Below are 138,603 nucleotides of genomic sequence, written 5' to 3' on the forward strand. Positions count from 1 at the left end.
GCCTACATTTTTTTTTTTTTTTTTAAGATTTTATTTACTTATGTGACAGAGAGACAGCCAGCGAGAGAGGGAACACAGCGGGGGAGTGGGAGAGGCAGAAGCAGGCTCCCAGCGGAGGAGCCCGATGCGGGACTCGATCCCGAAACGCCGGGATCGCGCCCTGAGCCGAAGGCAGACGCTTAACGACTGCGCTACCCAGGCGCCCCTAGGCCTACATTTTTAAATGTTAATGTTTATTCCCATAAAACACTGACACAATTTTTTGTCTGTGACTTGTTTTCAATCATATAGGACTTTGGAGGACACAAAAAAAATTGCCCCGTCAGGGAATCCTGCTTATAAAGCGGTCTCAAGCGTAAGTCTTCCATAACAAGAAGACCGTGGTAAGAAGGAAAGAGAACAGAAGGAACTTCAGACAGGTTCGATGGAAATATCAAATTTGGTCGAGGAGGCCTCGCCCATTCTGATTTTCTATTGGTTAAGCTTACCATCAATCTCACCAGTTGTAAATAAACTGGAGACGGAAGCATGTTGTTAAGGGGTGGGATCTTCCTGTCGCCATTGCTGAGGTGGAGCGTTCGTTTTCTGATAGGCTGGAAGCTGCTTTTCCCGCCCTCTCGCAGCAGTTGCTAAGAGGCGGGATTATAGAGTTAGTGAAGGACCGAGTGCTCGAAGCTCCACCCATTCGATTGGTTGGTAGGGGGCAGGCCTTGCAGTGGATAGGCTGCTGGCCCTGCCTGTTCCGGTTAGTTGCTGGGGAGAGGCACGTGAAGAGGAGGCGGCGTGAGGCGACCACGGCGGGAGGAATGAAAGTGGCGGTCTCACCGGCAGTTGGTGCCGGGCCCTGGGGCTGGGGGACTAGGGGTCGTGGGGGCGGCGGGGTAGTGCGGCTGCTCCTGATACTCTCCGGCTGCGTGGCCTGCGGCTCAGGTACCGCCGGGGCAGCAGCTGCCATGGGGGCGGGTGCCGAGGGGGTTATATTTAGAAAAGTGGGGAGTGTCCCTAGGGTGTGGACCGTTTTTCCGCAGTGGGGTGTGGACGTGGTGCGGAAAAGGCAGCTTCGTCGGCGGCACTGAGGGGTCAGGGCTCTGGGGCGGCCTGGGGGAGCTTCTAGAGTGGGGAGGAGCCTGGAGCCTTTTGGCAGAGACTGGAAGGGAGGCCTGGACTGGATGAGAAGCGGTCCTGGGGGCCGCGTCGCGCTGAATGGGCCTCCTCGATTTTCCTGGTTAAAAGTGAGGGGACCCGAGTACCATTGCTGGCAGGCAGAGCTGCCCCTGGAACGGGGGCATCCCGTTCATTGAGCAAATTAGCAACACCTTCTGAGCGTATGCTCTCTGTCCAGACTCAGGGCACGGGTGTGGCTGAGCGGATCATTTTAATTGACTGAAATGGAGTGAGTTCTATCTAATGTCTTCTGTGCTTGTGGGATCCTGGCGCCGCTAAATTCGCGTTTCCAAAAAAGCAAACCACCACCAACAACAAAAAACACCATTCAGCATCAGATAGGTTTCTTTTGGAAATTTATTCATTTCTCAAGCAAACTTAACTGCTATCTACCTATTGCTGGATAATTGGCTTTGGACTGAAATGAAACTGTTTCCCTTTAACGCTATAACTCATAAAACCTAGAATGTTTCTAAAAAACCTCCTATCCTCTTATCAGATGCACAACAGAAAAATAAGTGAGGTTTCCAAGTTCCACTGGAGAGAATTTGAAACATGGGGTTAAGGATAATCATATCTTGGAAACACAGTATGCTCTCGCCTCTCCCATCCTTTGCTGCCTATCTCATGCTGTCACTTAAGATTATCCTTAGCTGCAGCTTTAAAGTTGTCTCAGGATCCATAGATCTAGTTCCAAAGCGAATGTCCTCCTGCAATGGGTTTTTTTTGGGTGGGGGTGGGGAGTAGGTAGTAGGTATCTAGGAAGGTACTTTTCCAGAGGACAGGCCCAAAGTAACATTGAAGGGCTACATATGATCTGAATGAACTTGGGCCAGATGGCTAACCTCTAAAATGGGGTAGTGGATTGTGGAGTTGAAAGAGAAAATAGGTGCAAAAATGTCCCTACCTAGTCAGTGCTCCATTAGCAGACACTAAGTTTCTTTTAGGAGAGGAACAGGGGCTTAGCTTGGGGAAGGGTAAACTCAGGATGATATTCTGTGTAACTTGGTAGATCGTGGGTGGCAGCTACAAAGAGCTGATCGTGTAGTAGAGAAGAACTTTCTAAAAGCCAGGGGTACCTAAAGATAAAACACAGTACTTCAAAAGGTAGGTAGCTTTTTCTCATTGAAAGTTTTTGATTATAAAAATGTGAGTTTATTTTAGACTATTTGGCAAACACAATTAAGTATAAAGAAGTAGAAAAAACCCTCACTGTTTATTCCATTGAGGGGCAATCCATTTTAGCACACTTTCTCCTGGTCTTTTTCCATGTGTTTCTAATAAAAATTTGGAGGGCGCCTGGAAGGCTCAGTCGATACAGCATGTGACCCTTGATCTCACGGTTTTGAGTTCAAGCCCCACGTAGGGTGTAGAGATTACTTAAAAGTAAAATCTTAAAAAAATTTTTTAAATTGATAATACATTCATAGGCCTGTCAGCAATCCAGTTCTTTTCCTTGGAGGCAACCAGTTATTACCAGAGATAGTTTTCTCATTTGCTTTTGTAGCGTAAGCATTTTCCTATATCATTTGAAATTCTTCATAAATCTTACTTTCATTAGTATTATATTCGATTCTTTGGACAGACCGTTTACTGAATGTTTCTGAAGTAAACATTCGATTGGGTGTTTGTGGTGTTTCTACTGTTGGTTGGATATTTGTGCTGTTTCTAGGTTTTCTTTATAGATAACACTTTGTGGACTTTTTGTGTATAAATTTTTTTACTGCATTTAGATTATATTTTTAGAATAGATTCCCAGAAATGGATTTATTAGATCAAAAGCCAGAACATATTTAAGACCCTTGAAACACGTCGCTGAAATATTTTCCTGAAAAGGTGTGCTGGTTTACACCCTAGCAGCGCTATTTTCTTGTGATGCGTTGCGTATTTCAGCATTGGGTATGTATACCTTTGCTAATTTGATAGATCCAAAGTAGTGTCTTAACATTGCATTTCTTTGCATTTGTTTTATTTTGAGGGAGCATCTTTCTTTAGTAGCTATTTAATTTTTCTTTAGACTTTAAGATTTTTTGGAGTGTGTGTGTTCTTTGTTCTTGGCCTACTTGTAATTACTCTTTATTGGAATTTTTTTAAAGATTTTATTTATTTGACAGAGAGAGTGCACATGCGCATAAGCAGGGGGAGCGGCAGGCAGAGGGAGAGGGAGAAGCAGGCTCCCCACTGAGCAGGGTGCCAGATATGGCTGGATCCCAGGACCTCAGGATCATGACCTGAGCTGACGACAGGTGCTTAAGCGACTGAGCCACCCAGGCATCCTTACCTTATTTTTTTTATTGAAGTATGGTTGACATACAATGTTTTATTATTTTCAGGAATACAACATAGTAATTTGACAAATCTGTACATTACACAATGCTCACCACAAGTGTAGTCCCTTTTTACCTTTTTATTTTATTTATTTTTATTTTTTTAAAGATTTTATTTATTTATTTGACAGAGAGCAGGAGAGCACAAGCAGGGGAAGGGGCAGAGGGAGAGGGAGAAGCAGGCTTCCCGCTGAGCAGGGATCCCGATGTGGGGCTTAATCCCTGGACCGTGGGATCATGACCTGAGCGGAAGGCAGTTGCTAAACCAACTGAGCCACCCAGGCACCCCACCTTTTTATTTTTTTTTAATTTTTATATATTGTTATTTTTTAAAGATTTCATATATGTGGGAGAGCGAGATAGAGAGCATGGGGTGGGAGGGGGGTGGGAGGAGGAGCCGAGGGGGAGGGAGAAAGAATCCAAAGCAGACTCCACACCGAGTGAGAACCGCAAGCAGGGCTTGATCTCACCACCACAAGATCAGGCTCACAACCGAGCCACCCAAGCACCCTCCCTTTTACCTTTTTAAATAGATTTGTATTTTTATATAGTCACTTAATTTTATTCTCTAGAGTTATTTCCATTGCTTTTGTGCCTAGAGAGCACTCAAAAATTGAATTTACATAATTTTTATAGTACTTTAAAATTTTTAATTTTACTTTTTAATCTATAATTAATGTTAGCATTTGGTGTAAGGTGAGGATCTAGATAGATTTTATTTTCCAAATAACCAGTCAGTTGTCCCAGCATCCCATTGAATGATACTTTGCTAAGTGCACTGTTTAAGGTGATATTTCTTTTTTTTTTCCCAAAGGAAAGGCTCTTTTTAAAAAAAAAAAAATATATATATATTTTATTTATTTATTTGACAGAGAGAGAGACAGCCAGCGAGAGAGGGAACACAAGCAGGGGGAGTGGGAGAGGAAGAAGCAGGCTTCCAGTGAAGGAGCCTGATGTGGGGCTCGATCCCAGAACGCCGGGATCACGCCCTGAGCTGAAGGCAGATGCTTAACGACTGAGCCACCCAGGCGCCCCTAAGGTGCTGTTTCTTAAGAAGGCATTTAAGTATGAGCCACCCAGGCGCCCCTAAGGTGCTGTTTCTTAAGAAGGCATTTAAGTATGAGCCACCCAGGCGCCCCTAAGGTGCTGTTTCTTAAGAAGGCATTTAAGTATGAGCCACCCAGGCGCCCCTAAGGTGCTGTTTCTTAAGAAGGCATTTAAGTATGAGCCACCCAGGCGCCCCTAAGGTGCTGTTTCTTAAGAAGGCATTTAAGTATGAGCCACCCAGGCGCCCCTAAGGTGCTGTTTCTTAAGAAGGCATTTAAGTATGAGCTGAGTTATCTCTTGAAAGAAATGAACGGAGCCTATTTAAGAGGTGATTTTTCATGACTTTTTAGGGTCTGATCCTGTCCTCACATATTATGAATCATTTTCATTGATTATACCTGTAGATGTTAAGTGATCGATGCTGTTGGTTAGTTTGTGATGACTGTAAGCAAGTATGAAGTTATTAACCTTTGAATAACTGCTTTGTGGGTAAATTTGATAAGCAAGTTATGATTCACTACATTCCATGAAGGCATTTTGCAAAATCTTTGGGCTCAGAAGGCATTTTCTTGAATGTTTAATCCATTCTGCTTTTAATATGCTGGTTAGCTTACTTTTGGTGGGGAGAGGAAGAAAGGTGGTATATATCCTTTTGCTACGGGAAGCACAAAATTTTAAGTGAGCATTTTGACAACTTATATATGTTTAAGGTCATTTGGTTTAGTTCTGTGTTGCTAACAATTTAAGCTAGAGCTGGAGTGGTGATTGTTTCACAGATTATGCCTTTTGGCTGAATTGGTGTCTTTTACCTCTCAGTGACTTTCCAAAGATGTGGCTGGCCAAGGTGCTGATTTCCATAGGAGGTTGCTATTAAGGACATTTATTTACTTATTTAAAATTCTTTCCCTAGATTGTTATGTAACTTGGGAAAACGAAGAACTAGATTTTAAAAGATGTTGCTTATTGTAGAACCATTTTATTTCTTTAATAAAGTGGCATCAGAAAATTTTAAAAATAGTTTCAGAACACTGATGTCTTTTCTTGGCATTAAGTTTTTCAAATGCCCCATGCTATGGACATTATTTGTATCTTACTATCTTCTTGAAAATAATAGTGGGCTTAAAAAGGTGTAGTTTTCTATTACTTGGTGCTGTGGGAGAGAAGGGGTTACCAAGTGTGACTCTTGTTTTTGTTTTTTATTGGACAGGTGTATGTTTTTACTTTGGGCTTTGTACACAGACTGGATATTTTTTTAAGGAAGTGATAGATTCTTGTACACATCTTTTTTTTTTCAATACTTCCCAATGTTTTTGCATACCTCAATGAATTTGTCAGTACAGTAGTTTTAGCATTCACATAACCTTACTCTCTTATACTCTCTAGAAGTAAGTAAACTTTTTTTAAAAAGTTCTATTTATTTAAGTAATCTCTGTACCCAACATGGGGCTTGAACTCACAACCCGGAGATCAAGATTCACATGCTCTTCCCACTGAGCCAGCCAGTGCTTCAAGAAAATAAACTCTTGAACCATATTTATGAGTGGGTATTCTATCAGTACATTTGTGGGCTTGCTAGTGAGACCCTTTTATTTAAAAATTTTTATTTATTTGTCAGAAATAGCACAAGCAAGGGGAGCGGCAGGCAGAGCAGGCAGAGGGAGCAGCAGGCTCCCTGCTGAGCAAGGAGCCCCATGATGCAGGACTTGATCCCAGGACCCTGGGATCATGACCCGAGCCGAAGGCAGACACTTAACCGACTGAACCCCCCCACGCATCCCAGCTAGTGAGACCTTTTGAAAAGGTTTCATTTTATGAAAGATAGGCTAGGAGGGAATCGTAATACTACTGGACTAAATTAAACCCTTGTGAGAAGCTGATAGATGGGTTTCAGGGCATGCTACCTCAAAATACAGCATCTTGGCATATTGAATATTTTAAGCTGAGGAAGTTTAAGAAAACAGCAGAAACAGGAAGGTCTCTCTGACCTCCCCACCTCACTCTTCTTCTCTGAAACAGGCCATAAAATCCTGTGAGAGGTGCCCGCCCTCTATACCTGAGGAAATGCAGACAATGGGACAGCAAGTGGAATCCAAGCAAACAGGACTTGCTTGGTTTTCCCCAGCTTATTACCATTACCACATACTCTTTATCATATTCCTCTGCACGTGTCTACTCTTCATGAAACGTAGCATAAAAGGACATGGTCTAACTGTTTCTTTGGGTCTGCATTCCCTTATGAAGGCTTTCGTGTCACGTAAAATTTTTATTAAATAAATGTGTATGCTTTTCTGTTGTTAATCTATCTTGTCAGTTTAAATTTTCAGACCCAGCTAGGGGCCCTAAGAGGATCAAGGAAAACTTTTTCTTCCCTTGTAATATGAAGACTGAATTTTCTTTTCTTTTCCTTCTTTTTTTAAGATTTTATTTGTTTATTTGAGAGAGAAAGAGCCAGAGAGAGCCCGAGTGGGGGGAGGGGCAGGGGCAGAGGAAGAAGCAGATTCACCACTGAGCAGGGAGTTGATCTTGATCTCAATCTCGATCCTAGGACCCTGGGATCATGACCTGAGCTGAAGGCCGATGCTTAACCGACTGAGCCATCCAGGCTCCCTAAGACTAATTTCCTTAAAATTTGAGATATAATTCATGTATAATAAAATTCACCCTTTCGGTGGTTTTTAGTATATTCACAAGGTTGTGCATCCATCACCATTGACTAATTTCAGAGTATTTTCATAACTCCAAAATGAAACCCCATGCATCTTAGCAGTCACTTCCCTTTCACTTCTCCCAGCCCCTGCAAACCACTAAAATCTACTTTCTGTCTCCGTGGGTTTGCCTATTTTGGACATTTCATGTAAGTGGAATCATTCAATATGTGGTCTTTTTGGTCTGGCTTCTTTTATTCAGAATAACATTTTCAAGGTTCATCCACATTGTAGTATGTATTAGTACTTCCTTTTATGGTTGAACAATACTCCACTGTCTAGGTGGGTATATCACATTTTGTTTTATCCTTCAGTTCATCAGTTGGTGGACATTTAGGTTGTTTCCACTTTTTAGTTATTGTGGATATTGCTGTTATGAATATTCGTGTGCAAGTTTTTGGGTTAGCTTGTGTTTTGTTTTCTTGGGTATATACATAGGAGTGGAATTGCTGGGTCGTATGGTAACTCTGTGTTTAACTTTTTGAGAAACTGCCAAACTGTTTTCCAAAGAGGCTGCACCATTTTACATCCCCAGCAGCACTGTATGAGGGTTCTAGTTTCTCACATCCTGGCCAACTCGTTATTGTCCTCTTTTTGATTTTAACCTTCCTGATGAATGTACAGTGGTATTTCATTGTAGTTTTGATTTGTATTTCCCTGATGACTAATGATGTTGAGCATCTTTTCGTGTGTCTCTTGGCCACTTGTGTATTTTCTCTGGAGAAATGTCTATTCAGATCCTTAGCCTATTTTTACAATTGGGTTATTTCTCTTTTTATTGTTGAGTCGTAATTCTTTATATATTCCGGATAGTAGCCTCTTATCAGATACATGATTTACAAATATTTTTTCCCGTTTTGTGCATTGTCTGTTTACTTTCTTAATAAGGTCCTTTGAAACACAAAAGTTTTAAATTCTTATGAACTCAGATTCATCTGTTTTTTCTTTGGTTCCTTATGCTTTTGTGTCATATCTAAGAAACCATTGCCTAATCCATGGTCATGAAGATTCACACTTGTGTTTTCTTCTAAGAGTTTTGTAGTTTTTGCTCTTATGTTTAGGTTTAAGGCAGAAATTCAAAATTAGTCTTAGCTTCACCAAAGCCATTTTGGACTGGCAAGTATCCTTGCCTTTTTTGTATGTGTTACTTTGGTATTTTAAGGTTTGGTTGAGGGTTTTGGGTTTTGTTATTTATTTATTGTATTTAGTTTATTTATTTAGTTAATTTGTTGTTATTTAGTTTATTTAGTTTAAATCTACCTATCTTTGTACCTAGACCAGAGTGATAACTAAATTTCCACTTAGAGTAGCATTTAATAAGTTGGTAGGTACAATATAGAACTCAAGGAAAACGTTATTTAACTGTTTTGTGGTAAAGAAGGTCGCTTGTGCAAATTTGCGTGGGAAGGTATGAGAGAGTGGTCACTTTTAAGCCTACAATTGGCTGGGATTGAATACAAACTTCTGAATCAGAATCTTCTGTCTTCGCAAAATCAAAGGGAGTGCATATATTAATTGACTGCTCATAAAATTTGAAACCAAACAGTTGGACAAAAGCAACTTTGTGATTTTTTAGTATCTTCTTAAAGTACTGTATATACAAAAATGTTGCTAAGTCCGTTCATCCTACTCAGAAAAAGGGTAGAGGAAATAAATAGGTGGGGTTACTTTAGCTATGCCTTTATAAGGGAAGCAGGACCTGGGTGTGAATCTCAGTTAAGTTATTCAGTAGCTGTGTGACTTTCGGCAAATTGCTTACTCCTTCTTAAGCATCAGTTTTTTAAAATTTGTGAAACAGAGATTACGAGAGTGCCTGCCTCATAGCACTTTGGAGAGTTAAATGAAAAACAGCATACTGTCTTAATAAACACTAATAGTAGCTTTTATTATTATTTATTCTGGGTTAGTGCCTATAATATCTAAATAATTGAATTTGATAGGAATAAGACTCTGCCCTATTTCTTCTCTCATTTCACTTTTCTTGTTTCTCAGTCACTGATGTTTTAACCCCATCTTTAAGAAAGTGGCCGGTGGTCAGTATTGTAATAGCATTGCATGGTAACAGGTGGTAGCTACCCTTGTGAGCACAGCATAAGGGATAGACTTGTAGGATCACTGTGTTGCACACCTGATACTGATGTAACATTGTATGCCAACTATACTTCAATTAAAAAAAGAAAACAAAAACGGTGGTCAGTTTAAATTTTTTTTATGAAATGAATTGTAGTTATTAACTTGTTCTGTTATACTCAATTCTTATTTCCTTTCTTTGCATAAAGCTGGAATTGATGCAAGAGTGGTCATGCTTCAGGAATCCCAAGTTTCTAATTTCAATCACAGGCAACAATTCTGTTATAAAAATATGCTTATCCCAAAGTGGCGTGATGTGTGGACACGGATACAGGTAATAATTTGGAGGCCCTCTGGCTGGGGCAGCATCTGTGAATATCTTGTCTGTCTGTGATTAGTGAGTACTTCGACACATTTTCCCCCTACACACACAATTGGGAAAAAAAAAATACTGTCAACAACCTTGTTAGGGTTCAGACTATCCTGAATTGTGTTTTCATCAGCAAGCATTTATACTTACTTTGTTTCCCTCTTTGTCTTTGTTCCCTTAAGTAGCTTATGATACTTGACCCTGAGGTAACCTTCCTTCCTCTTTTTCCTAAAGAAGCTTCCTTCTTGTCCTCTCTCTCCTTCTACACACACACACACACACTCTCTCTCTCTCTCTCACGCACGCGCACATACCCCCCTCTCTCTTAAAGGCCTTATGCCTTCTTTGGCCTGGAAACTTGCGTGCCTGTCAGGATGTAAACTCTTTTGCCTTGCTGTTCCTATTCTATTTTGATTCTACACGAAATGTTTCATAAACCCCGTGCCTGAAGTTTTCCCGTGATAGAATGACTTTGGTTTCATTTATTTCATAAGACTAGCAAGCCACCTGGCAAGCGAGAATGTCTGGCTGTAATAATGATTGAACAAAATGAGTCCTTTTGGAAATGCTGCCGCTGCTGTAAGCAGAGTTTCTGATAAGAGCATTTGTTGTTCACATCAAAAACATAAGGGTGGGTTTGTGGGGTTTTTTAATTTTCTTTTTTTTTATTGTCTGATATAAAGATCATATTCCATCTGAGACCCATAATCAGTGATTTGTGACAAAGGGTTGAACCTCTCAGCTTGTCATTATGGGAAACATTTTCAGTTTTCTGGGGCTGTTTCTGCCTGGCAATTTTCTTAATATGCTAGAGCTTTGTTTTGTATGATCTCTCATAAATAGCTACAGTGATAACTCTTTCAGCTTGGAAGTCATTTTTCCCCGTGTTGTTCTGGCTTTAATAGTAGATTCAGATCATGTTAACAACAAGACATTCTAACAGCTGCCTCGGTGTACTTTGTGCGATGTTATTTGCCCAATTATGTTTGAGCCGTTGCATCTCTATATTTCTTATAAGCCTTGTGGAAAACTGGCACTATTACTGATTTAGTTATTTACTCTAAAGGTTTTTTAAAATTATATTTACGAAAATTTAAAATTCCTACTTCTTTCTCATCCTGATTTTACTTGTGTTTCAGATCCGGGTAAATAGTTCCAAACTGGTACGAGTCACCCAGGTGGAGAATGAAGAGAAACTGAAGGAATTAGAGCAGTTTAGTATCTGGAACTTTTTTTCCTCCTTTTTAAAAGAGAAATTGAATGACACCTATGTTAACGTGGGTCTGTACAGCACAAAAACCTGCCTCAAAGTTGAGATTATAGAGGAAGACACCCAGTACGATGTCGTTGTGATCCGGAGTAAGTCGTACCTCTGTTTTTCTGGTGGATTCTATCGTGAAAAGGAACTGAGCTTTGGAGAGGGTAATTAGCGAGACAGAGAAGTTAGCTCAAGACAACTCCCTTTGGGTGCTGATTGTAGCCTGAGGACACCACTGCTCCAAACAGGAGAGTCTCTCTACCACATAAAACCGACTTCACCTTAGGTCATTCTGAGTACCTCCTTACCTAGATTTGTGAAGACTTGTGTCCTAATACTTCCAGTGGCCCTGAGCTGATATGCCTAGTGTTCTTCAGAGTAAGACATATTTATTCCTGCCCCCTGGGCACTTCTAGACAAAGTTAGATGTCCTGAATGTATAGACCTACATGTGGAGACCTGAATGGTTAAATAATAAAAACTGAAGAAAAGTAGAACTGAATATTAATACTTCACAAATAAAAAGAAGATTTGTGGAATCATAAGTAACTATGAAAATTACTGCGGTTTAAGGCTTATTCAGTGGAACTGGGTGAAGTTTTCCCTTTTCTGAATATGTCTGAGAAAGTTTCACAGAGGATTGAAATCGTTACCCTGTTGAATATTCTGACTTTTGGTCTCTCCTTGGTTACTACCTAGGGTCCTGGGATGTTGTAAATAGCAGAAGCATTCCTGGGTTTTGCTACAAGATAGGTTGTGCCCTTCTAACTGTCCATTGGTTCCACAGGTTTTTTTGGTTGTATAGAATTTGCCTTTTTTTTCTTCTTCTTCTTCTTCTTCTTCTTCTTCTTCTTCTTCTTCTTTTTCTTCTTCTTCTTCTTCTCCTTCTCCTTCTCCTTCTTCTCCTTCTCCTCCTCCTCCTCCTCCTCCTCCTCCTCCTCCTCCTCCTCCTCCTCCTCCTCCTCCTTCTCCTCCTCCTTCTCCTTCTTCTTCTTCTTCTTCTTCTTCTTCTTTTTTTTGGTGCTTCTTTTACAAGTACTGATTCTTCTTGCTCCTGTTCTGTTTGTGGACCTCCCGGAGACTCAGAGCTCTTGAATGTGAATGCTGTGGGAGTGTCTGGTATGCCACTGAGGGGCCTCTGCTTAGGCCCCCTGGTCCTGGGTGAGATGTGTTCGAGTGTAGGCTTTTCCAACACAGTGCTTGTGTAGCAGAAGGAAGTAGGTGGTGGTGTTGGGCAAGAAAAGCAGCCAGTTAGAGAAGAACAGAGGGCCCAGACTCAAAGTTCTAGGCAAATCTGCGGAATCGGACCCTGAGGGACTTTCGTGTGAAAGCCGGAGTGGTAGAGACCCCTTGTGGGCAATTGCTTGAAGTGCTGATGGCGTTATGCCTGGCTCCATCCAAAGCAAAGCCTTGTTTCTTTTAGCCTTAGCATAGGTAACCAAAGTAAAAATAAGATCTCCGGAGAAGTACAGGTTAGACAGAGGCCTACTTATATTTTCTGTTTTGAAAGGTTTCCAGTCTTTGTGTGGAATTTACAATGCTATTTAGGTAGGTTTGGAGTTTGGGATGCTGGCTGATTTACTCCTCCCCCTCAGTCGAAGATCTGTATATAATTTTTGACTCCCCAAAACTTCATTATTAACAGCCTACTGTTGACCGGAGACTTACTGATAACATGAACAGTCGATTAACACATATTTTGTATGTTATACATATTATGTGCTGTATTCTTACTATAAAGTAAGCTAAAGAAAAGAAAATGTTGTTAAGAAAGCCATAGGAAGAGAAAATCATTTACAGTGCTGTGATGTATTTGTCAGGAAAAGTCTGTGTAAGTGGACCCATGCAATTCTAATCCATGTTGTTCAAGAGTCAGTTGTATTTTATTAGCTGACCAATGATGTCAACATTGTCTTTTATTCTATAATGCTTTATACTGTTTGTTTTCCCTATCAAACAGAAGTCTTTATTTATTTCAGGATTTGACCCCAAACTCTTCTTCATTTTCCTCCTTGGACTTGTGCTATTTTTTTGTGGAGATTTGCTGAGCAGGTAGGTTCCAAGGTAGAGTGCAGAATGACAAGGCTTAGACCCACCCTGCTTGGCCTTTATCATAGAGAAAGTGCTGTCCTTCCCTTTTCCACGAGTTTTATGGCTAGGCCATTGTCTGCTTGGAAACAATTTTTAAATACTTTAATACATGCTACGATTTTTGCTTTTTTCTTATACTGAACAAGATTGGCAAGAATGAAATTCTCTTATTAGGTTGAGCCATCATGTGATGGGATTTAGCCAATACATCACCACCCTTTCCACCATTGGAAATAACATGTTAAGTCCTCATTTTTACAGGGCCATGTGTTGGTGAGTTTCATGTCATTCAGACGTAAAGGAACAAACACCAGGCTCTTATTCATTTCCTGTTTTTAGGAACCTCCTAGCTAAGCTAGGTGAAACTGACATGTACAAATAAGAAAACATACAGATAACTAAACAAACACTGAACAAACATAGAGTCAACATTAATTTTGTACACAAGTAAAAAGAATATTTGTGGAATAATGAATGAAAGCTACACATTGGAGTTTGAAGTTGGGCTGGAGTGAGATTCGTAGAAGCTGTTCTTTATTTTGGGGATCCTGAGAGAAAATCCGAGTGAGGGAGGAATGCCTGGCAGGAAGAGCCTGGAGTAGGAGCAGGAGCTCTCTATTGTAGGCCCTACATTGGGCTTATCTTTCTGGGTAATCAATTGAGTTCCAGTTTCCAGTGTTCACTCAGGCAGTATCCTTGTACCTTCCTTTTCCCCAGTGAAGCTGGGCAGTTCCTCAGAAGAAAGATTCTCCTTAAAAACTGGGTTGGGGGAGAAATGCTGCGATGGGATTGGGATACTAAGCAGAGGTTTATTGTCGGGATATATATGAGGGGCCTCACTGAGACCAATCCGCATAAGCCAGCAGCAATTACATTGTACCAGTCTCATCAGTGTTCAGACCTCAAGGTGTAGACACATACCTGCTCTAATCTGATACCTTTTTTCTGTCTTTTGGCTGGGATAGTTCTTGTTTGAACAATGCCATGTATGAAGACTACACACATAGTCATGAAGTAATGTTTCTCTCTGCAGAAGCCAAATCTTCTACTATTCCACTGGGATGAGTGTGGGGATTGCAGCCTCTCTACTAATCGTCATTTTCCTACTGTCCAAGTTTATGCCCAAGGTAAGTAGCAGTATCCTCATCTGCAGTCACGAGAAGCTTGGATAGTTGAGGGACTGTTTTCTTGGCTAATCTTACAGCACTGAAAATTTGCATTGGTGGCTGATAAGTCAGTGTCCTTTTTCATGGACTTTTTCCTTGATTCAGAAAGGTACTTTCCATGATGAAACTTGGAGCCTGATTATGTACAAACTCCCCCTTTTTATTTAAAATCCTGTGCACAGTAGGGAATTAAAGTCTCCTTCCTGTTTGCTGATTACATAGCCAGGCTTTTAAGTTATTTAGCACCTCATTTTCCCAGTGTTCTTTGCACACTATACTATTTTAAATATAAAAAATGTCTTCTTAAGGGATGTGGTTTTTGTGCATTTTTAGTAGGTTGAATTTTTTTAAAATCATAGTTCCATTTTGTTGCTCTCATGTATGGAAAGCCTGTTGTAACTTTTTGTTTTCACTTCTACTCTGTCTTAGAAAAGTCCCATTTACGTCATCCTGGTGGGAGGCTGGTCCTTTTCTCTGTACCTCATTCAGCTAGTTTTAAAAAATTTACAAGAGATCTGGAGGTGTTACTGGCAGTATCTTTTAAGTAAGTGTTGTCGGTTTTGCTTTCCTTTTTATATGTTTATAGGTTGTTTTAGTTCATTTGATCCTGAAAAGATGTTGCTTGCTTACAGTCCATGCCATTTTATTAATCTTTAGGTATCATAGTTCTTCACTTTATTTCTAATCCTGTGCAGTTGTCACAATTAAGTGAAAATGGTACTGCCAGGGAGAAGACTTTAATTGGTTGATGTTTATAAGTACACCTCTCTTTACACAATAGGCATCTTTCCGAAAAGTTATAAATTGACTTTATTAATATAATCATATCTTAAATACACTTGAAGACCTTAAAAAGCAAAGGACTCTGCAGTGAATTTTTCTATAAAGTGAAGATCCTTTGGTTATACAGTTGGTAACCCTTTATCTACCTTTTGAGAGATGATTAATCTGGATTTTCATATATTAGGCTTTTTCAAACAGACTCTTCTAGTATTGTTCAACATGTAGCTTTAATCCTCCATTTGAACCAGATAAATTTGGAAACAACAGAAAGGGTAGAAACTTAAAGAGATAAATATATTTGAGTAATGAAAAAAGCATGAATAACTGGGTAAAGATCTTATCCATTTTCCTAATTCAATAGGTGCTATATAGTGCATGCACTGCTGCTCCCCGCACAAATTATTTTTACCAGTTATAGATGAAAAGTAATGTTTTCTGATAACTCTTCTCTTAGGCTATGTTCTCACAGTTGGATTCATGAGTTTTGCGGTCTGTTACAAGTACGGGCCCTTGGAGAATGAACGAAGTATCAACCTGCTGACCTGGACCTTGCAGCTGATGGGCCTATTTTTCATGTATTCTGGTATCCAGATACCTCATATTGCCCTTGGCATTATCATCATTGCACTGTGTACTAAGAACCTGGAGTACCCTGTTCAGTGGCTGTACATCACCTACAGGTGACTGAAACGCAATGTAACTTTATATTGAAACACACCATGTGGGATGCAGTTGCGGCGAAAGGGTGCAGAGGCGTTGACCCGGGAGCCTCTTTGTTCATGGAAGTTGATTGTATTATGCTTCTGCTTTTGTTCCTTCCAAGTCTTCCTTTTTAGACTCTCTAAAGGCATTTTTATAATTTTATTCTAGTCATTTTATGTAAAATAAAAGCATCCAGGAAAGTGTCATGTGTTCCTGTTACCACTAGGTGGTGCAAAGTATATCACTTTTATACCACAGGCCTCTGGGTCACCTGGTTCCGGATTCTTTCACATTGGCTCTCAGATTGCTCTGGGAGTTCTTGTCTTAAGAGGTAGTTCGCAGAGTGTTATCATCCTGCATAGTGAACATGTAACGGTCATAGATTCTGAGGTTGTCAGTGGTGGTTCTATTATACATAATCAAGGTGATGCCTTCAGTTTGGGGAATCTAAAGTTAATGGACTACATCTTATACCATCATTTTCTTGTCATTTTTCCACTTTCCAAATATTTTGTCCACCATTTATTGGAAAATAAGTGAATTTATTCACATTAGTGAATACGATTGATTACTCTGACTTGTCATTCCTAGTCTAACACATCAGGAGTACATTATAAGTAAAGATGTCTATAGAAGAAAGGTGGGGAATGAAGACTCTTAATATCCAGGCTCTCTGCTGTATACTTGGCTCACTGAAAGAAGCTAGAGGGCAGGCTGGATGGAAATTACTGATTAATGATTCATGATGTTATTTTGGTGAGCACAGAAAGATGTGTAAGACAACAGAAAAGACTGTCCCCCCTCGTCTCCTGACAGAAGAAGAATATCGGATTCAAGGAGAAGTGGAGACCCGAAAGGCTTTAGAAGAGCTTCGAGAATATTGTAACAGTCCAGACTGCTCTGCTTGGAAGACTGTTTCTCGAATCCAGTCTCCAAAGAGGTAAACTCTTGGCCGGCTATGCCAGGCATCAATCAGGGTAATTGTGACCTTGAGTTTTAACAGAGATCATACTTCTAGGTAAACATTTTGTATTTGTGGCTTTGTTTTGCTGTTCATCTAGGAGTAGTTGAGAAAAAGATATATCATCATATGTTAAGCAGTAGCCTGTTTTCTGGTTCCTCAAGGAACCATCTACTCTAGATTTGATTGTAGCATTGAGAGGAGAAGACTCCGGTACCATATTAAGTTTCCCGTGTGATAGTTTTACATTGCTCTCTGAGTGGTTTTTTTGGCGGGGTGGGGGTGGGGGTGTTCCCTTTTTATTTGCGAGCAACTGTACCAATGAATATGTGAAGTTTCAACTTGGCATCCTGATGGCATAAAGTTTATAGGGCCATAAACGTGAATAAATGTGTAATGCCCCATAATCTTCTCTTATCAGGATTACAGATGACTAAAGGAACCTTAGCACTTTTCTAACTAAAAGGATAGGCTAGTGCTTATTAAGCAGGATAGGGTTTCAGGGGATGTTGGCCTCTGACCCCAGCTTTCCTTTTCTCCTTATTTCTTGCTTTTAGTCTGCCTCCCTGCAGGAGTAAGGCAGGCTCTGTAAAATTTGAGCTGCAAGTGTATCGAGGGTTTCACTTTGTTCTTATTTTGAAAGGAAACCAGAAAGGACAGAAGGCAGGTTCATAATGAGTATTATCTTCTCTTTTCCAGATTTGCTGACTTTGTGGAAGGTTCTTCTCACCTCACACCAAATGAGGTTTCTGTCCATGAGCAGGAATACGGATTAGGGAGCATCATTGCCGAGGATGAAGTCTATGAGGAAACATCCACTGAGGAGGAGGACGTGGATTCTCGGTATCCTGCTATCACACAACAGATCACCTCCTGACGTAGGTGGTGGTCAGTTATTTTTATATGGACTGGCTTGGCACCTTGCTGGTCCATGTTGCGTGTGTGCACCATTGCTTCTCAACTCCTTAAAACAGGGTGAGATAGTGCAGAAATTCTCCCACTGAAATTAGAGGCCGAGTAGGCCTCCCTCTGGAAATGGTCTTGTGGTCTCCGTGGGATCCCTGAGGGAGAATGGGTAAAGTAGTGAATGCTTTCAATGCTTCCCATGGGTTGTTGGCCCACCTTTATGTTTCAAAAACAAAAAACTGGATGGCCACAGCTAGCACGGCGTCCTAGCTCCTCTTAAAGATTGACTTGGTGGCAGCATTTCTGCCACCATAGCTGGCACTCAGAAGTGAGAACTGTTACATGTGCAGTAACTCTTTCGACCCTAGGCTGCGTCTTCCAGAGAGAAATCCACAAATCTGAGCCTCCTTCACTTCTGCTTTTCTTTCAGTGACTTTAGAATAATCCTTGTTTTAGCTGTTTTAAGAGGAAAATAGACTTTTATTTCTGTCTTGTTTTTTAAATGAATATATATTTTTTAAAGTAACAAATTCATGTTCCAGAACCAGCAAGTGCTCCAGATTGACGAGCCCATAGGCCCCTACGTGTTTATTAATATGGATTATCCATTAAAGCCCCAGAATTGTTATGTTGGGCTTTGAATTAGTTCTCACATGTATGATATTCTAAGTCTCACTTGCTTTTAGGAACATGCCTGTGAACTCTTCTGTAGGGGAGGTCTGTCAGGCTTTTTTTTTAAATTCAAGTTTTAATTTTATCTTAAGACATTTTCATTCTTCCCTTCCCATTCCTCCTTACCCCCTCTGCCCTTTCAGGAAGTGTCCATTTCCTCAGCTGTGAAGTATGTACAATTTAGAGTTTGTTTCATTTCTTACATTCTCTTCCCCTTCGTTTGTAGCATTATTCCTGCAAGTTGGGAGAAGTGATCATTTTTTAGAGAATTTAAATGCTTTTTACACATTCTCCATTTTTCCTGTCAGTGGGACGCATATCTTCGAGATGCTGTGGAATCAAGAAACTCCCTCCCTTTCCTTTCTCTTCCCTTGTCTATACCTTCTCCCTGTTCTTTTCAGCCTCTCCTTACCACCTGTACTCCGCCCCCACCCCCTAATCTGGCCAGTTTGTAAGCCCTGAGACTATCTGTGACGTGTCCTTGATACAACATAACATTTGGCTATGTAGCGGCCACAGTTTGCATGGCCACGAAATAGACCTCCGGGTCATCTTCATTCCTCCGGATGCTCGCTCACCTCTCAGGATCACAGTTTTCCCTGAACTTGATATACTTATTTGCAATTCCATTTCTGACCAGAGATTCATGCTGCCTTTTATTACAGTGGCATTAGTTCCAGATTCTTTTGCCATTGGAAAGTACCCTTATAAACCAGCAATGTCATTTATGAGGGAGCAAATTCCCAAGTCTCTGTCATTTGCTTGGTTCTGTCTTGGTGATCTTCATCCCTGTCCCTTGGAAGAAGCTATAATGACTCTAGCCAGGAATACAGGCACCGATGGCTGGAGCACAGCGTCAGGCTCACTGGTTTACTGTGATCATGGAGAAGGCAGATGATTTTTTAAAAAAAATGTAATGACTCCTTCAGACCAGCCATTTAGCAGATAATCTTGAGAGGTCCTGGGCTCATTGCTGACTTCCAAAATGTCAGCGCTGAGACTCCCCTCCAGGTGGCCAGTTGATTATTACCACCAGTGTTTCCACAGCTTTAAACTGTCCTACAGTGACAACTACCTCAATTGGCAGCAAATATACAGTAGAAAGTGAAACAGCAGTATTTGGGCAGATGCTGGGGTTAAAGTTGCAGGGCAAAGGGGCTTTATACTGGGAAACCTTTATGCCTTTGTAAATTATGTACATGGTAAAATTTTATCCCTCTGCAAAGAACTGTTAGGACTTCTGGAATATATTGTTTTTTGCTTTATTTATAGAAATCAAGATCTAGCATATTTGATCAGCAGTTAATTTGAAAAAATAATTCATCTGTACAAGTAGTCTCAGGATTACCCGGAGACTTTGGTGCCTTCCCCCAGAAAGCTCGTTTGGGAGGTGGTGGCTTTCCTCCAGGGTGACTTTCCCTGCCCTGCCTCTTATCTTTATCTCGGTGAGAAAGCACTGTGAAGCAGGGAAAGAGTCTCCTCTTTTTCTGTTTTGTTAAACTCCTTGTGAAATCTCGTTTCCACCTCCAGACCACTTTTTTTCACTGTGTTTGAGCTTGGGGTGAGTATAGTCAAATTCAGTTTAGTACTCCGTGTCTGTAGTCGGAGACCTGAGCTGTAGGCTGTGGAGGTGACCGTGGGTCCCGCAGTGTGACAGCTGCTCTGGACCGGGAGGGACGACAGTGCCTTTGGTGTGCTGTGTGTTCTTGCTTGGCCTGCCTGTGCGGCCCTGCCCCAGACACTTCAGAGCCTCTGTGTGCCTGCAGATTGCTTGACTCCAGAAGCCGCCTTTGGGAGCTGCTCTTGTCCCCCTTTTGGCCACTTGGTCTGCTGGCTCAGTCACTGCTTGAGGCCCCCACTTCATTTTCTCTGGCGGTCATGGCTCCTGTGATTCAGCATGGTCTCATGTCTCAGACCGGCCTCATCAAAAAGGATCGAAGGGATAACCATGGATTGAGCGGACGCTGGAGCCACGTCTGCTGCCGTGTCAGCGTCTTGCTCACCAATACCAAGCTGTAAATTGGCCTTAGGGCTCAGGGTCTCTTTAGCATCGGAAATCTATCGCCTCTAATTGGTCTGACCAAGCTATGTAGAGCATGACTGCCATTAATGGGAATACTCGAGCCAGCTGGCCTAAAACATTTCCCCTTCACGTTCCCACTGAGATTGCTTTCACGAGACCAACGGAACCAATCGCCAAAAATAAGGACAGCTTAGCAACTTGGATGTCTTCTAAGAAGAAAGTCCTATCAGCCACTTCATCCCACCAAAACTAGTTTATTTTCTCCCCCCAGATTCATGACTTTTGTGTCTGTTACAAAGGGGGTTTTGCTGATCATAGTCTTTGGGTCCCAGTATTCTATTTTGTGCTGATACATCCCATTCAAGCCTAGCCCTCTCTTCACTGACTGTGTTCCCTTCAGCCCAATTCCCACCTGGCATATACCTTGGAGATTTGATGAATGAAAGGACTCAAATAGACCAGATAGTCCTCGCTGGCCCTGATATCCATAAAAAGCTTGGAAATGGATTATGCAATTGCCCTCAATCTTTTTGTTCCAGAAAAAAAGATGGGCTCAGATGGATGCCTGCGTAAAAATGGTTCTTAGCTGTGTACTCATAACTTCTCTGAATTGAGTGGTGAAAGTTGAAGTAGGAGGAAAGGAAATTAAATGTCCTTCTAGTATTCCTTTGGACTCAGGTCTGACATATGAGATAATAACCTATATTGAAATGCCAAGAACTTTATCTCAACCAAGGAGAGGACACTTTGACAGATTTATTATGCCTTCATGTTACATAGGCACTGAAACCAAGTAATAAACCTATAAAATAGCCATTTGCACAAGGCAGATGCACCTGAAACCTCTTGTTTATGTTTCGATGTAGCAGAAATGATTCTGTTTAGGGAAACCTATGCAGTTATGGTGATCCAGCGGCATCTCTTGGTAACTTAGCTTACGGCCCCAGTTGCTGTTGAGTTGGGTTCTAGATGGTTACTACCTTGAAAAGGGTGTTTGGTGCCTTATGTGATGGGAGCCAGAGCCTGCTAGGAGTAAACAAAGCGGATTCATGTCCACATCAACACACAGCTTTAGCGGGGGGTGGGAATGGCACACAGCCTCCCCCACATTTGGGACTCGGCTCCCACATCCCCTGCCTGTGTGCGTCATCTTCCTCTTTACTCTCTTGACAGTAACTTGAAAATGGCGAAATCCTCTTCTCTGAACTTTCTTATGGTATGGGCAACATTTGTGTCCCGTTAGCGTACTAGATAGCTCTTACCGTGAGTATTAGAACTGTTACAGCCTGCCATTGCCTCAGTTTCCCATGTTTGTGGAATCGATGGTGAAATAGCAGGGCTAAGGAATTACTGGGTACGTTTTAGCCTGTGGGTAATGCCTTAGTGTTGTTCTAAAGGATTTGTTATTTATATTTAAAATAAATGTTCACAAACGTTTGAAAGGAACAAAATGATCAGGGATGGCTGTTTGCCATGGGTCTCATTTTCACTCTTTTCTGTAAGAAAAAATAACGATGTCTTATTATATATTTTTTCATTTTTATTGTACAAGTTTGTAAGTAATCCCAATTTTAATAAAGTTTTATAGACTATATAATGGTCTGTCTTAATGAACATGTACTTTTCTTATTTGGATCTCTTGAGGCAATTAGCTTCTAAGTGTCATCTTTCTGATGAGATGGTGTTGCACGCCATCATTCCCCACCCTAGGTCTGTCTTGGTCTACTTCCATCCATGGACTGGATGATTTTCCAGCATGCTGGATCTTGAAGGGATATTCTTTTTTTTTTTTTAAGATTTTATTTATTTTGGAGAGCACAAGCTGGGGGCAAGAGGGAGAAGCAGGCTCCCCGCTGAGCAGGGAGCCCAATGTGGGACTCAATCCCAGGACCCTGGGATCATGACCTGAGCTGAAGGCAGATGCTTAACGAACTGAGCCACCCAGGCGCCCATCGAAGGGGTATTCTTGTAGGAGTCACAGGTTGTATGACCATGCTGTCTCACAGGGAAAAACACGTATAAGCTATTCCTAGTCCAGGAACTACTCCGGGTATACTTCAGTTCTTTTTTTTTTTTTTTTTTTAAGATTTACTTATTTTTATTTGAGACAGAGAAAGCATGAGCAGGGGGGTGGGGGAGAGGGAGAGGGAGAATCTCCAGCAGATTCCCCGCTGAGCACAGAGCCCCACTCGGGGCTCAATCTCACAATCCTGAGATCATGACCTGAGCCAAAACCGAGAGTTGGACACTCAACCAACTGAGCCACCCAGGCGCCCCTACTTCTTTCTTTATAATGGCATAAAATCTTTTGTTTCTCCACTGGGGTGAGGGGAAGACCTGTGAATGTCTGTGAGATGTCTGCCAAGAGCTTAATGTAGGGAGAGAGGGGGCAGGACTGTCGTGAGTATTAGGGGCCCTGGAATAAAAAGTTCAATTATGTGTAGGCCTGGCTTCTGCAGGAGAAGTCTGGTACCTTCCATTTTCTTTTATGTTTTAGCTATTTCCTTTGCTCTGGGGATCCGTTACGGCAATTGCATTAATTCTCTGCCTGTGTCCTCTCTTCTCACTTATTTAGACTACATGGAAATCTATTGTCCATTTTTCAAAGACAGTCGGTGAAATAGGAAGAATCAGGATGGAGACCATATGTAAATTTATGTAGATGAATGCACACTAATGGCATCTTTTCTCCTCTCCCTTCTATAACTATACTAGGTAAATAAGAGATGGAGGTGATTATAAATCATTGACTTAATACAAAAGCAGTATTGCTAGGTATGCAACACCACAGGGTTTTAGGACAAAAAAAGGTGGTGTGTAAAGAAGTTCTTCTCAAACTTGAACCTGCGTAGGAATCATCTGGGAAGCTAGTGAAATGCAGACTTCTTCTTCTTCTCCTTCTCCTCCTCCTCCTTCTCCTTCTTTTTTTTAAGATTTTATTTATTTGACAGAGAGAGACAGCCAGTGAGAGAGGGAACACAAGCAGGGGGAGTGGGAGAGGAAGAAGCAGGCTCCCAGCGGATGAACCTGATGTGGGGCTCCATCCCATAACGCCGGGATCACGCCCTGAGCCGAAGGCAGACTCTCAACGACTGAGCCACCCAGGCACCCCAAAATGCCGACTTCTGATACAATAAGTCTGGGTTGAGGCCCAAGATTCTGCATTTCTAATAAGCTCCCAGGTGATTCAGATACGGGGTGTGGACCTCACTTTGAAGAGCAAGGATGTAAAACACTTAGCTTGTTGCCTGGCACACAGTAAGTATTTGATCAATGCTACTAATTGACACCAAATAATGTGTGAGAGTCAAGAAGATCCTCTACCACCAAACAGCTTCACCATATCTGACAACTTCTGTGTTCTTACTGGGTAGCGTCTTTTAAAAATGAATATCCTTGGGGCGCCTGGGGGGCTCAGTCGTTGGGCGTCTGCCTTTGGCTCAGGGCGTGATCCCAGGGTCCTAGGATGGAGCCCCACATCAGGCTCCGCTGGGAGCCTGCTTCTTCCTCTCCCACTCCCCCTGCTTGTGTTCCCTCTCTCGCTGGCTGTCTCTCTCTCTGCCAAATAAATAAATAAAATCTTTAAAAAATATATAAAAATGAATATCCTTGGGAGGACTTCTGCATATGAACTAGTTTAATCAGATTACTGCCTTCCCAACAGTGTCAGTAATCAGCACTAAAGGATCTAGAATTGTTTCTTCTTTCTTCTTCTTCGTTTAACTTTTCTTTTTGCCAGCTCTATTGAAGTATCATTTATACACAATAAAATTCATTGTAAGTTTTGCTGAGTTTTGACAAAAGGAGTCAATTGACAGTTGTGTAACCACTACCGCAGTCATGATATAGAGCATTTCCATCGCCCCCAAAGTTCCCTCATGCCCCTTATACAGACTAGAAATGTTAATGGGGAGAAGAGGAAGGTGGTGGAGGAAAACTAGTCACTCCAGTTACTTGAGCTTTGGCCTGGGGATCAGATCCCAGGCCTGCATCCCCCAGGCCACCTCTCACCCCAGGAATGCTCTGACAGATCTTGAAATCCCCACAGACTTGGATGTGTATTTGTACGTCATTAATTTAGAGTGACCCATTCATCCCAGTGTGGCCAAAACCTTCCTAGTTTTAGTATTCAAGTTCCCACGTTCAGAGGACTCATCCTAGGTCCCAGACGAACTAGGATGTTTGGTCTTCCCGGCTGCGATGTTGATGCCATTGTGTCTCGGCCTGAGGATGCCATCTCATTTTAGGATCCCTTCTCTCGTGTGATCACATAGCAGGCACTCAGAAAACGAGTGGGTGGACACACAGATAAACCCCATGCTGTGGGCAGCTGCAGATTCTCGGCCTGGAGAACAGGAGACCTGGGTTCCAGACCTGGGTTCCCAGGATCACACCGTGGGAAAGTGGCTTCTCACCCTAGGTCTGTTTCCTCCACGCAAAAGAGAGGACCTGTGGTCCTTTCTGTCTCTGACACAGATGCTGCGTCCACATACACCTGGGACTGTGTGCTGATGGCACTTCCACTTGGCTTCCTCGCTCTTTCTTTCCCTGGCCTTTTTTCTCCCTTTGGATATATATAGTGGATCAATAAATCACGTAAGGGCAGGTTGATAATGGAACTGCTGATGGGCCAGGCATATGCAGAGTGCTTTTGTGAGAGCAGCTGAGTGTGGACCTTGAACCAAGCAGCAGTGGCTGGGAGTTGGAGGGTCGAGTCTCTCTTCAGCTAAGTGTGTGTAATGACCCATTTGCTCTTTGTGCGTGCCTGGGAGAGAGGATGGTGGGCAGAGGGAGCCTGTTGTTTAGGAATTTTCCTGGGTGGATGAGGGGCGTCCTGGAAAACAGGATTGTGTGAGCCTCTTGTCTATCGGAGGCGGCTAGTTCCAGCTGGGCTGGTGCCAGGAAGCAGTATCTCAGGGTCTCATTCAGGTTCCTCGCACAGAAGGATAAAAATCTGAAGTACCAAGCAAGACTTGGGGTAAACCTATGGGTGACGTAGGGTCAAGAAGCTGCATTCTGTTCCTGGTTCTGCCACATATTGTCTGTGGAACCTCAGTATTTGCCTCTAATTTTCCTTTTCAATGGAGTGAGTAGCTGCACTGCTTAGCTCACAGGCTGGTGTGATTCAGTGAGATGGTACAGGTGGGAGTCAATGAAACTGCCGTCTATACAAATGCCAGGTGATATTACTAACTATAGCCTTTGGGTCTGTTTGTGGGGGCTGACTCATTGCGGGAGGGAATTTGGGGATTTTGTCTGCTTTGTTCCCCAAATAATGTCATTAATACCCTCTGACTCCCAACGAGATAGGTAGATTTGAGGGAAGTGCTGTTTCTTTGCTAGGGAAGACACCCCAGACTGCCTTCCTCTTTGACAAAATTCCTGACTTTGGAAAAGCTTTTCCCTGGCTATAAATTCCACTCCTCTTATTTCCAAATTTTGGAGGCGGTGGAACAAGAACTTTACCTGGGCCCCTCAGCTGAGTCCAGCCGGATACGCTTTCCTACCTAGAGGGGGCTTGCTCAGGTGACTGGGCATCTGCCTCTGGGGCTTCAGGCCTGGGAAGGGTTAATGGAGCCACACCCTCAGCAGGAACAGCCTCGGACTTTGTGCTGAGCAGCCCTCTCCGGCCTCTCCTGGCTCGTCTGGCACAGGGAGCCTTGGCTAAAGGAGGCAGCACGGCGGAAGGGCAGAAGAGTGGACACCGGCAAGAGGAGGACAACCTTTTTCCTGGCCTCTCTGACACCATGGACAGCTCCCGTTAACGAAGGCACCTCTCCACCCTTGGGGCCTGGGACTCCTATGCCCCCTTCCCGTGGAATTGGGATTTCATTCACCATTCTCCAAGGGACGCTGAAGTCACACCCGAGTTCCAGTGTTGGGTGAGTCTTGCCTTGACCTGTCACTGCTCTGCACATCTAGGGGTGCCCTCTCTGGGGACTGCTTCCTTTTTCCCTTCCCCCTTCCAACCCATCACATTCCCACTCCCCTCAAATCCAAATCCAAAGAAGATGCCTTCCTCTAGCCCTGCTTCTGCTGCTCACCCCTGCCTGCCAAGTTACTAAAAACTTTTATTTCTTAATCTGGAAAATGTGGGATAATAATAGTACCCACTTCAACGGGATATTGTTCGTAAGCATCAAATGAATTTATGTATGTAGTGTTTGGAGCCCTGCCTGGCCCGTGGTACCTGATTGTTAGAGATTGGTATTGTCCCTGTTCTTACTGCTCTCTCAGTTGTGTCCTTCCAGGAGGTGACGAGTACTCTCATTTTCTGAAACTTGGGGGAAGCAGAGTGAGGGCTGAAGGCAGCCTCTTTTCCCCTCTGGCCCCACCTTCCATCTCTGCTTCCCTCCCCTCCCCCACCCAGGTTGAGCATTGCTGGGGACTAGGAGGACGTGGCTTTTTATTCCTGTTAGGGAGTAGCCCTGACCATTGTACTAATGGTTCTGTCCTACACCAGGCCACCCCACCTACTCGGTCCCACAGGAAAGACTGAGGAGGGCTGGGCTTCCTCCTGAGGTTATACCTGCCATGTGCCCACTGCATGGGGCTGAGCCCCACAATAACTCTGCTCCTCCTTGCCCACTCCCACCAGCTACTAAAAAGCTGGGTGTGTCCCTCAGGGGCAAAGTCCATGCGGAAGGTTACAGCAATGGGTGTAAAAGCTGGAGTTGGAGAACTAGGGACAGACATGTACACACATCCAGAGATGGTGATAGCTACTTGATGGAGAAACCGACCTCACTTTTACTCAGGGTATTCTAATCTTTTGTGGAAGAACTCCTGCCTCTGTCCTCTAACTCATCAATCACCTCATTCAGCCCCTATTTACAAGATGAATCTCACTGTGGCAATGAGAGGGGGCCTTTGGAAGAGCGTTTGCACTGGGTGTGGGTGGGCTGGGTGACTGAACTGGAGGTAGCGAGAGGTAGGAGCTGAGAAGGAGAACTGGGGGCAGAGGGTCAGGGATTCTGCGCCCTGGCCAGGGCCTCCGTGCAGGAGGGAGCGAGCTCCCAGAGCTTACCCTTTCCTCCCCAGGCTGGTCGGTGGCAAGCAGAGCTGTGCTCCACCACCCACCCCACCCCCGCCCCCGTGGCTGCTTCCTTACCCCACCAAAGCAGATGGTCCTGTCCCATCCCTGCCCCACCCCTCCAGCCCTAACCCAGGGAGCAGGGGATTCTCCCTACTCGGGGAGAGTTCCCACAGCTTCCACTGTGATCTTGGGGTAGTCCAGAGGCCTCCCTGGGTTGAGAACTATCTCTAGGGCCAGGAGTTGGAGAGGAAGGCTCCCTTACGTCCTTCTGCCCTCTTCCCCTCACACCGTTACTGGCCCCTAAAGCTGAGTAGACTTCAGCTAACTGACCCCCTTACTCTCAGGACCAGAAGCCCCTCTGGACATGACTCTTCTGGAAGGCTCTGTGGGGGTGGAGGACCTTGTGCTCCTGGAACCCCTGGAGCAGGGGTCTCTGCTCAAGAACCTCCAGCAGCGCTATGAACACAAGGAGATTTATGTGAGTGCCTGTGGCTGCCCCTGGCTGCGGTGTGTGGCCTGCGAGCGCCTGTGCTCCCACTCCTTCCTCCCCTGCCAGCTTCCCCTACCCCCAGCCCTGCTCATTCTCTTTACCTTTTTTGCCTCCAGACCTACATCGGGAATGTGCTGATCTCAGTGAACCCCTACCAACAGCTGCCCATCTACGGCCCGGAGTTCATTGCCAAATATCGGGACTATACCTTCTATGAGCTGCAGCCCCACATGTAAGTAAAGGCACCGAGGGAAGGCTGACAGGGCCCCCGCTTCCTGACAGCGAGACACCCTAATTTCCTCTATCCTTTCTCCTGAAGGAAGCTCTCCAGCTTCTCCTCCCCCCCCCCCGCCCCCAGGAAGCCCCTTTCTAGACCTATCACTTGCCTCAGTCTAGTCCCAGCGAGGAGGGCGGCTGACCCTGGGGCTGGAGATGGAGTGAAAGATGGTGTCTTCGATTAGCCCCACCTCAGTCATCACCTGCGTCCTCCCCCCCAAGCTATGCTTTAGCAAACGTGGCATACCAGTCACTGAGGGACCGGGACCGAGATCAGTGCATCCTCATCACGGGCGAGAGTGGAGCCGGCAAGACTGGTGAGGCGCCTGGCTGGGGGGGAGGGGGGCGTGGAGTCCCTGCTGAGCTATCCCCTCGCCTCTTCCCCAGCCAGGCCCAGTCCTGCCCCTACCCCAGAAATTCCTGCCCAGTTTTTCTGCTTCTGACCAGTGTGAGGTGCTGGACCTAAGGGGAGTTAAGGTGGGGGGATCCATGTGAAGGTTTCTCTCACGCAGAGGCTAGCAAGCTGGTGATGTCGTATGTGGCAGCTGTCTGTGGGAAAGGGGAGCAGGTGAACTCTGTGAAGGAGCAGCTGCTTCAGTCAAACCCGGTGCTGGAGGGTGAGGATTCCAGTCTCTGCCTTCTCTGCCCACCCCCACCCGACTGGCCCCAGAGACACGGTAGCCCTCTTACCCTGTTCTCATTCAGCCTGAAAAATCTGAGATTGGCATCATGGCTGGAAGACCTTCCTCCTTCCCCTTCTCCAGAGCCCCTCTTCTCCCCTCTGTCTCCTCACCTCTCCTCTCCCCATCTCTGCAGCTTTTGGCAATGCCAAGACCATTCGCAACAACAACTCCTCTCGATTTGTGAGTGACAGTCTTCCTGGCCTGGGAGGAGAGGGTGTGGGGGCTTGAGGAGGAATGTGGCACAGACCCCTGCTGGACAGGGTGGTGAGAAGAGGAGGAAGCAAAGTCTCTCTCTTTCTCTCTGGTCTTTGAAGGGAAAATACATGGATATTGAGTTTGACTTCAAGGGATCCCCACTCGGTGGCGTCATCACAAACTGTACGTTTCTCCCCATTCTTGTTTTCGTTTTTGCTTTTTTAAAGATTTTATTTGTTTATTTGAGAAAGAGAGGGCGAGTGTACAAGCGGGGGGAGGGGAGAGGGAGAGGGAGAAGTAGATTCCCTGCTGAGCAGGGAGCCCAATGACATGGGGCTCGATCCCAGGACCCTGAGATCATGACCTGAGTCAAAGGCAGCCACTTAAGTGACTGAGCCACCCAGGCGCCCCGAACGTGTCTCCCCATTCCGCTCACCACTCTCTCTCCTCCCTGCCCCACGGTGTCCCTTTCTGCTGATCTGCTACTGTAGGAAGGGATAGTAGGCTACCACCAGGAGACTGCCCAAGCCCTGGGAACAGCAGCGACGAGGGCAGACTCAGAGGGAAGCTGTGGCATCTCCCTGGCCCTCAGGAGGTTCTCTTCTAATCCCCTGCCAGATCTGCTGGAGAAATCCCGAGTGGTGAAGCAGCTTGAAGGAGAAAGGAACTTCCACATCTTCTATCAGCTACTGGCCGGAGCAGAGGCTGACCTGCTGAGTATGTGCCTGTCCCAGACACCGGGCAGAAGATCCCCAACCTCCACTCAGTCTCCTCTGGGCCCCGGCAGCCCTCTTCCCTGCAGCCCTCGGGCCTCTTCTTCCTGCGTTGCCTATGCTAAATCTCATCCACTCGTTGTTGGGAACAATCCCTGACCTCTGTGTTCTCTTCTTTTTCTGGGATTGTATTGCTAGGAATAAACCTTCTGGCCTCTTGCCCTGCTCTTTTTCCTCTGTCCTGCTTGGGTTGCCCATTCCCTGGGCTGGCTTCAAAAATGGAACCCTTATTTCCATCTATCATTCTTTCCTATCTTGAATTGAAGGGACTTTATCGATAGCTCAGCAGAAAATCAGACAGGATAGTCTAAGTGTTCAAGAACGTTTGATGAGCCATAGTGGAGATTGTTCTGGGCCTACACCTGCCTCACCCAGGCCCTGTCCTTGACTTACTCTTCTTAGATGGCTTTATGGAGGTTCCATGTATCCATTCATCAAACATCCCTTGAACACCTACTATGATGGAACATTGTGCTAGGCTCTAGCAGTGCAGAGTTGAATAAGATGACATGGACCCTGTCCTCGAGAGCCTATGGTCTTCCAGGGATGGCAGATGCATGAACAGAAACACTGCAGAATACAGTGTGATCAGTGCCAACAGGCCTGTGCCGGTGTCTGTAGGAGCAGAAGTCGGGGAGCACTCTGCCTTGTCCCGGGGAGCCCTGGGTGCTGGATGGGCCCGAGGTGGCTCTGGGTGGACATCACTGCCGAGTCTGGTGGGACTTCAGGCCTTGCCAGAGTTTGCCTCCCAGTCTTGCCTCTAGCTGTGAGCACTGTGGGTATCTGGCCCCCAAGGACCTGTCCTTTTGGTTTCTGGTTGTTCTCTGCTGGATGTGTGCCCTCTCCTCCCCCTCCTGGGGATCTGCATGGTTCAAGAGCCCCTGCAGCTCTCATTATTCCTTCCTGGCTCAATAGTCTTGGTTGTGCTCAGTTTGTCTGAATCATAGGCACTAGTATCTTGTTCTGGTTGTCTCTGTCACCCATTGATTTAAGTTAAGTCTGAGCAGGGCCTCCCTGGTGTCATCATCCCAGGACCTTTCTGACTCATTCTTTGTCCAGACACCCCTCTTTAGTAGGTTCCTATTTCAAAATTTGTGTCTCAGGGGAAGCTGCCATTAAACTCTAGTTTGAGGGACATTCCCTGATTCTCAGATCATGTGAATAACAGATAACTGATATCCCTCAAGCTCCATGCTTAACCTACTCCTTCCCATCTCCGGCAAACAGCTTCAACCATTCCCTTGATTCATTTATTAAAAAGAAAAAAGTTTGTGTATGCCAGCCAGGCACACAGGCTATGAAGACGAGAAACAGTTCCAACGCACAAGTTGTTCATTTGTGCGAGACACAGAAAAAGACAAAACCCGATCCATGTGTTATGGGCTGGGCTAGAGATTCACCATAGGGGAAAGCCAGAGAGCCTTTTGGCTCAGCCCCCAACATCAGAGAAAAGCTTCCAGAAGAGGGCTCAGGGTTGGGGAACCTTGCACCTGCCACTTTGTTGGTGCTTAGTGAACAAATAATGAATGGGCCAACCCCAGCCAAGGGTGAGGCATTGAGGCTCCGGGAGGGGGGGGAGTATGTGCTTGCCCTTCTTTCCTCACCTCTGTCCTCTCAGAGCCACTGAGAACCGAGCAGGATGGAGAGTATGCCCGTTTGTTTTCATTGTTTAGAACCCTGAGGATGGGACGAGGAGTGGAATGAGTCTTTTCTTCCATACAAGTTGGAAAGAAACCCAACAATTAAGAACACCCAAACCCTAAATACTGCTTAAAAATTTAGTCTATTATCATATGAATTAATGATCCCCAAACAAAGGCAGCAGGAGAAGAGCCTAAAACAAAATGGCTCCTTTGAATTAATGAGTAAACCAAGCTAGGGCAGCGACTGTGAGAGTCGAGGCCAGAGGACTCCTGAGAGCCTGCGTATTAACCCTCTTTCTTCGCACTGGCCCTCCCAGAGGCCCTGAAGCTCGAGCGGGAGACAAGATGCTATGTCTACCTAAACCGGAAAGTGTCCAGAGTTGACGGCATGGACGATGCCTCCAACTTCAAGGCTGTACAGGTGGGTGCCCAGGGTGGGCCCAGGCTTTGTGTTTGAGAAGGGAGGCATTGAACTGGCATCACGGTTCAGCTTCTGATTTCCTCTCTCTCCTCAAGAGTGCAATGGCTGTGATTGGGTTCTCAGAGGAGGAGATCCAGCAGGTGCTGGAGGTGACGGCCCTGGTGCTGAAGTTGGGGAACGTGGAGCTGGCAGACGAGTTCCAGGCCAATGGGGTATCAGCAAGTGGCATCCGTGATGGGAGAGGTCTGCACCGCCCTGCTGGTACCCCCAAGCAGCTCCCAGAATCTCCTGCTATAATTTCTGTTCTCCCACCATCTCCTACATAACTGACTCCACTCTGATTCAGTCCCACTCAGCCCATTCCCGAGTTCTTCCCCAAACACACTCAGGGAGAATTCCCGGTGAGACATTTTGGAATGAGGTTATGAAGTGTGATAGACCTAGATTCTGGGACCTCTCTGAATCTCACTGGAGTCTTTACAAAGAATTTCAGGAAATTCTCCTATTAAAGCAGGTAATGCATTCGAAGTGTTCAGAGCTCCCTCTCTCCTCCTCCCCCCCAGAGATTCTTCCTGGGCCGTGTCCTGGCTGGACTGTAAGGACATCCCCAGCAAGACCTAGGGACACCCGTCTCCCAGCAGTGTCACTTCTCAGCCCGCCCTCCCCGGGAGGAAAGCCCTCTTTCAGGCCATGTTGTGTTTCCTCCTCACTCCAGGTATTCAGGAGATTGGGGAAATGATGGGTTTGAATTCAGAGGAACTAGAGAAAGCTTTGTGCTCAAGGACCATGAAAACAGCCAAAGAAAATGTGGTCACTGCACTGAATGTTGTTCAGGTAAGGGCCCGATGGGAGGAGGCTGATCTGGGGACTCTTCTGTGGCTGCCATCCTAACCAGCTGGCCCTGCCCTGCAGGCTCAGTATGCTCGTGATGCTCTGGCCAAGAACATCTACAGCCGCCTTTTCAACTGGATTGTGAATCGAATCAATGAGAGTATCAAGGTCAGAGATGGCTCTCCTCCCCCAACACTCCCTGTCCGCTTCACCTTTCTTGCCCCAGTCACTATCCCCATACTTTGGGTTCTGAGATGAGCAGAGGAGGAAGGATGAAGGGTAGGGTACAGTCCCTTCCAATAGTGTGTTGTTGTGGAAACATCTCTGGGTTTTGAGTTTGACTCTCTGGAACCCCTACTTACCAGCTGTGTGGCCTTTTTGTTTCACAGAGATTCTGAGCCTCAGTTTCCTGATTTGGAAAATTGGACAGTAATGCCTACCTGCTTCACAGGGCTTAGTGAGGATTGGATAAAATTACGTACATGGTTACCATATAACCCAGAAATTCCACTCCCAGATATATATCTGAGAGATCTGAAAGCAGATGTCCACATAAAAACCTGTACCCAAATGTTCAGAGAGGCATTATTCATAGTAGCCAAAAAGTGGAAATTACTCAAATGTCCGTCAGTGGATGAATGGATAAACAGAATGTGGTCTATCCATACAATGGGATATTATTCGGCCGTAAGACGGAACGAAGGACTGATTCATGCTCAGCATGGACAAATCTTGAAAACATTCAAGTGGAAGAAGCCAGACACAAAAGGCCACATTTTGTATGATTCCATTTATTTGAAATGTCCGGAATAGGCAAATCCATGGAGATGGGAAGTAGAGTAATGGCTAGCAGGGGCTTGGGGTGGGGGGACGGGAAGGAGGAGTGACTGCTAGTGGGTGTGGGTACAAGATTTCTTTTGGAGATGATGAAAATGCTCTGGAATTAGGCAGTGGTGATGGTCATACACCTTTTTAGGTAACTTAAAGGGTAAATTTTATGGAATATGAATTAGATCAGAATAGAGCTATTGTTGAAAACTTTTTGTACATGAAAATGCCGTCAGTTCAGAAGCTCTTACTGAAAGGCAGCAGGGAAAAATAGACTTTGAATCTAGGTTTGGGTAAATGCTTAGCCTTTTTGAAATTTGATTTGTTCATCTGTAAAATGGGAATAATCACACCTTCTAGGGTTATCGTGAGGTTTAATGAAGTAAGAGCATAGATTTGTAAAATGCTCTACAATTCTAAGAAATGGCTATTCTCCTGAGAGGATCTTAATGTCTTCCTACCTCGTACCCTGGGAGCACCACCCGAAATCTGTTCACATCTCCCTTCTCCCTCCCTCCCTCTGCTTGTCCTCTACAAGCATGTAGAGGAGGAAGGAGAATAAAATCACAACAGTTCTTTCCCAGCATGGTCAAGCTCACCCGAGTTCCGTTTGCCCTCTGCTCCAATCACCTCCACCCCAGAAGGGCCTGGCCTGCTGTGCAGAGGCGCCCGTCCTCAGATTTATCTTTTCCTCCTCTTCAGGTGGGCACTGGGGAGAAGAAGAAGGTGATGGGGGTCCTGGATATCTACGGCTTTGAAATTTTAGAGGTGAGAGAGCCTCACCCAACTGCAGCACCCTGCTTCCCTAGGGTTAGGACATGTAGGCTCAAAGGGGGAGGGGTGGAGAGAGGGGAGGTGTAAGGCTGAGAGGCAGGAAGGTCTTGGGCTGAGCTGCTCCCTGTCTGCCCCGGGTCCCCTCCCTCAGGATAATAGCTTTGAGCAGTTTGTGATCAACTATTGCAACGAGAAGCTGCAGCAGGTGTTCATCGAGATGACGCTGAAAGAGGAGCAAGAGGAATATGAGAGAGAGGTACGCCGGGCTTACCCCCACGTACACTCTCGGAAATTGCTTCTGGGCACGTGCTGGATCTGTCCTTTCCCTCCATCACAATTTCCTCTCACTTGTCCCCAGATGGGAACACAAAGGACAAAAAGTTTTCCTTGCACCGGTGAACAGTCCAGCATTACCAAGAAGCCCTGGTTTTTGCTCTCCGTTGCCCAGTCCCCCTGCTCCCACCCCAGGCCACACAAGGAAGGGCAGACTGATGGAAGGGGGTGTGTGGGGAGACCTCACGAGGGTGAGGTGACGGCCGTGCGCGGCCTGCGGCGCGCTGTGAACCAGACTGAGAAGGGACATTTCTCCTGGCCTCATCACCCTACCACATCCCTTTTGGTGCTCTTCTCTAATGTCTCAGAATGCTTTGTCTCCTCGGGCCCTGGCTGATGTCACCGTCCCCTCTTGTGGCACCCTGATCCCAGACTTCCTCCTCAGACATGCCCCATGGCTCAACATTTCCACACTCCTTCCCCTGTTTGGCGAGAACCCTTGTTTTCTATGGCTAGGTGTTAGAAGAGCTATCTGATTGAGCTAATCCACCCCAAAGTGTGAATGGCTGGGAGTCTCACTCATCAGAACCCTCCCAGGGATGCTGCCTGTGAGCCCTCAGGACTCTGCTGTGGCAGAATTTCAGGCAATGTGGTCACAATGTGTGGGGAAGGCTTTTGTTTTTTAGTTGTTTCGTGGGTTTTTATTTTAAAAAATTAACGATCAAATAGAGAACACATTCCCATGCTTCAAAATTCAAAAAGCTTAAAACAGCGTATGAAGAAGGGCTCCCTCCCAGCCCGTCTCCAGCCTCCTAGCACTCCTCCCATCTGGAGGTGACTGGAGTGGCCCTCTTTTCAGAGGGCTCTTACGTGTAATCAAGCAAGTCTATAAGTACATCTTCCCACGGATTTCTTCAAATGGCAGCGAATACACTCTGCTCTACACCTTGCTTTCATCCGTTAACAGGACAGGTTTCCGTATCGGTATACAGCTACGTAGGATTGCAAGGATATCGTACTTCATTTAACTTGTGGGGAAGGTGTATCGCGGATGAAGTGGGAGGGCAGCTTTACTTAATTCCACTCTGCCTTCCCTAAAGATCTGTGAGGAGGATGAGAGAGAGAGGCGTGTGTTCCCCAGCCACACCCCACACCTGGAAATGGCCTGAGCCTGGGAGGGCTCGCCCTTGGGTGGGATCAGGAGCTATCTCACCTGCGGCTGTCCCTTAAGTGGGGAACAATTGTCTTCGGGTTGTCTTCTGTACCATCATTGCCTTAAAAAAAAAAAAAGATTGATTGATTGATTGATTTTTATTTTTAATTAAGGCACCTGGGTGGGGTGGCTCGGTTGGTTGGGTGTCTGCCTTCGGCTCAGGTCATAATCTCAGGGTCCTGGGATGGAGCCCCATGTCCAGCTCCCTGCTCAGCAGGGAGTCTGCTTCTCCCTCTCCCTCTGCCCTACTCATACTCTTGTTTTCTCTCTCTCTCTCAAATAAATAAATAAAGTCTTTTAAATAAAGATTATAAAATCTTTAAAAAATGATTTATCTATTTATTTGAGAGAGAATGAGAGAGCACATGCACATAGGGGGGAGGGGCAGAGGGAGAGGGAGAAAGAGTCTCCAGCAGAGTCCGAGCTGAGCACAGAGCCCGACACAGGGCTTGACCTCACAACCCTGATAGCAGGACCTGAGCTGAAACCAAGAGTCAGAAGCTTGACTGACTGAGCCACCCAGGCACCCCCATTCTCGCTTAAAAAAAAAAAAAACACTACAATCCCAAAGTCTCAGGTAGATTAGTGGTTCTTAAACTGTGGTCCTAGACCAGTAACACCAGCACCCCCAGGAAGGTGGTAGAAAGGCCGATTGCTGGGCTCTGCCCCGGATGCGCTAAATCAGAAACCCAGCAGTCTGGTGGGGCCCAGCAGTCTGTTTCCCCAAGCCCTCCAGACGACTGTGATGCCAGTGTGAGAAGCACTGAGGTAGGGCTTTGAAGATGTATCAAGTTAGGTCTGTTGTTTGATGAAGTTGGCTCACGTGCTTTGGTTTTATAGGTTGTTGCGAGAGCAGTGTGGCCATTTGCTCTTCCACATACTCAGGGATCTTTCCCTTCTCCCACAGTGGGGTAATCCCTATCCCAGCTTCACTCAACATATCACACTTCCCTCTCCACCCCACAGTACCCACAGGGCTCTCTATAGCATCTCCCCCTCCCTCATGGCTGCTTTGGGTCCTCTCACATGTCTAGCCACCCACCCCACAAATTCTCCATCAACCTTGGAGGGATGGGGACCTAAACAGAAACCACACCAAGCACCGCTCCTAACTATAGGGCTTTCTGAGTCCTTTGTGGAGTGGGTGAAAGGAAGCCTGAGTCCCGTAAGGTCTTTGGAGACATGTCTTGGACCTGCTCCTGTGACCTGTCACGTCTCCTCTTGCCAGGGCATACCGTGGACAAAGGTGGACTACTCTGATAATGGCGTTATCTGCAACCTCATCGAGCATGTGAGTTATCCTTCTCTCATCTCTGAGACCTCCTTCCTCTTCCAGACTGACTGAATATCCTTGCCCTGTCTCTCTCACCTGCCTCTCCCTGCCCCACTTGGTAATGGTAAAGAGGACAAAGGATGAGGGGCAGAGGGACATCAGTCAGGATGTGGACATATCGGAGGACCTGGCTGAGGTTGGGCTGATCTTGTTCCCTGACCAGAATCAGCGAGGCATCCTGGCCATGCTGGACGAGGAGTGCCTACGGCCTGGGGTGGTCAGTGACACCACCTTCCTAGCGAAGCTGAATCATCTCTTCTCCAAGCACACTCACTATGAGAGCAAAGTCACCCAGAATGCCCAGCGCCAGTATGACCACACTATGGGCCTCAGCAGCTTCCGTATCTGCCACTATGCGGGCAAGGTGACATGGCAGGGCTGGAGGGTAGAGACTAGGGCTGGGCGTGGGTGGAAGGCAATGGGGGAGAAACTGAGGGGAGATGAGATCTGGGAGTACTTCACGCTGATACTGGGAGCACCAAGTGCTGGGACAAGGTCATGGGCCCTCCAGACCAACAGCCGTTCCTCTACAGGTGACTTACAACGTGAACGGCTTCATTGATAAGAACAATGACCTACTCTTCCGGGACTTGTCCCAGGTCATGTGGAAGGCCCGGCACCCTCTCCTTCAGTCCTTGTTCCCTGAGGGAGATCCCAAGCAGGCATCTCTCAAACGCCCCCCGACTGCTGGGGCCCAGTTCAAGAGTTCCGTGGCCATACTCATGAAGAACCTGTATTCCAAAAACCCCAACTATATCAGGTGACACGCCGGGCACATAGGGAAATACAGTGCACATGATGACACATGCCGTGTCCGCGCGCTGCAGACCCTGTCCTTTGCGGGGGGGGGCAGGGTGTCTCTGGAATAGGGGTATCAGAGGCCCTTTCCTCCTAAAAAACAAAGCCAGATGAGTTGCTGAAAGTCCTGTAGCAGGGAGAGCATCAGACTTTGGTAGGGACCATGCATCAGTGAGTGAAGCTGGGAAGGCCAGTGTGTTCACTTCCTCTGAAATGTTTCTACTAAGGGGAATGTGTGCAGAATAGGGTTACGGAGACCAGGATAGGTCATACTTGCAAAGGTGAAGCTCCTGAGGCCCATGCCTTGCACCCCCCGCCCAGGTGTATAAAGCCTAATGAGCATCAGCAGCGAGGTCAGTTCTCGTCGGAGCTGGTGGCCATCCAGACTCGGTACCTAGGGCTGCTAGAGAATGTGCGAGTGCGACGGGCGGGCTACGCCTACCGCCAGGGGTACAGGCCCTTCCTGGAAAGGTACCGATTGCTGAGCCGGAGCACATGGCCTCGCTGGAATGGCGGAGACCGGTAAGATTCCTGCGGGAGACGGGAGCAGGGAAGGGCAGTGCAGGGACCATCTGGGCCGGGGAGAGAGCAGTGTCCTGTAAATCACCAAAGCTCCCTGAATGGATACTTGGGGAAATGAATGATCACTTTTCAAGGGCTCTGAAGTCCATTCAAGCCCTGAACTCTTCTCCCTGGGTAAAAGGAGTTAGGGAAAGGTGAAAGAAGACCCTTCTCTGGGATGCCCCTGGGCAGCTTTCCCCATCTCTTCCTGTAGGGAGGGGGTTGAGAAGGTCGTGGGGGAGCTGAGCTTGTCCTCAGAGGAGCTGGCCTTCGGGAAGACGAAGATCTTCATCAGAAGCCCCAAGACTGTGAGTTGGAGGGGGCACTTGTGTTTGGCGGGGCTGGGCAGTAGCCGGGTTGGAGAGGCTATGAGTGAAAGGCTGGGGTGGAGGGGAGCATCCGTAACTGGGGATGGATGGTGGGTGAGGAAGTCTGCTCACGGCAGGGACTTTATCGCTGGGACCGGAATCAATCCTTGGGCCCCTGCCCTGCCCTGCACCCTGGCAGTTAGGGGGCTGCACGGCGCACGCTGAGTGCCTCTAGCTGGAGCGGGACTCCTGAGGGTCCGGGGGATGTGCCCCTCGTGTCTGAACGTCCAAACCTGGCGCCGGCCCATGGCAGAGTTGGAGTTCAGTAGGTGCCCGTGGAGTGAGTGAATGCGCTAAGGGGACAAAGGAGTGTGTACCACACTGGCTGGGGAGGCCAGGCTCCTGGGTCCCCCCAGGCCCGCCTTTCCACCCGGCCCGCGCTCTCCGCAGCTGTTCCACCTGGAGGAGCGGCGGCGCCTGAGACTGCAGCAGCTGGCCACGCTCATACAGAAGACCTACCGGGGCTGGCGCTGCCGCACCCACTACCGGCTGATGCGCAAGAGCCAGATCCTCATCTCCGCCTGGTTTCGGGGCAACATGGTACCAGTGCCCCCAAGCCCCAGCCCCTCGCTCTCGTAAGAGACTGGGAAGCGGGGGAGGTGGTTCGGGAGATGGAGTTCTTTCTAACAGGCCTGTTGTTTTCTGCAGCAAAAGAAACGTTATGGGAAGATAAAGGCATCGTCTTTGCTGATCCAGGCTTTCGTCAGAGGGTGGAAGGTAATGGGGAAGGGCGGAGGGGCTTCCTCCCCACCCATGGGTCCTTGCCCCACATGGTTTCTTCCGGATTGTGCCAGTTGCTGGGAAGAAAGAGCAGCAGAGAGCGAGTCCTGCCCACCCCCGGGACCTCCCGGGGTGCGAGGGCACGTGCACGTCTGCGTGGGTTTCTGGGTCTGCAGGTGTGTGTCTGGGAGTGTGGATGCACGCCGGGGGGATGTGTGTCTGTGCCCCGGGTGTGTCTCTGACTTGGCAACAGAGTTCTGCCTGCTGCTTGGAGGGCCCTGCTCTTTGCCGACTCGTCTGCCTTTACTCTCGCCCTCTCGCACGGTCTCAGCACTTTATCTTACTGTGTTCTCAGTGTGGGTGAGGAATAGAACCCCTTCTAGATCTGGCTTCGGTCTTCTATGTCTAACTGTCTATCTTTATGTTGGCTCCTTTCTCGTATGTCCCTGCCAGGCCCGCAAGGATTATCGAAAGTACTTCCGGTCAGGGGCTGCGCTCACCTTGGCAAATTTCATCTACAAGAGCATAGTAAGTGGTGGGGGTGGAGGGTGAAAGGTGGGGGCTTGAGGAGGGAGGGACAGGTTTGGAAAAGGAAGATGAGGGGTTTGAGAAGACGTGACTCAAGGCTTTCCCCCAAAGGGCTTTTTCCATCCACTTGTGCCTGATGAAGTCCGGGGATAAAAGGGAATGGGACAGCGACCTGCAGGGAGCGGGCTCCAGCGTCCCGGGGCCCAAGGGCCGGATAGGAGGGCATTCTGGCCCCAGCGGATGCTGCAGGCAACCTTGGGGGTGGAAGGGCTCCCAGCACACCCACTGACTGGCCCGTGGTGAATAGGCTCGGGGCGGGGGGGGATGGGCTGGGTGGTAAACAACAGTGGAAGAGGCTGAGCCTTCTGGAAGAGCACCTTGAGGATACACATAGGGCTAACTAACTCAACCTTCCAAGATCCATTTTAGGGTTGGGGTGAAGGTGGAGGAACCCTAGCTCTCTTCCATCTCTTCTGAGACCATAACAAGCAAGTCCAAAATTAAATCTCAGGAAAGATCTTCATTCTGGAGGATTCGGGTCCAGGTGGCAGGAAGAAGCCAGGACATTCAAACTATAAGCAGTTTCCAGCAAGAGGAAAACAGACAGAGGAGGGTGATTTCCAGAGACATCCATCCAACAGCCTTGGTGCTTCTGAGGAGTGGCCAGGGAAAGCAGACAGGGAGAGAGTAGCACTTGCAGCGATACCTTGCGAAAGGCCAGAGAGGGAGGGAGGACATCTTGGACAGAGGCCTGGGGTAAAGGAGAACTGACCTCCGCTGATTCCATTTTGGACAGTTGTTGGGACTCTTACTAACGATGCTCCTGAGACACACTCATTGGCGCCCCCTTCGTGGTTGGAGAGGTGGGATCCTTGGGCCTCCTTATTGCTTCCCTGAGCCTTCGCTGGGCCCTCCTCCTCCCACCCGGGGAAGCTCCAGCCTCCCAGGCCTCTTCCACGGCCCGAGTCTCCTCACGCTGGTTCCAGAGTGACCTCCTTCCTAGAGGACACGCTCTCTTGTTGCATCCCTGAGGCCAGGAATCCAATGTGACTCTTACCTCCTGACTGGCCCCTCCTCTACCTTTTCTTTCACCTGCATATTATCAGGCATCTGCTGGATGTCACCCCAGGAGCGGTTGGACTTAGACCGATATTTCAGTGACTCACAGCCCGTACAGAAGCATGCGTACGGGGCCACTCGGCCTCGGTTCCGCCAGTGTTTCTGACGAGTCTGTATTGGCTATTGCCTTGCCTGTAACTAATGATTTTTGAACACTTACTATGCACTAAGCCCTTTACATGCATTAACTCTAATGCTGTTAAAAATCCTGTGAGGTAGACCCTTTCCTTTCCTGCATTTTGCAGGCCCAGAGAGGCTGACTAACTTGCTAGGGGTCCCACAGGTGCTAAGTACAGGAGATCTGGGATGCAAACTGACTCCAGAGTTTTAACGCCTGCCTAAGACTGTCTCCCCACACTGTTTCCCTCCCCCCATAGAGGCCGACCTGGGGCAGGAGGGCTATAAAGGGAAAGGCAAGACTTTCTAGATCTAGAAAAAACAAACAAAAAAAGAAAACCCTCAGAGGTTCCACATCAATTAGAACATGGGGGATCAGGACGCCTAGGTGGCTCAGTCAGTTGGACGTCTGCCTTTGGCTCAAGTCATGGTCCCGGGGTCCTGGGATCAAGTCCCTCGTTGGCCTCCTTGCTCAGCTGGGAGCCTGCTTCTCCCTCTGCCTGCCACTCCCCCTGCTTATGCTTGCTTTCTCTCTCTTTCTGACAAATACATAAATAAAAGTCTTAAAAAAAAAAAAAAGAAGGGGGGGGGGATTGCAGGAAATGCTTAGGAATGTTTATTGAATGAAATCAAACTAAAGCAGACCAAGGACCGGGGACTTAAACCAGGGTCTAAGGTGATTAGAGCAAGCCTGCTAGATCTTTGTAGTGGAAGAATCGAAGAGCTGGGATAGTTCCTGGACAGTTACAGCAATATACTGAGTGCACTGCCTTTTTCTATTTTAATTTTTCTAACCTAATGTCTTAGTAAAAAGTTCTCATAAAAATTCCCCAAACTTAGAAATGCTCAAAATCAAGTCTTTTTTTTTAAAAGATTCATTTATTTTAGAAAAAGAGAGTATGAGCGAGCGAGGCAGAGGGGGGCAGGGGAGAGACAGAGGGAGAGAGAGAATCCTGAAGCAGACTCCAAGCTGATCATGGAGCCCGATGTGGGGCTTGATCTCAAGACCCTGAGATCATGACCGGAGCCAAAATCCAGAGTTGGCTGCTTAACCAACGGAGCCATCCGGGCCCCCCAAGATGAAGCCATTTTCTGTATCTTCAATAATTCTACCCCACAAACAAACAGGGTGCTGGGTGCTCCCTGGGATATGAAAACTTGAGAATCCTTGTTCTAGATTGGGGGAGACTAAACAGATGCCATGGGTGAAACTTGATTGGATCCTAGAACAGGAAAAATAAAAGCAAAGCTAAAAAGGACATTTTCAGAAGTTTATATAGGACATCAGGAGACGCGTGAGCGTGCACTGCTGTTGGGTGAGTGCATCTAATTAATGTTAGTCAGCTTAGGACGGAGGTGCGTCTCAAAGGGTGGGTGGAACCCAAGTGGGCAGAGCCGAGCTGAGAGCAGCGTGGGCTAAGGCACACAGCAACAACGCGTGGCTGGGCGGAGGGCCTGGTGAGGAGGCCTGTCTGAGAGGTGTGTCAGGATGGTGCAGGGGTGCTCTGGCCTGAGCTTGGGCTCTAAGTCGAATTCTTGGAATGCCGGGTGGAGGTGTTGGGCTTGACTGATCGGAGAGGAGGGGAGACGGCCCATGCAGGCAGTGGTGGCCAGCAGTAGGCAATTGTGAACCGAGACAGTAGGAAACTACAGGAGCGAATCTTCCAGGCTGGTTTTCCCCTTGGCTCCTCTCACTTCACTACCCTGGGCAGCAGGTCTCTGCTTGGAACTAGCTCTTCCCTCCCTTCAGCCTCCCATTCATGCTCCTACTGGCCAGCCTCCAGCCTACACTTGACACCGAAAGAGGTCCGGGAAGGGACCCCCTTCCCTCTCCTCGCTTAGTGGCAGGATCTGGAGGAGAGTTTGCCTCTTGGGAGGACTTTCTTCTCATCAGTCCACTCCTAATCCTGCCCCCTCCCCATCTAGACACGGAAGTTCCTGCTGGGGCTGAAGGACAATTTGCCGTCTACCAACATCCTGGACAAAACGTGGCCGGCAGCGCCTTACAAGTGCTTCCACACAGCCAACCAGGAGCTCCGGCAGCTCTTCTATCGCTGGAAGGTTGGGGGGGGGGCGGGGGGGGGAAGGGAGGCGCTGCACCTGTTGTTCCTCTTTTCTGCCTCGTCGCTCTCATTTTCCTCCTCTGCCTCCCTTTTCCACTTTTTTTTTCCATTTTTTTATTGTGAAAAAGCATACATAACAAAATGGGCCATTTTAACCCCTTTTAAAGCAGACAGTTGGGGGGCATTAAGCACATTCCTGTTGCTGTGAGACATCACCACCACCCATCTCCATACTCTTGTTCCTCGTCCCAAACGGAAACTCTGTGCACACGCATTACGCAGTAACTCCCCGTTCCCCTCTCCTCAGCCGCTGGACCGTCTACTCTACTTTCTCTGTCAATTCTACTGTGCTAGGGGCCTCATCTAAGTAGAATCGTACATTTGTCCTTTTATGTCTGGCTTATTTCACTCAGCACAGTGTTCTTCCGTTCAGGAAGTACTTACTGAGCATCTGTCTAGACTAGGCCTTGCGCGGTGTGCGGGCATACAGCCCTCCCTCCTCGGCCTGGCATTTCGTTGTCTCCATCCCTCTCCCCCACAGTCCCGCAGGCCCCAGTGCTCCTCCAGCTCCTGCCCTTTCCGAAGTGCCTAGAGCCTGTTCTATTCCCTGTCTCTCCTCTTCTCCATCTCTCAGTGTTCTCCCCCCCCCCCGGCCCCCCAGTCCTGCCTCCTGCCTCCAGGAGCTAGCCCCTGCCCCTCCCCCTCACAGTGCAAGAAATTCCGGGATCGGCTGTCCCTGAAGCAGGTAGAGAACCTGAGGGAGAAGCTCTGTGCCAGCGAATTGTTCAAGGACAAGAAGGCTTCCTACCCCCAGAGGTGAGCGCCTCTTAGACCCCGCACAGTTTCATCAAGAGCAAAAAGCGGATCCCCCAGGTGGGATAGGACAGTGGTCCCAAACCTGAGTGTGCATCAGCACCACCTGGCAGGCTTGAGAACACCCAGGCTTGCTGCACCCCGTTCTCAGAGTTTCTGATTCAGCACGTGTGGGGCTGTGGCCTGAGAATTTGCCTTTCTAAGAAGTCCCCAGGTGACACTGCTGCTGGTCCTGGATACACTCTGAGAACCACTGAGATTGAGGATATGGCGGAGGATGGGGAAAGGGGCACAGAAGGACTAAGATGGGAACTCACTATGGGGAGGCTCAGGGCCTTGGGGATCAGCGGTAAGGACCTGGTCTCCACCATATACTTCCTGTGTGCCCTCAGTGTCCCCATCCCATTCCGTGGTGACTACATTGGGCTGCAAGGGAACCCCAAGCTGCAGAAGCTGAAGGGCGGGGCGGAAGGGCCTGTTCTGGTGGCAGAGACTGTGAAGAAGGTCAATCGTGGCAATGGCAAGGTGAAGGCCCGCATCCCGAAATCCTCCCCAGAGCCTGCTCCAGAGCCTTGGGGCTGGGAGCTGGAAGGGTGGGGGTTCAGCCTCACCTTTCCTCACACTTTCCTCTTCTGTCCCTAGACTTCGTCTCGAATTCTTCTCTTGACCAAGGAGCATGTGATTCTCACAGACACCAAGAAGTCCCAGGCCAAAACTGTCATTGGGCTGGACAGTGTGGCCGGGGTGTCAGTCACCAGCTTCAAGGATGGGCTTTTCAGCTTACATCTGAACGAGGTATCGGAGCTCCCTGGGTGCAGGCCCTCAGACTGCCGAAGGTGGTGGGTGTCACGGGGTGGGGGGTGGGCTGGAGGTGATGGGGACCAGACCTCTCACTCTGGACCTTCAGTGCCTCTCAGGCTATTCCTGTGGAGGGAAAACGAATCCTGTCCTTTCACTCTTTTTCCCCTTCCTAAGATATCATCAGTGGGCTCCAAGGGGGACTTCCTGTTGGTCAGTGAACACGTGATTGAACTGCTAACCAAAATGTACCGGGCTGTGTTGGACGCCACACAGAAGCAGCTTCCAGTCACCGTGACTGAGGAGTAAGGCCATGAGCTGGCGGGGAGAGCCAGCCTGGGGGCAGGTGACCAAGCTGTTGGTCATTGTGACCGGGAAAATTCGTGTAACCAGAAAGGGAAGCACACTCTGTCAGGGCAAGGCTCAGAGGTGCTTCTTAGTCTCCCCACCCAAGTTCTCTGGGGGCTCTGAGTCTTCTGACATGAGGGGAGCAGAGATTCGCTTCCTTCAAGAAGGGGAGGGGAAGCCATCATGAAAATACGGGAGGAGGGGTAAGGGGATGGGGGTTCTAGCTTTGCCCCTCTGTCTATCCCCCTCCAGTTTCTCAGTGAGGTTCAAGGAGAGCAGTGTGGCTGTCAAGGTCACCCAGGGCCCTGAGCGTGGTAGAAATGGCAAGCTAAGCTGCAAGAAGACAGGGAGCCGCTGCCTGGACGTGACTGTGTAGTGAGGAGGTGGGGGCCGGACGCAGAGACAGCAGCTTCTTCTCCTGGACCAGTGCCAGTCCCGCCCACCCATGTTTATGGGAGGATCTCCTCCTGTCCAACCCCCTGATCCCGGTACGGGGCTCAGAGACTGAAGAACCCTTGAAGAGGAGCTTTCTTCTCCCAAACTCTTCCAGTCCCTTCTCCCTTACAACTTAGCTTCCTCCCACCCTCAGCCTCTTTGCCCACCAATAAAACAAGTGACTTCCCAAATGTTTGCTCAATGTGTGTGAGTCCCTGTTCCCCCATCTTCACAGGACTTATACTTTGACTGCCCTCGCCCTCTTTCCCCTCCTCGGGCTCCTTGGAGCTAGCAAATGCAGATAATAAGAATGGAAAAGAAGGGAAATTGTCTCCGGGCTCCTTGACCGGCTGAGCTCTGGCAGGGTTTGGAGAGACTGGGGTGGGGGTGGGGCAGCCAGCGATGGGGCTCAGGTCCCAGGTGGCCAGTGGGCTGATTCATTAAGTGTGTCCCTGGAGGGAAGAAGTGAGGATCCCTGTCTTGTTGGAAACTAGGATCCTTTGGAGATTTAGCCTGAAAAGAGGCCCAAGGTTGGAGGGCTCATGTGAGTGGAGGTGAGCTGGGGAATGCAGGGTCCCCTGCACCCAGGCATTCCATTACCGCCTCCATCCCAAGCTCATCACTGGGCTCTCCCACATCTGCCCCTCAGCATCCCCATCCTTTCCTACACCAGAGGTGCCAGGCTGCTGCCAACAGTTGTCTTGCTAATCACTGCCCTGCAGCTGGGGCCGGCAGCTGGTGGCACTTGAGGGGGGTGGGGGAGAGACTCCTGGACCCAGACTCTCCCATCCCTATGACTGGCCCCCCCTTGTCTTCGTTTATTTTCCTCGTGTCATCGCCATTATTTTTTTTCTTGATTTTCAACTGTCTCACACCATCTCGTTGTCCCCTTTTCTGTGGGCTCTAATATCAATACGTAATATCTTGTATAACATTCTGTATGTCTCCCCTCTCCCTTAATACCTGTTTCCTTATAGACTCTGCTTGTCTCAGGCTCTCCCACCCCTGTCTCTACCTTCAGGGAAGAAGCAGCTCCTGTGTTTGCAGTAAAACGTGGATGTGTGCTCTGTGCGAGCGTACAAATGGCTGCCTTTGTTCCTGTGTCTGGCTGTCTCTCCCTCCTTTCGCCATCCCTACCTTCCTTGCCTCTTCCCTGTCTCCACCACTGAGCTCTCTGTGCCTCGAGGCTGGGGTTTCCCTCCACCTGGAGCTTCCAGAGCTTCTATCGCCGGCAGGCAGCTCACCGCCCCAGGTGATCATGCCGGCGGGAGACCTGATTAGCTTCTCTTCTTGCCTGCAGATTAATCTGGCTCTCTGAGCACCAGCCCGTGTTCTGGCGCACCCCACTCCGGGCTGCGAGAGGGCCCAGGGAGTCAGCTCTTCCCAGGCGGATGGGGGCTGTGTCCTCAGAGAGGGGAACTCAGGCTCCCAGCAGCCTTCCGCCACCCCCCCCGCTCCCCCCTCCCGCTTCTCAGAATCAAGGCCGAGGAGATCCTGTGTGGCGAGAGGGGGGTGGTTACCAGAGCCTGACCGCCCCCGCTCTCCCGCCTCATCTCCTGCTCCCAGGGCCCAAATTGTCGTCACTTTCCCAGTGAAGTGTCTGGTCATTTTCAGAAGCAATTTCAGGAGAATGTGCAGCTGCTGCTCGCCATCCTGCTTCCCTTCCCCGGGCTGGAGGCACTGGCAGCTGTCTGGACTGGGGGGGGGGGCTGGCGTCCCCATCTCCCTCCTGTCCTCCCCCAGCCGTCATGTGGACTGACACTAGTCCGAGGCAGGGTGAGGGTTCCTCTGCTTTCCTCTCTGTGCCTCCCTCCGTGTTTCCTGTCTCTGCCTCCCTTCTCTCCTGGGGCCAAGGAGGGGGTGTTTTCTTCCCCCGAAGCCTCTAGGGGCTCCGTCGCCCCACCTGGTCGCCCCACCTGCGCTGTACGGCTGCATTTGGCCCCATCGTGCGGGGAGAAGCTGCCTCCCTGCTCGGCCGGTCCAGCCTTCGCGGAGTCTGGGTTGTTTCTCTGAGGGGCACAAGCCGGCCTGGAAGACCCCAGCCCTCGTGAGGAGCCCTTCTAGAGCCTCAGCTCCCAGCAGCTCCAGTGCCGTCTTCCCGGCTCAGCCCGTCTGCTCTGCGGGCTACCGGGGGCTCCTCCAGTTCCTCATCAAGGGGAGTTGGCCAGCTGTCGCCTGGCTGCAGGACAGAAGCTGCCACCCTCCCTTTCTTTTCTGCTGTCTCCACCTAGGGTCCTATAGGGCCCGGTCCCTCTCTCCCCAGCCCGCCGCACCCCTCCAGGACATTGGGGGAGTCGCCATGTCGCATCCCAGCTGTGCATGCGGTGGACAGATGCGGGTCGTCTTGCACGCACAGCACACACTCATCAGCCTCCGCTTCCACCCCCAGGACCGGCGGCCAACGCCCTCTCCTCTCAGCTCAGCGGAGCACACATTTCCCTGGCCTCATCCCCAGCCCAGCCCAGCAACCAAGAGGGGGAGCTCCAGAGGGAGGATCTGCTAGGGACCCCGCTCCTCTAGGCCCGTGACGGCTGTCCGAGATGCGGCTCAAATGAAAAATGTCAAAGGGAAAACCACGGAGGAGCTCTGCAGCGGCAACGCACGCTTTACATGCCATTTGCACACGGCGTGTGGGCAACACGAAGCCCTGCCTGCCCCAACCCTGCAAAGCTTCCCTCCTTCCTCACCTTGGCTTAGTTTAGCATTAGCTCTTTCAAGTCTCTGCTAGTCCCTGAGATCAAGGGGTGATCAGTTCTCCCTGCCATGCCCTTGCTCCCCCCAGCCTTGGCTCCTGCCGTCCTCTGTGAGATGCCGCATCATCAAAGGACATTATTCATGCCGGGCCTTTGCTGAAGGCCTGCCTCCTGGTACTGGGGCGTGGAGGCAGGGATGGAGGGGTTGGGGGGGGTGTGGAGAGAGGCTGCCTCAGAGATGGGACCCAGGAGGCTTTAGTCCTCAGCCCTCAGTCTAACACTCCTCCGCGGCCGCCCCCCTTCCCTCCAGCCTGCCTAGCCTGGACTTCCTTCTCATTCTCCAGACTGGGAGGGGGAGGAGAAGAGGTGGGAGATCAGCGCCTGAGCTCCGCCAAGGCCTGACCTGCCATGCCATTTACATGTAAATGGACTCCAGCTTCTACCCCTCATCCCACCAAAGGCTCCTAACCCCGTGTGCTGGTCCAGGGTCAGCGCTGTCATTACCTGGATAATGGGAAGCTTTCAATGAGGCCCCACTAGCCTCTCACATAATAAAAGGGCCTTGAGACCCAGCTGCTGCCCTCACTCAGGGGTGACCGTGGGGCCATGTGCAAGCAGAGTGACTTCTCTCAGTATGGCCCAAGTCCCAAGGTGCGCAGGGTGTTGGGAGCGTGGAGTAGGGAGACAAGCAATTCAGGACCCTAGCAGCACCTGAGAGGCTCTGTGGAGGGTCCACACTGGGGGCAGCAATGCAAGAAGGAAGCCTCAGGCTTCCTTTTTTTTTTATAAATAAGTTTTTATTGAGCACCTACTATATGCCAAACACTATAGAGCTAGGGATCCACTAGGAAACAAATATATAATATTAGTCCTTACCAACGTAATGGGACATTCTGGTGGGGGGTGGGGTAGACAGGCTGTAAGTGAAACACTGAGCATATGGGATGTAATAAATGATGGAGAGAAGAAGCAGAAGGGGGATATGGAGTGTAAAAGGGTGGTCATTTTAAGTAGGGTGGTTGGGGAAGACGTTGGTGAGCGGGAGTCTTTGTAGTAAATACACAAAGTTCTCTTCACAGCCTCAGATGGAGAAGAGTGCAAGGTCCCAAACCTCCAGTCTCTCGGAGAGGGGACCACCGCTCCCTCTGGGGGAGTTAACTGCTCCCTTGCAGGTCAAAGTTCATACTTTGCAGTAAAACCAAGGGGAGGTTTGGAGTGAAAAAAAAAAAAAAAAAAACCACCCTGAATTTGTGGCTCTTCTCCAGTAGCTGTATGTCATGGAGCACAGGACTAAACTTTTTTTTTAATTTTAATTTTTTAATTTTAAGTAATCTCTACGCCCAATGTGGGGCTCGAACTCACGACCCCAAGATCAAGAGTCACATGTTCTCCCAACTGAGCCAGTCAGGTACCCCAGGACTGAACTTTTTGAGCCTCAGTTTCCTCCCCTGAAAAATAGGAAATGATAGGAATGACAAATGGCTCTGAAGCTGCTTTCACTCTGCCGCCCGCGCTCCACACACACACACACACACACACACACACACACACACAGTCCCCTCCTCTCTCCGGTTCTCTTTCATCCCAACTCTGACTCTGGCTCTCCCCTGGGGCTCCACCTTGGGCAGGAAGCGAGGAGCACGAGCTCCTTCAGCAGAGTGGGAAACGGAGGAGAGGCTGCCCTGGCTGCAGGGAGGCCGACTAGAGAGAGGAAAACAGGTAACTGTGAGAAAAGAAAAGCAATTAAGAGATCAATGCTGGGGGGCGCCTGGGTGGCACAGCGGTTAATCGTCTGCCTTCAGCTCAGGGCGTGATCCCGGCGTTCCGGGATCGAGTCCCACATCAGGCTCTTCCGCTATGAGCCTGCTTCTTCCTCTCCCACTCCCCCTGCTTGTGTTCCCTCTCTCGCTGGCTGTCTCTCTCTGTCGAATAAATAAATAAAATCTTTAAAAAAAAAAAAAAAAAGAGATCAATGCTGGGCTGGGCTGGGCCGGGCCAGAGAGAGGATTGGGGATGACAGCTCAGCCACCGTGTTCTGTTCCTCCTTCCCGAGATTCTCGCAGGAAGGATAGAAGTTAGAACTCTGGAGGAATTCAACTAAATCGGGCTGATTCAGAGGTGGAGAGGGAGTGGCATGGGGGGAGGCATTAGCCCTGGCAAAGTGGTGGAGGGAGGCAAACACTGGAAGTTTCTGCGTGAGTAGCCAGGGAGAAGTACAGACCCTCACTTGGCCTGAGAACCAAGGTGATGGGTCAGCTGCAGCTGGAAGGAGGCAGAGGGAGAAATGAGGACGGGAAGGGATACCAGACGCAGCTGCCGTGTTCAGGGCCTGAGTCTGATCGTCCTGGTGGTGAGGAAGGCCGGAGAAGCGCCTGCTGAAGTTCTTCGGCCTGGCAGTTGAGTCTGCAGGTTTAAAGGGCAAGGAGCTGGTGGGTGAACAATGAGGAGAAAGAGACTCAGGGACCACACCTATTGAGCTCGACCCAGCATGGACATTTTGGTACAAAACATACCAACGTCATTCCCTAGTGTGCCCAGCTCAGGGGCTGTTGGACAGTGTGCTGCTGGGTAACTCCAGCACACAGCAGGGTGTGTGTGTGTGTGTGTGTGTGTGTGTGTGTGTGTGTGTGTGTGTGCCTGCAGCCTATATCCTCCTTTTTCTCCACCAGCCTCCCCCCCTCCCCTCCAGCCACCCTGGGATTGGTGATTCGCAGCCCCTCCCCCGGCTCCCCCAGACCCTCCCAGAGCCTTTATCTGGGAGCTGGGCAGGAGTTCCTGCCACATCCTCAGATCCCCTCCACTCCGTGCCTCTCCTCACGGAGCCAGCAGCAGCACCAGCGTGTGGTGGGGGAGTGGGCACTGCTCCCGGGCAGCTCCCTGATCCTGTCAGACCCTCCGCCCCAGGCTCCGCAGGTAGGCACGAGTGGGACAATGTTGGATGGACTGGAGCTGGCACCAAAGGACAGAGGCCAGAGTTAGGGGGAAACAAGGGACAGGAGGGAACAGAGGTGGCAGCTTTCGATCCGGGAGCAGGGCACGGGGAAGGGAAGCAGAACGCGCCGATAGGGTTGAGAACCAGTAATGTTCGGAGCCTGTGGGTTCAGACTGATTCTATCAATACTAGAAAGTTTTGCCGAAGTCTTGGGTTATCTAGTGCTGGAAACTAGAATCCAGGATCCCTCCTTACGCTGACTAAGACGGCAGACCCGTGCGTGTCCTATGAAACCTACCATCGTCCTGAGGGGACCAGTCTCGCCCTATTGCAACACGGCTCGTGGCCAGGTGCTCAGTGTGGGGAGATGTGTGATGGGGGATGAGCCCAAGGGCCGGCCCTCCTCCCCAGAGCTACTCTCCCGGGACCAGGGCTCAGATGGGAGAGCTGGGGGCTGGGGAAGCAGGGTCAGGACAGGCTGCTGGTCACAGAGCGTCTCCTGCGTCTGCACGCGTGCTGTACCCTTCTGCCCTCGGTCCTGCCCTGTCCCTCTCTCCTCCTAGGCACCATGCGGAGGGCCCTGCTGTTTGCAGCCATTCTGGCCATCAGCCTGGCTCGCAGTCTGGGGGCTGTCTGTGAGGACTCCCAGGAGCAGGTGGCACCTGGTGGGGGCCACAACAAGGTAAGGCCCCCCTCTAGCTGTGCCCGCCCTGGCAGAGCACTGGGCAATGTCCCGAGAGCCCGCACGCTGCCTGTTCCACAGCTGTCGAGAAGAAGGTGGGCCGGGCAGATTGGGAGTTCCCCCGGTGATCCATCAGAGGGCGGGTTTCCCTGCCTCTCTGGTGGTGTCATGTTCGCACTGTCTCTAGGTATGTCTGTAAGTGTCTCGGTCCCTCTGTGTGTCCGTGATAGCCCTGTACCTAGAAAGTGCCCTACTAGTATGTTCTGCGGTTGGTTGATTCGTGACTTGGGGCCCGGATCCTGGAGGGGTAAGCTAGGGTGGTACCACTCAGTTTTTGTCCTTTTGCAGGGGGGCAGATCCTCTCCACTCCCTGGATGGGATGACACGCAGTCAGAAATTCTCTCCCAAATGGTCGTTCGTATGCTATTTTACCTGTCAGTTATATATATTATTTTGTTTTCAAAATTCAAATAAATTCCATTATCATACCCTGCACGTCCACCCCCAGTAACATCAGGTGCTGCTGAGACCCCAACCCCTTCTTTCCTTTCTCTTGCCCCCACTCTAGCCTCTGCTTAGTCAGAATAGGGGGCAAAATGGCCACAACACAGACTGGGCCCTGATTTCCAAAGTTTCTCTAAGAAAAAGAGCAGGAGTTGTCAGTGAAGGGGTACAGAGGGAGAGCAGGGAGGAAGTCTTTTCAAGGTTTTGAAATGACAGCAATTACATTGGTACACATGCTTTTAAGACGATTATAGATGGAACTTATTACAAATTCAGTGCGTGAAGTCTAACTGCCTCTCCAGCTCAGATCTGTTTAGCATCTCATTACAGGAGGTGGGCAGAATATTTGAACAATTTGAGGAAAGTGGCTGCCTAGGAAGCCGTGTGCAGGGCAAAGAGACAAATCAGTCTTCATCCATATGTGTCCCAGGGCACGACAGGCTGGCAGCCTTGCAGGTGGTGGCCGTTGCACCAGATCCAAAAGACCAGAACCGATTCAAAAATACAAATAATAGGCACGCCTGGGGGGCTTAGTTGATTAAGCCTCTGTCTTCCACTCAGGTCATGATCCCAGGGTCCTGGGATTGAGCCCCACATCGGGCTCCCTGCATAACAGGGAGCCTGCTTCTCCCTCTGCCTGTGCTCTCTCTCTCTCTGACAAATAAATAAATAAAATCTTTACAAAAATACAAAAAATAGGGGTGCCCTGCTGACTCAGTTGATAAAGCATGCGACCCTTGATCTTGGGGATTGTGAATTCGAGTCCCACATTGGGTATAGAGATTACTTAAAAACAGAATCTTTTAAAAAATACAAAAAATACACAAGGAGTGCCAAATATGGGCTAGACACTATGTTTGGAGCCCAAAGTTCCAGTTGGAGATAGAATATCTGGATATATTTTTCTGAGACAAGCTTGCTTCAAGACCTTTAACTCTTGGTCAATGAAAGGGAGAGATTGCCATCCCACCCCTTCTCCCTGATGGTCTGTGAGGATGAGGGACATTGGGGTGAGGTGAGGGTACGATATACGTGTGCCTACCACCCATCCCGCTGCGCCCAAGTAGCTACAAACGTCACCGAGGCAGTGAAGAGCCCCTGCCTGGCAGCAGGCTCAGAATGGGGTTCATTTGTGGGGGAGAAGAGGAGTCATTCTGAACACGCAGTCTTCCAGAAATTCCAAATTCAGTGTAGAAAGGAGAGAGGGAGAGACCACCGGAGGCAGAAACCCATGGAGAAGCAAGGGAGTGAGAGATGGTGGGAAGCACAGGGAGAGAAATGTCCCCCTGGAGCATAGTGCGGGGGGGGGGGTGGTTCAGGATTGCCGCTGGGCCCTGCTGCCTCCGTGCACCCCTCCCCAGGGCTGAGGCGTGTCTGCGACTCCATCGAGCACAGGGGACGGCTGCTCTAGCTGATGGGCCTTTCCTAGAACTCATGGCTCACTCACATAGTGGGGCAACAACATCCTGGGGCAAACTGGTTCCTGACGTGCGAAGGAGAACAGAGAGGGGGCAGTAGTTGGAAGAGAGCCCCAGACAGTCCCCTTCGAGCTTGGGAGATAGAGGAACCAACTATCCCAGTGTTCCCAGGACCACCAGCTTAGGCAATGAAAGCCCCACATCCCAGGAAAGCTCTCAGTCCCAGGCAAACCGGGATGGTTGGTCTGCCTCCAGGGATGTCCAATGGGCTCCCTTTCCCCCCTTTTCCAGCACTTCTAACATCTAACCGTGCATCCCAGTCACCGGGGGCCTGCTTACAATGCAGACTGTCTCAGTCAGTAGGTCTGGGGTAGGACTGAGATTGAGGTACTGCATTTCTTTTTTTTTTTAATATATTTTTTTAAAGATTCCACTTATTTGAGAGAGAGATAGAGCATGAGCAGGGGGAAGGGGTAGAGGGGGAGGGAGAAGCAGACTCCCTGGAGCCTGATGTGGGGCTAGATCCCAGGGCCCTGGGATCACGACCCAAGCCCAAGTCAGACACTCACCTGACTGAGCCACCTAGGTGCCTCTAGAAACTGTATTTCTAGCAAGCCTACAGCAGTGATGCTCCCGGTCCCTGGACCACACTTGGAGAGCCCACATCTCTTCCAGCGTAAAACCAGAAGATTCCGAAAGATACAGGAGGTCAAGATACAGGCCCATCAAGCCCTGTGATGGGCTCAAGAAGAGGCTGTTCTTAGTGGGGAGGGGCGAGTGGATTAGGTGTGAACCTCCAACCTCAGCCCTCTTTGTTTCTGTTCCTTAGAAGGACTCGGACCTCTACAAGTTGCCACCGTCCTTGCTCCGGAAACTCTATGACAGCCGCTCAGTCTCTCTGGATGGATTGCTCAAAATGCTGAGCAAGGCTAGCCTGGGTAGGAAGCAGCCCTGGGGAGAGGGGGTAGGGGCAGGATTCTGATGATTAAATAGGCCTGGGAGGAGCCTTCGGGTGGGTTGGAGACTGGAGATGGCTTGGTGAATAATTGAGGGTTTTGCTCTGAGCCCCCTCTGACTGTCACTCTCCAGAGTCCATTCCCCACTGACACACTGCTCTTGCTCTCACAGATCCTAAGGAATCGCCACTTCCCCAGAAACGTGAGTAGTGTCTTCTCCCCGTCTCTGCTGACCGCTTGCTACAGTTCCACGGGCATGGGTCCCAGTGACTATTTTGGCTGGCCCCATCGCAGCTGGCACAAACCATATGCCAGCTGTCACTGCCCAGCCAGCCTTTCCCGGGTGTGAGAGGTCACCAGGAGCCAGGAGGAAACAGGTGTGAGGAGCGGGGTGGACTCTCCCTCCAGCAGCTGGTCACTGGGAACCAAGAGAATCTCTTGGTGGCTGTGACGATTCTAAAGCCAGGCACCTGTGGGGGCAGAGAATTCTTGAAATGTGGAGGCGGGAGAGGTGGGCAGAGAGGGTGTGCTTTGGGGATAGCCTGCTAACTGGAGAGTCAGGCTGTGGCATGATAAAGAACCAAAGACCAGAAGCCCAATTTCAGAAGTCTTGACACATGTCTGGGGGAGTGCATCCCCATCCCCCTACCTACCCCCGTTACCACTGTTGGCAATGTTGGCCCTCTTTCTACAGGTGACATGCACGACTTCTTTGTGGGACTTATGGGCAAGAGGGACATCCAGCCGGGTAAGAACGTGTGGAGGTGCAGTGGGAGGGTTTAGGGTACTAGCAAAGATATGGCAGAGGTCAAGTGCCCGATATTCGTCACCGGAGGGAAAGACAGGACTTCTCTTAGCTATACTGAGGGTTTCTCAGCCCTTCTACCCAATCAGGTGGGATCCACAGTCCAGCTGTCCCTGGGAACACAATGCAGAAAGCTTTATAAGATCTGCTGCAGTTGGGAAAGAGTTGGGGGGAGGCTGTCCTTCCTCCCCATCTCCCAGACACGGTGTGCCTCTTCTTCCCAACTCCGTCTTCCAACGTTGCCCTTAATGGCTAGCCCTTTGCTGTTGGTCAGGGTGAAGGTCACATTCAGAAAAATCCCTCCTAACTACACTGTTTACTTTAACGCAGACCCTTCTATTGATGTAAACCAAGAGAACACCCCCAGCTTTGGCACCCTCAAGTATCCCCCCAGTGTGGAATGAGGTAAGGATTGTTGATTAGGAGAGGAGAGGGGACTCTGTGTAGGGGGGTTGCCAGAGAGGCATTTCCTCTGACTCTACAGACATTAACACTCATACATTTGCCCTAAAACGCACTGTCAGTGCCCAGCACCGTTGGTCAAACACACCACCGCTCAGAGGGCATACTTGTCTGCAAGGACACGCGCACTCACACGCACACAAGTGCACGCACAAGGGCCCCACTTTCCATCTCTTTCCCCAGTATCACGGACCCTGGCTGACTCTTGAGCAGGCGTGAGTGGTGGGACATGGGGAGCAAGGGGTTTCCTCTGTGGCTTCTTCGATGGTCAATTTCTGTCGTTCGGGTTCCGTTCTCCCATTATCTGTATACAAGACGGACAGGCCATCATCTGATAATTACAGCGTCCTGCCTCCTAGGTGGGCAAAAACCGTTCAGATCATTCACTATTTCAGGTGACTGGGTCTAGTGTGTAATTCTTCACAAGAGTGATTTAGGAAGAAATGCAAGGAACTCTGAAATTTAATGGGGAGTAACTAGAAACCATACCTTAGTTGCTGTGTGTAGTGTAATGGCTAAGAGCATGGCCTGAGTTTGAATCCTGAATCTGCAGCTCACTGGCTGTGTCCCCGTGGCTAAGTTACATAACCCTTCTGTGCCTCGTTTCCTCATCTGGAAAATGGGGGTGATAATATTATTTGGCAGGTTGTGGTTTGGAGGGTGGAGCACAGGTACAGTGCTCGAGACGGTGCCTGGCACATGGTGCATGGGCTGTGAGTTGGCAGTGTTTTGATTATTGTGGTCTGGGAAGTGTGGGTCATGTTGCAGTGTTCCCACTGGCTGGCTCTGTTCTGTCTGCTGTAGAGCTGTCTGGGCTGGACCCCGGGCTTGAGTGGGCTGACAGATCTCTCACTTGGTATGCGAGTATGAGAGTCCCCAGGGAAGCGTCTAGTCAAAACATGGAAACTTCCATTTCAACCCCATCTTCCCCCACACAGCAATAGCAGCCCAACGGATAGGACAGCTCTCTTTGCATTAGCTTCTCAAGATGGACGGTGTGAGAGGAGAAAAAGAGAGGGGTTGGGAGGTCTGTGTTAGCACGGAGAGACTCCTGCCTCTCTCCCTGTGTCCCTGTTACCCACAGCCATTGCTCTCAGGGGAGACCAAAGGAGCAAGAGTTCTCGATGGCTCTCGATGAAGCTGCCTGTGCATGGCTCTCTGGGCCCGGGGAGTAGGTCTAGCCCCCCATTCAGTGTTGGGTGAGAGGGCACAAAGAGCCGTAATAACCGTAACTCGCTGATTACATGGTACTTACCGTATCATTTCGCTCTCATTAGATGGTTATTTCAGTCCTGCCGACCGCCAGATAATTATACGGGCAGCTCTGTCTGGATGACATACTCTCCCCCTGCGTTATGCATCGGCCATAAAGATAATTACAGTGCAATTTTGCCATAGTATTTTATACAAATGGTGGAAACAAGTGCATTGTGGAAATCTACTTTGAATGCTCGCTGGTGAATCCAGGCTCTTTCAGAGGGGCCGGTCGCATAATTGCAGCCTTCGTCATCTCACCACTGAAGAACCACGCTCAACCTGTTAGGTGCCCAGAAAAACAGCACATAAAGTCCCTGGGGGCCGGCATTTAAAGGAGATTAGATGAGATGGATCAACACAGATCATTGGGTCATCTTCTTTCATTCATGTGAATCTGCTAACAAAGGAAGTGATCCCTGGGCCTGCGCTTCCTCTGGGAGGTTTCTGGAAAGAGGAGGAGGGCATGGGTGAGCCTGGGGGAGCATTAGCTCACCCGGGCACTTTGAATGGGGCTGTGCGTGTGCCTGACTCATAGGGATGCGAGGATGATAGGAACCCTGTCGCTACATCCTCCTGCATGGACCACAGACCTTGCATATGGGTGTTTGTAAGTAGCACGATAAACATGCAGCTGGGAAGAGGCACGCTCCTGAGGCTGGAAGGGTTCACTCCTCTAGTTCAGAGGCTACACACAGGCTAGTTCAAAGGCTCTCGCTCTTCCTCCCTTACATATCCACCCACACCACCCCCCTGCTTCCCCAGCTGGTGGTCGGTTTTATGAGAGTCTTACGAGACAGAAGATGTGATATCATTTTTTTTTGGTCCTCAGCACTCCACTTCTGGACCCCTGGGCTGCATCATGAAGATACCTGTCACCCCCTCCCAACCCCCAGCTGCACGTGCTCCTATTTCCCCTTCTTTCCCCCATCCTTGTAACGCTCCTGTGCCTTGACTCCTTCCCCATCTCTCTACCCCACCGTGATGTAGAAACCGCAGAATGAGCATCCTCGGTCCCCGTGGGCATTGACTTGCATTCCCCTGGGTTTCTGGAGTGTCCTCCATTAAAAATATGACGTCTCTCTCTACTCCTCAACAATAAAGGATTTTCACATATGACCTAGAGTGTTGTATTTGTTTGGCTGGTGGGGGGGGGGTTCTCTTCCTCAACTCTGCCAGCTACATCATACACACATGCACACGTATGATATGCACACATGCATGTATCATATACAAATGGAAGCATCTTTATTTTGTACACATATGGATTTTCCCAACAGTGCCTTGGTCAGTGCTTCATATAATTAGTATTGGAAGACTTATTTAGTAATTAAAAAATAAATGAATGAATTTGGAAGATGGTTTCTAGCACTCAAAGACTTTCACAGACTAGCTTCAGATAAAAGAAGAACATATTCTGAATGGCTTGTCTGTATTTCAAGGATGAGTCTAGGAGACATCAATCCCTGAATCTGACTCTACTTAGAGAAGGGTGGGGGTGGGGGGCAGGGCTGTGCAAGGATCCAGCCACAGAGGAGGACGAATCTACAGAGCTGTACCATTTCTCCGTCTGCAAATGTCAAGCAGGGGTCCTGTAACAGGTCACGGAACGAGATGGCGACCCATATACACTGTTTATGGTGTAGCAGGGCTGTGGACAAGCAAACAACACTTGGTCTTGCTAGGATGGGGTGTGGGTGGGGAAGTTACTACAGAGACCAAGAAAGAAGGCAGCAGATATCTTCTGCTGTGTTAGCTGGCCATCTTAGTTATTTTAAAGGGAAAACTTTGGTTTCCGACTCCTCTACAATGCAGCTGATACTGGCCCCTGAAACGCTGGTCTAGCAGTCCGTCCGCAGAATATGTAAGGCACTGAAATGAGGTGTGTGCGTGTCTTTGGTTTATCTGACATGCCAACTATCACAGCCCAGGGATCCCAAGGGGTGTTCTGTACCCTAGGGGAACAGCCTGGGAAATCTGCAGACTCCTTAGTTTAGCCTGGTGCGGGCCTGGCTGTGCCTCGACTGCCCTGATATTTCTCTCTCCCAAGGCAGTGCAGAGACAGCGCCAGGGAGCCAGAGGTCGCTTCCTCCAGGTCCTTCACCCCAGTGAAAGTTCTCTCTTCCCAGAACCTGCATGGAGCAACTTTGGACCCACGGCTGCACAGTGGGGATGGGGGAAGAGAGAAAGCTCAACTCCGTATCCTTTGGGTCAGGTTTATTGCTAAAGGTCAAAGAATGATCTTACCAGAGTCTTAAGCCTTTCTTCAGTGAGTCATTGTGTTGGCTCTTCAAAATTACCTATCTAGAGGGTTTTAAAGTAGGGTAACTTGTGCAGAGTCTGGGGGATTTATTTAGGTCATGAAATCGTCCAGAGTTGGTTCTGCTCTGACTTGGGAGATGGGCGTGTGTGCTGAGATGACTCAAGTGCTTTGCCACGTAGGAGCATAAATGCAGAAAGGTTGCTCTCTGGTGGGACCGACAAAAATTGCAGTCCTGGGGCTTCCAGGCAAAATGAAGCGAAATTTTAAGCCAGATTCCTGTTTTTGTACTTGAAGACTGTGTATAGGAATCCTGGCTCTCCTCTTCCTGTTGTAAAGAGGTTGGTGCCTAAGGAGACCTGGCCAAAAAGACCTTGACCGAATTTCTGCCTCTTCTCCATTTAGCTTTGTGTGTGTGTGTGTGTGTGTGTGTGTGTGTGTGTGTGCGCGCGCGTGTGTGTTACTAGGTTGCATGATGATTTACTCTATTTATTTATTTTAAAAATAGTTTATTTATTTGAGAGCAAGAGCGCACGCGCACCCAAGTGGGAGGGGGATGGTGGGCAGAGGGAGAGGGACAAGCAGAACTCCTGCTGAGCGAGGAGCAGGAGGTGAAGGCAGGGCCTTGATCCCAGGGCCCTGAGACCGGGACCTGAGCCAAAGTTAGACAACTGAGCCACCCAGGAGCGCTGCATGGTGATTTACTTTAAAAAGATTTCAGTCTTAGAGGTTCTGGACTAATTCCTTTTTTTTTTTTTTTAAGATTTTATTTATTTATTTGACAGAGATAGAGACAGCCAGCAAGAGAGGGAACACAAGCAGGGGGAGTGGGAGAGGGAGAAGCAGGCTCCCAGCAGAGGAGCCTGATGTGGGGCTCGATCCCAGGACCCTGGGATCACGCCCTGAGCTGAAGGCAGAGGCTTAACGACTGAGCCACCCAGGCGTCCCATGGACTAATTCTAACGTGTGTGGAGGGGTGATTTCGCCATGACATCATCAACCCGGAGATTCTATCAGATTCCACAAGTTGAGGGCTCAGTCCCAAGAGACTGCCCCTCACCCTTCAGATGCCGTCTCAGGTCTGGTTGATCCCCGTGCTTCTGACCTACCGGCTACAGACTGGAGGTTCCTGTGACTTCCCCCTTAGGTTTGGATAATTCGCGGGAGCGGCTCACAGAACTCGGAAAACCTGTTTACTTACTAAATCGCCAGTTTGTTAACAAAAGGACACAGCTCCGGAACAGCCAGATGGAAGAGCTGCACAGGGCGAGGCAAAGGGGCGCGGAGCTTCCTCCCTCCCCGCGCGCACTGCTCTCCTCTCCCCGACCCTGCATGTGTTCGTCAACCCAGAAATCTCTCAGAACCCCATCCTTTTGGGTTTTTTTGGAGGTTTCATGACATAGTTATGATTGATTAAATCATTGGCAATTGATTCAACCTCCACAAAGCCACCCAATAACATAACAAAGGACACCTTTACGATATTCATCACATAGGACGTTCCAACAGTTTTAGGAGCTCTTTGCCAGAAATGGGGATGAAGACCAAATACATATTTCCTGTTGTAAATCACAATCTCACAAGTATATACAGTATAACCTTTAATCTATACCTTTGGGGGGTTTCTTAGCGCGTGAAGTACATGTAGTGGGGTCAACACCCCAGAGAGGGTTAAGACAGTTGGTTAGGAGGCTTGCAGAGGCCCACGACTCTTGCAGCCTGACGTGTCAGAGTCATGCTGGAGGTTTGGAGTCCGTCAGTTGCGCGCGGTTCCACTCCAGGGCACACCCGGTCACCTCCTCCAGCTATGGGGGTTGGGCCAGCCATTGGAACGTGTATCAGCTTCCAAACAATCCTTCCACGGGAGAGCTCAGTGAGATTGCCTGCCGCCCCCCCAAACTCCAAGAAGGTCATATGGCTGTTTCTGTATTTCCTTGCTAATAAATATTACATGACTGGCACCATTTGGTATAAAGCTTGCTTTCCCTACCACCAGTTAGTGAGGTCGTGGAACAGGGGACACACAGTCTCCCAAATGCATCAAGATAACTGAAGGTTGCTGAGCAGGCAAACTGTCTTAGATCCTTCGGCGACATCCCGCGCGTCCTCTTCCCGTTCGTCCCTCGAGGAATCATGGAACTCTACAGTGTGCCTGCCTTGAGGGTTCGTGCGGGGCCGCCTCTATCATATGGCAGCCACACAATGTGATGGGAGAGAGGCTGAAACAGAAGGGTCCCAGAGCCTGAGGGGTTCCTGTGATTGAAGAGGGACAGGGGGTGACCATGACTTCTAACGTCTCTGGTGGCAGTGCTGGCGGTGGGGTGGCAGGCGGGGCAGGTGGTTTTGGTTTGATGACAAACCCCAGGCAGGAGTGTCAGAGGAGAGGATTTGGAGGGTAACTGCGGTGCCGAGGGAGAAGGGCGGGGCGGGGGCGGGGAGAAGCAGCACAACCGAGCTCTAGAAACAGCGGTGTAAGGGAGGAAAAATAATTTTCCCTCTACCCTTTTTTTAAATTAACTAATTAATTTATCTATTTGACAGAGAGAGAGAGCGCAAAGCAGGGGGAGCGGCAGGCAGAGGAAGAGGGAGAAGCAGGCTTCCCACTGGGCGTGAACCAACCAAGCCACCCAGGCGCCCCTACCCCCCCTTCTTCTTCTTTTTTTTAAGATTTATTTATTTATTTGAGAGAGAGAGAGACAATGAGCGGGGGGAGGAGCAGAGGGAGAGGGAAAGAGACAATCTCAAGCAGACTCCCCAGTCATGAGCTTGGAGCCCTATGCGGGGCTGGATCCCAGGACCCTGAGATCGTGACCAGAGCCAAAACTGAAACCAAGAGTCAGGCGCTTAACTGACTGAGCCACCCAGGTGACCCCCCTCTACCCTTCTAAGTTCTTGGTTGTGACCACACTACAGTAAAAGACCGATTAACAGGAGAAAAACAAACAGAAGTTTAGTAACAAGTATACTTCCTATATACATGGGAGAAGCTCAGGACAACTGAGTAATTCCCTTAAAATGGCCTGAGCCACCACCTTAAATACCATCTCCAGCTAACGACAAAAGGAGATACTGGGAGTGGGGAGTTTTCAGGCCAAGGACGGTAAATAAGGGGATGGTTGTTATGCATACTGAAGTCCCTGCCTTCTCCGTTGGTGACAGTTTCTGGAGATTTAAGTCATCCCTCTCTTCCTGGTATGGAGAGGGAGACACCCTTACAAATGGAGGTTTCCCTTATAAATGTAACTTCTGTTCTGTTTTCAGAGCTTCTCCTGTGTCTGCTGTTTTTTAAAAAATAAGCAGCCTAGGAGCACCTGGGCGGCTCAGTTAGTTAAGCGTGGGCCTTCGGCTCAGGTCCTGAGGAGTCCCAGGATGGAGCCCCGCATCCGGCCCCCTGCTCAGCGGGGAGTCTGCTCCTCCCTCTGCCCCTCACCCTACTTACTGTGTGCTCTCGCTCACTGTGTGTGCTCTGCTCTCTCAAATAAATAAAATCTTAAACAACAACAATAACAACCAAGCAGCCTAAAATAATCCTTATGCCAAAGAGTCGGATTTGGGGTGGCAAGTCCTGCTCGCCTTCAGGGAGGACAGGCTGCAGGAAACAGGTTTGGGCTCCCGAGGTGCAGTGGGATCCTGCGAATTCCTTCCTTTGGCCGCCTAGGTGGGAGGAGGGGCATCAGCGATTGTTCAGAGGGGGCGTACCGGGGGCCAGACCTCAGGCGCTAGTTCATTTGTTCATTCTCTCGAGCGGGCTTTATTAAGCACCTATCACAGGGGCCAGGGAGTCTGTGGTGAGCACTGCCGCGAGTAGTATCAAGAAGCGCAGATCCCTGTGTTCAGGAAGCTCTCAGCCCCGGGCGCTCGCAAGTTAAATAATCTTACTTCATTTTTACCTTTTTCTGCAAAACTACGAGAGTGGACGTTTTGAGAAGCTTCTGGGATTCTGAGACGTAGACAGGGTAGAGGATGAGAGTTTAGACTCGGGATGGGGCTTTTCACTTATCCAGGTCCCAGAGTGAGGAGGGAATGGCCCCCCACCTGGTAGATCAGGGCTCTTCAGAAAAACCGGGGCTGCGCGGGCTGGGAAGGTCCCCGCAGCTGCTCGCGCCGCGGCCAGGCCGGCGGTCCCCGGGCCGCGTGGGAGTGGGAGGTGGGGCCTGGGCGGGGGTCCCCAGGAGCGCGGTGGCAGGACCCCCAGCGGCTAGGGGCGGGCGGAGTCTCGACGGGTGGGGGTGGGCTCCGGGTCCGCCCGCCCGGCTCCCGGCCCCGCCGTGGGGGGGCGCTGCCTCCTCCCGGGCGGCTGGGGGCGCTGCGGCCGAGCGGCGGGGGGCGCTGCCTCCTCCGGGACGGCGGGGGGCGCTGCGGGCCGGGCGGCGGGGGCGGCCCGGGCCGGCGCGGCGAGCGGCGCGGCGGATGGAGAGTCTGGCCGCGGCCGGCGGCGCCGCCTCCTCGTCGGGCCGGGCACGGCGGGCCGGGGCCTTTGTGTGAGGCGGCGGCGGCGATGGTGCTCGGGCCCCGCGGAGCCGGGTAAGCGAGGCCGGGCCGAGGGCTGCCCCTGGCCGAGGCCCGACCCCCGTCCCGGCCTTTCTCTCGCTCTTGCTGGGCTCCCTCCTGCCCGCTCCCCTCGGCCGGACCCATCGTCCCCGGCCGCGCGCCCACCCCGGCCGGTCCCGCCACCCATCCCTGCGCTCCCGTCCGGCCCGGCACCCCCGGAGACGCCCCGGGGGGAATCCCCCGCCGTCTGGGGAGGGCCCGAGGTGCTCGGTGGCCCCCAGATGGAGCCCCCCAGCCCGATCCCACGCCCTTCTTCCTGGGTTCGACCCTCCAGAGGGGAGACTGCGGCACCACGGGATTGTTGAGGCGCCTTCTCGGAAGTTCCCGATCTGCCCCCCTCCCACCCCCCCACTCAGGCTTCCCAGTGTCCCGACCTGATGTGTGGCCACCAGGGCCCGGGAGATGCTTCAGTGGTATCCCAATAATGCGCAGAAGCTTCTTGGACCCCAGAAAAAGTTAGGAGTTTGTAGAAGGCGGTGAGGTGGAGAAAGGGGCTGTGTTGCGCGGGGCGAGTGGTGAGACTGAAGGAGAGCGCAGCTAGCTTGTCTTCCTTAGGCATGCAGGACTCGAAAAGGGGGGGAAGTGGGATCCAGCAAGCTTTTAGGAGTCTTGCCTATATAATTAGATGCCTTCTTAGGGCGTCAAGTAAGTGTTTTTAGTTCTGGTCTGCATATGCATAGAACCCAAAAAGGGTGGTTAAAAAGAAGCATATTGCAGTACTAGTAAATGCTCCGGTGCAGTCTACTTTGCTTTATTCCTACGGGTCCTGAGCGTTTTAGCTTCATCCACAGCATACGGAGAAGGTGACAGAGCAGTATCTGGATGGCTCTGGGTTATGGTAAGACGAGAATAGGCAGGTAGCTTGGGTAGGGAGAGATCATGAATGAGCAAGAGGTTTATTTAGGGACTGGAAGGAGAGAGCATTGATAAGAAAATAAAAGATAGAGCAACCTTATCTTGCCTTCAGCAGCTAACGGAACTTTGGTAATTGTGTTGGAAGTACCTGTATGGCATCTGGCATTGTAAGAGCAGTGAATGTACTCAGTGAGATAGGAAAGCTTGTATTGGGGAAGAAATTAGGAGATTAACTTGAGGCTGCTGTCTGGCAATGAAGTGAAGGATTGTGTCCGAGAGGTTGCCTCTGGCTTGGCTCCAAGGCACGAGCTTCTGTCCAACCAGGCCTGCCACCTCTCTCGCCTACTCTTAAAGACGACGCTGTGACACTTTTTTTCAATACTTTCGGGTTTTGTTGTGAGGACTCTGTCTTTGGGAATATGCAGGGAGAGAGGTAGTTGTCCCGTCATTTGTCCTTGCCCTCAGCACCGTGGAGCAGCTCGCCCTGTCCGCTGGCTCCTGCTCCCCACTCAGGGCTTGGAAACACTCAGACTGGGGGTATTTTCTTCTGCAGAGCTCCTCGCATGCAGGGATGTACTTGGCCATCCATCTCTTCCTTTTACTGTCCACAGATGAACTGTGCTGATAGAGGGGCAACCTCGTAGGAGCTGCTAAGATGGGCATGAGGATTAAACTGCAAAGCACCAACCACCCCAACAACCTGCTGAAGGAACTCAACAAGTGCCGGCTCTCGGAGACCATGTGCGATGTCACCATCGTGGTGGGGAGCCGCTCCTTCCCGGCCCACAAAGCCGTGCTGGCCTGCGCGGCTGGCTACTTCCAGAACCTCTTCCTGAATACGGGGCTGGATGCTGCCAGGACCTACGTGGTGGACTTCATCACCCCCGCCAACTTCGAGAAGATTCTGAGCTTTGTCTACACATCAGAGCTCTTCACAGACCTGATCAATGTTGGGGTCATCTATGAGGTGGCCGAGCGCCTGGGCATGGAGGATCTCCTGCGGGCCTGTCACTCCACCTTTCCTGACTTGGAGAGCACTGCCGTGGCCAAGCCCCTGGCCAGCAGCGGGGAGAGCCACTCTGGTACCCAGAGCTGTAGCTCAGCAGAACCTGCCTACGCCCTCGGAGACCTCCGGGGGGGCGGGGAGCACTTTGGTCCTGATAGGAACTATGTGTTACCTGGTGATGCTGGAGGAAGCTGTAAAGAGGAAGAGAGAAATGTCACCGGTGACACGAACCATAGCCTGCCCCTGCCGCAGCAGCCCCTGCCGCCAAAGACAGAAGACCACGATGCCCCTGCTCCTTTCACCTCCGTTCCTAGTATGGTGACTCAGCCGGTCCTAGGCACCGTCAGCATGGGCATCCAAACCAGCACGAGCTCCTGCCAGCCATACAAAGTTCAGAGCAATGGAGACTTCGGTAAAAACAGCTTCTTCGGCCCTGACAATGCAATTGACATTACCACCGGGACCAATTCCTGTCTGAGCAATAGCGACCACTCCAAAGATCCGGGCTTTGGGCAGATGGATGAGCTCCAGCTGGACGACCTGGGGGATGACGACTTGCAGTTTGAAGACCCCACCGAGGAGATAGGCACAGCCGAGGAGGTGATTGAGTTGAGTGACGACAGTGAGGACGAGCTGACTTTTGGAGAGAATGACAACCGAGAGAATAAGGCCATGCCCTGCCAGGTGTGCAAGAAAGTTCTAGAGCCCAACATTCAGCTGATCCGCCAGCATGCTCGGGACCATGTGGACCTGCTGACGGGCAACTGCAAGGTCTGCGAGACCCACTTCCAGGACCGAAACTCCCGGGTGACCCATGTTCTGTCCCACATTGGCATTTTCCTCTTCTCCTGCGACATGTGTGAAACGAAGTTCTTTACCCAGTGGCAGCTGACCCTCCACCGACGGGATGGGGTATTTGAGAACAACATCATTGTCCACCCCAACGACCCCCTGTCTGGGAAGCTGGGTTTGTTTTCGGGGGCAGCCTCCGCGGAGTTGAAGTGCGCTGCCTGTGGGAAGGCGCTGGCCAGAGATTTCCATGTGGTCCGGGGGCACATCCTCGACCATCTAAACCTGAAGGGCCAGGCCTGCAGCGTGTGTGACCAGCGCCACCTCAACCTCTGCAGCCTCATGTGGCACACGCTGTCCCACCTGGGCGTCTCGGTCTTCTCCTGCTCCGTCTGCGCGAACAGCTTCGTGGACTGGCACCTCCTAGAGAAGCACATGGCCGTGCACCAAAGCCTGGAGGACGCCCTCTTCCGCTGCCACCTGTGCAGCCAGAGCTTCAAGTCGGAGGCCGCCTATCGCTACCACGTCAGCCAGCACAAGTGCAACAGTGGCCTTGATGCCCGGCCTGCTTTTGGCCTGCAGCACCCCGCTCTCCAGAAGCGGAAGCTGCCCGCGGAGGAGTTCCTGAGCGAGGAGCTGGCGCTGCAGGGCCAGCCCGGGAGCAGCAAGTACAGCTGCAAGGTCTGCGGCAAGAGGTTTGCCCACACAAGCGAGTTCAACTACCACCGGCGGATCCACACGGGCGAGAAGCCGTACCAGTGTAAGGTGTGCCACAAGTTCTTCCGAGGCCGCTCGACCATCAAGTGCCACCTGAAGACACACTCGGGGGCGCTCATGTACCGCTGCACGGTGTGCGGCCACTACAGCTCCACGCTCAACCTCATGAGCAAGCACGTGGGCGTGCACAAGGGCAGCCTCCCGCCCGACTTCACCATCGAGCAGACCTTCATGTACATTATCCATTCCAAAGAGGCGGACAAGAACCCGGACAGCTGACTGCATCCCGCAGAGCTGGGGGGGGGGCTCCCGGGCGGCAGCCAGGACGGTGATTTTCTAGTGGCTGTTGGTCCCTCTCCAGCCGAAGTTTCGATTCTGCCTTGCTAGGAAGTCTGTTCTGTCTTGTGTTTAAAGAAGAAAAAAGAAGAAAGAGCACACGAGCTGTTACTGTTTCTGAGAAGCAACGGCCCTATCATGTTTACCTCCTTACCTGTTCTTGCCCACGAAGGGCCGTGTTTTTGATTCTTCGGAGGCTGGTCGCGGGATCTGGTCAGGTGGTTGGTGCCGACTAGATCCCCTTTCCGAGCCTCTCGAGTTTTAGTTTACTGATAGGTTTTTATGCTGCTAAGAACCCAACCAACAGCCTCACTGAAGAGAGGAGGTGGAGAGAGGTTTTCACTGTAGGGATTATTGCCGGATTTCCCACTGGGACACCCAGCTATGAGAGAGATTTTGGGGATGTGGTCGTTCAGAAAAGACTAGTCCACAGGGCAGCTCACCTCAGGTGCCAGGCCCGGCCCTCAGCAGGGAGAAGGCAATGGGATGGAGGTGCCTGCTCGTTTCCACGCTCTGATCTGCTGATGGGACAGTAAGATCTTTTGGCAGCTAGATCCAAACTGGGGGCAGAGCTTTCTGTTTAGGTCAGAAAGCTTTGGGACGAATCCTTGCCAGTCAGAAGAGGTGTCCTGCGGTGCCGCCGGAAGTGGCAGCCTGGATGGACAGGAAGGGAGGCTTCTCTTTTCTCCTCAATTCCAAAGAAATATGATTTTATGGAGTGGTAGCCCAGGTGGTTAGTTAGGCCTTCCCTGTGGGGCAAAGAGGACAGGGAGCCACTTTAATATAGTCATCTGTCATCCGGCTGCCTCCGTCGACCTTGAGTTTCCTGGTGGGGAGGTGGGGATGTCTCTGACAGCAGCAGCCTTGCCTTAATTTACATCCAGTCTCCCACCTAGAAGTGTGTTTGCCCTGGGGCGTAGATGAGAAGACCCCATGGGGTGGCAGAGTGGTGGACTGTGAGCCCTTCAGGATCGAAGGGACCCGAGTAACTGGTGGTGTGTAGCGGGATGTGCGGTCTGTCTGTCCCAGTCGGGTAACCTGTTGTTTACTTTGTGCTAACTGGCCAGGAGCTTTGGCAGCTCACCTTTGACCTGCTGGAATTTATCCTGATCTGTCATGGCATCGCCACCAGGGGGCGCCATTGGACGGCAGCTGGTGCAGGCCCGCCGGAGGTGGCTGGGATGGAGTCAGCCCACTCTTTGGGGCTGGTTGGCTCCGTTCTTAGTGGCTTTGAGGGGTTCTTGCCCAGAGCAGGCCGGAGGGAGAGGGCCCTCGGATCTTGCATATTCACAAGGTAGCACCTCAGTAACTCATACTACCTCACCCCGCTCAGGCGAGCTCTGGGAGTCCCTGGCCTAGGCCCTGACACTGCCCCCCGTGGGACTCAGCAGCACCCCCGGGCTGTTTCACAAGCGAGTGGTTTTAATTAACTCACAGAGCCTTTTTGGACATTGATATTTATTTATTTTTGCTTTTATATACATAGTACCCAGCATCTCTTTTGGATAAGTGACTTCAGGAAAATGAGTTTCTCCCCCAGCAAGTAGCCATATTCCAAGGGACAGTCCTGGCCAGAGATTTGGGAAACGGGGGGCTAGGACTAGAGGGGAAGGTGTCAAGCCTTTAAACAAGCAACTCCTTTTCTTTCTCTCTGGAGAGTCTCTTGTGGAATAAGCCCAGGGAATCCTTTAGGTGTTGGGTGTGAGTTCTAGAAAATTGGGGCTTACTAAATTCCTAGGCCTCTCCTGCCTGTGCTTGAGTAGACTGGGGACTGGGTTGAGGGGAACAAGTTAAATGAAGGACCTTTTTGCACATTTTCTCATCCTTCCTAAACTTGGAAAGCTATACTAAGATACACAGGCAAGCCAAAGCTCCATCCCTGTTGGACTTGCTGCCTCTCTCCCTAGCCCTAAATTGATAAAGCCTCCCAGTTGGGGTGCATGGCTCTCTGGTGGGGTGACTGTTACATGAAGGGATTTGTACGAGTAGCCGCTTTTCGCCGTCTAAACCCAACTGGTTACATATTCCCTCAGGTCATTCTTGTCAGGAAAGCAGTGCTGAGACTTTTCATTCCTGACTGGCCTCTCCCTTTCTTTCCCACGGTGACCGCTGGAAATTTAAGAAGGAGAATGTGCGGAAGACCACAGTCCAGTACTGCTAAGCTTTTCCAGGCTGAGTGATCCCTCCCAGACTGTCGATGAGGTCTGGTTTTTGAATGGTCCGATCTGAGAGAGGCGGTACTTACTGGAACCCAGCCAGGTGGCCGAGCATGGATCAGTGCGCTGGAGAAACCCTTTTCCTTAACGGAGGGCATCATGGATGCTGGGTAGTCTGTATACTTAACCTGAAACTGTGAAGTTTTCCCTTTTTGCCAGTAAACCAAAAAGCAAATCCTTGAACCTTTGCCCCTGAAACACTAAACAAACAACTGCACCCCCCGCTCCTCCTGAGGCCACGTGGTTGATCGGGGTGGCCCGCTTGGTTGCAGTCAGACATGTAGCAGAGTCAGGAGCTCATGAGGCTCGTTGACCAAACCGTTCCTCTGCTTGTCCCTGTATTCACACCTGACCCCTCCCTCTGTTTAGAATCACGTTTGCTGCCTCTGCGTCCAGCGCACCCTTGTCTGAACTGTTTTACTTGAAACTCTGTGTTGTGGCAAAGGGCACTCTGGGATTCCTGGTCGAAGGTATTCATTTTCTTTTGAGTTTTGTAAAAAATTTTTTCAGCCTTCTGTTTTGTTGCCCGCTCTGCCTTGGAGCCCAGTCTAGCAGTCTGCTGTATTTTTCTGCGGTTCTGTCTGACCCCTGAATGTCTTTCCTCCTCCCTTCCTCCTCTTTCTTGTTCTGTACTCAGGACCAGCTACGTAATTTGCAGAGCCCTTTGTTTAAAAGCGAACCATTTCAAGATGGCGACTGTAGATGATAAACCAAGCACGAGGCTATTCCCAACCTGTTTCTTAAGGGAAAAAGGTGATACTTGGGTGCCACATTGGAATAAACAGCAGAGGCTGCTTCCGGCCACAGGAGGGGATCCGTCTCCCGCTTCTCCTGTGACCATTGCTGGCTCACTGATGCCGCACTGCCCGCTGGGAAGCTCTGCTGTAGTAGAGTATTTGGTCCTACATTTTAAGACCCCTGGGAGTCTCTATAGTTCGTGGCTAAGTGGAAAGAAAGGTGGGGGTTGGGCCCAGGTGACCCCTAAGAGCCAGGAAATGGGTAAAAGTTCTTTTTGACTTCTTCCCTTCTGATCCATCAGCACCCCTCTGTCTCCAGGACAAACCTTTGGGCCTAAATCCCTTCTCCCGAGTCAGGTTTTGCTACTGATGCGTCTTCTTTGTCTTCTGGCCTCTTGCTGTGCCCTATTCCTGAGACTACTCAACCACGGAAGTGAATTTAAATCCTTTTCTAGGTGGACACTGATTTTGTTGGCGTGGGAGTGGGCGGTGTGGAGAAGCCTGTGCCCATGTGGAGGGCCCCACACGTCCTTTTGCCTCAGTTCTGCCCTGAGTGAGTCGGGAAGCACGGGGCACACAGCGTTCATTTCATTGTGATCGCTTGTCGTCAACCTTAACATCAGAATGAAAACGAAACTGTTTTGATTTCGATGTTTCTTTAACACCCTTCCCCTGTCCAGTCCACCCTCCCCTCCCACCTCCGCTAGCGAAAGTCTCTTATGAAACCGAGAAGAGTTGTTGACGTCTAACTTCCTTCCATTAAATTAATAAGTACTGACCTCCTAATATTTAAGTGTTTACTATCTATTGCTGTAAAGTTTTGTATATTTTGTAAACTTCTTTTCCCAAATAGTAGATGTCTAAAATCGTACATCTGATTCTTTTATATTCCATTGTTCGGCACAAAGTGTGGTTTTTATTTAGAATAAAAAAAGGAAATTTGAAACGGGGATTCTTTTCCTATTGACTGGGGTTACGCTGTCCCTTGAGTTCAGGAGTTTGGGGCCCAACACCCGGTAGTAGCAGCATTCTCCTCAGCAGATTCCACGATTCTTTTTTTTTTTTTTTTTTTTTTTGAGGATTTTATTTATTTGAGAGAGAGCACGAGCGGAGGGGAGGGGCAGAGAGAGAAGCAGACTCCCCGCTGAACAGGGAGCCCAGACCCCAGAGCCCAACGCGGGGCTCGATCCCAGGACCCTGAGATCATGACCTGAGCCGAGGGCAGACCCTTAGCCAACCGAGCCACCCAGGTGCCCCTGATGCCAGGACTCTTTCAGCTAGCACAGCTTCCTATGCTTTTTTTAAAACAGGATTTTATTTATTTGAGAGAGAGAGAGCACAAGCAGGGGAAGAGGCAGAGGGAGAGAGAGAAGCAGGCTCCCCGCTGAGCAGGGAGTCACACGGGGCTCCATCCCAGGACCCCTGGGATCATAACCTGCGCTGAAGGCAGATGCTTAACCAACTGAGCCACCCAGGCGCCCCCACAGTTTCCTTTCCTGTAGCTGGAATTCCCCGGGGTTAACCTGTTGACCTGTTTTCAGTGGCAAATTAAGTCAGTAACCCAACCTTTCCAGCGGAAAGCTCCCTGAGGGGATCTGTTGGCCCAGAGAGTAGTGGACTCTGCTCATGTCTAGTTGGCTAGAGGTTTGGCCTCAGATTGTCCTGCCAGTGCCGTCTGATTTACCGAGGGGTATGTCAGAGCGGAGAGAGGCAGATTCGGGGAGGAGGTGGAGGTTTGGCCTGGTCTCGTGGGGTCGCTAACAAATGTACCTGCACAGAAAAGGAGGTAGACACCAGAAGCTGGGGCGCCATGTGGGCCATCTGGTCCCAGCACACTGGCCAGGCGTGGTGCCCGTCAGTGCCCAGTGAGTGCTCAACTCAGCAGCCTTGTGGCAGTCAGCACACCCAGGTCGCTGTCCTTCCGAGGCCCTAAGGAGGTATTCATGCCGCCCAGAGTGACAACTGGTTGCCAGAGAAATCCGCGAGAAGAGTGAGGCGCTGGGGGCCTGGTCTTGCGGTAACCCGGGATGTGACACATGTGACATTGGGTTCCCTTTCAGAAACTTCTGGAGCCTAAGTCAGCGGAGGCAGTGATAAGGGCATCAGATTTTGGCTTGGTTTTTAAATGGGCACAAAGGAGGAAAGTCTCTTTAACGCATTTTCTGTATAGTTAGGTTAAGCCCTAAACTGCAGCCCCAAGTCACAACCTGGACTCTCCTGGTTGAAAAAGCCTTCAGCTCTGTGCCATGGAGCAGCTGTCTGTCGCTTAAGACCCTTTCAGGTTTGGGTCTGGCGAGCAGGATTGTAGGGGCATTTCCCTCTGTGTTCCTGACAGACGGGTACATACAACATCGGAACACGTGTTTAATGCGTCTGATGAATACAGTTTCAGATGTCTAAGAACAGGGCACGGCGCTCCAGGTCAGTGAATGGGTATTCCAAGTTAAACATTCCAGAAATACTGAGCACTTGAGCAGGACAGAGGCTCTCAGTGATGATGTTCATAAGCCCTTCATTCTGCACAGGCGGGGACCTGTTCTCAAGCTTTCTCTTCATGGGCACGGTCCTAGGTTCCGATTTCTTTCCTATTTATAGGACAAGCGTGAATAGAAGTTGCTGGACAGGAAAATTAATGAAAAGACCTAGCCAGGAGAATGAAGTTTAAGGGTGAGGACTGACTCAAGAATACCAGAGCTCTGCCCCGTGATGGAATCGGAACATTTCTACATCCCCATCCCCTGCACAGGGGACAAGGGCTGAGGGACAGAGCCTCTGTGAGTGCCTGCCACTGCCTGTGCCGAGGTCTGCTCTCAGAATGGATGCCCCTTGATATTTTCCCATGATCTAGAGAGAAAGGCGGGGGGGTGGATTTCTGATAGCATCCCTTCCTAGGAGTCTGAGAATGTCCCACATCGGAAGGCGGGAGCAGGTGGGCTCTGAGGAGATTGGACTGGGATGGCCCCTCTGCTTCGTGGGGAGGGAAGCAGGACGGTTGAAGGGGAGAGTATCAGCAAGGAAATGGAGCCACTTCCTGGATGGTGGGGGTGGGGTGGGGCTGGGGGTGGGGAACCGGACCCCTGCTTCACCCCCTCCATCTATCAAATCACCGAGGATGCTAGGAAACGTCCTGCTGAGGCCTCCTGGTTCCTTGGCCTCTGACCTCTTGTCCTCACAGCCTGCACGGTGTGTGTGTGGGGGGGGGGGGATCCGCGAGCTCACGAGCACAAAAGGAAAGTTGTGTGAGGTCCCTGTGGAGCACACCCTTTCCGGCCAGGGTGATTGTTGAAATGAGTGTGTCAGGTTTCTGCCGCGCATCTCTTCAGCCTACCCCAGCTGGCATTACAGATTTTGGAAAGAGCCAGAGTCATGGCTGTCTCCGCTATTTATTTCCCCATTTTCCCTGCGTGTCTTCTTTAGTCCCGAGGACCGAGACAAACAGTCCAACACCGAAGACCTGTTCTCTACTCCTCCCCGCCCCCTCTCCTGCTCCCCATCTCAACTTCTTAAGACCTACTCACAACTGACCACGAGCGTTTTGACCCTTTCCCCCGCTCCCCCCAAATCCCTCACCTACACCTGCAGCTCCGACCTCCCTGCTGGAGCGTGAGGTCTACCTCAGCCTCCGGGGGACACGGAGGGGCGGGGATGGATGAGGTAGCTGGCGCCTAACAGTTTAGGCTCGGGTGGTCCCGGGGCCCTGCTGCAGCGGGCGGGGCGCCCTCCTTGGTGATGACGATGGAGTGCTGCGTGGAGGAGGAGGAGAAGGAGGAAGCGCGTCTGTCCGCCCGGGCCCGGGCCTTGGGAAGGTAATGGACCACGGCGCTCAGCAGCTGGTCGCGGAATCTCGGGCTGAGGAAGTTGTACAGGATGGGGTTGACGACGCAGTGCAGCATGGCGAAGCAGTCGATGACGTCGTAGAAGAAGTAGAGCAGGTGGACCAGGTGGCAGTGGAGGGAGATGTGGGTCCCGTGCAGCGTGAGCAGGAGCAGGGTCACGTGGTAGGGCAGCCAGCAGACGGCGAAGATGACGACATAGGCGCACAGCAGCAGGCAGTGGCGCCGGCCCTCGGGCCACCCCGCCCGCCGGAGGCGGCAGGCCGTCAGCACGTTGAAGACCACCAGGAGCGGGAAGGGCAGCAGGAAGCCCAGGACGGTGGTGGACAGGGCCACCGCCAGGGCCCACGCGCTGTAGCTCTCGAAGGGCGCCATGAAGAGGCACATGGGCTCGGCGCTCTCCACCAGCTGGATGTGCACCACCTCGGGCAGCGGGATGACGGCCGACAGCACCCAGACGCCCGCGCACACGGCCCGCCGCAGGCGGTGCTGGTGGCGCCGCCAGGAGGGCGCGGCGTCGGTGAGGGTGATGTAGCGGTCGATGCTGAGGCACACGAGGAAGAAGATGCTGCTGTACATGTTGGCGAAGTAGAAGTAGTGGGTGAAGCGGCAGGAGAAGCTGCCCCAGAGCCAGGTGTAGTCCAGCATGACCTCCAGCATCCACACGGGCAGCGACAGGACGACGCCCAGGTCCGCGATGGCCATGTTCAGGACGTAGAGGTTCAGCAGCCCTGCCCGGCCCACGCAGCGCCAGTTGACGCATATCACCAGGAGGTTCTCCACCAGCCCCACCACGAAGATGGCCAGGTAGAGGACGAAGAGGATCACCTGCTTGGTGTCCTCTCTGAGCTCCGTGTGGCACTCCGGCAAGGTGTGGTTGAAGAAGTAGAGCAGCTCGTTCCAGTTGTGGATCTCTCCCGAGTCGCTGGCAGGTGCCGTGGTGAAGCCTTCGGTGGGGGCAGGCCCCGTGCTGTCCTTGACCGACATTAGGACCAGCGAGCGCCTAGTGGGCACAAGGGAGAGGGTTGGAAGAGAACCGAGACCTCGAAAGCAGCCTTACGTCTCAAGTTAGCGGGCCACAGGGACCAGGAGGCTATGGGAAAGGATTCTGGGTCGGAAGAGGCAAGAGAGAGTTTAAACATTCAAACTGTGGAGAACTAGTACACAGCTCAACCTTCGAGCAGAGACGTTTTGTTAGGACTCCGTGGCACGAGAGACCAGGGCTGTTTGTGCCCAACCAGATTCCTTCCCAGCCTGGGGGTCCCCCCGTAGCTCCGGCCACAGGCTGGCTCCAGCCTCCACTTCTCTCCCGGCACCTCACCCTTTGGCCCTTTCACGTGGGCCTTCCTTAGGAAGTCTAACTATGTCTCCCCTTTGGGCTATGGATGTGGGACACACACACACACACACACACACACCCCTCTAATTTACCCTCCGGGGACATCTGTGGATCATGCACGAAAGCCAGTTTGTCTTCAAGCCCCGATTCCCTTCTTTCCCGAGAGGGAGGTACCCACCTGCGTTTGTGTGGGGAGCGCTTCTGGTCCTGGAGGACCGGTGGGTCTGGGCTGTTGCGGAGCTGCGAGGAGACTGGAGGGACGGTGGCCTTGGGGCTGGCTTCGCTGTGGGCTTCAGGGCCGTCCTTCTCATCCGGGAAGCAGTATCACTGGCTGAGGCTCTGTGGGAGAGGGTCAGGGTTTTTCCTGCCTTCCCCCAATCCAGATAGAGGGGAAGTCACAGCAGATGACCCAGTGTGCCAGTGGCAGGGAGGAGTCAGGCTGCAAGCATGAAGATCCCGACTCCTGACTCACGAGCTGTGTGAATTTACCTCTTTACACCTCGGTTCTCTCCTCTGCGAAATGGGACACCACTATCTAGTAATAGGGGTGCTGTGAGAATGAAGGGAGCCCACAAGGTGAACTGCTGAGCACAGGGCCGGGCCTGTGGAAAATGCTTTACCTGTGTATGCGTTTTCCACTCTTAGTGGGCTTGGAATCCCACTCTCCCCTGTCTGTTGCTTCCTACTAAAGCAGAACGGGCTGGCGGCGGGCGGGCTAAAATACACCGGAAGATCAGCCGCACTTTCAGTCATGCTGGCCCTCCCCACCAGCTCGCACCCACCCTGCATTTTGGCTCTGAGGGGAGACTCTGGAGAAAGAGGGAAGATGAATGGGGGGGGGTAGTGGAAAGGGGGCTGCGTGGACCTTCAGGGAGTTTCCTGGTTGGGGAGGGGGAGAGCAGGCTTCATACTTCTTATGAAGTGTGGCCAAGGGCGGCCCAGAGACAGCCAGACACCAAGCTTCTCTCTGCCTCCAAGCCATAGACTAAGGCTCAGAGCCCGGAGACTGGTGTCGTCTTGTGTCAGCAGAGTTTCCGGCTTCTCAGAGCACTTTGACCTCAGTTAATCATTTGATCCCTGAGATACCCTGTGATATCTCCTGTGGGGACACAGGATGGGCTTTCTTATTCTCTGTTAAGCCCAGAGAGGCCGCCTATCTCATGCAGGCCACACGGTGCTGATGGCAGAGCCCCCTGGAGCCGGGCCCACGTTCTGGGGGCCGTAGGGCCGAGGGTGTGCTGGCCAGAGGGGACTACGTACGCATGTTTATTCGAGGTGAGGTTCCCATACCAGTATGGACCAGTTTAAACTGTACAGGTCAGTCCATTCATGTTGTGTGTAACCACCGCCGCTGTGCGGGTCCTCACATTTTCATCACCCCAAAAGAAAACTCCACACCCCGCCCCGGCACCAGCCATTCTGCTGTCTGTCTCTGTGGACTGACCTAGTACGGGTATTTAATATAAATGGAATCACACAATGTGTGACCCGTGTGTCTGTTTTCTTTTTGCTTAGAGCTGTGTTGATGAGTTTCAGCCACACGGTCACGTACTTCGTTACTCTTTATGGCCGAGTAATATTCCACTGCGTGGCCACGCCACATTTCCTTTATCCGTTCACAGAGGGGATTTCTTTTTAAGTTCGCTAATTAATTTTTTATTGTGGTGAAATAAACATAACATCAAATTTACCATTTTAACTATTTTTTTTAAGATTTTATTTATTTATCTGAGAGAGAGAAAGCACGAGCAGGGGGTAGGGGCAGAGGGAGAAGGAGAAGCAGATTCTCCAGTGAGCAGGGAGCCTGATGTGGACTCGATCCCAGGTCCCTGAGGTCAAGACCTGAGCTGAGGTCAAGAGTCAGATGCTTAACTGACTGAGCCACCCAGGAGCCCCCATTTTAGCTATTTTTAATTATACAGTTTAGTAGCATTAAGTGACTCCTGGCTGGCTCAGTTGGTAGAGCGTGCAACTTTTGATCTTGGGGTGTGATGAATGCGAGCCCCACTCTGGGCAGGGAGATTATTTAAATAAATAATAAAATAAGTATGCTCACAGTGTTGTGCTACCATCACCACCAATCATCTCCGTGAGAGGGGGTATTTTTAATTTTGCAATTTTCTTAAAGCTTCCTATAGAAAAACCGGTTCTCTGCTGACACTTCTGACACCAAACACGTAGGGGTTCTTCCCCCATACTAACCAATTTTCCAACCCCCTGGACACCAGGTGGGTGTCCTAAAATTTATCATTTCTGACACCAACCTGAAGTTAGTGTCAGATGCCACAGGTTTAAGGGCTCAGTCCCACAGGACTGTTCTCACTTTAGATGTGCCAGTCACAAATAATGGTCCCCAAGGTACCCACACTTCTGTCCAACACGGTTACAAAGTTCCCACAATCTCCCCACCTCAGTCTCAATAATTTGTCGGAGTGGTTCACAAAACTCAGGAGAACATTCACTTTGTTCACTGGTTTGTTATAAAAGATACAAACGAACAGCCAGATCAAGAGGGATGTAGTGTGAGGCTGGGAAGGGTCCTGAGCTTTGTCCCCGTGGAGTTGGGGAACACTGCCCTCCTGGCATGTAGGTATGTTCACCAACCCAGAAGCTCTCTGAACCTCAGAGTTTAAGAATTTTTATGGCTGCTTCAGCACCTGGGCGTGATCTATTATTAATTTGATCTCTAGTCTCTGACCTCTCCCCAGAGGATGGGAGGTGAGGTTGGAAGTTCCAAGCTTCTAATCAAGGCTTGGTCTTTCTGGGAACCAGTCCCCATCCTGAAGCTATCTAGGACATTTTCTAAGGGATTTAGGAGCTCAGGAATTGGGGGCAGATATGTTTCTTATCACACTTCTACTCACATATCAGACCGCCCCAGATCGAGAAATCTGTCGTGATGAGCTATGACGATGCAAAATGTGATTTATTTTGATTTTTTCCAGACAGTTCTACTTTCTCTCTCTCTTTAGGATCTCAATTTCTAGCCTATGGATATCGTTTTTCACTAGGGAGCCTTCTGAGAATTCTCCCCTCCTCCCCTGTACCTTTGACCCACGCAGATGGAGGCTCTACTGGACCAACCCCCCAGGAAGACCCTCGTTCTGGTCTCTGTTCTCTCTACACATTTGGACTCATGGCCATTTTCATTCCTTTCAAGACTGCATTTTAGTGGCTCAGGTCTCCTGGGTCTCAGAATCTCTCACCCCTGGACCTCTTCCCTCCCACATGGAGACATCAACCCCTGCAGCCTCACCTCCACCTGCTCCCAGGCCCCCTTCCCCCACATCACCGAATGTGTATTCGCAGCGGGAGGAAATGCTGCTGGTGCCTTCTGGCAGAGGCACAGAGGGAAAGCTGCTCCCTCAGGAAGAAGAAAGTGACAGCTCTGCAGTTTTTATGTGGTTGTTTTTCTTTGGAGGGAGGAGGTGAGCAGCTGGAAAGAGAGAGATTGGAAGGAAGGGAAAGACAGAGGGGGCAGGACCCAGGCTTCTTGCCAACCTGAGCAGGAGGGGGTGGCAAACAGCTTTGCTCCAAGTAACAGGAACAGCAGCAGCAAAACAATTCCTGGAAATTTGCTCTTTCTCCTTCCTACCCCCCCACTTTTTTTTTTTTTCCAAAAAATGTAGACAAGACATTGTAATCAACAATCAGAAAGGAAGGAAGGTACCAGGGAGGAGTTATTGGAGACACAGATAAAAGCAGGCAGCTTCCCAGGGTCAGGTGGGGGCCAAGGGCTTGTGCCTGGACCCTGGAGGAAGGGGCTGGGCAGGCCAGCCCAGGAATCCCCCATTTGGCTGGCTTGTGTGGCTGAGGACCCGACTTCGTGTATTGAGGGCAGATGGATTGTGGAGCGGTCCAGGCTGAGGAGCTTGGCAACGATTGTCCTTCCATCACCAGCCTAGCTTCCAGGAGGTCACCGAGTGTAGAAGCCAAGCCCAGCAGCAGAAGTCATTCTGCCCTCCTCCCACAGCTTCCCTACACCAGGGAGGCAGGCTCGTCTGCCCAACAGCACCAGATAAGGAGCTCCCCAAGGCTCCCCAAAGAAAGAGGTGGTCAAGAGACCCTGTCCTTTGTTCTGCTCAGGTCTTTCATGCTTAGACACAGTGGAGATAACACTAGTCTGGGGACCAGACCTGGCTTTGACACCTCGTTCTCCCACTTAGTAGCCACGTACCTTTGCACAACCCCTTCACCTTCCTGAGTCTAGTTTCTCTATATGGAAAGTGAGGATAAGGATTATTGTATGGGATGCAAGAGATTAGGTATGTACAGTGCTTGGTGGAGGCATGTCCCTTTCCCACTTTCTGAGAGTGAGGAAGAAGAGATCCCTTCTTGTGGAGTTACCTTGAGATATCTCTCCTTAGTCCCACCACTATGAGCCATTCTTCTCTGAATTGGATCAACACCAGCTTCCTCTTTTACTTAGTTGTCTGGTGTTGTGTTTCTTGCGTAGAAGGTCAAGAACATGCCCAATGCCACTATGAACTACCCACAAAAGAGATGCAGTAATAGCAACAGTTAACATTTATTGAATACTTCCCATGTACCAAGAATGATTGCGAGAAGCGTGACATTGGCAGGTGCCTCGTTTAGTCCCCACGACAATTGAACTACCATAGATGAGGCTTCCATCCTATCGTGAGCCACAGGGAGGTTAACCAACTTGCCTAAGTTCCACTGCTAGTATTTCAGTAAACCCTTATTACAGGGATTCTTGACCTGGATTCCTGGCACCTAATGGCTTTAGGTGGTCTGTGAACTCCCTGAAAAGTATAGTCAAAATCCTGTATGTTAAGTCATTTTTATGGGGCTTTGAGTCTTCTTAGATTCTCAAAAGGGTCCATGATGTCCAAAATGTTAAAAATGATTGCCCTTGAAGTACCTCTCATGGATGAGGCTAGGATAAAAAAAGAGGGGTACAGCATATGCTTCCATGGAGGTGACTCAGCCTTTGGAATTCTGGGAAATTTCTAGAGTGAGGGCAGAGTCCCTTTCATGGGACGACCTGGGGAAGGGTTGAGAAAGGGGAGGTGAATGGTCTTTGCTTCCACAAGATGAAGGACAACCGTTTCCTCCCTATGATTTCCCAAGAGTGTATGTGGAGGTGTGCAAGGTTAGCGCAAGGAAGAGACAGAAGGCTGGACGGCCCCCAGGGAAACCGGCACCACCCAGCAGCCTGCCTCCCAGCGTGCCTCAGCTCTTCCCCGCTCTGCAAGCTCCTATCCGTCTCCTGGCTTCTGGTCCTCCCTCAGAATCCCCCCACTTCCCGATCTCCAGCACCTCCCCCCAGGGGGCTCTGTGGAAGGCGGTCCGGCTGAGCCTCCAGCAGGGCAACACCAGGGGGCGCGCGCCTCCGCCCCAGCGCGCGCTTGGCTACAGGTGCCGTCCTGGGGCCGCGCAGAGCCGCCTCTAGCCTCCGCGGGGCCCCTGTGGGGATCTCACTGTCCGGACGGCCTGTGCAGGATCTCAGTGCAGAGATTCGCAGCCACGAGTGTCCATCCCCCGGGGGCCTCTGCAGGGTTTCTCGTTCCGGCCCGCACAGCTCCCAGGTGAGTGAGTGGCGCCCCAGCCTCGCTTTGTCGGACTGCCCTCTCTCAACTTCCTGTGATTGTTCCCACCTGAAATGCACTGGGAGGGCTCCGGGCGTCCCCGGCGTCCCCGGCGTCCCGGCCAGCACACTGCTTTGAGGATTTACAGGGGTGAAGCAGCACTTGGTGAGGGCTGGGCGGTGTCTCTGCTGCATGGCCCCTCGAAAATTGATGGTGAAGGACTCTGGTCACTGAGGAAGAAACCCTCCAGTTCCTTGCAACTAAAGAAACATGGTCTTATCCCTTAGTGGGGTTTGGTGTCCAGTTAGAATGTGCATGATGCCTTGGGCCCCTGAGAGTTTCCAGGGCTTCTTCCTTCCTTCCTTCCTTTTTTTTTTTTTTTTAAGATTTTGTTTATTTATTTACTTATTTTAGAGAGAGAGAGTGCACAAGTAGTTAGAGCAGCAGGGAGAGGGAGAGGGAGAAGCAGGCTCCCCACTGAGCAGGGAGCTCAATGCGGGGCTCGATCCCAGGACCCTGGAACCATGACCCCAGCCGAAGGCAGCCGCTTAACCAACTGAGCCACCCAGGCACCTCTCCCTCCTTCCTCCTTGCTCCGTTCCTCCCCTGCCCTTTGGGAAGCCTGTGTAGGAGGGTCCTGGCCGTGACCCCCAGGAAGTAGGGACTGGCTCATTTCTGCAGGCCTGGCCATGCTGGCACCGCCTCCCACCTTAAGAGACAACAGACTTTCAAGACTGCATCGGCTCCCAACACAGGACAGTTTCAACTGAAGGCATAACCCCGTGCCCCTCTGTCTTTTTCACCAGCTGGGGTAGAGCCAGGGGCGACTGAGGCTCTGGTTCCTGGGGGGCTCTCTGCCCCTCCCTCGGCCTCTCCTACTTCTCACTCACCAGTCGGAGCTAGATAAATGTGGGCAGTGAGGGAGACACCCAGAGCGATCAAGCTGGCTTCTGTTCTTGCCCAGCCCCAGCTCTGTCCACTCTCCTCTTGTGGGAGTGCTGTCCTCTGCCTCACTCTGAAGCCCCTCCATGCACAGTCCTTTCTTTAGTCGGCCGTGGGAGCAGCTCCCGCCCCTCCCCACCATCCCCCCACATACACACCGAACAAACACCTTTGCAGTTACTGGAGCTTACGGCCCTGCCCGCCGTGAGGTTCAGGACCCCCCACCCCTGGGCCCCCCGTGCAAACCGGTGTTTTCTGCCTTCGGAGTCTCTGTCTGCTCTGGATTCTGGCTGCGGGAGGGGCAGAGGGCAGTGCAAGCAGGCACCCGGGCTGGCGACAGGGCATCCCCACCGCGTGAGCCCCGCTTTGCCGAAGTGCTTCCTTTCCCCCCTCCCAGCAACTGGGAGTGCTCTCTCTCCTGCGTGTGCCCACCCCCGTTCCCTTCTCCCTTTTCTTCGCCTCTGAGGTCAGATTCCCCATCCGTCTCCAGAGCATCTGTCTGCCTCAGAGAACTACAGCGGGAGGGGACCTTCTACCCTTCCCTTCTCCTTCTAACCCCTAGAGAGGCCGACAGTGACTTAGATTTCTGAGGAGTGAGCTCTGTACCCTGAGCCCGATGAGGAATCCCTGGCCCGGAGTGTGAGCCGGCAGCCCCAGGTCACACAGCTGGTGGGTAGCAGAGCCGGGTTTTGAAACCACGTGCATCTTGATTCCCAGCGCACCTGTCATCTTTATTAGAATCCCCAGCAAGTCAGGGAGACCAGGGTTCCAGCCCGGAACAAGAACAAAGAAGATAGTTCTGAACCACGAGATCTAGGACGTAGTGGACTCCAGTGTGTGTGTGTGTGTGTGTGTGTGTGTGTGAGGGAGGGCAGAGGGAAACGGGAAGAGTGGGAGGACCAGGAGAAGGTGACTGGGAAAATTATCTCCACGTCAAAGGATTCTTTGTGAAATCCAATGGCATCTAGTAGAAAGGGCGTAAGGGTACGAAAGAGCATGCAAGTTGGCGCCAGAATCTGTAATACTCACTAACGATGGCGACCAGGAAAAACGTGAGGCCTTTACGACAGACAGCCTGGAGGCCGGCCAGCTGCTCACATCTGTGTGCTCTTAAGTCATCCTGCCCGAGCGCTGGCTGCACTCGTTTCATTTCAGCCTGTGTGCTCCCTGCAAAGCCATGTGGCTGTACGCGGCCGCCCTCGTGGGCCTCTGCTACCTTCTGCGCTGGTACCGGGAGAAGCAGGTGGTGAGCCACCTCCGGGACAAGTACGTCTTCATCACGGGCTGTGACTCGGGCTTCGGGCACCTGCTGGCCAGGCAGCTGGACCTGCGAGGCTTGAGGGTGCTGGCTGCGTGTCTGACGGAGAAGGGGGCCCAGCAGCTGAGAGACCAGACGTCAGACAGGCTGGAGACGGTGATCCTGGATGTCACCAAGACAGAGAGCATCTCTGCGGCCACCCAGTGGGTGAAGGAGCGTGTGGGGGACGGAGGTAAGGCCCAGATTCCTGTTTGCGTCTCTTTGTTTCTTTTCTCTGTGCAAGGGAGACCTCTCTTCCGTGAAACTGGGAAGATTCCCAAGATGTTTTGATTTTCACAGCCTCAAAAGTTTCCTGGAGTTTCCTGAGCATAAGGCCTGGAGTGCCTGGCTCTGAGCTCAGGGTTAGACGAGCCCAGCCCGAGTTTAGGGCCAATAGTCTGGAGGAGGTCTTAGGCCCCTGAGGCTGGGGCTGGGGCAGCACGGGGCTGGGCCGGGCTGGACCCAGGCTCCTGATCTCAGCAGGTGCACAGTTTCTTGATGGGCCTTCACACCTGGCCCTCTGTAGGGCTTTAAGATCAGCCCCACCTTGACTTCTGAGGACACCGAGGCTCGGGGAGCTGAAGGGACTTTTCGTCAAATACAGGTAAGGGGTCCTGTTCTTTCTACTCTATTATGCTGCCTGCCCTTTTCAGGAAAGAGGACATCACTGACTTCTTTTTTTTGTGATTGAAAGTGTAAAATATACTTGTTGTAGAGAACATAGAAGAGGATAAAGATAAAAGGACATTTCTCAAAGCCCAGTTTCCAGAGTCAGTCACTCTCTACATTATTATGCATCCTTTGATCGGCATTTTCATCATCAAATCTTTTCCAAAACGTAATATTCAATGTCTATATATCCAAGCACGCTGAGAGACCAACACCAACATTCGTTTAAGCCCTCCTCTATCGTTGTCTGCTCAAGTTAGTTTTCCACTTTTGCTGGCATAAATAACACTTCAGTGAAGATTTCTGTAATAAAGCTTTGTTTCCGTTCTCAGTAATGTTACGTGAAATACAGTCCTTGGATCAGAGAGCATGCATGCATTTCTTTAAGGCCAGGGAAGGTTTCTGAGCAGTGGAGGGATGAGTATTGCAGGGGGCCTTCTTCCCTTTCTAGGATTCCCAGGGTCACACCCTGTCTCCCCCGCCCCCTCCCCCCACCTCTGTCCACCACCAGCCCCTTGTCTCTGAGGACCTGGCACCGATGACTTGAGGTCTATTTCAAATCCCTTGTTGTGTCTTTTCTCCTCATCTCTTCTGGAGAGCTTTCCTGAAAGCTGAGTGGGCTGGGGACCTAGAAGGAGGGGGCAAGAGTGACCTTTCGGGAGGGTGAAGGAGAGGGTGACACTTCTTGGGGCTAAGGGTGCAGTCTGCACTAGTGTGTGTCCCCTCCTCCCAAAGCCTGCCCGGGTGCTCATTGCAGGGTGAGCTTTGGAATTCCCCAGCACGAAGGCCGGACTTGGGTGTCCGAGCAGATGCTGTCTTGGAGTTGGAGCTCGTGGTTGCAGAGCCTGTCCGTAGTGTCCAGGGCAGGCCTGTTCTCGAGACTACCCGAATGCTGGAATTTCATGTCTGTCTTTCCCACAGAGTGTGGGCACTCAGTTTTCATGTTTTTTCTTCCTTCCCTTTATTTTTAAATTTTCTATTTCCTTTTCCTTCTCCAGTTTTTCTTCCCCGCATGTTTGTCACGTAGCCATTCCTGTCTACCTCTTGCTGTCTCTTTCCTATGAGAGTTGTGAACACTATGGTATTATCTGGAACTCTGGGCACGCTCTTCACAAAAATGGGTTTATTGCCTCCTGCATGCCAGGCACCTAGGAGCAGCAAGATGAGAAGGCACGTTCCTTCTAGCTCCGTGAGAATCCGGTAGCTCAGTCGGCGTGCAGACCCTGGCCGCCCAGAGCCGGCTCGCCCCTAGGTCCTCTTCTGACTCTTTTCCTTCATACCATGTAGCATTGTTGTTGGTTCTGCAAAAAGTGAACTGGAAGATGACTTGGGACCACAGCTGTGTCTCCCTCAGGCACACAGTGTTGCTCTCTCCCTCCCCTGTGCCCAGGACTCTGGGGCCTGGTGAATAATGCTGGCATCTCTATACCCACGGCACCCAATGAGTGGCTGACCAAGCATGACTTCATGAAGATACTTGATGTGAACCTGTTGGGGTTGTTGGAGGTGACCCTGAGCCTGCTGTCCCTGGTGAGGAAGGCGAGGGGCCGCGTGGTCAACGTCTCCAGCGTCGTGGGCCGGGTCTCCCTTCTCGGTGGGGGCTACTGCATCTCCAAGTATGGCGTTGAGGCCTTCTCAGACTCTCTCAGGTATTGAACTGGGACAGAGGCCATCCCTCAGTCTTCCTGCTTCTGTGCTTTTGGGGGAGATTTTTTCCAGGGGGTTCATTTCCTCATAGCCTCAGAGGCTCTTCATTTCAGATGCCTCTTTGTTGCTTTGTGCCGGACATTCACTGGGAAGCTCCTTCCTAAGTTCTGGGTGTTGGAATGGGCTCCAGGCCTATAGAACTGGTTTCACCCATTGCTGCCCTGGGGGAGGGCCTACAGTAGGGAAGTGTCTGAGGCAGTATTGGACTTGAGATCATTTGGCTACAGAGCTCATATCCATAATTCCTATAATATTCAGCATCAGGGGGCCCTTCACGTGGGGGTCCAGCATTGGACTCCATTCAATGGTTACTTCTCGGCACTTCTGTGAGTATATAACACGTGTCTGACCTAAAAAGTCTGACAGCTGAGGGGCGCCTGGGTAGCTCAGTTGGCTAAGCATCTACTTTCAACTCAGGTCCTGATCTCAAGGGTCCTGGGATCGAATCCCACATCGGGGTCCCTGCTCAATGAGGATTCTGCTTCTCCCTCTGCCGGCCGCTCCCCACTGCTCGTGCTCTCTCTCTCGAATAAATACATAAAATCTTAAAAAAGAAAAAAAAAAGTCTGACAGCCGAGAAAGGGACAAGAGAGACACAAATGTTGTGAGCATCTCTCATGATGGTTGTGACCAGGCCAGTTAGCCATGGTGGAGGCGGTGGCTAGAGGAATGAGGGGAGGGTCCTGGAGAAGGGCCTGAGCTGAGCAGTGAAGAAATGAACTTGGCAACCTGGCAAAGTTGAGTGGGAAGGCCTCCTGCGTGAAGAAAGGATTTGAGCCCAAGCCCAAGCCAACGTGAGTCATGGCTGACTACCTATGTTGCAGGGTCCTCCAGGCTACCGGACAAGGCCTGGCTGGACAGGGAGCATGCTGGGCAGGTGGGCATGGGTGGGCCATGGAGACGGCGGGGGGTGGGGGGAGCGTCCGACAGGCGGCAAACCTTCACGTTGTTGGCAGGAGGGCCCCATGGAAGGGATTTACCCAGGGGAGCTTTGTCAAATCAGCCTGTGGAGAACCCACTGGCCGCAAGGCAGAAGCTGGCTCTGGGTGTGAGGGAGCTGAGATGCAGGCCGAGGTGTTCCTCAGAGAACAGAAGGCAGAAGAGGGAGGGAGGGTTCGGAGGGGTGGGCAGGAGGTAAAAGGGGCAGGGTCTGCAGATGGATTGGATGTGAGGGGAATAGGAGGAGATGGCACAGGAGCGGTGCCCGCAGCCGCCTAGGCAGGGTGTGAGCTCAGCATCGCGCGGACCATCCTGGGAAACACACGCACCTTATACACAGACTATGCCACGTCATTATCTTCTCCCCTTGGCCGCTGCTCTCGAAACCTTCCCAAGCTTTTGGGTTGACCCCACCCCAAGCCCGAGTTAGGTTGATATCAAGTTTGTTTGTTTGTCGTGTTTGTCCCCGAGGCCTCCCAAGTCCTTGCCCCTCTGCCTGTCTGCCTTGCAGGCGGGAGCTCTCCTACTTTGGGGTGAAGGTGGCTCTGATCGAGCCTGGTTTCTTCAAAACTAATGTCACCAGCCCTGAGAAGATTTCTAGGGCCATCCAGGAGGCATGGGATCGGGTCAGCCCGGAGGTGAAGGAGATCTACGGGGAGAAGTTCCTGGCATCTGGTGAGTGAGCTGTAGGCGGTGGAGAGGGAAGCAAACCTCTGTGTAGCAGCCCCAGGCCCATGACTAGCGCCTCCTACAGACCCGGGCCCCTCCTCCAGGCTCGGAGGCACCCACACAGTGGGGACTTTTCGTTCTATCCCCATGGTCCCAGGTGGTCACCTGGTGAGCTCAGGGAAGATCCAGGCTTGTTAGACCTGGGGACCGCTGTTTCCTCTGATGCCCTCGTGGTTTGGGGAGGGACCTGAAGCCAGAGAGGGAAGAAGACAGGCATGGATTCCTGGCAAGGTGGCCTTAGAACCGATGGTTTGCAGGTGCTTAGATGTCTGGGATTTGTAGCGACCTCAGTTTCTGCAGAGTACATATTCCCAGGAATAGAGCCAGAGGGGGCTTAATGTGGAGAGTGTTCCTGTGGTAGGAGGCGGGACACACTCCGATGAAATCCACGGATTCAACCTGGAGATGACCTGGGAGTGGTGGAGAGGTGGGCTGCTTTTGGAAACTTTTCTGTTCAGTTGATCCCAAAGCAAGAAGATTGAAATGTGAGAATATATCGTTCCTTTTGGACAGTCAAGGAATCAGTTGAAAAGCTGGGGTCACAATGCTATAACAGTCTGTACTTGGTGACAAACTGCATGGAACATGCCCTGACAGCCTGCCACCCCCGCACCCGATACTCGCCGGGCTGGGATGCTAAGCTCCTCTTCATCCCCATGAGCTACATGCCCACCTGGCTGGTGGACGCCATGGTGTACTGGAGGTCTCCGAGGCCCATTAAGGCTCTGTAACCCAAGGCCGAGGTGCACGGTAGGACGGAGTCGGGTCCTATGTGAGGGTGGGGATGCCGCAGGGGAAGAGAGATAGATGGAGAGAAGGGGGTATCATGTCACCAAAGACACCCATCTCACCTTCTTCCCCACCTCCTCCCCAGGCTTCCCTGGGACATTAATCGGGATTCTGGAGCTATCAGAAGGAAAGAACCAGGGGCGCCTGGGTGGCACAGCGGTTAAGCGTCTGCCTTCAGCTCAGGGCGTGATCCCGGCGTTATGGGATCGAGCCCCGCATCAGGCTCTTCTGCTATGAGCCTGCTTCTTCCTCTCCCACTCCCCCTGCTTGTGTTCCCTCTCTCGCTGGCTGTCTCTCTCTCTGTCGAATAAATAAATAAAATCTTTGAAAAAAAAATAAAAAGAAGGAAAGAACCAAGTTTCGTGGCTGAGGAACAGGGACCCAAAAGCACACACCCATGTCCTGTTCCTTGAATGGCCTCTCAAGGCTCTGAGCTTTTTTGGCCCTCCTGCCAACTTGAGGAATCCATACTCTTGGCAGAGTGTCAACAGCAGGGAGGTCTCAGCCCCGACCTGCTCTGCCTCTCTCCCCCTACTCAGGGTGTCTCCCTCCCATAGGACGGACATAGCCTTTCCACCAAAGATATCTGTGACAGGATGGAGATGTGAATGGTGACCACCAGCCTGAGCCATTAGCCTGAGGTGCCAACTCACAGACCTTGGCTAAAGGGACATGTCTATAATTGGGATCATGACAGAGGACACAGAAACCAGTTATTGGGGGCGCCTGGATGGCTCAGTTGGCTAAGCATCTGCCTTCAGTTCAGGTCATGATCCCGTGGTCCTGGGATCGAGCCCCCATGTTCAGCTCCCTGCTGAATGGGAAGTCTGCTTCTCCTTCTCCCTCTGTCTGCCACTCCCTCTGCTTGTGTGCTCTCTCAAGTAAATAAATAAAATCTTTTTTTTAAAAAAGGAAAGAAACCAGTCAATGAGTTGTCTTGAAACTTTGATGTCCATTGATTATTTTTGCCTCAAAATAAAAGTTGGAAAGTTTACCCCGGTCCCGTGATTGGAACCGTGGCCTTGGGGAGCAGTGGGGTGTGAGTCCCTGAGAGGAGGAGTCGGATGCCTTCCTGGAGATCAAAGGAGCAGTGGGATAACCTGGGAGGGATTTCAAGAGGGGAGTTAGATTACCCCCTTCCTTCCACAGAAGTGGGGGGCTAATGTTTCCAGGATTTATCAAGTAGCGTGGGATCATGGGGAACCCAAGGGTGGACAGACAAGGAGAAGTTGGTGAAGCACTGGCAGGCCCCAGTCCCTTTCCCAGGGACATCAAGCCTCTCCCTCCGCAGCATCCCCTCTGCACCCCTCTGTCCCCTCCTTTAGATTTATGCCCCCAACTGCGGCCATCCCCATCTTCCCCAGCCGAGATCCCCCTTCCCACATCCTCCAGTGGAGGAGAGTGGGAGTCACTTCTAGACCCCAGCCTTTTGTTTCCTGCTGACCTTTGTTGAGCACCTACTGTGTGCCAGGCAGGAATTCCTTTAATTACCCAGCACTTCCTGAGACCATGACTCTCTATGTCTCCACTATTCTGATGATGTTCTGAATACGGGCTGAACAGAGGAAGCATTTGCAGAGAGTGATATAGATTCCTGGGCTAAGGACAAACTGGAGCTGGGAGCTGCCTCATCAGGTGTCTTAGTTTTCTTCCCTCAGTTCCAAACCGAGGCTATGGAGCCTTTAGGGGGATCTGATACGGTAGAACGAGATCAGTGTTCTCGGTGAAAACAGAAAGCAAGGTCAGATGTTGTTGTGTCATTCATTCTCAGCCATGTAGTAGGTGCTGGAAATGGCGTGGAAGAACTGAAGGCCTGTTTCTGGTGAACATGCTAGTGAACAGTGGTGTGAATGGAGTTAAAACACCAGCCTGACCTGTCAGCCTCAGGTGCCTACTCAGCAGGGAGACTTGTCACCCGACAGTGGGGCATTTCTAGCCCTAGGAAAAGAGCCCTTCTCTCTGGTTCCCATTCCCCACTGCATGACCTGTTTTTTGTAGCTTTTGGGAGTTTGAACACAGGGGAGCACTGCCTTGACCATCAGGCAGCGGAGAGGTCCATGAAATGGTGAGTTAGGCCTGGTCCTGGGTTGGGGTAGTTGCAAGTCATCCTTTTCTAAACCCAGAGACAACCCCTGGATGTCAACCTATCTTCTCAAGGACTGAGATACTCCCAGGACTGCTCAGCCCTTGAGGGACATTGTCTGACTTCCCCTAGCCAAGATTTCCCTGTTCCCTTACCCAGGAGGCAGAGTTAGGACATACCTCCCAGATCGAGTGTAGGTGTTGTGCCTTGGGCTGGTGTGCCACAGGTAAGGTTTGCCTCCACCACTTCCCACCTCTGTCCCACACTGGGCTTAGATCTGCACGCCATGGGTGTGCCCATGATCTGACCTCTCACTCCCACCACCCTTCTTATGGAGCAGCTAAGCTCTCTAGTCTTTCCTGCTTTATTTGGTTCTGAAGCTTACCAACCTTGGTAGATAGTGGAGCGTAGAGATGCATCCTTGTCCCTTCACATTAGGACTTTAATGGCTCTATTTCTGTCAGAACCTTTGGACAGGGAAGGTGTGGGTGGCTGGCCCCCAGTTCCTCGGGATGAGCCGGTGGCCAGGCTCATCTTGGGGAATGGTGTCTCTAGAGGTTTACTTCAAGAGCCGCCATAAACCCCGACATCTTTCTGTCCTTGCATCTTAGGGTCCTAGGTGTGGCTCCCCTGTCTCATCTCCTTACTTCTTTTTCTTTACTAGCTTCCCTCCTAACTTTTGTGAATTCTTTGCCCCATTTCCTGGAATCTCTCCCTCCCCTCCACATCCTGACCCTGAGAATTTTCCAAGTCTCTGACTCTAGTCTTCTGCTTTTCCCGTATGTCATCCCTCCTCAGAGCCAAGACTTGACCCCAGGCCCTTCCTGCGGCTGCCCAGGGAACTCAGAGCCTGTCCTCATCATCTGGCTGGACTTCAGCTCATGATGTTCACATCATAACTCTCTCCTTTCCTGCCTTCCTTCCCTATGCCCCAAGCATCCTCGCCCCTGACTTCTCTTGCCACTTGTGGTTCTACCTGTTATCAGCCCCATATGTTAGAATCCCCTGGGCTCCTGGTTTCCCCTACCTCTGGACATCCAATTAGCCACTGTGTCAGTTGACTTCATAATCCCTTCCTTCCACTGTTACACACCCCCTCCAGGCTTCTCAGCTCACCAGATCACCTAGTGTGCGCCTAGTCATAGCGGTGGAAGCAAATGCCCACTGGGGGCCCTGCCCCGGGGGAGCTGATGTGTCTTCTGTTCTTAACTTTGTGCATTTGGCTGGTCACTGGATGAGGAGAGCTGGGCCTGCGTGGAGTGCAGTGGGGTTCCTCGTTGGTGTCATCTCCCAAGGACCCAGGCCTGGAGCCCCTCCTCTTTCTGTTTTCAGAAACAGCCCCCCTGCAGGAGGGCCCTGCTGCCTCTGGCCTCAGGACATTGGAGGCACATCTGCCTGGGGGAGACCCTTTGTTTTTCTTCATCTCTCATAATGGAGATGCACCCAAGGGCAGAGAATTCCAAAGAGCCAGGAACCTGAAACGCATTTCTTTTGGGGTTTGTGGGAGGGGCACAAAACCAATTTTGTTTATTTTACATGAATGAATTTTGTCTTCATTTTTTCCCCTGAAAAGAAAAATTCGTTTATTGACATGTCTGCACTCATGACAAATGATATCGATCCCCGGGCCAGAGGTGGGGATTTGCAGGGAGGCTCTCTGGGCTGAGTCCTCCTTTCTCACCACCCTGCTCAGACCACTCAAGATGAACACGTCTTAGCATCAGCATCACCAGCCAGGTCTTTCCCGGCTTCGCCCATCAGGGCTTAGGGAGAGCGAGAGGCAGCCACCAGGACTGTCTGAGGTCACAAAGCTTCAGGTTGGACTTGAATTTCTTGCATCTAGGCTAATTGGTGTGTTGATGTATCCACCTATAGAAATTATAAAGTGGCTCACCCGGGAGCCCTGTGTGTTGCCAGCAGTGGGAGGGAGGAGAGCTCTTCCCAGTGGGTTCCAGCAGACTGCCATCTGGGGCTCAGAGGACCGGCCTCTCCCACTGTCTCCTGAGCCCAGTCTTCTTGGCCATCACCTGCCCCTTGCTCTATGGCGGCTATCACGGATCTCTCCTTTATGTATCGCTGGTTCAAGAACTGTAATCTGGTCCGCGACCTCTCAAACAAGTACGTCTTCATCACCGGCTGTGACTCGGGCTTCGGGAACCTGCTGGCCAGGCAACTAGTTGATCGGGGCATGCGGGTGCTGGCTGCTTGCTTCACTGAGGAGGGGGCCCAGAAGCTTCGGCAGGATACCTCTCACCGGCTGCAGACCACCCTATTGGATGTCACCAAGACTGAAAGCATACAGGCAGCGGCCCAGTGGGTGAGGGACCAAGTGGGCGATCAAGGTGGGGCAAATTGCATTCTTTGGCTTTCTCAGTGTCCCCCTCTCTCTTTCTCCCCCAGGCATCTGACAGTGATCAGAGACACCGTTGTTCAGATGCGGTGGGAGAGGTGATGTAGAGAACGGAGCTGGGGCTCTGGACCAGGGGGATTGCAAACCGTTGCGTGGTTTGGTCTGTTCACATGAAGCGGTGATTTCCCAAGGAAATTTTCTCTGCCAGAGACTCAGAGGGGTGGGGGAGAGGCTTCCATAGGCTGCCGGAGAAGGAAGATGTGTTCTGTATGTCCAAACCTCTAAAGATGGACTTGGGTAGTCCTAAGCATCAGCTCCTAGAGAAATGTGAGCCCATTTCTTATTGGGATCGGGCTGGGGAGGGGAAAGGGAACATGAGGCTGGACTCCCCGAGTGGGGATGTTTGCTCTCCTTGACTGTGTCAAGCCGGAAGGCAGGGGAGAGAGAGACCTGTCCTCTTCCTCACATCATGGTGGATATTGGCTTGACTAGGTTGAGTGCAGACATCAGAGGGACCACTCCTTTTGGGAAAAGAGACTGTGGGCTGGCTGGGCTGGGCTGCCCAGGAAGCTTCCTGCACTCAGGGCATGGGCACAGGAACAGGAGGAACGGGATGGCTCTGTGGTGGAGCCGCAGCCTGAGGGCAGGTCTGACTCCTAAGGGGACTAGTCTGGGGGCCTTGCAACAGGTGGGGGCCAGAGAGCCTTGGGGCCCAGGAGGGGCCAAACAGTAACCGCCTGCTTTATTTTTCTCCTCAGCATTTGCCACGATCCAATATACAATATGTTTTACTTATTTTTCTTATTTATTGTCTGTTTTCCCCTGCTAGAATAAAGCTTCCGGGGCAGGGCCAGGGATGGGAGGGGGAGGGGTTTTTTGTCTCTTTTCCTTACATATCCTTAGTACCCAGACAGTGTCTGGCATCTAGTAAGGTGCTCAGTAAATTTTTGTTGAATGAACTAATTGATGAATAATTCAGTGAGAGTCCGGCTCAATAGGCTGCCTTGCCCAGTGCCTTGAGCCACTTGTGTTCATGAGTCACTTGGTATATTAGGTTCCTGTTCCTGCTGTCATAAATTAAAGCAGGAGCTTAGTGGCTCAAAACAACACAAATTTAGGGGCGCCTGGGTGGCTCAGTCAGTTAAGTATCTGCCTTCAGCTCAGGTCATGATCCCGGGGTCCTGGAATTGAGCCCCCCCGCCCCCGCCTCAGGCTCCCTGCTGCTTCTCCCTCTGCCTCTCCCTCCCACCGCTCATGCTTGCTCTCTCTCTCTCTCAAACAAATGAATAAAATATTTAAAAAAATAAAACAACACAAATTTATTATCTTATACTTCCGGAGGTCAGAAGTCCAAAATGGGTCTCACTGAGCTAAAATCAAGGTGTCAACAGAGCTGTGTTGCTTCTGGAGGCTCTAGGGGAGAACCCCTTTCATTGCCTCTCCCAGTTTCTAAAGGTTTCCTGCATTTCTTAGCTCATGACCCTGTTCCTCCGTCTTCAAGACCAATAAGGTAGGGCCAAGTCCTTTTCACACTGCTCTTTCTCTAGTTCTGTCTTCTGTCTCCTTCTTCCACTTAAAAAACCCCTATGATTGTATTGGGCTCACGAGGCTAGTCCAGGATAATCTTCCCATTTTAAGGTCAGCTGATTAACAATTTGAATTCCATCTGCTATCTTAATTCCTTTTTCCCATGTAACCCACCGTGTTTACAGGTTCTAGGGATTAGCATGGGGCTATCTTGGGGGGGGGCATTATTCTGCCTACCCCATTGGGCAACATCCTTGGTCTAAGAAGCACTGCGAGAGTGGGGGGCAGGGTTTCTGGCATGCTCTCTTGTTGCCCCAGAGAGTCTCTGGACATGACAGGTTGGCAGAGCCTTTAATCTATTCACACCGCTCTGATGGTTCTCTAGTTCCTCTTTGCAGGAAAAAATGAAGGTAGTCCTGGTTTGCCAGCAGGCAGAGCTGTTTGCCAGGATGACGACGGGTCATGGCGAGTGTGTGTTCCTTCTCCACAGAGAGAGACCCCTTGGGTTTTATAGTCTTTGGGTCTCAGGAGTCTGATTTCCTCCTCTGTAAGACAAAGAGTCTCCTCTGGCTGGGACGGTTTCAGTCCTGCCAGCCAGCGGGTCCCCTGAAGTCTCTCTAGTTGGAGGAAGGCAGGAAGACATGGTGGGAGCATGGCTTGTGTGTGGACCCCAGGTCTAGGAGGAGGGGTGGACCACGAGTGGTGTTTATATCCAGACCTGCCGTCGGAAGAGAGTGGAATTGTGTTGGGAGGAGTGTCTTGAGGCTGCAGGGGTCAAGGTGGGCTGGTGGGATGAGGGGAGGGAAGGGAAGGAGCCAGGGCAGTGCGGTTTATGAAATCTTTGAATGAAAGAGCTGGAAGGTGTCCTTAGGCATCATTTAGAGACTTCCCAACATGTTTTTAGCATCAAACATCCTCCTCCAAGTGGAATTTCACTTGGACGCCCAACATGTAAAACAAATGGAAGTCAAGCCTCCCCCGCATCTCCCTCCATGAGCACATTTTGGGGTTCAGCCTGGAAAGGTCTCAGGATTGCAGACCGCAGGCTGGAAACAACTGTTCTGCCCAGGCAATGAAGGACCTAAGGCCCAGAGAGAGGCAGTGACTGTCCAAGGCTGGAGGTTGAACCAGGACTAGAACTTGAGGCTCTTCAGCGTGGGTCCCTGCAGAGCTGAATGACGATACTCAGCATTATTTCTCTCCATTTATACCAACTCAAATCAGATACCTGAAAGAGAGCCCTTATTACATTTTTTTCATGATTGTTTTAGTTAAATGTGTTACATACTTACTTACGGATATTATTAATGTCCTCTCTGGTTTGTGAGCTCCTTGAGGGATAAGACCTGTCTTGTTCATGTTATGTCTCTAGCACCTTCCTCTGTAACTGACAGAGAATAGAAAACGGATGGATGAATGGATGAAGGTGTGAATGGATGAAGGTGTGAATGAACGAACTGAGTTTGGTAATGTGCAAAATGGAGTTGGTTTCTTACACTTAGGTGAATAGAGAGGGGGAAGCGTGAGAAGTGAAGGACTTGAACCATTAATTCATTGGTATGAAAATGGATCTCTTTTCCCAGGGCTAACGGCTCAGGTGCTACTAGCTAAGGCCTGGACTGTAGCTGGTACAGGGCGCCAGCTAGCACAGTGACAGACTTAGTGAATCAGAAAAAGTGCCCCTTCAGGGAAACTGATTAGTAAAAGCATATCTTCCTCTGGGCTGTCATAGCTCCCCGCCGCACGCCACCAGCTGGGCCATCTTGTGCCTTTGCGACCCTGGGCTGGTAGGTGGTGGACTCCGATGCTTTTCCAGAGATGCTAATGATTTCTGCGTGGTTCTCTCTCCCTCCATCACACCCCCAGGCCTCTGGGCCCTGGTGAACAACGCTGGCGTCGGCCTGCCCAGTGGACCCAATGAATGGCTGACAAAGGAGGACTTCGTGAAGGTGATCAATGTGAACCTGGTGGGACTGATCGAAGTGACCCTCCATATGCTGCCCCTGGTCAAAAAAGCTCGGGGCAGGGTCGTCAACATGTCCAGCTCTGGCGGTCGTGTGGCTGTCATTGGTGGTGGCTACTGCGTCTCCAAGTTTGGTGTCGAGGCTTTCTCTGACAGCATCAGGTGACTGGGCCCCGGTGCCAAACCACTCTGGGTGGGAGTCCTGTGGGTTTCACCTCAGGAAGGGCGGGCTAGGGAGGACAGCATGTGGGCAGGGGCGTTCTGGAGGCCAGGAGCTAACACAGCAGCAGGAAGAAAGCTGGTCCTCAGGGAGCCTTCCCCAAGGACCAGGAGAAGGGATGAGGAGAAGGGGGTGTTGGTGATAGAAAAAGCTGTCTTCCTGCTTTCCTTGAGCTGTCCCAAAGTGAGCGAAGCCATGTTTGGGCCTATGGGAGTAGGAGGGAGAGTGTCTCACGCAGACAGAGAGGTCTGGGGGCAGACATGCCCATGGGAGACCCTCAGAGGAGGATTCAGGCCTTGCCCAGACCCCCTCACTCCCTTTGCCATGTGGTTGTTGGGTGTGGGGCTGAGTGGGAAGAACCTGGCAGGGCTTTGGTCTAGATTCTCTGTTGACTTCTTTCCTGCTGGGTTGGCCTAACTCAAATTGCTTGGGAAAGGGCTGAGGCCCTTATTTGCATGAAGGCCATGCCACCCTAGTACAGGGGTCGGGGAGCACCTCTAGGATGCTGGGGAGATAAGCCCCTGTAGAGGGGTCAGAAGTGACTCTCCCTGATGATCGTTTGTCATCTTGGGGCCCCAGACTGAGTCCAACTCTTCTTTCCCAGGCGTGAGCTCCACTACTTTGGGGTGAAAGTCAGCATCATTGAGCCGGGGAACTATCGAACATCCATCCTGGGCAAGGAGGGCATGGTGTCCCGCATGCGAAGGCTGTGGGAGCGGCTGCCTCAGGAGACCCGGGACAGCTATGGGGAGGAGTACTTCCGCAACTGTGAGTTCTCTGGGAGGGAGAGGGGGTCTTGGAGAGGAACAGCGAGATCTTGGGGATCACCGACTCATTTTCATTTCAGAGATAATGGGATGGAGGCTCAGAGGGATTAAGGACCCAAGGCCACACAACTAGTGGCAGGGCTGGGATTTGAGAACAGAGACCAAGGGGGCAACTGCTCAGAGTGGCAGAACGATAGCCTTTGTGGGGAGGGGAGCGTTAGGGGAGATGCTGCCCACTCCTGGAACCTGGCATAGAGCATTCTGCAGGCAGGCGTGAAAACGCAGCGAAGTTCCTCAGAGCACAGCTGCTTCACTGCAGTCGTTTTTCTCTCTAGGAAACAGTGGGGTTCACTGGAGTTGGGGGTGAAGGGTACTTAAACTACACTGTCCTCCCCAGAGAAGGTGAATTCCCTGTTTTCCCAGACCATCCCTGAAGTTGGGCCAGCTACTGTTCCTCTGGTTTTCAAGTTTTAATCCCTTACTGGGAAGTCTGACTCTTGGGCACCATTTCCTCCGGATTCTTCGGGCTCTCATTGCAGTAGGAGTCCCAGTGACCTGCCAGAGTCCTGGGGCAAAGGTGCGCAACAGGGCCCCGTAGTGTACCGTGTGGCTTGTCTCCTGCTTGTGTGGTGAGCTTCGGCAGACTGGGAGCGCTCAGCTGTCTGGCACCCGTCCTCAGACCCTCACACTGTGTGCACGATGCGAACAGAATAGCCCTCACGTTTGTCAGAGCCTTGCAACATCCCTGTCTGTGCCTTAGGTCATTTGAGCCCCACGATGGCCTCATGACCAAGTCAAGAGCATTTTTTTAAGAAAATATTTTATTTATATATTTATTTCGGAGAGAGAGAGAGAGTGTGCATGCAAGCGTGGGTGGGGAGGAGCAGACGGAGAGCCAGACACCCGCTGAGCAGGGAGCCCCACCCCAGGACCCCTGGATCATGACCTGAGCTGAAGGTAGACGTTTAACCGACTGAGCCACCCAGGTGCCCCTGTTAATATTTTTTAATAACATTTTTTTTCTTGCATGCTTTTGTAGAAAATTTGGGAACTCTAGGACCTATATAGGAGAGAAAAAGAGGCTCCATGACTAGGACTCCCACCAGCCAGACAATATTTTTACTTACTGTCTTCCAATTTTTCCCATGCACTTATATACACTTTTCTATTCTGTTCTCCCCCACTGTCTACCCTGCTATTACTCATCTTTATTATTCTCGAGAGCAGGTATTATTATCCTCATGTTACAGATGATAGAACTTTAAGCTCAAAGTCACACAACCAGTAAGTGGCAGAACTGGGCACACTTCTTCTAATTGCTAATTCAACACACAGGTTTTGAATTCGAGAAGAGGAATGAGATTATTTACAGGGTGTTTGCCTAAGGGACAACCTGGAGTGGGTGGTAGATCCTCCTGAAATGTTGGATCAGGGATCTGATGGAAAGGGAGTTTGGGTAGAATTCAGAAGAAACCATCTTTTATGAAGAGTAACAGAGCCGTTGACTTTCTTCCCCTCTTGTACCCTCAAACAGATACTGACAAGTTAAAAAACATGATGCAGTTGGCAGAGCCAAGGATCAGCGAGGTCACCAACAGCATGGAGCATGCCATTGTTTCCCGGAGCCCCCGAATCCGCTATAACCCTGGCCTGGATGCCAAACTCCTCTACCTCCCATTGGCTAAGTTGCCCACCCCTGTGACAGATTTCATCCTGAGCCGGTACCTTCCCAAACCAGCAGACAGTGTCTGAGCTGGGGAAGTCCAGGGGTGGTCAGTGGAGTGTGGAGGAGGGAGGGGGGTGGGAGAAGAGACTGTAGGGTCACAAAAGGTGGTATCAGACATTTTGGGGGACACTTTGCTTGGCTGGCACTGACTGCTGGAGAATTTATGGATAACTTCTAGCAGAAGACAAGTGCCCCTTCCCACTCACTGGAGCCCCACAGAAACCTGAGGTGGCCTTTGCAGGTGCAAAGACCTACAGCATGGCCCCAAGAACAACTGTCATTCATTCAGGAAATGGTATTTTCTGGACCTGGAAATGTCAAGGGGAGTAAACCGAGCTCCTGCTGAATCATGAGCCTCTCTTAGTTATCAACACCACTGGGAAATACTGCAGGATAATCGAGCCCACAGAAGCATCTCAACCGCTTTCCTACTGGGTCTCTAAATATACATTAACCTCATTTCCACAACCCATTATTTGAAGTATGTAGTAGGACAGACAGGGAGTGCAAGACTATATCAGGTAAAAGTTTAAGATATTTTCTTTCTATATAAATCTCTCAGTTCCTAGGTGATTGGGATCCACATAAAATAACATTCATTTGTTTAATCGCCATTGATTAATTTTTCAGATTTTTATTGAGTGCCTGCAACACACAACTATGTAAGTGCTGAAAGGATGTAAAGATGATTAAAGCATGGTCTTGGGTTTTTTTATTGTTTATTTTGCGGTTCTGTTTACTAGTAGCAGAGATAGGACAAACAGTGATAGAAGAAACAGAAATCAGAAAATCACATTTTTAGAGTTATGAGGAACCCAGAGGCCATCAAATCCAGTAGTTCCCAAACTATGCATCGTAATTGCCTGGTTCATTAAGAATACAGATTCCTGGCCTCAATGTTAGATTATTGCATATTCAGTAGCTTGGGATGGGGCCCAGAAATCTGTGTTTGCAGCAAGGTGATGATCCCTGTGTCTGTGGGTGCTTGGGAACCACTGATAGCTCGACAGCAGTACTGAATGCTCCGAGGAGGAAGTGACCTGCCCAAGGCTTCCCAGTGTGATGGCCAAGACAGAACTCACGTGCTCAGATTCCCAGAGTTATAGTTATAAAGAATACGTTTTTGACATCAATAACATTGTCAAATAAGCCATGACACTAAATTTAAAAAAAAACACCTTAAAACTTCTAAGTCATGTGAAGTTCTATTGAAAAGACTTTTTTGATCTTGAGGAATGGTTATGTAATAAAGGTCAAATGTGAATTTTTTAAATTAAAATGTCTTTATTTGTGTCTCTTCAACGTCCAACTGAACTTGAAAATAGCCAAATGAACTTAATCACCTCTGCAAAGACGCCCTTTCCAAATAAGGTAACATTCACAGGTTCCAGGAATTAGGATGTGGACATATCTTTTGGGGGCGGGGGGGCTGCTGTACAACCCACTCAGTCTGTTGTTTGCAGCACTTTTATTCCTGACACCAAATTGTGTATCAGGTAGGATGCATTGAATAGCAAGTGATAGAAAAGCCAACTCACATGAGCTTTAACGATAAAGAAAGAGGACAGGACTCAGGGGCTGAATGATAGCTTGGAGGAGGCGGGTTCTTTCTACTTTGCTCTGCCATCCAGTTTTGCCGTTATCCCACTTATCTTTATTGCTGTGGTATGACTGCCAGTGGCACTGGAAACTCTGTGCTTTTCCATTCACAACTTACTCGAGAAGAAAGAGTCTATCTTTCCATGGCATTAAAGATTAAGGAAGTCTGTTTCCCAGAGCCCTCGCTGAGACTCTCCTTGAATCTCATTGTCCCAAACTGGCTTAGTTTTATCCATCCATGAACCAATCATGGACAAGAGGGTAAGTTTCCGTGAATGGCTTAGATTAATTGGGACATGTTGGGGAGTTGGTCACAATGCTTACTGCCCAGGAAAATTCAAAACTTAGACTCTGCTATTAAAAGGGTTGAATCTAGGGGCACCTGGGTGGCTCAGTCAGTTAAGTGTCTGCCTTCGACTAGATCCTAATCCCAGGATCCTGGGATCAAGCCCCGTGTCAGGCTCCCTACTTAGCAGGGAGCCTGCTTGTCCCTCTCCCTCTGCTCCCCTGCTCCTGCTCTCTCATTCACTCTCTCTCTATCTCAAATAAATAAGTAAAATCTTAAAAAAAAAGGGGGGGGGTTGAATCTAGGTCAAAAACAAATTTTCTTTCCTTAAAACACAAAAATTTACTAGGGGTAGACCATAACTAGGTAATACTTTGAGATACTAATTTTCACATGTTCATTGCTCCCTGTTTTCCTATTTCTCCTTTCCCTACTCAAGTAGGGAGATAATTTGGTACTTCTTTACCTGGGGTGAGCTACTCGAACAAATACATTTCCTCCACTTTCTCCAGCTTTAGTTTCTTCCTCCAACCTTAATATTTTTAGAGAAATTACCAGAATTGGGGAAAGAAACAAAAGGAAATGTGACTTGTGGGTGTACACAGTGTCTCAGAGAAGCAGGCCCTTTTCCCCAAGACAAGGAGAATCACTCTGGCTGGTTAGAGACGAGAATGAGGTTTGGCTGTTCCAGAGGAGGAAGGGGAGCACATTGAAGAGGCGGCAAGACTCAAAAGAGTGACAGCTACATTGTGTGTTTAGGCAGATGAGACCCTGGGTGACTTCATGTAAGATACCTGTGTCCCACAATAGCAGGAAGGCAGTAGAGATTCACCAGGTATAAAGACATGTAGACTGGGATGGCAGACATTTAAGAGGTAACCTATGCAGATAGAAGACTTGATTTTTTGCTCTAAGAGCTATCCCCCCACCCATCATTAACAGTTAAGGTGTTTGTTTGCTTTTTTTAAATTTGTAGACTGAGATTCAAATCTGCTCCAATAGTACAGTTTAGTTTCTTTCATATTAGGATTATAACTTTTTCTCGTATAGCTTTTGTATTTTCCTGAAGTTTTAAGTTGCCTTTTCTTATTCACTTATTCTGCCTCTTAATCAAATTATCTCAACACGTTTTTGTTTTTGTTTTGTTTTGATTTCAAGCAGGGAAGTAATATGATCTGATTTAAATTTTGAAAAGGGGCTCTGTGGAGATTGAAATGAAGGAGCAATGGTGGAAGCAAGGGGACCATTACATAATCCAAGCAAGAAATAATGGTAATGTAGGTTAAAGTGGTGGTAGTGGGGATGATGAGAATGGATGAAATCGTATATAATTTGGAGGCAGAACCATTGAAGGATTTTAATCAGTTACTCTGTCAAAAAAGAATTTATTGTGCTCCTACTATGTGCCAGGTGTAGTTCTAGATGCTGGAGTTAGAGTGGTAGACAAGACTGAGTCCTTGCCTCCAAGCAGTTTATATTCTGATGGGGTGGAGATGTTGGGCAATAGGCAAATAAAAGAATGAATGAAATAATTCTATATACTGATAAATGCCATAAGTGGAGAAAATTTAGTAATGTAATAGATGACCAAGGAGATTATTTACTTTTTTTAAAGCCAATGTTATTGAGGTAAAATTTATATTAAACAAAATGCATCCTTTTAACCGTAAAGTTTGATGAGTTTGACTTATAAATATACCTGTGCAACCACCATCAGTCAAGATATAGGACATTTCTCTCACCCCAAAAAGCTTCCTGGCCTCCTTGCAGTTAATTTTCCTTCCTTTCAATAACATTGGTTTCTGCCAAGGTTCCAGACAACCACTGATGTGCTTGGTATCTCTATAGATTTGTTTTGAGGCTACTTATTTTTTTTCATTTCTTTTTTTAAAAATTTTTATTTATATTCAATTTAGCTAACATATTAGTTTTGGGGTAGAATTTAGTGATTCATCAGTTGCATATAACACCTAGTGTTCATTACATCAGGTGCCCTCCTTAATAATGCCCTGGGTGGCTCAGTTGGTTAAGCATCTGCCTTCAGCTCAGTTGGTGTTCCTGGAGTCCCAGGATGGAGCCCCTCATCAGGCTTCCTGCTCAGAGGGGAGTCTGCTTCTCCCTCTCCCTCTGCTCCTCTCCCACTCATGTTTTCTCTCTCTCTCTCCCTCATCTTCCCTCTCAAATAAATAAATAAAATCTTAAAAAAAATAATTCCCATCACCCAGTTATCACATTCCTCACCCACCTCCCCTCTCCCCAATTTGTTTCCTATAGTTAAGAGTCTCTTATGGGTTGCCTCCCTGTTTTTATCTTTTTTATTTTTCTTTCCTTCCCCTGTGTTCATTTGTTTTGTTTCTTAAATTCCACATGTGAGTGAAATCATATGGTATTTGTCTTTCTCTGACTTATTTTTTTTTTAATTACTATTTGAGAGAGAGAGAGAGAGCGAGCACGGAGGGGAGGGTCAGAGAGAGAGAAGCAGACTCTCCGCTGAGCAGGGATCCCAATGTGGGGCTCAGTCCTGGGGCTCCGGAATCACGACCTGAGCTGAAGGCAGACCCTCAACCGACTGAGCCACGCAGGTGCCCCTTCTCTGACTTCTTCACTTGGCAAAACGCCCTCTAGTTCTAGCCACATCGTTGCAAATGGCAAGATTCTTTTTTTTTTTTAATGATTTTATTTATTTATTTGGGGGAGGCGTGTGAGAGCACAAGCAGGAGGAGGGACAGAGGGACTTCCTTCTGAGCAGGAAGCCCTACTTGGGGCTTGATCCCAGGACCCTGGGATCATGACCTGAGCTGAAGGCAGACGCTTAACTGACTGAGCCACTGCAAATGGCAAGATTTCATTCTTTTTGATGGCTGAGTAATATTTCGTTGTGTATATATATCACATCTTCGTATCCATTCGTCTGTCAATGGCCATCTAGGCTCTTTCCTTATTTTGGCTACTGTGGACATTGTTACTATAAACATTGGGGTGCATCTGCCCCTTTGGATCACTATTTTTGTATCATTTGGATAAATATCTAGCAGTGCAATTGCTGGGTCGTGAGGTAGCTCTATGTTTAACTTTGTGAGGAGCCTCCACACTGTTTTCCACAGTGACTGCACCAGCTTGCATTCCCACCAACAGCGTAAGAGGCTTCCCCTTGAGGCTACTTGTTTTTAAAGAAGATCACTTTTGCTGCCATTGGGGAATTAGTTGGCATGAACCTGGTTGGAGGGATACAGGAGGAGCAGGAGTAGAGACGATGAGAGAAAAGTACCAGTGAAATAATAGAAATAGAAATAATTAGCATTCATCAGGCATTACTCAGTCCCAAGCACTGAGTGTTTTAAGTGCTTAGTGTTTTAATTTTAATTTAGTCTCTATAACAAGCCCTGTGAGGTTACCCTATTTTATAGAGGAGGAAACTAAGGTTCGAAGACGTGAAGTCATTTGCACAAGATTACGTAGCTAGTAAGTGGCAGTCAGGATTCCAGCCCCCACACAAGAGCCCACACTTACACAGTGCTGCCTACCTGCCAGGCACTGTTCTAAGCACTTTAATCTTCACCAGAACCTTCATAGGTATGGTTCCAGTTTTAATGTGGAGGAAACTAGAGGCTCAGAGAGAATAATTACATACCCCATAAGCAACTGGCAGAGCAGGTCCTTCTAGTTCTCTGTACACACATCTGCAGCAGGGTTTTCTAGCCAGCTGTCGTGTGGCTTGCCTCTGTTCCCATGAACCTTCGGAAACCGCTCCTAACCAGCCTAGCTTGGGCCTCTCTTTCAGCTCTTTCCTTGTGAAGGCAGGGGAGCCCCTGTCATCCATAGGCCTCCTCTTCTATGGGACATGCCTACCTTTCCCCTGAGGCTTGGCAAACTCTCTGATGTCCAACGAACCTCAACCTAGAGGCTGGGGGAGGTGGGAGGAGAGAGCGCAGTCTAGAGTACCATGGGGCTGGCTAATCACTGAACTATCGCCTGGCCAAGGCCGTTTGAGACATTCTTGAACAACAAAAACGTGAATACTGCATCTGGACCAGAACGAATGGATACAGAGAATTCTAATGCCAAACTTGGAACAATAAACAACATGTTCCTTTGGGAACATCAGGCAGAGGAGCAGGAGGTTTAAGGATTTAAAAATTGTTAGTGTTTTTTTTAATAGTCAGGGACAAGTTTCAACCAGGATGTGAAAATGAACTGGAAGTAAACAACCTCAAAGGCAGAATTGAAATCTTGTGTAGGGGCGCCTGGGTGGTGCAGTCGTTAAGCGTCTGCCTTCGGCTCGGGGCGTGATCCCAGCGTTCTGGGATCGAGCCCCATATCAGGCTTTTCTGCTGGGAGCCTGCTTCTTCCTCTCCCACTCTCCCTGCTTGTGTTCCCTCTCTCACTGGCTGTCTATGTCAAATAAATAAATAAATAAAATCTTAAAAAAAAAAGAAATCTTGTGTAATCCACTGTCTTGTGTAATTGCAAGAGAACTTCAAAATAAGGACAGAAATGCCAACTCGTCTAAGTTTGCCAGGAAAGAAGTCTGAATTTCTCCTTCTACTGAAGAACGAGGAGCACCCTCCTCGGGCACCCCCCACCCCCCGCCCCCAGGGCTCTACCACCTTCTATACCAGTCCCAGGAGAGGCAGGTATGGGTTGACCGCCTTCAAGACAACGATGACTTAATTGTGATGTGTGACTCGGGCTTTGGGCACCTGCTGGCCAGGCAGCTGGACCTGCGAGGCTTGAGGGTGCTAGCTGCGTGTCTGACGGAGAAGGGGGCCCAGCAGCTGAGAGACCAGACGTCAGACAGGCTGGAGTCCTGGATGTCACCAAGACAGAGAGCATCCCTGAAGCCACCCAGTGGGTGAAGGCGTGTGTGAGGACAGAGGTATGACATAATTCTCTTAATCTAGATGTCCTCTTATTCCAAGTACTGGTCCCATGAGGAGATGACCCAGCCTACTAAATAAGAGAGAGACACTATTAAATTATTAAATTCACTCTTCATGATCTACTTTGACAGAAAAGAACAATGATATGGATCCAAGACAGAAGCTAATTCTACTCAGTCATGCTCTGTGCTAGGTAACCATAGGTATATGAACTTGCTTTGTATAAGTAAAAACTATTTGATAATAAGTAATCTTTGTATAGCACTTCATAACTTTATAAAATTCTTTTATATGTCCCATGTCCTGTTTAAAGAAATTTGCTCTCACCCCGGATCATTGGAACATTCTTGAATGGGTCTTGCTTGTCCACATTCAAGGTCTTTGCCCATAGTTCCCGCCATATGCTGGTGCAATGGAGCAAATGGGAGTTGGAGTCCAGATACCTGCAAAACATTCTGGCTGCACTCTGAGTGACCTTAGCTAAGTCATCTAACACCTCAGTGATCCAATGTTTTCCCCAGTCAAGTAGGGCTGTGATAAAGCCGGAGGTAATGTACATGAAAAACCTTGAACAGAAGGGAGAGTCAGATTATGGACCTGGTGAATGAGTCACAGGCCAAGCTAGAGAATGAGTACTCAGTCTTCTGTGCAATGGGGAGCCATAGCAGTTTCTGGAAAAAGGTGGTTCTTTTCCCGATCTTTCCCAAATTTCATTTGTCCATTCTGAATCCACCTGATTTCTTGGACTTTGGACCTTTGTCTACTGGCAGTGTCCAGCAGTCTTACTGTGAACTAGAAAAAGAAGGAAACCGTTGACAAAGAGCTGCAGGAGTAGGCACCTAGGAAAACAAGGAGAGGGGATAAGTTTCCAAAAGACAGAGGAGGAGGACCTAAGGTGCCTCTTTATATGGGCTTTTCGTGAGCTCTGGGCTCAGATCTGGAACCAGGAGCCTGAAGGAGGCTCCCCTCCCATGGCGGAATGGCTTCAGTAGTTCCTGGGATTTCTCACATTGGCTTCTGTTCCTCTTTACATGAAGAAAGAGAGGCTTGCCAGTCAGAACCATCCTCCATAGATAAATACTGGTCTCTTTGTTGCTCAGCAGGAAAATGCTCCAGATAGCAATGTTGGATAGAAACCACCCCCTCCCCTTCCCTCCTCCCTCCTTTTCATTCTTTACTTCTGACTGGTTAATGGTTATATTGGGAAATAACTGCCACAGTCTACAGCCTCTGGACTGTGTACAACAGGTCCTGTTCTTACTGTAGGATCTAGTTTCAGCTGCATGTCACAGACGCCCGAATTAACAGTGGATTACACGAGACAGGTATTTCTTTCTTCCCTGTGGAAAAACCTGGAGTGGTACAGTAGCTCCTCTCTATTGATTTGTCAGGGGCTCAGGTTTTTTTCAGTCTTCCTGCTCTGCTATCCTATAGTCCAGGATGGCTCTAGCCAGCTAGCATGGGGAAAAGAAGGACCGGGCTCTATCCTGCAAGGGCATAGCACCGATGTTTTGCACATCTTGCTTGTGCCCGCATACACGGGCCAGAACGTAGTCACACTGACCCAGCTGCAAGGCGGGCTGAAACTGTGGTTCTCATTCTGAGTAGCCATGCATTCAGCTAAAATTCCAATTATTGCTGACAAAGGGGAGAACGTATATTGTGGGAAAGCTGGCCGTCTCTGCCACACCGAGCAAGTCAATTCTTTGGGGGGCCAGCTTCAGCAACATCTTCTCCCTTTATAGTCTCTGGTGTGTGACTGGTTTAATAATTACACTTCTGAACCTATGGGTCAAATGATTGGGATGTCTCTAGGAAGACTCCAGGAATTCTTCTGTTCTTAGGTACCCAGGACGCTCTTAACAGCAAAGAATTGAGAAGAGTTTGGAGACATTTCTCAGAATCGATCAGATTTGGTCTTTGGGTTGTTTCCTTTGCAGGATAGAGATACTTACCTTTGTTTTTTTTTTTTTTTTTTTAAAGATTTTATTTATTTATGTGACAGAGAGACAGCCAGCAAGAGAGGGAACACAGCAGGCGAGTGAGAGAGGAAGAAGCAGGCTCCTAGCGGAGGAGCCCGATGTGGGACTCGATCCCGGAACGCTGGGATCACGCCCTGAGCCAAAGGCAGACGCTTTAACGACTGCGCTACCCAGGCGCCCCTTACCTTTGTTTTAAATAGTTTTGGTTGAGGTATAATTTACAGAGTTCACTTGTTGAATTTTATGTAAGTGTACAGTTCAATATTTTTTTACTAAATTTATACAGTTCGTGTAACCATCACACAATCGAGTAATGAAAAAATTCTCTCCCTCCAAAATGTTCTCTTGTGCGTGAAGTCAGTTCCCATTGCCACTGATCTGCTTCCTGTCTCTACAGATTTACCTTTTCTAGAAATTCTATATAAATACAATCACACAACACGTAGTCTTTTGTGTCTGGCTTTTTTTTACTTAGAATAATGTGTTTGGGCTTATCCATGCTGCTGCATAACTCAAGAGGTCATTCTTTGTTATCGCTGAATCGTATTCTATAATATGGATATTCCACATTTTATCCCTTCACCAGTGTTGGACGTTTAGATTGCCTCCCATTTGGAACTAATATGCATAACGCTACTGTGAAATTCAAACAGCCTTCATGGGAACACCTGCTTTCATTTCTCTTGAGTAGGTACCTAGGAGCGGAGCTGCTGTATCGTATGATATGTTTAACTTTTTAAGAAACCGTCAAACTGTTTTCCAGAGATGTTATGTCATTATCCACTCCCGCCAGCACCGCAGGAGAGTTCTGTTGTCTCCATGCCCTCACCGACCTGCAGCGTTGTCAGTGTTTTAGATTATGGCCACACCACCATGCGTGCAGTGGCGTCCTATGGCCACACCACCATGCGTGCAGTGGCGTCCTTTTATGCTTTTCGTTTGCATTTCCCTGATGATTCATGATATTGAGCACATGAAAAGCTATAAAACTCCCTCTAAGCACAGCTTTAGCGGCATCCTATGAATTTTGTTTTCATTTCATCCAACTCAAGATCTTTTCTAATTTCCCATGTGACTTTTTCCTTTGACCTAAGGATTATTCAGATGTGTCTTATTTAATTTCTAAACATTTGGGGGGCTTTCAAATTTTTTCTTGTTGAATTCCAATTTAATTCCTCTCATTGTAGAACAATCTTTGTATGACTTCAATCTTTAAAATTTTACTGAGGTTTGTTTTATGGCCTAGTATATTATTTATTCTAGAGAACGTTTCATGTGTGCTTGAAAAGGAAGGTATTCTGGGGATGCCTGGGTGGTGGCTCAATCAGTTAAGTGTCTGCCTTCAGCTCAGGTCATGACCCCAGGGTCCTGGATCGAGCCCTGCATCAGACTCCTTGCTCAGTGGGGAGCCTGTTTCTCCGTCTGCCTGCCACTCCGAGCCCCTGCTTGTGCTCTCTCTCTCTGACCAATAAATAAGATATTTTTTTTTTAAAAAAAGAAAGTTATTCTGTTTGTTGAGTAAACTGTTCCATAGCTATCAGTTAGGCCAAATTGGCTGATAATGTTCAAGCCTCCTTATCTTACTAATTTTCTGTTTTATCAATACTCAAGAGAGGAACGCTTAACTCTCCAGCTATAATTCTTGAGCTGTCTATTTTTCCTTTCAGTTCTGTTCATTGTGCTTCCTGTTATTTTGGGGGTCAGTTGTTAGGTGCGTCTATGTTATAAATTTTATACCTTCGAAATAAGTAATGACATTGTAAAATGTCTATTTGTCTCTAGTAGTATTTGCATTCTAAAAGTCAGTTAATACGGTTATGTAAGTCCTCTGATAATTACTATTTGTGTGGCATATCTTTTTTGATTTTTTACTGTCAGTCTCTGTGCTTTGGGATCTAAAATATGTCTCTTATAGGGGCACCTGGCTGGCTCAGTGGGTGGAGCACGCGACTCCTGATGCGGGGGGGGCGGTGAGCTTAAGCCCCACACTGGGTGTAGAGCTTACTTAAAAACAAACAAACAAACAAATAAAACATGTCTCTTACAGAATGTGTGGTTGCGTCTTGTTTTTGTACGCAGTCCCACAATTTCTACCTTTGATTGGAAAGTTTAGTTCATTTATAGTAATGTAATTATTAATGTCATTGGGGTTTTTTTGAGAGAGAGCAAGCCCACGTGCGTGAGTTGGGGGTGCAGGGGCAGAAGGAGAGGGAGCGAATGTTAAGCAGACTCTGTGCTGAGCCCGACGCAGGGCTCAATCCCGTGACCCTGAGATCGTGAGTCGGGTCCTTAACCGACTGAGCCACCCAGGCGTCCCTTAATGTCATTGAATTCGAATCTGTCATTTTGCTATTTATTTTCTTTAGGTCTTATGTCATTTTCCCTCTGTTCCTCATTTAATGTCATCTCTTATGTTAGAAAGTTTCTGGTATACCATTTAAATTCCACTCTTAATTTTTAAAGACTTAAAAAAAATGTTATTTCCTTAATAATTAGAGCAGTGTTTCTCAACTGTGGGCAGTATTCCTCCCCCATTCCTGCTAAAGGATATCTGGAAATGTCTGGAGACATTTTTCACTGTCACAGCCTGTCAGGGCATTCAGAGTTCAATTCGTTCTCAAATTAGCCCGGGCTTCAGCTTTCAGCTGGGCTCCCACGTTCTCCCCGAGGATGGGAGGAGTGCTCCCGGCAGCTGCCTGTGTATGGAGAGCTTATTCCGGCCTTTTGGTGGCTCTCTTATTTCCAGGACCTCACGTCTAAATTTCTGGCTGGTCTGCTGCCTGCCCCAACCAGGGAGGGCCATAAACTGAGGCTGGAAGAACTACGAGCTTTCCCCTGTTCTGTCCTGTTGAAGGAGCAGAAGGCAATCTGACGACAGAGCACAAACTGACAACCCCCTGCAACCCGCCCCCCCACTCCAGGGTGGGATACGTGTGACACTCCTCCAGGAAGCTCCCAGCTGTCTTATGTTAACGCCTTACTAGAGGGGAAAGCCACCTTAACAATGGCAAGGCCTCCCGGTATCCTGTGAGTCTTTTAACATAGGAAAATCCTTACCTCCCCCAACTCCCAAGTATATAATCAGCCACCCCTCACGACCCCGGTGCAGCAGCTCTTACTGCCCACAGGTCTTGTCCCTGCGCTTTAATAAAACCCCACCATTTTGCACCAAAGACGTTTCAAGAATTTTTTCTTGGTCGTTGGCTCTGGACTTCTTCCCACCAAACCTCACCTACATTCCAAAACTACATCACTAAGTTTGCCGCCTTTACTGATAATGCGGCGGTGTGCTTCTGTCTTCCGCCTGGAATTAAACCTGCCCCCTCCCGCAGCACAGATGCTAATTTTCCAGGCGGCTCTGCCGGTCTTGCCTGTGGAGCGCCGGTGGTGGTGGTGGCGGCGGCGAGGGAGAACGGCCCCAGGCAAGGAGATAAATTCCTGCCGATATCATTTGAAGAGCTAGCAGTTTTTCATGAATAAATGATTTTCAATTTGTTGTTTACCGTTGGTTCATTTCCAGAGACCTTAAACCGTTGTTTCTGGCAGTTTTGTCCAATTTTACTTGCTTTTGGAAGAAAGGATTTGCTGATCTCTTCTATAGTTGAAGGTTCCCTCATTACTTTGGAATTAAAGATTGTATCATAAAACCTGGCAACTTTAGGGCAGCCCTTTCACCCCAAAAAGGGTAAACAGCATCCTTGGGGGAAATCTGGGTCCATGTTTCTTGGAAAGCAGAGAAACCTAAAGGTAGAAGTTCTTTGAAAACCGTAGGCCCTCTCCTACCAGCAATCAAGTATTTTTTTTAGAGGAGGGGAAGGGCAAAGGGAGAGAGAGAACCTTCAGGGTGGCTCATTCTCACAACCCTGAAATCAGGACCTGAGCTAAAATCCAGCCGTGACCCTGAAGTGACTGAGTTACCCAGGTACCCCAAGCAAGTATTGTTGACCTTTGGTTCAAAACAACTGATTCTGAGCCCCAACCAGGGCTCTGATCCACGTGATGTGTTTCTTTGGAGTAGTGTTGTTGGGGTCCGGAGCCAACTTCAGACATCTTTGTTGCAAAAAAGTGGTTTTATTAAGGCATGGGAACAGGACCCACGGGCAGGAAGAGCTGCTGCGGCCCCCAGATGTGAGGAGCAACGGATTATATACTTTGGGGTTGGGGAAAGTAAAGATAAGGGAAGTTCCAAAAAGATTTTCATCTGCTAAACAAGACTCACAGGATGCTAGAGGCCTTGCTATTCTCAAAACTAAGGTTGTTTTTCCCTCTAGCAAGGCATTAACATTAAGACAGTTGCGAGCTTCCTGGAGGAACTGTACTCTGCCTGCCTCAGGTATTTGGCAGTGGGCTGCAGGTTACGCGGACATTTAATTTTATCTCCATTTCCTTCTGCCTTTGTTTCCCGCACCACTGGTAGCATCAGTTCCTCCACCGGCTGGTTTCATCTCCAAAGAATGAGCTTCCTAAGGTCTTAGACTGTGGTAGCTGTTCTCCTTAACATGTTAGTTTCCCCCACTGGCCCGTCTTTCCCACAAGGTAACAGAAGGGTGAAGGACGTTAACGAACCAAACGCCAAGTCCGTCTGGGGGCATGCAGTTGAGATAAGGCCTCCGTCTTGTGTGGGAAGCTCTTGCTACCTACTGCTTCTGACGTTCAAGCAGGGAAGGATCTTGGTTCTGTTCGGAGATCCATTGGGCAGAGCCTTTGGCAGCAGTTGCCTTTTTTAAGTGGTCAGACATAGAGGGGTCAGGTAGGAAGAGTCTGACAGTTTGCTGCCCAAATCCTTCCCTTTTTAAAGGAATTTCATCAGTTTTGGGTCTCGGCAGACCTCCTCTGGTTCTGCTCCTTATCAGTTCTGGGGTGTTGGCTGACCTCGGTCCCAGCGAGATCTCCTAACTGCAGTCCCTGAACTACTTACGTCATTGCTTGACACGAGAGACTCCATTTTGCTCTCTACGCTGAACCAAGTCTAAAGAATGAGTCAGAGTTAGGCAGGCTGCTAGTTGACACTGCGTCTTATTCACACATGTTCAAACCAAGGCAAGTTTAACCCAACCTCCCACCCACTCATCTTGCTTCTAGATCACCCTCTTCCTCCTTGCTTCACCTACCTATGTAATTTGCTTTGTGATCTTCCAGGATTGCCAGCTTACTTTAATATTTATTCAAGCCAGAGACATTTGGAAAGCTCAGTGTGCAGCAGTTACAACAATCTTTGACCTGACAATCGAGAAACAAAATCCCAGATTTCTTGGCAGCCCCTGACCATGTGATGTAAAACCCATTGACTGAGCATCTAAAGAAGAGATTCATGCCCTCGATGGGAGTTGGACCAGATAACCCTGAAATTCTAGTTCTGGTCTACCACTGATTAACTGGGTGATGTTGGGCAAGTTTCTTAACATCTCTAGGCTCCCTTGGGTTTTGTTTGTTTGTTAGTTTGTTTTGTTTTGCTTTTTAGTACAAAGAGAGGGGTAAGTCAGTCCCCAATTGCCTTCCTCCTCTACTATGAAGTGAATCCGGTTATTTTGCAAAGCTAACTAGAAAGGATCTAGAATGGGTGGTGTCATGAAAAGCAAGCCGAGGTCCCTACTCAAAGGAGAAAATGTCTACCTACAGTGCCAGGCTAGGGTTTAAGAATGGAACTCAAGTGGAAGTAACGCCCGGGGAAGGTAGTAGAGACCAGCAAGAAGTTGACGACGGGATAAAGTCTGTCGCTCGCCGTGGGGAGCGGTCCCGAGGACGGAGTAAGAGGAAAGAGGCCATTGCCATCAAGAGCTCATTCATTCAAGATGGGTTTCCTGGCAGAGAAAGAAGTTGGAAAATAGGTCACGTTCTGGAGGAGTTAAGATGGCGGAGGAGTAGGGGACCCCTTTTTCAGCCGGTCCCCCGAGTCGAGCTGGATAGGTACCAGACCAGCCTAAACAACCACGGAACCAGCCTGAGACGCAGGAAGATGCATCTAGATCTCTACAAATGAACATCACCAGCGCTGACTATTGAGGTACGAAGCAGGGAGCCATGAAACCGCGCACAGATATCGGAAGATAAACGGAAGGGGGAGGGAGCCGCCGCGTTCGGGTGCCGGGAAGCGGTAGCCACTTGCACGGGGGAGCGGGCAGGCTCGCAGACGGCACCCGCAAAACAGCAGACTGAGACCGTGAACCGGGTGCGCGCGCCACCAGGCATCTCGCGGAACCCCGGAATCCCGGTGCGCTCACTGGATCCAGACTGAGACCGGGAGCTTCCGGAGCGCGCGCGGGGCGGCCGGTGGCTGGGGGCGTTAGAAACACAAAGGACAGAGACGCGCCGGCCCTGGAAGTGAGGGCTGGGACGCCGGGTGTGGGGCGCACATCCCGGACGCTGCAGGGTTGAGCAGCACCAATAGAAACAGAGTTAAAGTGGCCAGAACATTAGTAGAGAACGGGCCGCAATCTCTCTGTTCTGTGACAGAGGCAGAAATTCGGCCGCTGCTGCTCTGACTCTCAGAAGAGGCACAGCAAACCGCCAGGGAAAGCCGCCAGAGAACAAAAGCCTGGAAAAACCGGCTCCGGGAGTGCCCATCCCCATCCCCCCTCGCAGGGGACGCCGAGACTCTAACCAAACACGGTTGCCTGAGTATCGGCGCGGCAGGCCCCTCCCCCAGAAGGCAGGCTGAAAAATCAAGAAGCCCACAGCCCGGGCGCCTGGGTGGCGCAGTCATTGAGCGCCTGTCTCCGGCTTAGGGCGTGATCCCGGCGTTCCGGAAAGGAGTCCCTCATCGGGCTCCTCCGCTGGGAGCCTGCTTCTTCCTCTCCCACTCCCCTGCTTGTGTTCCCTCTCTCGCTGGTAGGCTGCCACATAAATAAATAAATAAAATCTTTAAAGAAGAAGCCCACATCCCTAAGATCCCTATAAAACAAGGAGCACGGCCTGGGACCCAGTCAATAATTTGGGCTCTGGACAACCCCACAACCTCTCTTCATCAGAATGACAAGAAGGAGAAGCCCCCCCCAGCAAAGAAAAGACAGTGAGTCTGTGGCCTCTGCCACAGAAATAATGGATATGGATGTAACCAAAGTATCAGAAATGGAATTCAGAGTAATGATGGTCAAAATGATGAGTAGAATTGAAAAAAGTATTAACGAAGAGATTACTGAGAATATAGAATCCCTAAGGACAGAAATGAGAGCGAATCTGACAGAAATTAAAAATTCTATGAGCCAAATGCAGGCAAAACTAGAGGCTCTGACGGCCAGGGTCACAGAAGCAGAGGAACGGGTTAGTGAATTGGAGGATGGGTTAATAGAGGAAAAAACCAAAATAGAAGCTGCTCTTAAAAAAATCCAAGCCCACGAATGTAGGTTACGGGAGATTACTGACTCAATGAAACGATCCAATGTTAGAATCATCAGCATCCCCGAGGGGGTGGAGAAAAACAGAGGTCTAGAAGAGATATTTGAACAAATTGTAGCTGAAAACTTCCCTAATCTAGCGAGGGAAACAAACATTCGTGTCCAAGAGGCAGAGAGGACCCCTCCCAAGCTCAACCACGACATACCTACGCCACGTCACGTCATAGTGCATTTCGCAAATATTAGATCCAAGGATACGGTATTGAAAGCGGCCAGGGCAAAGAAATTTCTCACGTACCAAGGCAAAGGCATCAGAATTACGTCAGACCTGTCTACACAGACCTAGAATGAGAGAAAGGGTTGGGGGAGCATATTTAAGGCTCTTTCAGAGAAAAACATGCAGCCAAGGATCCTTTATCCAGCAAGGCTGTCATTCAGAATTGATGGAGAAATAAAGACATTTCAGCATCGCCAGTCACTAACCAATTTCGTAACCACAAAACCAGCCCTACAGGAGATATTACAGGGGGTTCTATAAAAGTAAAAAGGCCCCAAAGTGATACAGAACAGAAAGTCACAGCCAATACAAACAAAGACTTTACTGGCAACATGGCATCATTAAAAATCATATCTCTCAGTACTCAGTCTTAATGTGAATGGCTTAAATGCTCCCATAAATGCCACAGGGTTGCAGATTGGATAAAAAGAAATGACCCATCCATTTGCTGTCTACAAGAGACTCATTTCGAACCCAAAGAACATTCAGACTGAGAGTAAGGGGATGGAGTACCATCTTTCACACAAATGGACCTCAAAAGAAAGCTGGGGTAGCAATTCTCATATCAGATAAATTGGATTTTAAACTACAGACTATAGTTAGAGATGCAGAAGGGCACTATATTATTCTTAAAGGAAGTATTCAACAAGTGGATATGACAATTATAAATATATATGCCCCCAACAGGGGAGCAGCAAGATACACAAGCCAACTCTTAACCAGAATAAAGAGACATATAAATAAAAATACATTAATAGTAGGGGACCTCAACACTCCACTCTCAGAAATAGACAGAACACCCTGGCAAAAACTAAGCAAAGAATCAAAGGCTTTGAATGCCATACTCGACGAGTTGGACCTCATAGATATATATAGAACACTACACCCCAGAACCAAAGAATACTCATTCTATTCTAATGCCCATGGAACATTCTCAAGAATAGACCATGTTCTGGGACACAAAACAGGTCTCAACCAATACCAAAAGATTGAAATTATCCCCTGCATATTCTCAGACCACAACGCTCTGAAATTGGAACTCAACCAAAAGGAAAAATTTGGAAGAAACTCAAACACTTGGAGACTAAGAACCATCCTGCTCAGGAATGACTCGATAAACCAGGAAATCAAAAATCAAATTAAACAATTTATGGAGACCAATGAGAATGAAAATACAACAGTCCAAAACCTATGGGATACTGCAAAGGCAGTCCTAAGGGGGAAATACATAGCCATCCAAGCCTCACTCAAAAGAATAGAAAAATCTAAAATGCAGTTTTTATATTCTCACCTCAAGAAGCTGGAACAGCAACAGAGGGACAGGCCTAATCCACGCACGAGGAAGCAGTTGACCAAAATTAGAGCTGAAATCAATCAAGCAGAAACCAGAAGTACAGTAGAGCAGATCAACAGGACTAGAAGCTGGTTCTTTGAGAGAATCAATAAAATTGACAGACCACTGGCAAGACTTATCCAAAAGAAAAGAGAAAGGACCCAGATTATTAAAATTATGAATGAAAAAGGAGAGGTCACGACGAGCACCATTGAAATTGGAAGGATTATTAGAAATTTTTATCAACAGCTATATGCCAATAAACTAAACAATCTGGAAGAGATGGAATCCTTCCTGGAAACCTGTAAACTACCAAGATTGAAACTGGAAGAAATTGATTTCTTAAACAGGCCAATTAATCATGAAGAAATTGAGTCAGTGATAAACAACCTTCCAAATAACAAAACTCCAGGCCTGGATGGTTTTCCTGGGGAATTCTACCAAACATTCAAAGAAGAAATAATACCTATTCTCCTAAAGCTATTTCAAAAAATAGAAACAGAAGGAAAGCTACCAAACTCATTCTATGAGGCCAATATTACCTTGATCCCCAAACCAGGCAAAGACCCCCTCAAAAAGGAGAATTACAGACCGATCTCCCTAATGAATATGGATGCCAAAATCCTCAACATGATACTTGCTAATAGAATCCAACAGTACATTAAAAGGATTATCCATCGTGATCAAGTGGGATTCATACCTGGGATGCAAGCGTGGTTCAATATTCGCAAATCCATCAGCGTGATACATCATATCAACAAGAAAAGACTCAGGAACCATATGATCCTCTCAATCGATGCCAAAAAACCATTTGACAAAATACAGCATCCTTTCCTGATTAAAACCCTTCAGAGTGTAGGAATAGAAGGTACATTTCTCAATCTCATAAAAGCCATCTATGAAAAGCCTACTGCAAATATTATTCTCAATGGGGAAAAGCTGGAAGCCTTTCCCTTAAGATCAGGAACTCGACAAGGATGCCCACTCTCGCCACTATTATTCAACATAGTACTAGAAGTCCTTGCAACAGCAATCAGACGACAAAAAGGGATCAAAGGTATTCAAATCAGCAAAGAAGAAGTCAAAATGTCTCTCTTTGCAGATGACATGATACTCTATATGGAAAACCCAAAAGAAGCCACTCCCAAACTATTAGAAGTTATAGAGCAATTCAGTAACGTGGCGGGATACAAAATCAATGCTCAGAAATCAGTTGCATTTCTATACACGAATAACGAGACCGAAGAAAGAGAAATTAGGGAATCCATCCCATTTACAATAGCACCAAAACCCATACGTTACCTTGGAATTAACTTAACCAGAGACATAAAGGACCTATATTCTAGAAACTATAAATCACTCTTGAAAGACATTGAGGAAGACATAAAAAGATGGAAAGATATTCCATGCTCATGGATCAGAAGAATTAGCATAGTTAAAATGTCCATGCTACCCAGAGCAATCTACACTTTCAATGCTATCCCGATCAAAATACCAAGGATTTTCAAAGAACTGGAACAAATAGTCCTTAAATTTGTATGGAAACAGAAAAGGCCCCGAATCTCCAAGGAACTGTTGAAAAGGAAAAACAAAGCTGGGGGCATCACAATGCCGGATTTCGAGCTGTACTACAAAGCTGTGATCACAAAGACAGCATGGTACTGGCACAAAAACAGACACATAGACCAATGGAACAGAATAGAGAGCCCAGAAATGGACCCTCGGCTCTTTGGGCAACTAATATTTGATAAAGCAGGAAAAAACGTCCGGTGGGAAAAAGACAGTCTCTTCAATAAATGGTGCTGGGAAAATTGGACAGCTACATGCAAAAGAATGAAACTTGACCACTATCTCACACCACACACAAAAATAAACTCCAAATGGATGAAAGACCTCGATGTGAGACAGGAATCCATCAAAATTCTAAAGGAGAACATAGGCAACAACCTCTACGACATCGGCCAAAGCAACCTTTTTCATGACACATCTCCAAAGGCAAGAGAAACAAAAGATAAAATGAATTTATGGGACTTCATCAAGATTAAAAGTTTCTGCACAGCCAGGGAAACAGTCAGAAAAACTAAGAGGCAGCCCACGGAATGGGAGAATATATTTGCAAATGACACTACAGATAAAGGACTGGTATCCAAGATCTACAAAGAACTTCTCAAACTCAATACACAAGAAACAAGTAAACAAATCAAAAAATGGGCAGAAGATATGAACAGACACTTTTCCAATGAAGACATACAAATGGCTAACAGACACATGAAAAAATGTTCAAAATCATTAGCCATCAAGGAAATTCAAATCAAAACCACACTGAGATACCACCTTACGCCAGTTAGAATGGCAAAAATAGACAAGGCAAGAAACAACAATTGTTGGAGAGGATGTGGAGAAAGGGGTTCCCTCCTACATTGTTGGTGGGAATGCAAGTTGGTACAGCCACTCTGGAAAACAGTGTGGAGGTCCCTTAAAAAGTTAAAAATTGAGCTACCCTATGATCCAGCCATTGCACTACTGGGTGTTTACCCCAAAGATACAGACGTAGTGAAGAGAAGGGCCATATGCACCCCAATGTTCATAGCAGCAATGTCCACAATAGCTAAATCGTGGAAGGAGCCGAGATGCCCTTCAACAGTTGACTGGATTAAGAAGTTGTGGTCCATTTATACAATGGAATATTACTCAGCTATCAGAAAGAACGATTTCTCAACATTTGCTACAACATGGACGGCACTGGAGGAGCTAATGCTAAGTGAAATAAGTCAAGCAGAGAAAGACAACTATCATACGATTTCTCTCATCTATGGAACATAAGAACTAGGATGATCGGTAGGGGAAGAAAGGGATAAAGAAAGGGGGGGTAATCAGAAGGGGGAATGAAACGTGAGAGACTATGGACTATGAGAAATAAACTGAGGGTCTCAGAGGGGAGGGCGGTGGGGGAATGGGATAGACTGGTGATGGGTAGTAAGGAGGGCACGTATTGCATGGTGCACTGGGTGTTATACACAACTAATGAATCATCGAGCTTTACATCGGAAACCGGGGATGTACTGTATGGTGACTAACATAATATAATAAAAAATCATTAAAAAAAAAAAAAAAGAATGGAACTCAAGTGCTTGAAATTTACCCCAGCAGCTCTCAGGCTTACCCCGCACTTTTCCCAGAGGTCTCTTTCCTGTGTGTTGTTGGAGAAGGCTTCTACTGCATCCCTGTAGAGTGTACCTATTTATAAATGTTATCGATTGAAGCAAATCTGACTGTAGGGACAGACAGCAAGGGGCACATATTGACTGTTTCATATCCCCACCCTTACTACTCTACCAAGTTATGTTACATCACTCTCTCTCACTAGCTTTCTTGGAAGAACCCTTGTGTCCAACTGGAATTAGGAAAAACCTATAGTAAAGTGAGGTAGACCCACTCTATGGTCCCCTCTGGGGGTCCAGGTGTTATATGGACGTTTACACTAAATGCACTGGTGACCACTGATTCCAATATAATGTCACGTCCTGACAAATCCCACAACAGATAGGATTCAGAAAACTGGCCGAATATGAAGGTCTTCAGTAAGCTTGAAGACTCAACCCAACATTTCCAGTTTCCAATTTCTAGTTTTAGAATCAATGGCTTCCCTTATAACATTCATTCTGGGAGTGAAAAATGGTAGACAACCTTTTCATTCAATGTAAATTCAGAGTTCTGATATGCTCCAGGGAGCCAGGGAGGGGTAGCCCAAGGATATGAGACATCCATAGCCAAGAGTATGTGTTTGGGGGTAGAGGGAATGGACAGGCAATGTCAGGTTGGTTTTCATATCATTTGGGGAAAATTAAATGTGAATGACTGAGCTGTTCATAAGTGATAAAGGTACAAGGGAAATGCTTACCACAGACCCATTTTAACCTGCCAGTGGGGGTGTCTTTTTGACACTCCAGTAGAAAAGAAGGATACCTTAAAGTTAATATCAGGCCACTAGCTCTTTCAAAGTAGGAGTCTTCTACTGTCCTAGGTTTGAAAGCCTTCAATAAGACAGGAGAAAAAGAAAATAACACTAGCAGCCAACATTTGTTGAGCCCTTTCTATTTGCCAAGTGCTGGGGTAAGCGTTTACATACATATGTTTACATACATTATCACCTTCGGACTTATGAAGATTTATTTCTCCTGTTTTGGAGGAGAGGAAACAGACTCAGAGAGGTTGCATAACTTGTTCAGAGTCACGCAGACAAGAGCCCTGATCTGAGCCAACTTTGTCGGGATGGCGCTCTGCCTTTGATGGTGAAGCAAATACAAGGGTCACTGTCCTCTTGGGGCTGGAACACCCCATTGCTCAAGCGGCCTCTTCTGCCTTTCATAAGGACTCATGACACCTCCTCTTCTCAGCTCATCATGTCCCCCACGTCACCATGAGTACAATGAGGATAATTATATCTTGCTTCTAAGAGTCGTTTTGAGGATGAAGAGAGATCATGTTAGCGAAGAGTTCTCCTCAGAGCAGAGCATCAAGATAAGCTTGGGCTAAATGGTAGCTTTAAACACAATCAGTCATATTCCTGATTCCTTGGCGCCTCCCCTACCTGTGTTTATTTCTGTCTCTACTTCTTTTCTCTAAGCCAATTCCCTGTGAAAGTTAGGATCCCATAATTTTTTTTTTTAAGAGAGGGAGAGTGGGGGAGGGCGGAGGGAGAGAGAGAATCTTAAGCAGACTCCACACCCAGCTCAGAGCTCAATCTTACAACCCTGAGATCACGGCCTAAGCCAAAATCAGAGTGGAACCCTTCACTGACTGAACCACCAAGGCACCCACCCTGCCTCCCCATAATTTTTTTTAATTGGCCTTTGGAACAGGCTTTTAAAATTCCAGTTGTCTCGGGGCACCTGGCTGGCTCAGTCTGTGGAGCATGTGGCTCTTGAACTCACGACCCAGAGATGTGTTGAGCCCCATGTTGAGCATAGAGATGACTTAAAAAAATCCAATTGTCTAACCACTCACTGCACTCCTCTCATTCCCATTTAACCAAAATGGTTGGCAAATGAGCAAATATGATAGGATCTTCATTGCCCCTGTTTTGTTCATTTGTTTTAGAAAGGTTGTCGATGGGAACCTGGGGAGAATAAGAGTCCTATTTCCATAAGAGGGATCTGCAGATCAAGTTAGAATCACCTTTCAGTCTCTATTCTGGAGATTGAAAACTATTCTCGGGGGCGCCTGGGTGGCTCAGTCGTTAAGCATCTGCCTTCGGCCCAGGGCGTGATTCCAGAGTCCTGGGATCGAGTCCCAAATCAGGCTCCTCTGTTGGGAGCCTGCTTCTTCCTCTCTCACTCCTCCTGCTTGTGCTCCCTCTCTCGCTGGCTATCTCTCTCTCTGTCAAATAAATAAATAAAATCTTTAAAAAAAAAAAGAAAGAAAACTATTCTAGACAACATTTCTAGAAGGGAAAAGCATGTCCTGGAATGTCTTCTACACCCAAGCAATTCCCGTTAGTCATTCATTCGGGAGTCCCTTTAAGCATCATCTCTGGAAAGCCTTCCCCAAATCCCTCCCATGTGAGGTGACTATTCTCCCAACCCCCACAGCTGCGTGCTTGTTATCCATTACTGATATCCCTGAAGTTCTTCCTCCATAGACTCTGTGCTCCTTGAGGTCAGGGACGTTGTTTTCATTTCTGTACTCTGCCCATAGCACTATGCCCTGCTCAGAGGAATTTTTCAATCATGTTTGTGGGATAAATGTCACATATAATTTGCTTTCGGAGGGAAAGGTGCATTTGTGTATTTCCCCCTTACAGCGATGTTTGTGCTGTCCTTGAGCAGATTTCAAAGCGAGTGCTCAACGACACATATAGTCAACCGTCCCTGTGCTGTAGACCCTGATGTCTCTCTATTTTTTCCTTTTTAACTTAAGGTTTGCTCACACCCTGACACAAATGAACAAACAAGCAAAACACACACACGCACGTACAGTTTTATTGGTTTTCCCTATTATATAAGCAATATATGCTCATCGTAAGACAGTATAACACATAAAAAACAAAAAAGGAGGAAATGATAATAAATGTAATTCTACCTCTGAGAGATAACCACTATTAATTTTTTTCGGGGGGGTCACACATGCAGACTTTTCTTTATGTGTATATATGCTTTTAAAACGGGTCATAGTGTTCATATGATCCTTTTTTCTTTTAATATATATTTAAGTACTATATCTGTTTTATGTCATATTTAGATCACATCACTTCTGTTGTGTTAATATGCCACATTTTATTTATTCTTGGCTGGCTGCATTCTCTCCAATTCTTAGCGATTATCCACAGCACTGCAAGGTGTTTAAATGTGTAAGTTCTTATTTTATTATTACCTTAAGATAAATTTTTGAAAATAAAAATACTGGTCCAATAGGCATACATAATTTATGTGGGTTTTAAATTTTCTTTAGTGAGCTACCAAATTCCCCTTAGGCCTTAGTGCCTAAGTACCCAGGTGACCTGAGTTCTTGTTAACCTTGGACACTCACATTAAAAATAAAACAAAGCAAACAAGACTCTTGGTCATTGTAAAGTCATTCTTGTTTTACTTGGCATCTCTTTAATCACTGGGGAGGTTATATTTCTTTTCATGTGTTTATTGATGCTTCCCTGATTCGTAAAGTGAGTATTTTTGTCTTCTGTTTTTCTACTGAGTAATTTGAATGCCTTGTTTCACGTAGAAGTTAGATCAGTACCCAGGATCCCTTGGACTCAAAGCCCATTTTATAATGATAGTGTTACATGAGGTTTTGCAGAAAAAACTTTTCTGGGATTACTTTTGATGCAGGCAGGTTGGGTCCGAGCACCCAGAGGGGGTCCCACAGGACCAGCCAAGAGGGTCTTTGGCTTCTCCCAGGATAGGAATCCAATGCAAGCTGGAGAAGTGAAAGCAGAGTTTATTGAATAGTGTGAGTGACAGAGAACAGCAGACAGAGCGTCTGAGAGACTCAGAAAGGAAAGGAGAATGAGTCTTGTCATCACTTGGGGTTAGGGGTTTATATTGGAAAGGGGTCTAGGGTAGGTGTTCCTTTAGGAATCCAGGGTAGGGTCCAATCAAAGGCAAGTGTCAAGTGTCAGATAGGGGTTATCTCATGAATCACTGCAGGTAGGGGTGTTGATGCCAGCATCAGCCAAGGTTTATTCGAAGCTAACGTCATGGAACACGTCTGGGATCTGACTCTTCTTGGGTCTTAGCAGGTGTTTGGGGCCTAGGACAAAACTCAGAGAATGATGAACTTTCTTGCTTCCCCCCTGAAGTGGGAACATAGGTTCTTTGGCTTCTTCAGAGGCAAAGTATAGAACATGAGTAAATGGAAGCCTAGCAGAAAACCAGCAGAGACAGAACCTTTCTCAAATGGAGTCCCTTCAGCTTCCCTACTTCCCTTTGGTTATTAAAATTAATGTCTGATTTACTAAAGTTGTAATTAAAGACATTTTTCTTTAATAACTTGTTCAACTTACACATCTTATACAATTTAGCAGATTTTATCAGTTTCTAAGGGGAAGTTTGATTGATAGTTGGTTTTGCTATTTAAACTCCCTTGAGAGACTTAGACTGCACTCATAAATTTAACATATTCAGGGGCACCTGGGTGGCTCGGGCGGTTGAGCGTTCTACTCTTAATCTTAGCTCAGGTCTTAATCTCAGGGTCGTGAGTTCAAGTCCAGCATTGGGCTCCTCACTGGGCATAGGCCCTACTTGAAAAAAGAAAATAATAAGAACACATTTAATTTTCTCATTAAAGTCCATCAATTGTGTGACTGATAAACCTCAACTAAGCCTTATAAATCAAATAGCAACATATAAATATGGCTAAGTGAAATTATCTTAATTTTCCCACATGTTTTAGGTACTTAAAACACTGTATAGCTATGGAGTATTCCCAGAGTATTTTAGTTTAGAATAGTAATAACTCGGGGTTTGGTTTACTCGACCATCTCTATACTTAATTCTAAGTCTCTTCAGTCATTTACCCACGAAGGAGGAAATTATTTCCTCCCAAGTAATCTGCCATTGCCCTTTTGGGTCACTGAGGCTGCATATAGACCTGAGACTTTGGTTGGGATAAGAATATTTATAGCTGTAGACATTGTCAAATGACAAAACAAGTTCGAAGTCCCTTCTTCGAGGGAAGACAATCCATGGATTGAGGGAGTAGAGTGGCTCACAAGCAGTGAAGCACTCTTCACAAGACATCTCGGGCAAGAGTGAGCTTTGGAGAAGATTACAAGTTCCAACGCTGAAACAGGGCATGGCTGGTTGAGGTTGCATATCTGACCTGATTTAGAAAGTTCAAGGAACAAAGAAGGAAGTAGAGAGTCCAGAGTTGGCCTGGCTTTTGGAGATTGGCGGACTGGATACATTGTATTTTCTGGAAAAGCAGAGCAGTCATAGGAGCAGGGGAGTAGGGTTTGCCTGGGCAGGAACGGCTCCAGCTTGGGCCTACAGGTTTATTCAACCACGTAAAATGAGTTTTCTCACAATGATGGAAGACGAGAACTCCTCCAAGGTTCTTCCACATCTCTATGCCAGAGAAGGGGATCTCGTACAAGCCACTAACCCTGTATTACAAGGTGCAACTCCTGATTTTCGCATCTGACACCCCACCCACTCTGATTCACCAACTGAGTGGATCCAGTTATATGCTAAGCGGCATTATTTTCATATTTCCCATCTGTAGTGCTACAGATCTTACAGATATTCAAATGACCTGTTTGGAGTCTGTTAAATTGACCTCTGCCTTACTCAAGGGTAACAATTCCAAAGCCATCTCGTAACAACAGAACAACAAATCACGTTTTGTTTTGTTTTGTCCTTGCCAGGCAGATAAAACAAGATAAATACCGGGGCGCCTGGGTGGCTCAGTCGTTAAGCGTCTGCCTTTGGCTCAGGGAGTGATCCTGGCGTTCTGGGATCAAGTCCCACATCAGGATCCTCTGCTCGGAGCCTGCTTCTCCCTCTCCCACTCCCCCTGCTTGTGTTCCTCTCTCAATGGCTGTCTCTGTGTCAGATAAATAAATAAAATCTTAAAAAAAAAAACAACAAGATAAATACGAAGCTTTAAAGTTAATTGACTAACTAATCCCTGGCGACTACACAGGTTTAACTCAGCCATAGAGGCCTTCCTTCTTTTCCTCTCTCTTGGGCAAATCACCACAATCACATATTATCACTTGACTTACAGATGTTGAACCCGCAGTTGCTGCGTAAGGAAGCTGTTATCTCTAAGTGGGGAGATTTCGCAGAAAGTTAGAGATAATGTCACTCTGGATGTGAGATGGGTCATTTTAGATGTAACCCTACCCAAGAGATGGCTTGTTAATGCTATGCTCAATAGACATGAGAACCTCCTGAGTTTCGGCGGGGCAAGACGGGTCACCAGGAAAGCCTGGACCGTGTTGTATGCACATTACATGCATTCACTTGACACACTGCAACAGGTGTGAGTATGGTAGGGCTCTGACAGAGGGGGGGTGGGCCACACGGAGACTTGGAGGAGGTAGCCAAAGGGGAGAGCCATGCCAGATGGTCTGCTGCTCTGCTCAAGAGAGAGGCTATTCTGGACCTGAGGACTGCTGCTAAGCCCCAGGGCCCCATACTTTTAGGATGGACAGAGGGCAGTTCACTCATGGTACTAACTTGTTGGAAATATTCTTTAAAAGCATCGCATTTCTTGGCTCAAAATGTGTCCTCACTAAACAGTATCCAGGTGTTCTCGATCACCCAGTTAGTTTTCCCTTTTGTCTTTAAAAAAAAAAAGAATTAAATTTGGTAAATTCCTGATTAGCCTGTAGTGTGTTTCATTTTGAATGTATATTACTGGACTTGGCAAAGTTTCTCCTCTTTTTGGAACTTCTGGCGCTACAAAGATTAAGGTTAATAAGTGCTGTGTTGGTTTGTTAACGAGAAACGAAGGAGGGGGACTTCTCCAGGCAGTTAAAACCCCATGTTCATTCTGCAGCTATTGGAGTCACTCTAACCCATAACAGAATTGAAACTCAGGGACTGTGTCTTTGCACTTCTTAGCATCGTACACATAGTAGGTGCTCATCTCAGGCTTGTTCCATTCAATTAAACCTACAGGGCAAACAGAAATGTGTTACGTCAGACGCTCAACTGGGAAGAAATACACTGAATCTTATAGCTGAATTCTTTTTTTTTTTTTTAAAGATTTTATTTATTTATTCGACAGAGGTAGAGACAGCCAGCGAGAGAGGGAACACAAGCAGGGGGAGTGGGAGAAGGAGAAGCATAGTGGAGGAGCCTGATGCGGGGCTTGATCCCAGAATGCTGGAATCACACCCTGAGCCGAAGGCAGATGCTTAACGACTGAGCCACCCAGGCGCCCCATGAAAATGTCTTTGCTTTATGTTCATATTTAGTTGGTCTTGGCTGGATGTGGAACCCCAGCATGGAAATCCCTTTCTTTATGAAATTTTCAGGCTTAGCTCCTTCTCCTTGCCTCCTCATTGCTGGTGAGGAATCTGACACCATTCTGACTCTCAACCCTTTACACGAATCATGTTTTCTTCTCTGGAAGTCTGCAGGATCTTTTCCTTGTCCCCACTGCTCTTGACTTTCACTCTGACATGCCCCAGTGCCCCAGTATGGGTCTGCTTTCGCCATGATGCCGGGTGCTTCGTGGGCCCCATCAATCTGGAAGCACATGTCCTTCATTTCTAGAGAATCCTACTGAATATTTCTTTCATAATTTAATCTCTTCCATTATTTCTGTGTCCTCTTTCTAGAACTTCTATTATTTGGAGGCCTTGCTCCTTTAATTTTCTCTTCTGCACTCCATGTCTTTGCCTTTCTACTTATTTTTAAAAGATTTATTTATTTATTTATTTGAGAGAGAAACAGATTGAGAGAGAGAGAACATGAGTGGGGTGAGGGGCAGAGGGAGAAGCAGGCTCTGCACTGAGCAGGGAGCCCCATGTGGGGCTTGATCCCGGGACTCCGGGATCATGACCCAAGCTGAAGCCAGACGCCCAACCGACTGAGTCGCCCAGGTGCCCCTGCCTTTCTATTATAAAGAGAAATTGCCTCCTGCTTAATATTCCGGCCCTTCCATTGTGTTTTCATTTATGCTCTTCTAATTTCCAGGAGTTCTTTAATGTTCTCTGAATCTTCCTTTTTTTAATAGCACCCTCTTCTTGATTCATGTATGGAGTAATTTTCTCTTATCTCTCGAAGATATGGAGAGTGTGCTGTGTCTGTGTCCCCCTTGCATTTTCTGCTTCCTGTGTCCCCCTTGCATTTTCTGCTTCCTGCAGGCAGCTGAATTCTGGTCTCTCGGTTTGGTCTGTCTTTCGCACTAGATGTTTTCTTCGAATGTCTGTTGATCCGTAGCTAGCTGCTCACATTCAAGATCAGGGAGCTAAAGAACGGCCACGTGGTAGCACTTATCAGTGTGATCTTCACTGTTCTGCTGTCCCTGGACTGTACCAGTGTTCTAGAACTTTTGTTTCTCTTGGATTTGTCTGATTCCCCAGAGAAGCTTTTCCAGTCTCCCAGCTGGAGGGCATACATCTGGCTGCCTCCGTTCTCGTTGCCAAATGCAGAAAGAAGACTGATCTCAGGGTTTCAGCACTCACTATGTACATTTTCACTGCATCCCATTTTCAGAACACTGCCCGTGCCCCCACTCTTATCTAGTCTTATCTAGATACACGTTGTTTTTCGCCCTCTTCCTAGGTGTGAGAGGGACGGTCACTGCACTTACCTGGGAGAGTCCTGGTTCTTAAATAAGTTTTTAAGCAATCCTTCCTTTCTCAGGCCCTCCTTTACCTCCACTTCCAGAGACGTCCAGGGCCGCAATTCTTCAGCCTATAGGAGTTCTACAATTAAATTGAACTGCTTGTTACGTTCCCCATTGCTGACGTGTTATTCAGTATTTTCAATTCTGCTAAATCATTTACCACTTGTCCACTTGCTTTCTGCTAAAATTTCATTGCTATGAGTCTTCTCTTCTTCCTTATGGGTCTATTGTCTTTATTTTTAAAGGTCTTTTACTATCATTTTCAGGGATTTTCAGTGGAGAACAGATACAAATCAGTCTGCTAAAGCTGCCAAGGTTTTTCTTTTACTACCCGATTACAAAAGTCACAACATGTACACAAACAAGTTCTGGCAAACTGCTTTTGAAGGTGTTCATGACACGTACCCTGAACACGCTGAAAAGCAGGGAGAGGCTGCTTATCACATGGTCTAGAACCTTGCTATTCAAAACATGTCGTATAGACCAGCATCACTGTCATTACCTGGGAAGTTATTTTAAAATGGAAACTCCCAGACTCTGCGTCAGACTTGCTAAATCAAAATCCACGTTTTAACAAGATCCCCAGTTAATTCATGGCCAAATGAAAAAGTTGAGAAACACTGGACCATTACAACAGCCCTTGTCATTCCATTCTTCAGTATTAGATTATTTTTGAAAATCAATTGGCTGGGATCTTTTGACTTAAATTCACACAATTATCCTTAGGGCTATGACCTAAGGGAAACAATGGTTAGTGTCACAAAAATTGAATGATGATCCAAAATAGGTCCAGGGACTTCAAGCTCTGACCATAATTATGCCAATTAGCAGGGTAAAGACTGTCTAGGTTACTCAAAAAGAATGCCAAACACAGGCACAGTTTACTTTAGTGGAAAAGGTGTGAAGGGATATAGGTCTTATCCATCTTAACGGGAATCAAACTTTTAAAAGAAAAAATAGGTTCTTATTATAAAAGACTGGTAAATAAGTGATACTGACAAAGATTAGAACAGTCAGTTCACCCTCGCCTTTGCCAGCACTTTGACTCCTAAGAATTAGAAAGAAGCACCTGCAGCCTTAAAAATAAATTCGTCTATTCTCTCAAATCCAGGTCCCATCCAAATGCAAGAGGTTAAACCTCAGAAGAGAAGCTCACAGACTGGAATTTGGTTGTTCAGGGCAAGGACGGGGAGGAAGTATGCTCCAGGAAATCTCCTAGGGCTGGAAGAACGCGCTATTTGCTCTATACCATTTAGGGATAAAGGATAAGAGCTACAAAGTGAGTGCATTGACCTTAGACAAGCAAGGCCGGCACCAGTGAGCTAAAGGCTAGTACGTTCAGCCAGTTCTCTAGGATAAGGGAGACTGTCAGGTTTGCAGGACAAGTTAATTCCACGCAGGGCAGAATTCATAAGCGTCAACCGGCTGAGACGAATTACTGCCAACCATGGCTGCAGTAGAGAGTAAAGCACTTGCGCAGATCCGGTCTGGAAAATGCAAGCAGGGAGAGCATGTGGCTGGAAGTCTCACCGTGAAGCTACGTAGGGACATGGTCAGCACCCAATCCCGCCGCACCCGCTGGAAGGGCCCTGGGCTGAGCTCTGCAGGAAGGGCTTTTCCTTGAGCTCCGACTGCACCAACACCAGCCCGCCAGGGCCCCGTCGGCCAAGGTCTGGGTTCCAGCTCCTCGGGAGTCTCTCCTTGGAGCACGAAGCTCTACATCATCCCAACATCGTTTCTTTCCCGGGCCCTGGCTTCCTGCAGTGCCCCCTCCAGAAAACTCCAGTGTTCCCTTTCATCTTTTCCATCTCTCAATCACTGGTTAGCAATTCTGTATGTTAAATTCTCTCTCTTAAAATAACTGTGGCGGTTTCCATTTTTCTACTCAGGTCCTAGCTGCCACTTACACCCCCGGCTTTTCGGACATCCTCACACACTCTTTTAGGAGATTAAGCCCTTTCCCCAGTTGAAAATCACTGCTGTAATTAGGCTGCTCACATGTAAAGACATTTTCAGACATGAAAATTCTCTAATTATCTCCCAAGCACCCTTTGTTAGGCAGCTACTCCAAAATGAGGGAATTCACTAAAAAAGAGGAAGATGTGAGGATCCCGACAACAATGGATCCAAAATAGGAAAAAGACAAAAGAAATCTCTAGGATAGCAGTGAAGGGAAATCCCAAGATGGCAGCCGTGTAGCAGGACCTAGAGAAATCAGTCCAGATTGGAGCAAGTCCAGAGGCCCCAAGGATTCATCCTAGAAGGTGAAATTATAGAACACCTAAGGCGTTTGAACATACCGAGAGGTGATTTACAAAACTGGGGGGAGAAGCGAGAACCTCTCAATTTAATAGCAAAGACATAAGAAACCGAGCAAATAAAAAAAGATAATTAACTTTAGAGAAAATAAAATGTTGTGCTGGGACAAAAGTAATTGTTTACATAGTCTGCGTATGTCAACCCTGAGCATTAATCTGACCAAATTTCCAAATAACTAAGCGGGAAGAATGGGGGCCAATTGGAATGCAACTGGGGGTGGGGTGGGAGTGGTGGCTAAATGGGTTAAAGTCTTATTTCTCATAGTGAGATCCCACAGTGAGAATGAACAGGAAATATTCAAATCAAAATCAAGCAACATAAGCATGTTATTGACACATACGGAGATAAATACCGAGATATTGACTAAAAGAATCCAAAGTGGTGTCCTCAGTGGACTGGAAATAGGAGGGAGGGGGAAGGGAGTCCTGTTGGTTTTCATAGCAACTATTTGATTGTCTGCGTGTCCATATAATTTTTGTAAAAATAAAAACCACAATTTAAAAAGGAATGAGATACAGAGAAGGGTTCTCATTTCCTTAAGCAATCATCTGTTGCAAAGACTAAAGCTGTGATTTGGGGGAAATATCAAAAGTATAAAGAAGAAAATAAAAAGCACTCGAATCTCACCACCCAAAGATAACCGCTGTTAAGAATTCAGCTATAGGGGCGCCTGGGTGGCGCAGTCGTTAAGCGTCTGCCTTCGGCTCAGGGCGTGATCCCTGCGTTCTGGGATCGAGCTCCACATTGGGCTCCTCTGCTAGGAGCCTGCTTCTTCCTCTCCCACTCCCTGCTGTGTTCCCTCTCTCGCTGGCTGTCTCTCTCTGTCAAATAAATAAAATAAAGTCTTAAAAAAAAAAAAAAACCAGACACATAGGCCAATGGAACAGAATTGAGAGTCCAGAAATAAATTCACACATAAATGGTCAAATATTTGACAGGGGAGTCAAGAACACTCAATGTCTCTTCAATAAGTGGCATTGTGAAAACTAGACATTCACAGGCAAAAGAATGAAGTTGGACTCCTGTCGTCTTAGACCAGTCACAGAAATTAACTTGAAATGCATTAAAGACTTAAATGGAAGACCTGAAACCTTAAAAGCTCCTTGACATTCATCTTGGCCACAATTTCTTGGATATGAAACCAACAGAAGAAACAAAAGCAAGAACAAGACTCTAAAATACCAGCAGGAGAGGGATAAGTGTTCACTGCCAAAGAACCTGATAGAGAGGCTACACCCAGAGCTGAGCCTCCATGAGCAGCCCAGACATACTGTCCATCAGGCTGTAATTGGCAGGAGAAGCTCCTGGTTGGCTGGGACACTGCCTTGCAAAGATAGCTCTGTGCTTTATCATCTCCAGAAATAAGTTCAAAGCTTGCTTAGGTAATAAGCAGCTACAGAAAAAAATATTATGATGATTATTTTTAAATGTTTGAAGCTGACAGGGCCTGTTTTAGAATTGTGTTAAAGGAAAAATGAGTTTCAAGTCCACCATAGAAATTACATGATGGAGAGAGTAAGCCACCATAAAAAATGGAGGGCAGGAAAACTGTCTCTCAAATAGAGCATTCAAAGCAAATGGATTAACTCTCATGTACAAAAAGAAAAAGTTAAAAAAAATTTTTTTAAAGGAAGAGTAAGCAGGGATACTTTTCAGTGATCTAATAATTTGCTGGCAACAAGATTCATAATTTAGAAAGACACTAATGAGAATTAGAAGGTCTAAGATCGGGGCACCTGGGTGGCTCAGATGGTTAAGCATCTGCCTTCAGCTCAGGTCATGATCCCAGGGTCCTGGGATTGAGCCCCGCATTGGGCTCCCTGCTCGGCGGGGAGCCTGCTTCTCCTTCTCCCTCTGCTGTTCTCCCTGCTTGTGCTCTGTCACTCTCTCTGTCAAATAAATAAATAAAATCTTAAAAACAAAAAAAAAAAAGGACTAAGACCTATCATGTCATTGTAATTTTGGAAAGTCAGCTATTATCATAAATGTTTCCTCTGCACAGAATGCTACGTGCTGGGATCTTTAGAGTTTCATCTGTGGTTTGTCCATTATATGCACTGGAATGTTCCTGGACAGAGCTGGGAATCCAACCCTTCAATGTGTCACCTAGAACTGTGCAATGGGGTAGCCTTACCCAGCAAACCAAAAACTTGTTCTGTGGGATACTGACTAGAATTTGCAAAATCTCTTCTTAATAAATGTTAATCATATTCTCCTTCCACGTGATTGTATGTTGTCAGCATGTGGGTGTCTTGCTGACACTGCTGTTTCACTCCCACTGCTCTGGGTGGAGTTGTATCGATTGCTGGCCTAGATGCACGTGATTACTTGGTCTGTGTCCTCGCTGTGCGCCCAGTGGCCTTGAACCTTGAATTTCCCAATTATGTGAGCCAATACATTTTCTTTTTTTGCCTACACTACTTGAGTTGGACTTCTGTCACTGGCAAACAAAGAGACCTGACTGATATTCCTGGTAAGCTTTGCTCAAGGTCTCAGCGGCTTTTCTTACAACGGAGAGAGTAAAATCTTAAAAATTAACATGTATTTTTTTCCTTGGGGAACATATGTATGAATGTACAATTATTTTTTTTAAGTTTAGAAGGGTACACATCATACTAATAATAATAGCAGGTCACGTCTGGAGACAGAGTTAGCAAAGCAGAATAAGGGGTGATGATCAAAAGAGCCTTTGGTTTCTTCCGCAATGTTCCATTTAAAAAAAAATAAGAAGGTAGAAATAGTTGTGACTTTTAAATTAGTAATAAAGTAACCATTTTCAAAAGCAAAGTTCACGTTTCCTCTTCTGTACCAGCCCATTCCTGAATCACTCAGTTTTAAGCAAGGTTAAGCCTGCACGTTGGGTGGAGATGGTGGCATATGGCAGGGGCCACCGTGGCCAAAAAGAAATGTCAGGATGCAAACTCGTTAGAGAGGGAGTCCAGGAAGGAAGGCTGCCTGGTGCGAGGTTTGGGAGCCCAAAGAGGGGTGTGGAGGGAATATGCACATGAAAGGGGGCACAGGGAAATTTGTTATATAGAAGGAGTTTGCTCAAATAAGTAAATCTACTAAGGAAAATGAAAACGAGTTCTCCTTGAGAAGGGAATAGGAAATATGGAAAAGGAGGAAACTAGAATGAACTCTGAGATGTTGGACCGTGATTGAAAGTATCTGAGTGAAGTCAAGTTTTTCAATAGTGATAGATGATAGATGATGATAGATAATAGATAATAGATGATAGACAGATTAGATAGCTAGATAGCTAGATAGCTAGATAGCTAGATAGATAGATAGATAGATAGATAGATAGATAGATAGATAGCTACAGGGATTTTCAAAGGAGTATGTTTGTGTGTATAAGTGAACATATGCCTCTGCTCCCTGACTCTCTCACTGGGAGGCCCTGGGCGCAGCAACATCCCCATAACCATGGAACACCTGGCACCCAGATCGTGGCTTTAAATACCATTCACCAAAAAGCAACTAGATACTGATTTCAGGGCTGATGCTGGAAAGTACGAGATAAGCCTGGAATACATTTTTGTGCCAGAAAGTAAGGAAAGTGCTCAAAGAATGACAGGGACATGACAATTGGGCAGAGAAGGTGGTGTGAAGGGGGTGGGGCTCACTGGTTAAACAGGCAACAAATTGAGCATCAAAATAAATATTAAAGTTAAAAGAAAAGAACCAATGGAATAAAATAGGAAACCACGGGGTGCCTGGGTGGCTCAGTCGGTTGAGTGGTTGAGTGTCTGTCTTCGGCTCAGGTCATGATCCCAGGGTCCTGGGATCCCCTGCCCTGCAGGGAGCCTGCTTCTCCCTCTCCCTCTGCCTGCCGCTCCCCCTGCTTGTGCTGGCACTCTCTCTCTCTCTGCCAAATAAATTATCTTAAAAAAAAAATAAGACAGGAAACCAGGAGTCCATACTGATATTAATTAGTTAATGGGGAATAGAATATTTACATAGTTTCACCGTTTACTTCCTCTCAAAATACTTACTAGTTACCAAGGAAAAGAAAGTAACTTTACAGGGGAGAAGTTTCTCAGACGCCACTTGAATCAAGGATGGAAGTGAACTTTGTCAGTAGTGGGACAAACTGAAATCAAGCACCACCCGAGAGGATACACTGAGAGGAACATGGCTTCAGCTGTGTGATATTCCTGCCAACGGAGCCTCGCCTGGATCCGGCCATGAAGAAAAAGCAGAACATCCCAGCTGAGGTGCATTCTACAGCAGAACTGGCTTGCGATCTTCAAAAGTGTTCGGGTCATGAAAATCAAGGAAAGACTGAGGAACAGCTTCAGACTGGGGTCTAAGATGAGCTGGTGGTAATGTAATAATGTTCATTTCTGGATCTTGACGGCTTCTGGAGAATGCTTATTCAGAATGACGTTGCTGGTACAAAATACAGCTAAGGTATTCAAGGGTGATATGACATCATGGTAGCAACTTGCTCTCCAATAATTCTGGAAAAAATAGTTTTTAATACTGTATTTGCAGCTTTTCTTTTTTTTTAAATTTTTTTATTGTATTATGTTAGTCACCATACAGTACATCCCCGGTTTCCGATGTAAAGTTCGATGATTCATTAGTTGTGTATAACACCCAGTGCACCATGCAATACGTGCCCTCCTTACTACCCATCACCGGTCTATCCCATTCCCCCACCCCCTCCCCTCTGTAGCCCTCAGTTTGTTTCTCAGAGTCCACAGTCTCTCATGCTTCATTCCCCCTTCTGATTACCCCCCCTTTCTTTATCCCTTTCTTCTCCTACCGATCTTCCTAGTTCTTATGTTCCATAGATGAGAGAAACCATATGATAATTGTCTTTCTCTGCTTGACTTATTTCACTTAGCATTATCTCCTCCAGTGCCGTCCATGTTGCAGCAAATGTTGAGAACTCGTTCTTTCTGATAGCTGAGTAATATTCCATTCTATATATGGACCACAACTTCTTAATCCAGTTATCTGTTGAAGGGCATCTCGGTTCCTTCCACGATTTAGCTATTGTGGACATTGCTGCTATGAACATTGGGGTGCATATGGCCCTTCTCTTCACTACGTCTGTATCTTTGGGGTAAACACCCAGTAGTGTATTTGCAGCTTTTCTGAGATGTTATAAAAAAAGGTACATAACAGAATGTACCAGAAAGCAATATTTATATTATCCAAGAAATTAGTAATAGTGACTGCTTCTAGGGAAGAGAACTGGAGAACCAGCAGACAGTTCTGAGGGAAAACTTCCTTATCATTGCACACCTCCTTTATTGAATTCTTCTTTTAAAAAAAGACTTTATCTATTTATTCATGAGAGACAGAGAGAGAGGCAGAGGGAGAAGCAAGCTCCCCACAGAGCAGGGAGCCCAATGAGGGACTCGATCCCAGGACACCAGGATCATGACCTGAGCTGAAAGCAGACGCTTAACAGACTGAGCCACCGAGGCACCCAAACTCTTTTTTTTTTTACCATCTTCATGTATTTTCCATGAAGTTTTTAAAATTAAAATTTAAAAATAAATAATAAATAACGGGGGAGGAGGGAATGTGACCAGAAATTCCATTTCTAGGTATATACTTTTTTTTTTTTAAGTAAAGTCTATACCCAACATGGGGCTTGAACTCACAACCCCAAGACCAAGGGCAGCATGCTCTACCAACGGAGCCAGCCAGGTGCCCTTTTTTTAAATTAAATTAAATTAAATTAAATTATTTTTCATTTCTAGGTATGTACTAGAGAATCATTTGCCCATAAATATGATGAGGCTTAGAGAAGGATGTTCATTGTAGTATTGTTTATAATAATGGAAAATAGGAAACAAAGTTCCATTGAGCTAAAAAAATGGCATATCGATTTAAGGGCAAACTATGCAGTAGTTAAAAAGGACAAAGTGGATCTACTTTATTCATATGGGTAGATTGCTGAGTCTGTATTGCTGAATAAAGGCATCGTGCTGCAGAATAGGAACACGGGACACCCTTTATGTAAAAACAACATTCACCCGGGGCGCCTGGGTGGCACAGGGGTTGGCCGTCTGCCTTCGGCTCAGGGCGTGATCCCAGCGTTATGGGATCGAGCCCCACATCAGGCTCCTCCACTATGAGCCTGCTTCTCCCTCTCCCACTCCCCCTGCTTGTGTTCCCTCTCTCGCTGGCTGTCTCTCTCTCTGTCGAATAAATAAATAAAATCTTAAAAAAAAAATTCACCTGTACATATTCAGAGCGTATGTGTGTTTGTGAGTGTGTGTGTAAAGAAGAGCAAAGTTTGACTGCAGTGGTGTTTATCTGACACAGGAGTGGCGAAGGGGCCATGCTTTCGCCTTGTTATTTATCGCCATTTGTTTTACAGGAATATCAAGTCAACCTAGTATCACAACAACGTAATCCTGCAAACTGGGCAAAGAAGGACATAGACCTGCCTGGTAGGAGGAAGAGAAAAAATTAGTAGAAAAAGTGTAAAACAATCTATATAAGAAAGACCTTGGGGTGAAGAGCGGGAATGGGGAATAAGAGGGAATAGAGGAGGGGATTTGAAATAGGGGATCAGAAGATAGAGGAAGTAGCAATGAGAGAGGAGAGAATTGATCAGTCAGGGTCACTGAGGAGCCCAAAAACTTGGGTTCCACGTCCAGGGATAGAAGAGAGATCCTATTGTTCCCTTCTCCGTGGAAAGCCAACAAGCATGAAGAGCTGCTCCATAGGTGGGCTATGGAGAGGGAAACTGAGAGATCCAGACTGATGGCTCTGATTTCTTAGTGAATTAGAAGGCAAAACTGTGTCCTGCAAGAGAAGAGAAATGGGTGGTGGGCGTTGAGAGGAAGGCAGGGGAGCGAACATGTGAAACAGTGTTTGGGAATATGATAGGAGCCTGACTGGGGACATGGAGTAGCATTGTACAGCTAAGGTTCCCAACTGTGAACTTTCAGTGACATTGACCCCCACATTTAATATTCCTCTGTCAGAGCTCAGCAGTGGGGATTATAGGAGAGAAGAGGGCCACTGGGTTCAATCGGAATTGAGGTTTTCCGTGGCAAGTGTCTCCAGGATATGAAAGAATTTTGCTGGAGGATTTTTGGAGTGATATAGCCTTTGGGACTGGGCTTCAACTGGTCAGGGAAGGGCTAGGAGGAAACCAAGGGCCCATTCAGGTTAATATCTTTAATTAAATGCCAGTGAATCAGAGATAAGCTGGTGTAATTAAACTTAACAGGCTGTGTAAATTAGTACAATCCTTTGAAAAAATATTTTGAGAACACTCATGAAGATCCTTCATGTTCTACCATTTGCATTAGCACTTTCACTTTCTGTAATCCACACTTGAAAAGTATACAAATGGACAAAATATACAATTGCACAAAAATGTTCATTGAACCATTATGTATGTAGTGAAAAGTTGGTAATTAGCTAAATGGTCTGCAGTACTACTACAGAGGGTGTATCAAGAAGGAGACAGATTGGGGCGCCTGGGTGGCACAGCGGTTAAGCGTCTGCCTTCGGCTCAGGGCGTGAT

General features: G+C 48.5%; 7 protein-coding genes across 13 annotated transcripts; 6 read left to right on the forward strand and 1 right to left on the reverse strand.

Moving 5' to 3' along the window:
- Positions 1-723: 723 nt before the first annotated feature.
- On the forward strand, positions 724-18,687 carry NEMP1 (nuclear envelope integral membrane protein 1). 2 transcript variants are annotated; one of them, XM_045789556.2, is made up of 9 exons: positions 724-930; positions 9,523-9,647; positions 10,823-11,042; positions 12,921-12,993; positions 14,066-14,159; positions 14,628-14,742; positions 15,436-15,661; positions 16,450-16,623; positions 17,344-18,687. In XM_045789556.2, exons 1-9 carry the CDS (start codon positions 807-809, stop codon positions 17,519-17,521), a joined length of 1,329 nt encoding a protein of 442 aa, XP_045645512.2. In that variant the 5' UTR covers positions 724-806; the 3' UTR covers positions 17,522-18,687. The 2 variants fall into 2 exon arrangements, with proteins under 2 accessions (XP_045645512.2, XP_087725176.1); XM_087869050.1 differs by lacking the exon at positions 724-930 and adding an exon at positions 1,050-2,271.
- A 7,156-nt stretch (positions 18,688-25,843) lies between these two features.
- MYO1A (myosin IA) lies at positions 25,844-45,864 on the forward strand. 4 transcript variants are annotated; one of them, XM_087869048.1, is made up of 28 exons: positions 25,844-26,127; positions 27,626-27,759; positions 27,888-28,003; positions 28,270-28,364; positions 28,560-28,664; positions 28,864-28,910; positions 29,045-29,108; positions 29,544-29,642; positions 31,659-31,762; positions 31,858-32,005; positions 32,478-32,596; positions 32,675-32,761; positions 34,124-34,189; positions 34,347-34,451; positions 36,910-36,972; positions 37,178-37,378; positions 37,548-37,774; positions 38,134-38,334; positions 38,588-38,681; positions 39,132-39,281; positions 39,390-39,458; positions 39,915-39,989; positions 43,152-43,286; positions 43,998-44,104; positions 44,494-44,626; positions 44,744-44,896; positions 45,077-45,204; positions 45,500-45,864. In XM_087869048.1, exons 2-28 carry the CDS (start codon positions 27,646-27,648, stop codon positions 45,621-45,623), a joined length of 3,129 nt encoding a protein of 1,042 aa, XP_087725174.1. In that variant the 5' UTR covers positions 25,844-26,127; positions 27,626-27,645; the 3' UTR covers positions 45,624-45,864. The 4 variants fall into 4 exon arrangements, 3 of the variants coding, with proteins under 3 accessions (XP_087725174.1, XP_087725173.1, XP_087725175.1); XM_087869047.1 differs by having other exon boundaries at positions 39,390-39,989; XR_015727212.1 differs by lacking the exons at positions 44,494-44,626; positions 45,500-45,864 and having other exon boundaries at positions 39,390-39,989.
- Positions 45,865-51,146: 5,282 nt separating this feature from the next.
- On the forward strand, positions 51,147-58,507 carry TAC3 (tachykinin precursor 3). The gene is made up of 7 exons (XM_045789957.2): positions 51,147-51,288; positions 51,871-51,989; positions 54,741-54,849; positions 55,040-55,069; positions 55,562-55,615; positions 56,003-56,077; positions 58,221-58,507. Exons 2-6 carry the CDS (start codon positions 51,876-51,878, stop codon positions 56,074-56,076), a joined length of 381 nt encoding a protein of 126 aa, XP_045645913.1. The 5' UTR covers positions 51,147-51,288; positions 51,871-51,875; the 3' UTR covers position 56,077; positions 58,221-58,507.
- Positions 58,508-64,047: 5,540 nt separating this feature from the next.
- On the forward strand, positions 64,048-69,370 carry ZBTB39 (zinc finger and BTB domain containing 39). The gene is made up of 2 exons (XM_045789800.2): positions 64,048-64,172; positions 65,666-69,370. The coding sequence occupies exon 2, from the start codon at positions 65,710-65,712 to the stop codon at positions 67,843-67,845; it is 2,136 nt and encodes a 711-aa protein (XP_045645756.1). The 5' UTR covers positions 64,048-64,172; positions 65,666-65,709; the 3' UTR covers positions 67,846-69,370.
- A 5,150-nt stretch (positions 69,371-74,520) lies between these two features.
- On the reverse strand, positions 74,521-75,675 carry ACKR5 (atypical chemokine receptor 5). Its single transcript, XM_087869051.1, has one exon. The coding sequence runs from the start codon at positions 75,673-75,675 to the stop codon at positions 74,521-74,523; it is 1,155 nt and encodes a 384-aa protein (XP_087725177.1).
- Positions 75,676-81,399: 5,724 nt separating this feature from the next.
- RDH16 (retinol dehydrogenase 16) lies at positions 81,400-89,574 on the forward strand. 3 transcript variants are annotated; one of them, XM_045789804.2, is made up of 6 exons: positions 81,400-81,579; positions 83,677-84,011; positions 85,878-86,136; positions 87,645-87,808; positions 88,376-88,612; positions 88,737-88,876. In XM_045789804.2, exons 2-5 carry the CDS (start codon positions 83,699-83,701, stop codon positions 88,591-88,593), a joined length of 954 nt encoding a protein of 317 aa, XP_045645760.1. In that variant the 5' UTR covers positions 81,400-81,579; positions 83,677-83,698; the 3' UTR covers positions 88,594-88,612; positions 88,737-88,876. The 3 variants fall into 3 exon arrangements, with proteins under 3 accessions (XP_045645760.1, XP_045645762.1, XP_045645761.1); XM_045789806.2 differs by having other exon boundaries at positions 81,446-81,579; positions 88,460-88,612; XM_045789805.2 differs by lacking the exon at positions 88,376-88,612 and having other exon boundaries at positions 81,446-81,579; positions 88,737-89,574.
- Positions 89,575-92,464: 2,890 nt separating this feature from the next.
- SDR9C7 (short chain dehydrogenase/reductase family 9C member 7) lies at positions 92,465-100,634 on the forward strand. Its single transcript, XM_045789807.2, has 4 exons — positions 92,465-93,076; positions 96,478-96,736; positions 97,399-97,562; positions 99,096-100,634. The coding sequence occupies exons 1-4, from the start codon at positions 92,776-92,778 to the stop codon at positions 99,311-99,313; spliced, it is 942 nt and encodes a 313-aa protein (XP_045645763.1). The 5' UTR covers positions 92,465-92,775; the 3' UTR covers positions 99,314-100,634.
- Positions 100,635-138,603: the final 37,969 nt, after the last annotated feature.

Source organism: Ursus americanus, chromosome 17, assembly GCF_024610735.1.
Source record: "Ursus americanus isolate L20-20 chromosome 17, mUrsAme1.1.p, whole genome shotgun sequence".
Classification (NCBI taxonomy): domain Eukaryota; kingdom Metazoa; phylum Chordata; class Mammalia; order Carnivora; family Ursidae; genus Ursus; species Ursus americanus.

What these genes read in the sequence shown, in the direction of transcription:
- NEMP1 (XM_045789556.2), top strand. Translation starts at nt 807, where the DNA reads ATGAAAGTGGCGGTCTCACCGGCAGTTGGTGCCGGGCCCTGGGGCTGG. An exon ending in TGGCTGTACATCACCTACAG is followed by an intron (nt 15,662 to 16,449) that starts GTGACTGAAACG and finishes TGGTGAGCACAG; the next exon opens with AAAGATGTGTAAGACAACAG. An exon ending in CGAATCCAGTCTCCAAAGAG is followed by an intron (nt 16,624 to 17,343) that starts GTAAACTCTTGG and finishes TCTCTTTTCCAG; the next exon opens with ATTTGCTGACTTTGTGGAAG.
- MYO1A (XM_087869047.1), top strand. Translation starts at nt 27,646, where the DNA reads ATGACTCTTCTGGAAGGCTCTGTGGGGGTGGAGGACCTTGTGCTCCTG. An exon ending in CCAACTTCAAGGCTGTACAG is followed by an intron (nt 31,763 to 31,857) that starts GTGGGTGCCCAG and finishes TCTCTCCTCAAG; the next exon opens with AGTGCAATGGCTGTGATTGG. An exon ending in CCAGTCACCGTGACTGAGGA is followed by an intron (nt 45,205 to 45,499) that starts GTAAGGCCATGA and finishes ATCCCCCTCCAG; the next exon opens with TTTCTCAGTGAGGTTCAAGG.
- TAC3 (XM_045789957.2), top strand. Translation starts at nt 51,876, where the DNA reads ATGCGGAGGGCCCTGCTGTTTGCAGCCATTCTGGCCATCAGCCTGGCT. An exon ending in GCTGAGCAAGGCTAGCCTGG is followed by an intron (nt 54,850 to 55,039) that starts GTAGGAAGCAGC and finishes TTGCTCTCACAG; the next exon opens with ATCCTAAGGAATCGCCACTT. An exon ending in CAAGAGGGACATCCAGCCGG is followed by an intron (nt 55,616 to 56,002) that starts GTAAGAACGTGT and finishes ACTTTAACGCAG; the next exon opens with ACCCTTCTATTGATGTAAAC.
- ZBTB39 (XM_045789800.2), top strand. Translation starts at nt 65,710, where the DNA reads ATGGGCATGAGGATTAAACTGCAAAGCACCAACCACCCCAACAACCTG.
- ACKR5 (XM_087869051.1), bottom strand. Translation starts at nt 75,675, where the DNA reads ATGTCGGTCAAGGACAGCACGGGGCCTGCCCCCACCGAAGGCTTCACC.
- RDH16 (XM_045789804.2), top strand. Translation starts at nt 83,699, where the DNA reads ATGTGGCTGTACGCGGCCGCCCTCGTGGGCCTCTGCTACCTTCTGCGC. An exon ending in GGAGCGTGTGGGGGACGGAG is followed by an intron (nt 84,012 to 85,877) that starts GTAAGGCCCAGA and finishes CCCTGTGCCCAG; the next exon opens with GACTCTGGGGCCTGGTGAAT. An exon ending in GCCTTCTCAGACTCTCTCAG is followed by an intron (nt 86,137 to 87,644) that starts GTATTGAACTGG and finishes TCTGCCTTGCAG; the next exon opens with GCGGGAGCTCTCCTACTTTG.
- SDR9C7 (XM_045789807.2), top strand. Translation starts at nt 92,776, where the DNA reads ATGGCGGCTATCACGGATCTCTCCTTTATGTATCGCTGGTTCAAGAAC. An exon ending in GCTTTCTCTGACAGCATCAG is followed by an intron (nt 96,737 to 97,398) that starts GTGACTGGGCCC and finishes CTTCTTTCCCAG; the next exon opens with GCGTGAGCTCCACTACTTTG. An exon ending in GGAGGAGTACTTCCGCAACT is followed by an intron (nt 97,563 to 99,095) that starts GTGAGTTCTCTG and finishes ACCCTCAAACAG; the next exon opens with ATACTGACAAGTTAAAAAAC.